Source organism: Pempheris klunzingeri, chromosome 19 (assembly GCF_042242105.1).
Source record: "Pempheris klunzingeri isolate RE-2024b chromosome 19, fPemKlu1.hap1, whole genome shotgun sequence".
In the NCBI taxonomy this organism is placed as follows: Eukaryota; Metazoa; Chordata; class Actinopteri; order Acropomatiformes; family Pempheridae; genus Pempheris; species Pempheris klunzingeri.
In genome coordinates this window covers 6,579,140-6,694,580 of record NC_092030.1, presented here as the reverse complement: position 1 = coordinate 6,694,580, position 115,441 = coordinate 6,579,140, and the positions used below count along the sequence as shown (strand labels likewise).

The window sequence follows — 115,441 nt, the reverse complement described above, 5'->3', positions numbered from 1 at the left end:
ACTAAGATGGCTGCTGCATAATGAGTGATGTCACTTGCATCTGTAAGTTTGGAGACTATCAATCAAAAAGACTTTATTTATAAAGGACCAATTTAGAATAACATTATCTCACCACAAGTTTGAAAATGAAAATAATCTGATTGTTTGTAGCTAGAAAGACTTTGGTTTACTAGACCCCGACACTACCCCTACTACATCTGCTACTACTAGTAGAACACAATAACAGCTGCACTGTCGATGTTCAGGTTGCATTTTAAGTAATGTGGGCACTAGGTTTTGATGAGGAAGAAGAATACATGGAATTAAAATATCTCTGGTTCTGTTGCATTGATTTCCATCTTTTTTTTCTCATCACAACTCTAACAGTTTAGTACTTTTTAAAAGTGTCCAAAACACATACAAGCAGTCAAACTAACGGCAGACATGTGAGCTGTTGGTGACAAATTTATTAGGTTTTTCATCTTTTTCATCATTTCTAAATGTGTTCCGTGCCTGTGTGGGGTTACGCAAATAACTACACTGAAATAAAATAAATGGAAATTAAACTAAAGAAGGATTAAGTGCATTAAAAAATGTGGAATAAATTGAGCTGCTATAAAGATGTTTTTAAACTTTATTGCAAAGTCAGAACCATACCATAAATGACAAAGTCAGTGTAAGTGTAAGAGAAAACAAAAAAGTACAGACATCTCAGTTCCCTGAAAACCAATAATAATTAACATAGCAAGATTACATGATTAATAAAAATGCATAGTGTCTGCCCACCATTAGAAGAAGCAGAAATATGGATCAACAAAACAATATTTCCTCATGAATTAAAAGTTACTCAGGACAAAATTGAGGTTTTCAGCGCACTGTGTTGCAAAATGGTACAGTAGGTCCTTGTAGGTCCAGTAGGTCATTGTAACAGAAACACCACAATCTCAACACTTTGTTTTGTGCCATGAACAAAGATTTCTCACAGTGTTATCTGGGGGGGGGCCCTCTCCCTTGGCCTCGGCCCCGCCCAGCACCTGGACCCGGCATTTGCCCCGGTCCTCTTGGTCCGGGCGGCCGGCTCACCGGCCCTCGAGCGTTGGGGTTGGGCGATGCCAGGGCCACATCTTTCTGCAGGTTAACGCCCTTACCAGCTGAGCCGGGCTTCGTCTTTGTTGGCTTTGCTTCTGGCTCTTGTTCCTTTTCTGTTTAGACAGAGACAGTGAAGAGGCAGCTGAATCTCTACATTTCTAGTCGTAGTTTGTTTTCAATTCACACCATGAATACTGATGTATTCGTGGTGTGTTAGTATTTAACGTAAACCAACGAATAATTTCTTAGTATTCAATGTCCAGAGGGAATTGTACTTTTACATAATGGTGTGGGGGGAAAACCTTTTATTAGCAACAGATAAACGGACACAATACTTCTCAGTATTTATCTTAAATTCTAAATGTATTTATTATGGATAACATTTTACTTCACATATCTGGATAGGATGATCAGCTGCTCAGTGTACTGACCTGGCTCTGGTGCAGGGGGCATCAGCGATCGGTTCGGCAGCAGGTCCTCCAGGTCTTTCATGACCTGATTGGTGCTATCCGTGTTATTCCTACGGTTCTTCTCTTCATCCCGAGCCTAGAGGTGGAAATGGAGGGAGGCGGTGGAAAGAAATACAATTCAGAGGCATTCAGGACATGAGAGAAAATAAAGATGAGATACAAGATTGTTAAATGTGCTGTTATTGAAGGTGTGCAAAGAAGGTACCTAAAGGAAAAGGCTGGAAATATTTTATATTTTTGATATTGTTAACAATATCATTTGTCAGTCTTTCAGTAGTGTCTGACTTCTGTATCCTGTCTGTGGCTCTCAGCTCCAGGCCCTTTTGTTACAAATGAAGACAACAATCTTTAAAAAAGGTCACAGATGTATAGTTTAATTTTTCAAAAAGGTCCTGTAATCTTCTAAAACAGCTGGTCAGTGTCATTTTTAATAAATGTTGAGGGCTATTTTCAGCTGTCGATTTAGACATATTTTGATGGTCACATGAGTATTTCCAGCTGCAGGACGTTATATGCAGGAGTGAATAAATATAGACTATCACCAGACATACCCTGATTTGGTTGAAAATGAAAAATGCTGCAGAGTTTAGTTTGCAGGTAGGCAATAATATCCCATGAGCCACTCAGGTTTGTTAAAAGCAACTGTAAGCTGCACTTCTTTGTTAAATATTTTATCTAAATTATTGTGATATTTCAGCAGCCTGCAGTTCTGTGGCAGCGCCCCTCTAGCATATATGTACGGATTGTATAGTGTACTTTTATTTGCATTCTCTACTTTACCATCTGCATCTTCTTCTTCAGCTCCATGTTGGAGTTTTGGTAGGCCTTAGATACTGAGTTCAGGTAGTAAATGGCCAGTCTGCAAAGGAGAAATTACAGGATTTGTCATTTTTCAGTGTCTGCAAGCCAACATAGGAAGTTTTGCAGCCTTTTTAGACACACAATAACAGCAACCATTCATTTGTGTAATCACACATTTGCATGTGTGTGTGTACGATTGGCATGTAAATGTCCAATTTACATCCGTTTAGTTAACATGATGTAAAAATCTAAAAAGGATTTATTTAAATTAGAATCATCTGTGTGAGTGTGTGTGTGTGTGTGATCCAGTGTGTCTCCTATACACTCACACCATGAGCAGTACAGCTGGTATGATGAGGCCTGGGTTGGCTGCATAGCTGAAGAGCGTCCCCAAGAAGGCTGGCAGGTCCAGCTCGATCGTCTCCATGACCACATCAAACATCTTCGCCTTCCCACTGCAAACATCAGCACCGTCGACATAAGCGTGTATTAGCTCCTCTTACTCAATAATTTGTTATGTTTGACTCTTTTTTGCATGTGTTGCTACCTGAAGGGTCCACAGTCAAATGAAGGCGGCAGGGTCATGATGGTGTAGACGACAGGTAGCAGACTGAGGAAGAGGATGAGGAGCAGCAGACCCATGTAGAAGTTATTGGACTTGGAAGCCTTGAAGACTCTCTCATGGGGGACGTTGGTGGCCATCACAGCCCAGCACTGATAGTACATGGAGCTGAGGAGACGGAGCACATTGATGCCGACCAGCCCAGGAGCATAAAACGCACCCATCCTGAAATAAACAATGACACGGCGTCACGTAATGTGATCAGATGTTATGTAACAAACCATTAAATATGAAAGCTTGCCTTTTAAAATGATGCATAGCCATATATTTACTATAAGTAAATAGTATGGCTTAGTATGGCAGTAGTTAAATCAGGAACCAAGTTATGAGCTGTCATCAGTTGAATATGGGAAAAGACGAGGACAGAGGAGGAAGAGGATAAAATATAATACACAACAATTAAATACATAATTTTTCCCCCGCAGGATTGGGATCTTTTGTGGTCGTGCCATGATGATAAAGCAAAGAAAATACTGTATTATACAATGTAATATGGCAAACATGTATTCATTTATTCAAAATATGATGAAAAAGCAACAGCATAATAAAAACTGTGTAGTGGAACACAGTTAGGTCATGCATGTTACATACATTTTATTTAAAGCACTACAGCATGAAACTGCTGGTGGTCATCTCTATTCAAAGAGCTGATGGTGATGTGGAAACCTAACCAGTGGCAGTATCATTAATATTGACATCCTGTACCAACTCACACGTGACACTGCATATATGGAGCAGCATGCACCCATGCATGTATGACAATAAAGTTCGTACCAGATCATCCCTTGATTGAAGACCAACCCAAGGACATTACCGCTGATGTCAAACTCTCCATATGACGGCTGAAAGTGAACAGAGACGACGATTAATTGCTGTTTAGTGAAAGCTTTACTAATGATGATGTTTAGCTCACATTCAGCTCACATACGTTCACGTCTTAGGCCATAGTGAGAACAGCTAATCACAGGGTTAGTTTGATGTGCTAACAATGACTGTTAACAAGTTAATGTGATAATAACTGAACTTGAACCTGAAGAACAGGCGTAAATAATAAAATGAATGATGTGTATCTGCTTCAGTTTCAGGGTCCTGACTCGTAGATGTTGGCTCACTTTCACACTGTCACACTGGGACACTAGAATAGAACAGAGCCTTTGTTAATGTTATTAGAAAACACCTGTGATCTTCCTTCTATGACAAGACAAAATGTCTGCTGTGAAATATGTCTGTTGCTGAGTGAGAGCACTCACGGCTTGAAAGTAGAAGCTCACCACTTACTGGGCTGTTGACTATTAATTAGATTCACCCGAAGTAAACTATTTAAATCAAAACTAAACCTGTCCTGCTGGCAGACTTACAAATCCAGCCTCCAGGTCCCAGCACCAGCAGTAGTTGAGGAAGCGAACGATGACGGCTCTCGCAAAGTCACCAATCAGGATGGTCAGGTAGGACACCTGGATGTCCGACACTGTCAGCTTCACAAACTCCTGGAGGACAAATTCAGGAAGGTGCTTACAGATAATATATAATGTTACTAACTCTCTTATTAACTCGTGATTTCAATCATTTACAATCATGCTTGTGGCTAAAATGTGTTGTGTTGTTTTTGTTTTAATTACTATGCCGACGGCGGTCTCCCAGCAGGGTCCTCTGATGACATCAGCAGGGTTCATTGGGGGTGGGGTGGCCTCAGTGTCGTTGACCAGACGTGTGAAGTTGGCATAATACTCCTTCATGGCCCAGATGGAGGCGTTCTTAATGGCCTGCTCTTCTTCCAGCTACAAGGCACAAAGAAGTGAATCCGTCAACACTGACACAAGTTTCTACTCAAGCATGCTGAAAACATCTCAAGCTGAGATTTCATACAAGCATCGTCCTTTTATGACAGTCACACACACACACACGTGTTCACTGCTACCATACCTTGGTGTTGACCTCATCAAACAGGGCAAACAGAAAGGTGTAGAGGTTTCCCAGGAAGAGCGCGAAGATGCGTCCGAGCTGCCACTTGAGGGCGATTCGAGGATGGTAGTCCTCCAGCTCGGCGATGGACTCAAACAGAGGAGGACACACCAGACCCAGCAGAGACATGATGATCTCCAGCTGTCCAAAACATCTTCACATCATCTTCACTTCATAACAACACACCACACCATTTGATGTGCCTATTTTCTCACTGTAATTCTTACAGATCTTGTTTTTTGCTGAGTGGTTTGTGATGTACCCTGATGGCACATTAGTCTGTCTCCTTACTATGTTTGTTTTCTCAGTGTTGTATGTTACAGCACTGCATTTAGTATTAATTAGTAACAGGTATAATGGCAGCACTGGCACTAACAGTAGTAGGCGTAGCAGTGGTTGCAGTAGTTTAGCATGAGTAATATTTCACACAGAACCATCTGACCATCATTACCTCGTTCTTCTCGTACCAGCTGAGGTCGTCCCTGGTGGCGAAGTCCTGAGACCTCTTCACCACGAAATAGATGAGGTACCCACTGCCGCCGAGGCTGCAGGTGATCAGAACGTTAGCCAGGACTCTGAGGAACCTCCGCAGGTGGATGTTCTCATCCTTCTGGTTCTCCTGCTCGTCCACAATGGACTCCTGTTCTTGTCAAAACGGGAACAGAAAAGATTTACAGTCAGTAGAGAACTTTGTCACATATATCTGTATTAGCAACGTAGCACTGAGCTAAGATGTAGCTAAAGATACAGCACACGTGTCTATATATATGTTTCTTGTAAAGTGGTTGCCGTGGTTACCTTGAAGCTGGTGGTGATGGAGGCGTACTTGTTGTCTGCGGTCTCTGAGTTGCCTATGAGGTAATCCCAGCTGGTGAACATCTTCCATGCAAACGTGAACTCTCCTTCGTCTCCGTCTCCTCCGCCGACATCAGCGTTCTTGGCCATTCTGAAAAAACAAAAGCAGCCTTTGTTTTGGGCATTTCAGTTTCAATGCTTGCAATCAATAACAGTTCACGGGAGTTCACAGGGTGCACTGCAATAAATCAAGACCTCTAGATCTTTTCTGAGACTGGCTGGAGAATACTTTTATGATGGAAGTAACTGTTGGCATCATCATCTACTTAATGGCTGTGCAATTCGATGTGTTTTTTGGAGTTAGAAAAGATCAAATCCTCCACAGTGTAGAGGGATGGTGAGGGACTGGATGGCTTCTTCATTGGAAGAGTTCATGTCACTGTATTGTTTTGTGATGTTTCCTAAAATGCCAATAAAATATGTTTAAAATGTAGGCATGTAGGCAGACAAACCTGTATTTTATCGATATTTGCATCATTGACCAGCAAATTCACATATTCACAATTATTCTATCTTGATTAGTTTGCAATTTTAGGTCCAGTAGGTCATTGTAACAGAAACACCACAATCTCAACACTTTGTTTTGTGCCATGAACAAAGATTTCTCACAGTGTTATCTGGGGGGGGGGCCCTCTTCCTTGGCCTCGGCCCCGCCCAGCATCTGGACCCGGCATTTGCCCCGGTCCTCTTGGTCCAGCAATTTTTCCCAGCTCAAAAGACTTGGAATGATCAAAACTGGAGCTTGGGATTTCCCAGCATGAAGATGGTGACATTGCTCAGGGGTAACTGAAGCAACCTTTGACAGCAAACGAATGAAGAGCAACCATATGAAGCTCCCCAGACTCACGTGCGGATCACGACCATGAGGCTGTAGCCGAAGGTGCCGATCCCGACCATGAGGTAGGACAGAGGCAGCCTGAACTTCAGCAAGCCGATGGTCCTTTGGTTGTTGTAATATCCGTAGAACAGGACTGAATATTTGCAGTAGCCCTGAGGAAAGCAGAGGTGGCATCATTATTTACTTTTTACCTTTGTCCTTTCCCCACTTGTCTTCCTTTAGTGTCTGTGTTCATTTGTGCAACATGGTGGTGCAGCCATTTGAACCTGGCTACTGTCAGACAGCAGGAGCATTCCAGTTAAAGGAAGGTCAAATAAAAGAAAAATGTGGCGTTCTTTATCACCTGAAGAGCAAAATGCTAAAAGATTCATCGCAATCTTCATCGTATATGAGACTCACATTGAAGTCCATGAGGACAGAGTAGTCCTGAGCGGAGGCCTGCTCTGCCCTGGGTACAGTCTTCCTGGGAATAGACCCGTAGGGAAGGCCCATCAAAACCTGGAAAGGAAAAATAAATGTAGTAAAATTATATTTAAAGAATTGAATTTCAAATATCTCACTTCAGGGAAGCTTTTGCTACTTACTCATCTGTTTGTTGTATTTTTGTTCTTTTTTCTTTTATCCATTTAACACAAATAAAATAATAATAAATAGCCCAGTGTTTGGTTTACTCTTTTTATCTCTATAAGATATGATCATGTTTTTTTTTTTAAAGTGCTATATGAATACATATTATTGCAGCTTTCTCATTCAGAAACTTTTTCAACACGTTTTCACCTCAGGGATGACCATCAGTCCGAAAGTGAAACCAAAAAGCACCAGGTTCATGCCGTACATCCAGCGCAGGAAGATAAAGTAAGACGCCACAGATGACCCAAAGTGACCTGAGGGCATTGAGGAGATGTCTAAGCTCAGCATCTGTCCACAAAGAGTCGCTGTTCAGCCGGTAAACAAAACTTACTTTCCACCTCTTTGATCTTCCTCTCCCAGGGGATACAGGCTGTTCGGAAATTCTCAAAATCCCTCTGGAACTTGATCCATTTCTGGGATTTAAAAAAAATTCAAAGATTCAAAGTTACATAAGAAACACACACACACACAGAAGCAAAAAGCAGAGAAAAAATAGCAAGTCTGAATCTTTCTTGTGCCTGACCTTTGTCATCATGACTTTGTAGGCGTACCACTTCCTGCCTTTTCCTTTGCCCAAAGCTCCTTCAAACTTATCCACAAATTGTTGAGCCTCCCTGTGAAGAAATTAGGCCACATGTGAGATAAAAGCGCATTAATATGAGCTGGATTTATATTTTTCCACATGGATTTTCTTCTTGAGTCACAACAGGAAGATAAAACAACAGTCTGACGAAGACAAATATTAACTGAGTTAGTTTTGAGGTTTTGAGGAAAGTGCATATTTATTGCTTTAGGCGAAAAGTTTCACTACAGAAGTGCCCAATTAACATGTGCTAATTTGCATAATGTGAACATGTAGAACTTTCCATTTACAAAATGAAATGCATATGTTAATTTGTTAATTTTCCACCTACAAGTTGAACTCGGCAAATAGAGTTTGTTTTTTTTTGTTTCAAGGTGATTCTGGGACGAGGTGAAGAACCAGGACAGGTGTAAGAGATTACTTCAGGTGCGTGAGCCTTCGCTTCATCCTCCACGGCTTGTTCCTGATGTTGGCGATGAGTTTCTTCTTCTCCTCCACCTCCTCCATCAGTCGGGCCATCTCGCCCTCAGACATGGACTCCTCCTCCTCCTCATTAGAGTCCGAGTTGGAATCAGAGGAACTGGAGGAGAAAAGGTGGATGGAGACAGAGGGGGGAGTTTAGGAGGAGGAATTTGGAGAAAATTCACAACAATAATGGACTACTGTTGATTTATTCCACTTTGCCGGGAGATGTTTCTGTGATCGAATCAATACCTCAACTGCAGGATATCTAGTATAACAGGCAGACTTCCATTAGAATATCTACTTACAGTATGAGGCAGTGGCTCCCTACCTGGGGGTCTGGACCTTCATCAGGGATCATTAAATAAATCATATGGACTGCGAGATGATACTTACTTGGTTGTTTTGCTGCCTAATATATAATATGACTAAAATTAAAGAGAGAAATGACGTTTGTTGTGGATATTCATGCTCCCTTGAAGATAAGCCTCTTCCATTTTGGGCTATCTGCTAGCATCACCCTCAGACCAAATACTCCAGCTTAAGCTATTGAAAACTACTGGCCAGATTTCCATTTCAATTGGATTTTGCTGAGGATACTCATGTTCCCCAGAGGATGACTCCTGATGTAACTCCCCATGAACTTTTCATTCACAAGAAGCATCATCAAAATTCAATGAGCTGATTATCACGCACTTTACTGGGCACTTGACTGAGGATGAACCCTGTCCATTTTGAACCCTCCATGAGCTTTTCTATAGCACCATACGCAATGTGGATTGCCATAAAATTGGCTGAGCAGATTCGTACTTTCCAGAGGATGAATAAATGTTGAAAGTAGCAGAATCATTATAAGCTGTTCATCCCCAGACACTGGAGTGTGATAAAAACCTTCACCCTCCAGGAGGACTTGAATAGAAACACTTGTACTTGAGTAGATGTTTTGTGTTATTTTTACACTGGTTACTAAGGTGCTAATATGGCTGAGTAACAAAATCACAGGACAATGTTATTATTCATTGGAAACCTGGATCTTGATTGAAAGATGTTGAGTAATAAAATAACTAAACCTCTGGCCTACCTGTCCTTCTTCTTCTTCTTCTTGTCCTTGTCATTGTCCTTCTCTTTTCCCTTGCCCTTCCCTTTGGCACCCCCCTTTTTACCCTTACTGTCCTCCTCCTCCTCTTCCTCCTCCTCCTCCTTCTTCCCTCTTTTCTTTCCTCCTCCCTTCTTTCCCTTCTTTCCCTTCTCCACATCGCTGTCCTCCTCGTCACTGTCTTGGGCTTTGCCTCCTTTCTTCTTATTGGCTGCTCCTCCTCTCCTCCTCTTGGGAGCCTCGTCCTCGCTTTCATCGTCATCATCATCGCCACCGCCTCGTTTTTTGGTGGCCTTCTTCTTGTTTGCTCCCCTCCGTCTCTTAGGAGCGTCATCCTCATCTTCATCCTCATCTTCATCCTCACTGGCTGGTTTTTTCCCCCGGCCTCTTCCCTTTGCCCCTCCTCTTCCAGCTGCCTGTCTCCTGTTCCCTCTCCTCTGGGCACCGCCATCTACATTAAGACCAAATTAAACACACAAAACGCCTCTTTGGGTATGCTGGTTCTTAGATTAGACTCTAAACTGTGATTCTTTTCAAATCACTTGCATGAAACACTGTTTAATGCACTCACCGTCACTGTCACTCAAATCCCCATCTATCTCTATCCCAACTGAGGAGGAACACACAAAAACAACACAATCAATCAAATACAGCACAACAGACCATGAGCACATCCAGCTACAAAGCCATCAATTGTAATTCAATCTGGGATTCTTATGGTTGTTTCTTGCTGCACTGAGATCAGAGTTTGATCATTTTCTCGTGGTGGCCTTTCCAAAATTAGCAGTGGTGAAAGTTACTATATTCTTTTAAGATCAAGGAGTTGATAAGCAGACAAATGGCTGAATGTTTGAAGATGCCGATCCGGTTGTCTCTCTGACAGAGGCGCAACAATGTCACAGGATATGTTTAGAGCGCCGCTGTGTTTGAGTATGGCCTTACAGAGCCGCTAGCAAGGCCAAACAGTGAACTTGCATTTAGTGTTATATCCTGAGCAGCCCTCAAATTTAGTTGCAGGAACTCTGCCCAACAGCAGGTGGAGACCAATGGAAACTAAAGCAGAACCAAGGATGATTAAGTTGCTGCTTGTGGAAAAGGTCCAAAGGTCATGCAGGCAATGACGATCAACAACAAAATAGCCAATAATTTATATTTATATAGAAGGTAAAGTCAATTTTACAACACAAATCATTCTTTAGAAATTTGTTTGGATACAGCAAAACACGATTCTCTTCTGAAATGAACCAGGCTGCATCCCACATTGCTGTAACTGAGGAAAACAAATGAATCGTCTGATCTTGAACTTGAACTCACCCTCATCCATCGTAGCCGCATCACTTTTTCTCGGCATGATGAAGAATAAAAAGCTAGTGCCCTCTGTGTCCTCTGTAGCGTTCAGTCAGTCCACCCCCTCGGCAGGTTGGCTCTCTTCTGCCCAGGCTCCCCGCCAGCACCCCACTCAGGTATCTGACAGTGCCGTCACTATGACGACTGCTGCATGTGACCCACTCTACCTGTTCCCAGGTAGGTGCAGTCAATTCTGGAAACTTAAGGGGATCCAGTGTGGCTAACCAAGCAGAGGCTGTGTTGTTTTCCGAGAGCTGGGACATTTATGTTGTATTATTGCTACACAGAGGGGGTTAATATACAGGTCATATCATATTTACTCCCATATTGAATTTTTGAGGCAAGCAAAATGCATTCAGTGGAGCTCCATTAAGCCTTAGCTTTGACTATTGTGTCCTGTTTTGTTTTTCCTAAATGGCCAAAGAGGACCACGTCACCTAAAGTACCCAGAGACACTCTCACTCCTCTTGTTACTGGAGACCACACACATATACACACACACACACGCAAGACCAGACACCCTTAAGATTTAATGAAGGTTTAGGTTTCTCTATGCAAGGCTCATTAGGAATACAGTAAATACCCTGAGGTGACCTTGCAACTGCAATGTTTTATTGTTGTGTTTTTGATAGAAATACAGCAGGTATAGAGTCAGCCAACCTGCAGCAGAGACTGACAGCAGCTACCTGTGTGTGCAGAGCTGAAGACTGTACAGAGAAACACCTCATAGCCTCATTAAATAATAGAGTAGAGCTCATTTTTCACATCCAAAATGATTCCATTACACGGTTGTCAGTTCCCACATGAGTCGAGGATCAGACTCTTACAGGCTTGCGCTGGTGCACAGGTAAGTGTGCTTGAGGTGACACATCTGCTGCAGTCCTGTCCCTCTGTTGAGAAGGTGTACACCGCCTCATGACATTCCTCTCTTAGATGTTGCTGGAGATCTATGCTGGTATAGCTTGTTTAACATCATCCAGCACTTCTGCAACTCTCGATTTAGGTGAGCATGGACTGACACCAACATTTTGAAGTGGTCATTAGATGAGCTACTGTAAAACAATAACACTTAATGACATTTTTAAGGCAAATGTATATGTGGGTATATATGTGTATGCCAATATGTACATGCACGTGTAGGTATGTGTACAATGGTTAACAGGCTGTGGTTGTCAGGGGGAGGGATGCAGGTTTTTTTTACTCTTTGTTCTTTTAAACCTTTGCTAACTGATTTCTCTGGCCACTTGGGGCCACTGCAGGACAGAAGTCCCACTTACAAAAACTTTAACGGCTGGAATTCACCATATCCTCTTCAGATCTGGACACATTTGTGTAAAAGCATATGCCAAGTGCATAACTAAAGACCCTGTTGATGTTTCTAAATCAATATTTAATGCATGATCACAATGAAAGATGCATGAGCAATTAAATGTTAATAGAACAGTTCCTGTGAATGCTGTAATGTGACTGCTCATCAGCTTGTTTATGACAAGACTGAAAAATGAAAGGAAAATTCAACTTAAACTTATACTAAATGCTACTTTTGTTTGCTCTTACAGTCACAACTGTGAGCATCAACATCTCTATAAGATTGTGTGTGTTTGTATTACTCCCACCGTCCAAACAGTGCTGACTGTATGTTGCTTTTGTTTGTTTAAAGTTTCAATACACTTTTAAATTTACAATGTTAGGTTCATATTTGAATATTCTTTATGAATGGTGTTATCTTGTCTATCTTGTTTCACTGCTACGCATGATGAAGGGAATTGTGCTTGTCTGTTATGCCACCTAGTGGCCATTCATTCAAAGAAAAGAAAAAAGCTTGACCAACAAATGACGAATGTGTATTCGTGAAAAATGTGTTGCACCGCAGATGTTTTTTTGTGAGAATATATTTACCATACTGTTCATTTCTCTTTATATTTCTCTGACTATGATAGAAACAATGGACTACATGACTACAGAAGCTGTGCCAGGGTCCAAAACTGAATGATGAAAAACTAAAAATAAGGGTCAGTAAGACTCAGAGTTTGTGAAACGATGCTTAGAATTATTTGTGCCCATAATTAAAGGCTTCAACAATTCTCCTGCTAATAAGTGTTCCTCAGTTTTTTCCTTTTGTTGCTTGTTCTTGTCTTCAGAGGACAGTACACAGACTTATAGAATATACAGGCAGTACATGATCTTCAGTTGCATGCAAAGGGAGATCTTGCATATATTCTCTGTGCAGTCATGCTTATTTCTTTTTGTAATTTTGTTATTTTTGTGGCACAAGCACTTGTGGAGAATTTCCCTTTTGGGAGATTAAAGCTTCACTACACTTCTAAATTAGCAGCAGCTGCTACTTATTTTGTAGTTTACATGCAATATAAAAGTTCATCAAACATTAGTATACGTTCCTAAATCACATATGGTGGAGAGATTTAACATGTAGATCACGTACATTAAAACAAATGATCCATTGTGGAGAGGCAGTATCTTTGCTTTTAACACTTTCTGATTTGTTTGTTCTTTTAGTTTTTATAGATTATTTTAATCCTCCAAAGTAATTTTGGATCATTGATGAATAAATTGATTTTCCTTCGTGCTGCAGGAACAGTAGCAACCAAACTGCAACAGTGGAACATAACAGGGATCCAATCAATTAATTAAATACATTAAGAGATAATAATAACACTTGAACTTTGTGTAAATGATACACAACTGTCTAAGGAACAGAAGTGCTCTTGACATCATGTGCTGTTTGTGCTATGAATGTCTACACTCTGCACGTGTGTGTGTGTGTGTGTAAGCATACAGTCCCCAGGGCAGCGGGTGTCATAACGTGACCTGTGGCCACATTCAATGCAGCAGATCCTGTTTCCCCTGCAGGCACACGAGTCACATGGAAGCACAGAGCTGTGGCAGATAAACTGACAAACAGCAGCTTGGAAATGTCAGCTGGATGTTACACCGAACATCTGAGCCTGTTCACCAGCGGTCTGATTTAAGCATCATTCAAACCTCTAGTTGTATCACACCTTTACCACAATAACACTATGGTGATTATTTCATTTCTAATTCTATTATATGTGGATATGTTGTGTAGGTGTATATTCCATATTTGCCCATGTTGTGCTGTTGCATACATTTGCCTTCATTTCTGATCAACCTTTAAGCCCTTATTCACTATGCCATGGCCACCAGTGCAGCCTGTTGACTGAGAAACTGAATTTTTTTTTATCCATTTTACATTTTCAGCTTACGTAATGTTTCTTTGTTTGGCTAGGGGGTGAGTGCGTGGGTTTGATGAGGAGGATGTTAGGTAGGGGTGGATGAGGGGACAAGAGCAGTGTTTTGTGTGCTGTTGCCCTCTTTTTTTTTTCTTGTTGAGTCTTCTTAGGGGGTAAAAACATGAACAAAAAGATGTAAAAACAACAACAAAGGTTAAGCCAAGAGTCAAGAAAATGTATATTTTTACAATACAGCTGTGTCTTCCATTCTTGACAAATGTGGTTTAAAAACTAATAATTTGTAAACCTCTATGTATTCTGTGTATTTTACTCCTTTTTATTTTCTATTTGGTGTCAAATTTGTACACCCACAAAAGGTTTGTGTGAAAAATGGACGGGTTATTGTCACATGATATGATTCTTTAAAATGATCTGAGTACATAAAAATCTAAAAAGTTTTAGTGTGCAGGTTCTCTTCTTTCATACATTCAACAAAATCAGAACTTGAACGATGAACATTTCCTGGTTGTTCCAAAGTTTAAAATCTGAGACAGGGACATTTATGTTCCTGTTGACAGCTGACACAGTTAAGTAATTTCAAAGTAGATTCATGTAGAAGAGGCTAGAAGTACAGGAGTGACAGCAGACACCAAGCAATCAATTCTCATGTTAGACGGAACCGGAGGACAGTGGAATATATTACAATGAAGGGCCAAGAATTCTTGATTTTATATTTGTGAACATAATTTATTTACATCATACAATTTATTCTGTATTATTGGAGGATTATGCGCACTGCAGTATATAAATAAAGATGTTTGTACAAACTTGCATAACTAAGGGGTAAAAAACAAACCAAACAGATTAGGCAGCCAGACCAAAATTCGACAGAAACTGAAAATCATTAATAACCTACGACCACAGGTCTCACTAAGTCACCGCGGCACACAGCCACATAGCCTCAAACGAAACTCACACACCAGCTGTCCACACCTACTCCGACAAACACACACCTGTGTTTGATGCACAGTATGCAACAGTCAAACACTCCCAACGTTGTAAATGTATCAGCTCACATTAAAAATAGAAGAAAACACTCAATAGTGAAGTAAAAGACGAAAATATTAGTGGAGCTAAACCCTTCCAAAGGCAAAAAAATTAATACAAGCTTAGGCTACTTGTCATACAAAAACACACAGCATACATACCACTTTTCTGGAAAACAAAAAAAAATTAAACAAAATAGAACAAACAAACGTGACTTCAGTGGATGGTTTTAAAGACCTAAAAAGCAGGAAGTCCACGTGCCTGCCGTCCAGGTCAGACACAGAGCGGGTCACAGCATTCAGCCCAGAACCAACGGGAGAGAAAGAAGAGTAAACTGTCTGTGTTGTGTTTCTAGTGCCGCACACCCACACAAACATACAGGAGGGAAGGAATATGAGCCAGCAAGAAAGGGCTAGCAACAAAGTCTCTTCTTCAAAGTCTTTTTGCAATATGTTTGAGCTGCGTGTCAATGAGCGGGTGGGGCCAGAGTGGACGAAATTCCAGCGGCACAGAGAAGCATTTCAGGTTGATAAAAACTAACCAGGGCGTCAAGTCTGTCAAGTAAGGAGGGTTACACTCTGACCAAAAGAAGAAAAAGAAAAACAATATCCATTTTGCTACTCAAGCCAGCAGAGAGCAAGCGTGGCTGAAGGGCGCCATCAGCCAACAGCAGTGTCCAAACACGCCCACATTTCCAGGCGCTTTGCGGGCAGAGTTCAAGCGACCTCAAGACGACTGGGCAGCCATCAACAGTATTTTTTAAAAGGGCAATGACTTTTTTTTCTCTTCCTCAGTCACTTCTCATGAAATGGACTCACAATTTCACATACACACTATTTGTTCAATACACCCCTCCACAAGTGTTAAACTCACACAAAGAAGAATGGAAGCTGAAAATATACATGAACTTTCATGCACTGGGGGAGAAAAGTCCTGAATATGTAACAAAGAAGGGGAAAAAACAGGTCCTTCAGGAGGCAGGTAGGGCTCAAGTCCATTGTTAAAGGCCGATCACTCCCAGTATTCAAAGTCAAACTGAGAGTCCTCTTCATATTCTCTGGATCTTGTCGGCAACAACCACAGGGTTCTCTTTGCGAATCTTGTCCGCAGCTTCAGCTTTGTAGTCGTATGGACAGTTATGCTTATCAGAGTAACGGTGAAGTCCACAGAACAGGTTCCCACAGCGGCAGTCAAAACCTGAAGTGCCATGGCAGAAAAAAAAAAAAAACAGGCCGAGTCAAATCAACGGCAAAACATCCCCAACAAGATCAAGGAACACTGCAACAACGTGATGTTAACAGGTGATTTACACGGCTGCTACCCAGAGCAATATCATGGTCCAGCCACAGTCATTGTTCCAGTTTGAACACCAACCAACACTTCGCCTTATAAATTAGTAAATTACCATATTTAGAATCAAGTTACAAAAAAACCCCAGAAGAACACCAGCACACCAGTGACTGCTGATGGACATTTACGAATGGCGTTATAATGGTTATCTGTAACATGTCTTACCTGTAAGGCCAACTTTTTTACGGCACATAAAGCAGCGGTTCTTCTTGGGTTTTGGGGGTTCTGGGGCTTTGGAGTCCTCACTGCCAGCAGTGGAGGGATGGGAGGCTGAGGATGTGGGCTGTGTCAACACTGAGGGTGCACAAGAAAAGCAGCTGACTCAGTAAAGTATCTCTTACCAACCTACACAGGTCACAGGTCACAGAGCGCACCGTAATATCAAAATAGCCAAATAATTGACATTCTGACAATATTGCCGTGAAGCAATCCTGCTTGCTGATGTACAGCATTGTCATGAGAAATGAAATACAGAACAGAGATATTAAAGTAAAAGATTCCTCAGTAAATTTTTATCATCTCGCTGGATATATACTGGCTACCGCCCTGCTGTAAAGACGATCTCTCAGACAGTGAAAACTAAAGCTGAACATTATATTGTAAGCATCAACATGCTATTTCTGGCAGGACTGCATTACACTGTAATGATGCCTGTAAGTGTGTTGGTGTAACTCAGTCTACATCCTCTGTGATGAAAAGCAAGTCCATATCTGGTACCGACCTGGCTCTGTGAGCTCTGCTTTGCTCCCTGATGCTCCTTTCTCCTCACTGGAGAGACTCATCTCAGTCATCTGTTGTGTTACAGAAATGGCTGTTGAACTGTGAAGGACAAACAGGGCGACATTAACAAAAAAAAAAAAGCAACATTTCAGGAGAATAAATTAATTACATAACCGTATTTTCCATATACCCAACTGTCTTAATCTGCAGAAGGCACACTCATGAGTTACTACAAGGGATGTACTGTTTCAGCCTTAATGGTGCCTGGGGACATATTATGTACCCAGCTTCCCATTTCAAAACTTCACGAGCTTTGTTTGGGGCAGTATAATAAACCCTGGTGGTGGATCCCCTCACCTGAGAGCCTCGGTGGCAGCAGCTTCTGCAGAGGCGGCGGCCTCAGCTGCCACCTCTGCAGCAGCGACTGCAGCAGCTGCAGCATTATTCAAGGTGGCCTCTAACCTCTGGATGGCAGAAGCCTCAGCTGTGGGCCCACTGTTGCTGCCTGAGGGAGAAATTTCACCACGTGAGACAGTCAGACACAGGGGTTAAAGGGTTTTGTCCTATGTGCATGTGCAAACAAAAAAAAACTGACAGACACAGCAGGTCTTACCCAAAGCACTCAAAGAACTGACTCCTCCATTGTTCTGCCTTGACAGGTGCTCCTTGTGGCAAACAGAGCACATACCGTTAGTCCTAGGGTTGCCATAGAAACCACAGCCGGTGGGACAGAGCATGGGAACTGGGCTTTGATTGGTCTCCTGGGCCATCGCGACGTCTGCCACCTGCTGAGCTGACCTGGAGGCACAAACAAAAGACACACGCTGGAGTGATGCGTGCTTGTGTGGGTACAACAGTTTCAGCTGTTCAAAAACTATTCAAATGGCTCAGTGTGCAGATGATTCATAATCTGTTCCACAGACACACTGGCTCACAGAGAGATGTCATTAGTGCTGAAGCGGTTAGTCAATTAACCACTTTGGCAACAACACTTATAACAAATGAATTGTCAATTACTGAGTAAATGTCAAACATTCACAGAATGTGTCGCAAATTTGGGGAATTTCCTGCTTTTCTCCATTTTATGCAACTGCCAGTGAAACACCATTAAAATGTTTACTGGGTGTTTTACAAAAATTGCTTTAATGGTGTTTGATTGGGTCATTTTCTGCAGCAAACGAGTGAGTGTCTGTAATTCACAGACCAAGACAGAGCTCTTTAAGTCCTATCTGCAGTTTGTCTGCCTACTAAATCTCACTCACCTCTGGCTCAACTCAGCTTAATGCACGTGTACCACACGATGCATCACTGAGCAACAATTATCAACAGGTTTAGTGACAGCTCAACATCACTATCACCTATAAACACATGCTCACGTCTGGCTTTGGCTTGTTAAGCTGCTGGGCTACTTAATGCAATTAACACAAAATTACATTCTAATTTGCACAAGGGCATCAAACATCACAGTAAAGGGGCAGAGACCCACTCACAGGGACCACTGTCTCCTTCAGTAGTTGCCTGTATTACTAAAGACTCGCCTGAATGATGAGATAATCTTGCGATTTAAGACACGACAGCCTAAATACTTATTTTGCTGCAGAGTGAAAACAGGAAGTTGGCATTAAGTGCCTGTCAGATTTGCAGTCTGCCAATTTCAGACCACAGCATGCAACTTTATTCTGAACTTTGGAATCAGTATATGTAAGAAAATAATTATCATTTATCAGCGTTTTTGAAACTTTAACTCAAATTTAACAGCCTTTATCTGAGAAAGAGATGGCTCAGGTGTCATCAGGTGGGGTATGCTTGTGTCCTATCTTGGTTCACATATGTTGAATGCAAACAGCTTTCTTGGTCTTCATTGATTAAGACTATAGGCTGTGGTTATTGCTTTTTCATATCATTTTTGGACTATTTTATTTGAGCAAAACTCCTGTTTGGCTGCTGATGTTTAGACAACATTCAATTCATTGAGAGCTTCTTTTGTTAAATAAGGTCTTGCAAAAACAAAAAACAGAAAGAAAACATGTTTATATTTGTCAAAAATGCCTCCAGGGGAAAACATGCAGGTCTACAAACCAGAATGTTTCGCCAATATTGACACAGTTACCAAGTTAGTGCACAGAGTACCAGTCCCCTCTTCTCTTGCCAAAGTTACTCATGCAAACACAAACTTGCGTCAGCCTCATAATAACATTAAAGGAAGTTGTGAGGCTATCACTAAAGGGGTGAGGCTGTTCATGATCATTGGTAAAACACTGGGGAACTAAGAAGGGAAGTATTCACATCACCAAGTTCAGGCTCCAGTGAATTGCACCAGATCTTTCCTCCTCTCCCTAAAACTATCATCACTACACCACCACAATCTGCACCTTCACGTGTGTGTGTGTGTGTGTGCGAGCCTGCAGACTGCATGCAGCTCCAGGCTCACATGGACATGTGTACATGGACATGTGTACGATGGCTTTCCTCTGTCACAGGAGTGCAATGTGACACTGTGATCTCAAAGGCGCGCGCACACACACACGCATGTTTCCTCAGGACAGTAAGGCTGTGAACACATCTATTTATAGACAACCTCGAGAGTCCCGCAAACAGAGCTGGTGCCACTATTTGTATCCTTGTCAGAGTGAGTGTCTGCACCATCAGCTTCCTAACCCAAAGGAGGAAACACATTATAAAGACAGAGGTCCACCATACCCATCCTCCACAGTTTGGATCGTGTTGGAATGGGCAGGAGACTCGTGGGAGCTCATTCTGACATGGGTACAAAATTCAGCACAACACCTACAGATCGCATGCAGAGTGGTGCACGTTTATCACCCAGACAAAAGCCAAAATCACTCACCGACCCCAAGATACTTGGAGCATGCCAACATCAAACCCTCGACCGGGATTACATCGACCAGAGGCTCAATAACCTCATCTCCGATTTAACATGCTCAATAGAGGTGGTTTAAGCAAATCAATAGCATTTATCTCGTCTGCAGTCCTCGTTTGCTTCCTGACAAACACCGGGCCACAGCTGTGCCACTTCCACAAATCCACTGAGTCATGCTAGCAGGCTAATGGCTGCTGCTAACGTCTTGCTTTAAAAAAAGAAAAAAAGAAAACTATGATACACGACAGCAAACAGCATAGACATTGTCGCTTCTGAGTCCAGTTATGTCTGCTTCTAGTTTTAAAAAACACACACAAAGCCTAGTTGAACAGTAGCGTTATGTTTTAGTCCAATTGTTCACATGCTAACGACAGCTAGCCGCAATAACCGTGTGAGCAGATACTCGTGATCTCGCTTATGTTAGCATGACTGGGGTTAGCTAGCAGGGCACCGTTAGCTCTGTTGTTGCTTTTGTCTGTTCTTTGTTTTTGTTCCCACCACAGTCGAACTGGGTGTCTTGACATGAACTTATAACAAAGGGCCTTTTTGAGTATCATCATGCGGAATACGTGGGTGAATCGAAACGACTGAGAGGACACAACAAAAAATTGGAAAACCTTGGTAATTAGCCTACAAGACACCGTTCACTGGAACAAGTCTACAGACGCTGCTAACAGATCAATGTTAGCCAAGTTAAATACTGACCGACTTTATTATTAGTTTGGTCGGTGTTGAAAGAAACAAACACGTTAAAGTTATGGCTTTATTATTTTCTAACGTTAGTTGTTATAACATGCGAAAATTGCATATAATTTCGCGTTAGGTTGAGAAGGAAAGTTTCCATCGACACGTGTTAACTAAACGGATCATTTCTTTAATCCTCGCTAAGACAGCCAAGTAAGATTGTTACATTAACATCCACGGTAATTGCTTTCAATTAAACCATAACTTTCAGATTGTTTGATAGTGTTTCACTGTTCATTTCAGAAACTTCTCCAACAGCCATCTCAGCTAGCTGGCTGTGGCTCAACTAACGAGGTTAACTTACCTTCTATGATAGAGAAACGTCGGTTTTTCTTCAAACTTTTCGGTTTCACAGAACAAGTAGATTTATCTTGGAGCCAACAAACTAGGGCCGTCTAGGTAGGTCGTTGTTCGAGCCTTTCCTTTCAGTCTTCTCACCAGACTCCACTCCGCCTGGGAGCACCTTCGGCTAATTTCGTTGACGTCCTCTATCGCTGATTTGTGGTGGCATCTGTTTTGCTTTACGTGGTGCGTTTGCGTCCTCTCCTCTTCCGGTGGACGTCACGGAAATTGTGACCCTCTGATTGGAAGGCAGCAGGAGTGGGAGAATAGCCATAAAACATTTCAGGGTATTACAGAGCATTAAACCCGCTTCTTCCGCCAAGTAGACAGACCACAGCTTGTTGTCTAACTCACAGTTAATGTTCATGTAATCAAGAAAGATACGTGCAGACAACATAGACCGAAAACATATGTTGCCTTCAAATGCTCCCCGTAAACTTCAATTTCCCCGAGTGTTTCTGTACATTCAATATTAGGCTTCGGGTGCTAGTTCACTCTATCTGTTGTTCTTTGTCCTGTTAGTTCAATGAAATGAGCCTTCAAAGTATGGGATCATCATACCTGGATGGTGACTGTTTTGGTATTTCTACAGGGCACAGATAAAAGTGTTTTTATCCTGATCATTTAGAGCATAAATCTGGTAGCATCTTTGCTGATACTAAATCATATTCATTTTTTATTCATTTCTTTGGTTATTTACTCCATGCTTTCTTTCATGTTTAAACTTATGGGAACAAGTATACACAATAGAATGGACCTTTATACAAATGCAGGAAACTCAGCAAAGAAAATAAATACAAAACACAGACAACGATACAATAAAACTCAGTAGCAAGCACCAGATCATGTATAATTACCCGACTGATACTTTAAAGGCTTTTCAGCTTGAGTTTAATATGATCCACATTTTGAGGTCAGTGGGTTAGGAGCTCCACATCGTGATCCTCCAAACAGAAAATACAACTGCAAAGTGCATACTAAATAAATATTAAATAAATGTTTGATTGCAAATAGCTCATTTGGGTTACCCTGGTAATTATGGTGATTTATTTTGCACATTATGTCTTCCAGGCCACTACACAAGATGAAAAGTTCTCAAGGCTGGCAGGCCTGCAAGCCACAGGCCTCCTTGAACTTGCATCAGTTCTATTATAGCAGAGTACATGAGTTAAGACATTCTGTAGTTGCATAATAGAAAAGAAGGGCTGTGTGCTGAAAAGCTATATACATCTATAAGGCAATGCTTCTCACATTGAGGTTTATTAATAGGGTTGCTAAGTTGTATCTCACAACATACCATAGCTTCACATCATTTTCAAGTGTTTTGACATTCAAACACATAAACGTTTTTAAGCAAATAAACGTGCTTATTATTTTGCTCTCTTGTGGAAAAAAACACAACAGTGCATAAGCTTCAGAAAGTAAGCAGGAAGTAACAGGAAAAGGAAGTGAACAAAAAAATCTATAAACCACGTGATCACCGGTTGTCTAGGGAACGCATTTGAAACAGCTTCGCTCGACCAATCAGATCATCGGAGAAATCGAGACCCAGCCAATCAGCTTGCAGCGAGCGATGATTTAAAACCCGGACGCTGAAGCTCTAAAGCTGCACCGCATCTTTCTCTCTCACGAGGCGCCGTCTGTTTGTTGAAGCGACACACATTTCGAAATGGCTCTTCGAGTAACCAGAGTAAGCACTTTAAGCTATTTCTAATTTCTTCTTTTGTTAATTATGACTGCAAATGTGTTTATAATATTTTTTTTTAAATGCCTATTATGTCAAATGCGCTCGTGCACCGCTGTGGGGTTTGGTCTCGCGCAACCGTTCTATAATAAGAAGTCGACGGAAAACCAACAAACTCTAAACTAAAAACAAGCGATGCACCTTAAGGCTGACTGCTCTTATTTTCCCCTCAGAACCGCTTGGCTTCTACCAGGACTGACCTCGCTGGAAAGGCCTGCTCGGTGACCGGGCCTTCACTGAAGCCTCGAGCGGCGCTGGGCGAGATCGGAAACATCGCAGTTAACAAAGAAGCACAGAAGAAGGTAAAAGGAGCTAATGATGCTATAAACTATGCAGCTTCCTCTCAGGTTCAGTTCGTAGTGGTGCATTTCAGACCTGCTAATGCATGCTCTCAACACCGAGCGGCTAATGTTGGTGTTGCGTTTGAGTTTTAATTTGCATCAAGTCTAAAAAGCAGTGAGCGGTTCTTTACATGTTCAATCATTTCTGTAAACTGCACGTCTGCAAGAAGTTGCGTTTAAGAGTAACCAGTGTTTAGACTTCAGCTTATCTGTTTAACCTTTTGTGAGTTTAATTCTGACTTTACTTTCTCGTCTTAGACTGTCAAGACAGAGGCCACCAAGAAGACCAAAGTTACCACCAAAGTTGAAAAAGCGGCTGTTGAACCAAAACCAAAAAATGTTGTTCCAGTTAAACCTGAGCCTGAGGTGCAGGTGAGTTGTAGGCCACAGTTATCTGGCCATTATTTGGTACTGCACTGCTGGGTGTGGTGTTTCAGTTTGTTTAAACACTGCATTGGTATCTCTACTGTTCCAGGTCCTGCCTGAACCAGCGTCCCCCACGCCCATGGAGACCTCTGGCTGTGAGCCTGCAGACCTCTGTCAAGCATTTTCAGACGTCATCCTTCACACTGCCATCAGGGACGTGGATGCCGACGACTATGACAACCCCATGCTCTGCAGTGAATATGTGAAGGACATCTACAAGTATCTCCGACAGCTTGAGGCAAGCATCTATTTTTTTTTTTTTTTTTTTTTTTTTTTTTGTCAAGCTATAGTGTGTGTGATTCCTGTACTCATCTTTGGTTTCCTGTCTCAGGTTGAGCAGAACGTCAGATCCACTTATCTGCAAGGTCAGGAGGTGACTGGTAACATGCGGGCCATTCTCATTGACTGGCTAGTGCAGGTGAACCTTAAGTTCCGTCTGCTGCAGGAGACGATGTACATGACTGTGGGAATCATTGACCGCTTTCTTCAGGTGTGTGACTTTCCAATTTGAGCCTGTCAATTACTTCTCTGAAACTGTCATCACTGCATAGTCTTTATGCTATGTGCCACCCCTGTTTCTAAAATCTGCATAATCCTACCTCCATTAGGACCACCCAGTCCCCAAGAAGCAGCTGCAGCTGGTTGGTGTGACTGCCATGTTCCTCGCTTCCAAATATGAGGAGATGTATCCTCCTGAGATCTCAGACTTTGCCTACGTGACGGACAGGGCCTACACCACTGCCCAAATCAGAGACATGGAGATGACGATCCTCCGCGTGCTCAAGTTCCAACTAGGCCGCCCTCTTCCCCTGCAGTTCCTCAGAAGGGCATCAAAGATTTATGAGGTTAGTCGCTGCATCTTGATACAGCCAAAACTAGATTTGGGTATGCATTTACCAGCCACTAACACCCCCCTTACTCCTTTCAGGTAACTGCTGAGCAACACACCCTTGCAAAATACCTCCTGGAGCTCACTATGGTTGACTATGAGATGGTTCACTTCCCACCTTCCATGGTAGCAAGTGCTGCTTTGGCTCTTGCCCTCAAAATCCTGGATGCTGGTGACTGGGTGAGTTTCACTTCTAAATCACTGGCAGCTTCTGAGAGCACAACTTTTCTTAGAGTATGTATATGGATGGATATATATATATATTGGGCCAAATGGCTTAGATGCAGCTCCTCATAATGTTGAGGATGACGTTCTGAAATGTGTCCTCAGGATGTGACACTGCAGCACTACATGGACTACACAGCAGAGAGTTTGATTCCTGTGATGGCACACATTGCCAAGAATGTTGTGAAAGTGAACGAGGGACAGACAAAACACATGGTAAGTAACCTTTCAAATTCAAACAAATCTCCTGGAGCAAGACTTTTTTTTTTTTTTTTTTTTTTTTTTTTTAAACTGGATCTGTAGATGCTCTGTGAGACTCCTAACTGAAGAGTCTTGCCACTGGTCAGTAGCCTAATCTTGTATTTCCCTCAATCTGTTCTTGCAGGCCATTAAGGGAAAGTACTCTACTTCAAAGCAGATGAGGATTGCCACTATCTCTCAGCTCAAGTCTTCAGTGGTGAAGGACCTTGCAAAGCAGCTCACCCAGTGAGATTGCAAACATGTCTGGCACCGTGTGCTGACCTTGTACAGTTATAACTTAAACATTACTGACGTATTGGCACAACTAAGGACCACATCGGGGTGTGCATGTTTAACCAACTGACATTGTGTACTTGTACTGACTATCTTGCAAAGCATGCTACAAGTTTTAGTTTTCTGCTGCTCTACTCTGAAAGCTGGCCCCTCAGACATCCTGAGCGCCACAAAATGGCAGTGCAGGACCATGAACCTAGTGTCATGATGATCATGTGCCTATCAAACGTTTACTCAAAGATTCAGTTACCAGAGACTACTGTAATGCCACCTAACTCACTCTTCACATTGTCTGCAACTTAACACTAGTTTGGACTGAAATCTTGACTCATTCTTGAACACAATATTTGATTCTGCACTCAAATTATGCCACAGTAACAATCACCAAGTCAGTTTTATAAGCTTTCATAACTGCTAAGCAGCTGCAAATCTAAAACTTGTGTCATGCTTAATGATCAGCAAGGTGAATGGTCCTGTGGCTTTTTTTTTTTTAAATGGGATGGTTTCTTAATGCGTGGCAGTGATGTGTAAAATGTACAGCAATACCTTTTTAACTGATTTTACATTCTTAAATGTCTTGTTCTTAAAGCTTCTATTAAATGGTTCTGACCAGAGATTTGCTTGTCATGGACTTTTCTCACCGCTAGGGGCTGCTCTAAGACTGCTTCTAGGTGTCTGCTCAAGTAAAGGTTTAGTTTTCACTGTCAGATGCACTTCTATCTGCTCTGTCTTGTCATCTGAACTCGGCATTGTTAGTTTTTTCCAGTAGTATACACAACGCAGTGGCCTACGCTTGCCCTGTGGAAGCCAAATCACACTGGCCCCTACACAAATTGAACACCTGCATAATTTGGGTTTTAGATGAAACGGGTAGGTAGAGCTTCACTGCAACACAGGGTTTGGGTGTTTTTTTTTTTTTTTTTTTTTTTTTTTTTTTTTTTTTTTTTTTTTTTTTAAAAAGTTGAGTAATTTGACATTTCTTTTCAGGTTTGATTTAGCTAAGCTATTTTGTTGAATGTTTACTCAAGTTTCAGGAAATGCAATGCCATCTCCTTCAATTGAGCATTGTGACACTGATCAAGCTCATGAGCTTGTTCATACTTGTAAGACACTTCTCATATAAGCTACGCCAATCAAATCAAGCCACAAGTATTGAAAGCTAATGGACAGGGCAGAGTGGGAGCTATTATCACTTTAACCTATTCACAGCTGATACCCTGGGGGGAACCAGGCACTGCTATCAGTCCTCCCAGGGGGAAGCAAGGAGAGCTTCACCACACAAGACCATCTGCATGGCGTGAATCGCTGTGTACATCACAAGGCCATCACTCCTGAAGGCCTGTCGGAGAACAGCTTGGGTACATCTGTTGATGTATAGGCACAGACCAGAAATCATCCGCTGCTGAAAAGGGGAAATCATTATCTGGCACTCTGGGAGTTTTGGTTTATTGTAGTTCATGCACAGGGTTCATACAGTGAAATATGAGGAGCAAGTTCCACATAAAAGATCAGTGGTGCTTTCACTGTCTTGTGAAGTAGAGACACAGCCAAACCATACTTTGATAGTTCAGTTATATAATGCAAAATTGTATGAGAACACTGATCTAAGAATCTAAGCTGTGGGCCTGCTACCTGACATAATGACACACGCAGTAATGCTGACACCTTAAGAGCACATGCCTTTTATCTGTCCAGCTCTGAGCCTTCTGTTTTCCACAGAGACACATGATAATTAGTCTCAGTTATCCTGCAAAGCCGGTGCTTTTAAACCCACAGATCATGCTGAGAATTCATACTTGGAGGCTGAGGTCATGACTGGACAGCCATATCAGTTTACAAGACGGATTCCTCCTGTGCGGGGCTCCAAACCATACACTTGCAGCTGCCTGGAACACTGTTTGGCCTTTCTGACAAAGATTCGGCTGTGTGACATTTATTATGATGGAAAATTGAACATAGTGTAGTGGCTGTGCACTTTGAAACAACTCAGCAAATGAACACTGAAACATTGCATTTGCTTGTGACTTTAATAATGGTTAAAGGGTCAGTTCGTCCAAAACATTTCATCACTCAACCCTTGTGGTATCTGGAAAGATGTCTTTCACAAGCAGCACATTGCTACACCACCAATTAATGAACAACTGTGGGCAATACATAAATTTTTCCTGCACACTCTACACTTTTCTTCTGTGATGAGAATGACAGACCAAGTGATCAGAGCTGATAGAGAGTCTGCTGGGCTTCACCTCAGCATTAGACATACAAACATATAGGCTACAAGATCCCAGACCTACTGAAAACCAGGACCCTACTTGTCCTGATTTGACTGAGTACTGTGCAGACCAGCTCAGGTTCTAGGTTTGGTCTTAGATTCTTGGAACTGAGTAACCTTGTTTGGTTAATCACCAAAAAATCGAATAACAGAGGCATTGCCCTCAGCTTTGTGTTAAATGAGAATTAGCAAATGTTAGCATGCTAACACGCTCAACTAAGATAGTGAGCATGGTTAAACCGTATTGGCTTTGTCGAACACTCAATTCTGATCAATCCCGATATTCTACGGCCTGTCATTTGTGATAAGCAGACTGCAGCTGGGGCCACGTCCAATCATATCAGTCCGTAGAAAGAAGTCCACAAAGTCAAGAAGTAAATCTAAAGATGAATGGCAGCAAATGTCACTATCAGTTCTCCCAAAGCCCTATTCTCCTTGTTTCCTATCATCATCAATGGAAATGATCAGTTTCATGTGAATTATAATGCTAAGCAGGCTAATCTTAAGAAGGCTGCAGAGTTATATGGACACAGTTCCAATTGTAGAATCTAATGGACTTTTTTTTGACAGAAGCAATACAATCGTCTTTAAATCAATTAAATTACTTTTCTGTCTGGAACTAGTTCATTCAGTTTTCAGAGGAACTATTTCTTTGGTAGAAAGTAGTTAAATTCACCTGTGTTGTATTTGTTTATAGTGTCGTCACAGGCAAATATCTCAAGTCCTACATATGAAGGACTAAATAAAATCAAGACTATCTGCATGACTGCTGTTGAATGATAAACGTTGGGTAGAGTGTACAATCATGCACACTTGATGGCCTTACGTTCTCCTGTGACCTTTAACACACATTCTGCGAATACAATTTGAAAATGTTTATGTATTCAAGCACATTTCAGTGTCCTTAAAACCTAAATGCTTCTGTCTTTTTCCATGTTTATTCAAGCTCTCCCCATTAAATGAATTTGCGAGTCAGCGCTGAGGTCCAGAAAGAATGCAAAGCTTGGCTTCAGACCTCTCAGTATTTCAGCAATACAGATCTCACCCACAAGCGGATCATCCAAGTCCAGACTCAAAAAGTTTGGAACTCCCTCCCAGTCTAAACATTGTCCAAGATGGCCAGAGATTTAACAAGTGCACCCTTCAAAATGAGTCAATGCCCATTCTCACCTTTCGTCCACCAAGTCTGCGTGTTTCAATCCAATATGACAAAGTCAAACAAACAGCCGGCCCGTGGCAGCACTGTTAAGGTTTCTGTGGGGTGCTAATAGGTTGGCAGCTGGCAAGCAGAATGAGGCCTCTGGGCTTGAGAGTGGAGTGAAGCACAAATAAACACAGGGGCATTCATTTTCACAATTTATAGATTTTCAAATAAAAATCATGTGCTTCCTGAACTTTACTGACCTTGGACGCTCAGTGTCACATGAAGGAAAGAAAGGCTCCCATTGTGGCCTGAACGCTGGAGTGCTTGAGCCAGGTGTGAATCGGATTTTCTCCGGACCACCTTAACCTCTCCGTGTACGGTTTGAGTGGTGAGCAGGAGGCCATCTTCTCTGCACGGTTACACTACATGGCATGTTTGTGGAATTGTCACAGACAGGAGAGTGGTGTGTTTTCTTTCCAAAGGCACTGAGTTGTGAGAGTAAGGATATTTTGAAATACAGTGTCACTTGTATGTCTCCTATATGAAATGTATTTGTGTGCCTATTATGTGTCCTGTACTCCATAATGAGTGCTGTAAGTCATTTGACTAAAAAAATATCACCTTCTGTTAACTGTATTTTTTATTCTTTAGCTTTTGGTCACATCACATGGTCTTCATCAGAAGACTTTACGGTCTTCTTGCTCATATTAACTTAATATTAACTTGCTTGAGAACTCACCTGAGGGTTCCTTCGACAGCTCTGCTGGAGCGTTCAATTATATTACATGCGCTTCATCAGCAGCCATCATAGGCGAGAGGTCCGCAAAGCAAACAATGTGAAAATGTACTATTCCAGGACAACTCAGTAGTGGTCATGTGATATGATTGAAAACTCCCGAACAGCTACTAAATAGAAATAGAATAGAAAATGGAAAAAATCCCCATCATCAATTTTTTGTTTGGTTAAAAATGACTTTTCAAGACAGCATTGCTCATTGTAACTTCTAACATACAGGAAAACATCTTTAGAAAGTTTATTTACTGTGTTATACACAACAGCCTAAATACACAAACACAAAAATTAAGTCAAGTTATACAAAAAAGCCACTATATAACTGTACTACATACATGCCTTGGCAAGAGTTATTGTTTTGGGGAGACAAAAAGAAGTTATCATCTTGTTTCAGCCCTCAGAGATTATTTTTGGCCACTGAGCAGCTCCACTGGAGCCCGTTCAGAGAACTGTGTGGTTGCAGGGATGCGAGGACTGTTGGTTATTCGCTTCCCCAACTGAGATTTTTCCACTGGCCTTTACTACACGAGTTCTGGGGATTTGATCCCACAGTTTCAACGTACTAGTGACTTTCTTACAGGACAAAAGCAGCCAATGACGTGCTTTTAAAGGCAGGAGTAGTTTGTCCCCTGGTTGGTATTAACGTAGAAAACCCCCAGTGCTAAACACAAGGTACAGAAGTCAAATTTGTATTTCAAATAGGGATCTAGGAGTCGCATTTTCTGATGTGATTGGGGTGTTTTTGTAGGCTGGTTCCACACTGGTTAGAGAAACAATCGACCAATCAGAGCTTTGGATTAGAGATAGAGATAACAAGTATTAAAATCAGCAATTTCTTTAATCTATGAGACCATTTTGGAGTCTGTACTGGCTGTGCAGAGATCCCTTACCAGCGCTGCAGAAAAACATTATTAGACATGTTCCGAACAGATTTGCATGATATTGCCCTCAATGGACTCATTTTAGAATAAAACAAATCTTAATCTTCTCTTTAAATAGTTCTAACCCGGCTCCAGTTATCATTATTCCTCAGCAGTGGTCACGTACAGTCCATCTTGATGTTCACATTAGGGTTATCATACTGACTGAAGCACCAATAGTTTGTTCCCTGCATTCAACCCAACATCACTGTGCAATATAGTAATTACTAAAGGGCTATTAACTTCATGTTGTCACACACCATAACTATCGCAGGTTATATCGCACTGTTTTACTTAGAGGGAACTGGACCAGTGTTTGTGTTTTGATTCACAAGATCAGTAATAATGAGAGCAAGACTGCTCATGAATCAAGTGCTGTGAATAGAGTTTTGTTAGTACATTAGTTCTTTCTGTGATGACAAATGCTATAGGATGGTTAATGAGTCATGTAATGCAGCAGTGTAGTTTTAAAGGTTTGCTTTGTTGCTTTTTAATAAATATATTTAAACATTGTGAAAAATAATAACTCCCAAGTCATGTGAGCATCCAGAATGGCTGGTCTTCAGAGATGATTTCTATCATGCCCACTGGTGCACCTAGGGATTCGGGCCAAGGTCCAGTGGCTGACTGCCCCTGTCGATCTGTGTCCTGCTGTCGACAGTGTGTTGTAATCTAACCTGTTTGGTGAGTCAGGCTGCCTGGCATACATTGCCTCTGAGCTGTGATAAATCCTCAGTGTGCTGGGAGGAGGGGAGAGGATGCACTTCTGCTCCTGCTGACACACTGTAAATCAACCTCTGGGGTCACTTGGCCGTCTCCTTTGTTGTCAGCATGCGACACAGACCGACAGAGGCAGTCAGCCACTGGACCTTGGCCCGAATCCCTAGGTGCACCAGCGGGCATGATAGAAATCATTACTTACTATTTTTGCATTTTTCTGTATTCAATCATAGAATTTCATCCAATAATGTTTAATTGAGGATTTCTGAGACCATATGTTCCCCCCCATATATGTCGTTGAAGTGCTTCCAGCCAAAAACTTTGATAAAGCAAAAGGGAATCGTCACAGTTATTATCATCTTGTGGGAATCATGAGTGTCTGAACCAAATTTTACAGTAGCTGATCCAGTAGATGTCAAGACAAATCGCTCAAACCCACAAATGTCCACCTCATGGTGGCACTAGAGGGAAAGGATCACCCAGGTCAGCAGGATTCATCCACCAGGGACCAAAAATGTTTAATTATTTGCTCAGATATTTCAGCCTGGAACACAGAAAGTCATTTAAAAACACTAACCACTGCTTTGAACGTATATATCCAGATTGAAATTTGAGCCATTCCCCAAATGGACTCTTTGAAACAAAGATGATGGCTGAAAATGATGTTAGTTCTTCCTCAGTTTGTATAACATAAACCAGAGCTAAAATGCTGTCTATAGTATTACTTATATTTGTCTTTGTGTCTGTGCTATATATGGTTAACTTCCATTATTTCACATTTTCATACACAATAATACGTTCAGATTTTTGTTGTGTTATAACAAAATTAGCTTGAAGTTGTCATTTGTTGTCGAGATTTTGGAAATATCAAATATAACTATAAGCAGTATATAATATAAGCAGTAAGGAATTCAAGGTTTTCACAAGCATCACCAGGAAGATCAGCATTTATCTTTTTAGAAAACTACAGGATTGGTTTTGTGACTCCAGAGTAATGATAATGAATGAGGCTAACTTGAAATATGATATAATGAAAACATATCAACAGGGAATTAAAAACAAGTTTGGGGGACCTTCTGGTGTCTGCGGTGCCTCAAGCAGCTACACATTAACAATAATAAACATGAATGATAATGAAAAATATAGCAAAACAAAATACAACATAAATCAGACAAAAGCCATAAATCAAACATAGACACCCTCACACCAACATAAACACACATCATGTGGCCTAACAACATAACCATATACTGTCATTACAAGAGGAGAGGAAATCTGTATCCACATTGTTCATATTAATGGCGTTATTATAAGGGAAACAGAACTGCTTCTCAGGATAATATGAGAAAAGAAAAATCAAATATGTATCAGTACAAACACACTCACTCACACTCTTGTGTTGCTTATTCCCAACAATGTTAACAAGTGTGTTAACTGTGCTGAGTAAGCACTTTGGTAAATTAAATGGAGTCATTTTTTCACTCGGCTTTCACCTCATGAAGGTGAACTCCTCCTCTGAATGAATATTTTGAAGGTTCCCATCTTACTCAAGAAGCCTTGGATAATTCGTCACGTCACTGTCCTCTCTAAAATGTGGCCGCGCTTACTTGATTATAGAGCTCTTTCCTTGTTAAAACTGGCCACCTCAGATGCATAATGTGTGTAGTCTGAGCCGTCTCTTTGCCTTTGCCATGGGGAAATTATGTTTGTGATTGTTACAGATGGCTCCTCACTCAGCTAAGTCAAGAAGTGAATGAGTGAATAAAATCACTCCAATTATTCATACAGGCAGCATCTGTGCATCATTTTCACAGAGAATCAGGGATAAAACAATTTTCCTCAAAGTGTAATTATGTGAGTTTATTTTTTCTTTCCTCAGGAGTGTTTTCTGGTAGTTTGGTCCATCATCCCACACACACACCAACCTCCAGGGACTCAGCAGCAAAGAGAAGCACAGTTATTGATTATATTAGTCAATAAAGGCTAGTTTCCTCCCTGACTATTATACTAATGCACTTAGGGAGAATGTCCCGGCTAGCCTTGCAGGCCAGGTTATAAAGTGCACCAGAGCTCCTAAATTATTCACAAGGCCCCTTCGCCAGTTGTGGGCCTCCATTAGAGACAGCAGGGAAGAGGGGAGAGGGGGGTGACGATGATGTCACCCGGCCCCATGGAGCCAGACAAGGGCACCTGGGACTGAGTGATGGAGTCAGCTGTGGAGGACCAGGGCTCTGCCGGAAGACTCTGCCCGAGGAGACGAGTGCTCTGCCGTTGCAGGTCACTTCACCAGCAGGCCTTGTTGGTCAAGAGGGAACATTGTGAATACTGTGTGTGTGTGTGTGTGTGTGTGTGTGTGTGTGTGTGTGTGCTTATGCAACCATGATTCTTAATGACTGCTAAAGGAGAATACAATTAGATGAAAACCAAAACAATAGTTGATTGAAAACAAAAAAAATGGAAAGACACGTATGACAAGAAATAGATACTGTATACTTGATCTTGATACTATACTTGTATCTTAGGTGTTTTTCTACTTCAAACCTCCAGATTCTACAATGAACTCTTAGATACAGATATTCCCAGATTTGGAGTTTAACATATTTCCCCCCTAAAGGACCCCTAAAATCTTTTTAAGATTCACTACAAACTCCTGCCTGATGCCCCATTGACCACTGGGACACCCTAAAAGACCTCAAAAACCATTGGAAACCTTCTTAATGACTTAATGAACCTTCTCAAGTGCCACTAGAACCACCTAGAACAGTGGTTCTCAACCTTTCTGCTGCCAAGGCCCCTCTGTGTTCAATGAAAAATTCCAGGGCCCCCCCACCTACAATAGTGGCGTGTGTGTTTTGCTACAATTATGACAAAAGTGCTTTCTTTCAAACCAATATTTATTTTAGTACTTGCTTAACACAAATAGCATATTTGTTTGACAATTTCCCCAAAAAATTATTCAATAAAAAAATGTCATCAAGTGCTAAAGTTTAATAAAATTGCACGTCATCTTGGTGTTAAAGTCTTTGCTACACCAGAGTTAGTCGTTCTAAGCAGCTCACTTCTTTTATTTATAGACACATTGGGAAAGAATACCAAGGTCCAGATGACGGGGACCTCAGTGGTGCGTACGGCCATGCTACTGCCCCACACTGCATTTTGATCCATTTATTTATTAGTTATTATTGGGCTAGGCAGTAAGTTTAGCACTACAGATTGACTGTTTCTTTAGTTAAATAGTTTCTCTCGTTATTTTGTCATTAGAATATTTTTTGGTATTTTTCTTAATAACATTCACAGCCATCTCAAGGCCCCTCTGGCAGCTCTCCGTGGCCCCCTAGTGGGCCGTGACGCACCTGTAGATCCTCCTCAGTGTTCACCAAAAACTCCTCCAGAGCTTTCTAACGGACCCCTAGAACCTCCACACTGACCACTAGAACCTCCACACTGACCACTAGAACCTCCTAGGTGACAAACAAAAATAAAACTGACCAGCTTGAGTACTTCCTTCTAAAAGATACTCTCTCCTTTGGTGTTTGATGATGGTGGTGTCTCCAAAAATCTCCCACAGGTGTTCAGCTAAGGCGATTATGAAGACTGTTACATACTTATTTTAGTGTTTTACAGTACATTAAATTCAAATTCATATGCTAGGAATTTAGTTCAATAGTAATAGTTGGCATATTTACACAAAACAGGGGAGACCCAGAGTCCCACAAGTGCCATGATGCTGCTGCACTGGTTTAACACTGTAAACTAATGTTAGGAGACTGTCCTCAGTGTCGTCATTGTCAAACAGTTTAAGTTCAATACTGTATGTTGGTGCGCTTGCTTAATATTTGTAGTTGTGTGTGAACGATTCGTGTTTTAACTACGTTCGTCTATTTCATTACCTGCCAGGAATGTCATGAGAAACAAAGCAACAGTCAGGATGTGTTTAGCTAACAAGCAAAGCCGCAAAGTTCGCAAACATGCCAACCAACACCTAATCAACATGTATTTTATTTTGTTCACTACAGAAATGTTATGTGCTGGAATCATGGTCTGACTTTAGGTCTGTATTTAAAGGGATACTTTGCCAATTTTCAACCAGCTTTGTATAATTATACAAAAGAAAAAGCAGAAAAGCATGGCTCCTAGAATGTCGAACTATTCTTTATATGCCATATACTTGCATGTATGCTCCACCTCACCTCCTAAATCAACTGCTTATAGAAAAAAAAAAACACATTTATCCACTTCTTGAAAGAATTAAAAGGCAAATGTTTTGATGGATGAACTGCTGTCAAAGGTGGCAGACATTACACACTATACTATTACTGTTACTCACAACTGGTATTTTTCATCAGTCTGGCACAGACAGACTGCCAGTAGAGCATAAATGAAATTCAGATTGAAGGGATACACAACAGCTACAACTACTTATGCCGTCCGGCTGATAGGCTTCTGAGTGTCGCTACTACTGTGTGTGATGTGAGAGAGGGTGAAGTGGACGAGAGCCTGATTGAATTGACTTTTCTGTCGTACGCAAGCAGCACATAAAGAGCCTCCAATGGCCTTTATTGATTAGTTACTGCTTCATAACAACCTCACTTGGTACCAATGTATTTCTCACTAAGTCCTTGTTGTGAACTCAGGGAACCCATGTGAGAGGCTATGAAAATGAAAGAAAAAACACTTTAACTTGAGTTAGAACATCAAAATACTAATCGAAATTTAAAAGCAGATGAAACTAGCCATGTGTTTTTTCAGCGTAGTGTGAGGTATTTCCGCTCTTCCGCTGGTCTGCTTCTGTCTCATTTCTGGGAAGCTCCGCTCGTAGAATACACAGCAATAACACTAAAACTGTGGAAAATCAACACACTCAGCAACAAAGTCAAAGAGGGGAGAAAATAACCCCATTGCCAAGAGTAATCTTTCTTTCTCTCGCTCTCTCTGTCTCTCGCCATCTGGGCAAAGGGCTTTGTGGAGCCGGGAAAGGTCGTCACATCCCTCGCACAAGCCAACATCTGGTTTGTCACTGCTCTGATATCTGAGTTATTCAAGGAAGGGTGAAAGAGTGGGGGGCTTCATCAGAGGGTGAGGCCCCTGAGTGTAAGGGCAAGCACCACAAATGTAAAATCTGTGTCCCAATGATATGTGTGATTCAGAATGAGTCCAAGCACAGCATTAAACAAGTCAGGAATGCTATCAGGGTCTCCGCTGACTAACAGCTAGTCAGGCTCAAACATGTGATTATTTATTGCTCTGATTATTTAAACTGACTGGGAGGAATTCAATTAGCGCTGGACATCAGAGAGCCCTTTGGCGCCAGATGCCATGTAACTGGTTGACCGAACTATCAGACCGATCATTTTAGGGAGCAAAGAAATGAGACGGACCAAATTAGATTTCACGATCAGGTTTCACTCACACAGAGCACAGTCACTGTCACTGCACTTAATGCAATAAATCTAGAGATTAAACACAATGTTTATGGCTTGAGACAGATGGTAGAGCAGATGTTCACCTTAAAATAGAGTAGATACCATTTGATCAAATATAAGATTTCAGTCACTATAAACCTTGTTATGAATCAGTTATCGATATTGTATAAATACTGTACATTGTAATGTGTTTTGAAAATCAAAAAAAAGTTGAAATCATAATGACAGGAGAAGCACAGATAAATTCATTTTATTTCATAATCTGCAAGCTAACAGTGGGGGTCTAAATTTTAAATGTATTTATCTGTAATTATTGTATTTGCCTTTTCTCAAGCACATTGTAGTTTTTATTATTATTATTATTAGTAGTAGTAGTAGTTACACTGAGTGAACTGAATTCAAGTGCATTACATTAGTGTACATTTATTTAGCAGACAATTTTGTCCATTTAGAGGTCCTGCACCACACTACCAGAGTGGAGCCCTGCACCGTGTGATCCACAAAATCACTTCCTGTTGACCCCAAGTGTTTTCCACAGCAATCCTCAGGCTAATAGCTGACTCCCTCTCACTCTGGAGTCTCTGTGGTCTGACTCACCCCAGTCCTCAGCACTCTCACCCTCCCTGGAGAGAGGAAGTGTATTTCCTCCTCAGGGATCAATAAAATGTGGCAGAGAATAACACTACGATGACCGCTGTTTTCCACTGTGACCTGCTTCATTTGTCAAAGGGTCACCTTTGTTTGGGCAGAGGCTTTTCCTAAATTGCCCACTCACAAAATCTTGATGGTGTCCTTAATTGATTACAGAGTTATCAAGTAACAAATGCATCTGCCTATTAAAATAACCCCTAACTGGTAGGCTTTTAATGTGAAAAACATACAGGAAATGCTCAGTTTTGGAAAGGAAAGGAAGCCTTGCTGGACTGCTTGCCTGTGTTGTGATGGGTTATTCCTGTTACTCTCTCTCTCTATAATTAATAGCCCATTGTTTGTACTAATGCTTGATGTATCACAGTTTAATGTCCCATCTCAAAAGCCTTTTCAAGTAGCTAATTATATCATTCCATGTGATCTTTAATTTCTGTGTCCTTGTTGTCAGAAAAACTCTCACAGTGAATCTATATACACTGTTGCCCATAAAGTTGGAATAATTGTTCAATACCCCCAATTTTGTTAAAGCCTGAATACACAGTTTGAAGAGGTTAATTGTGGTTTAAGTTTCACTGTGATATGTTTGGAAGAGTTTGATCAATAAAGTTGATAAAGCGAAGATATACACAAGAATAAATCACATTGTCACAATCATTTCATGAGAAGAGACAGAAGACATTTTATTCCAACTTTATGGGCAACAGTGTATATGTGATCAATATCACCAACTTAACCAACGTAAAAAAAACTGTTCCTGGCAAATCATCTCTGATATGTAGCAGTTTTATTTAATTTCACAAGCTAGACAAAATGTCTCAGGGGCATGAAAAAATAGAAAATGCTGTAGTCGCAATTTGGTAAAACAATGCACCGATTTGTATCTTGACAGCCCAGACAGAATAATCACTTTGCCAAAAATGGCTTCCAGATGTCCCCCCCCCCCCCAAGGTACCCCATTGAGGGTGAAAGCCATTTGTTGTAAACTGTGCAAAACGAGCACTGTTGAACTGTTGAACAAACAAAAATTTGCAGAAACCTTACACAGATGACTCCTTCCCTGCTATAACTAGCCTTCATGTGTTAACCTCCTTTCACCACGTCAGCTGTTTCAGCCATTTCAGACAACTGCAGGCCTTCACTGCCACAGCTTGAATCGTCTCTGTGTCCAAAAAACATTAGCACGCTAAAATTGTTCATGGTCTCCCCTGTATCGCTAATTTTAGATCCACATTCAGAGAGCCACATTATGAACTGATCAAGATTCAAAAGGTGCTGCATTACTGCTGGTGCAGCAACACACATCATGTTCATATTCTGGAGATGGAGCCGGAGATAAATTAAATTGCTAAAGCAGTTTTTGTATACATTTGTTTGTGTATATATATATTTTTTGGTCATTTAAAAAAAATACATATATTCTTTATGTTGTTTCCTAGGCCCCTAAAGTCCAAAAAGATTATCTAGTTGTTATAAATTATTTTGCACAAGATAACAATGTGTGAGCACAAAATATGAATCCAATCGTTTGTGCGCACAAGATTAAAAACAATAATTTCTCAAAACATTATAACGTAGATGGATGCAAATGATAATAGTAATAGAACACAAAAAAGTAACCAAAATAATAATTTAGAATAACAGGAATATACTTTATTTTTTTTCTTCTGTACTGTAATTTGTAAATGGACATTAGGAATACAGTGTTAATGCTGAGATGCTGTAATGATACGGAGACACATAATTCATCAAAAAAAAGGCGTAATAATATATTAGCGCATGCACAAATGCTGAAAGAACAGCTAATGTAAATGTAACCGTACTCAGCACAACATTTTCAGCATCCTTATCCTTTGACCCATGCTACATTCATGATAAAAGGACCGTTGTTTGTGTTTAGGTGTCTGAAATTGTGTTAAACATCATTGTACACCCGCCAGAGAGACAGATGACAGCATCCATTCTCTATTTAACGTCTGGTCGTGGTCAGTGATGCAAAAGGTCGACACTTTGGTGAAGTGCTTTTCGGTGCCATATCGCAGTACTGTTGATTAACCGTGCATGCAGCTAATCATGACTTTCCGGCATTTCATAACATGACAAACTGTCCACTAATTTAAGTCCCGCCCTGTGCTGTGTGTTACAGCTGCACCACATGTGAAAATGGACTCTACATCGACAGCATATGTCTCTGTACTTGCACCTCATTCTGATTTTCTGTGCAATCATTGTCCTCCTTAAATACTGTAATTCTGATTCTTAATTTTAAGTAAACACTCAAGAAGCATCACGCTAAATAAATCCTCATTCACTGACTGTCCAGAGGTTTCTAGGAGTCTTATCATCCTAAATGGAATTGTCCCAGGGGAGAGGGGCCTGAGTAGTGTGTAGCATGGAGCAGACAGCCATGCTGTGCTTTCCACCCTTTGATAATGAAGTCCAAGACAGTTTCAATAGCTTGCTAACCTTTTCCCTGCTGTGTCTCAGCTATGAATAGTTCTATTCTTCCGGAAGAAACGTCAGGCGAGCAAGCCTTACACTGCCTCCCTGCAGAGGATACAAAGTGCCTTTTAATCCCTCGATTAACTGCAGCAGTGTTGGGCCAAGCATTTATTATGTAGTGCAAAACAAAAGCTCAATAGGAAATCACCAATTATTAATGGCCTTGATAAAGGCCTTTGCTGTGGTTATGTAACACAGAAGGAACACAGTAAAACGGATCTTTTCTGTTGATCTTTACAATATTTCAACTGGGAGAGGCTTCACTTCTTTAAGTAACCAAATATCTATTAACAGGTTGCACAATAAAGTTTGGAAATGTGAAGAGTCCTCTGCAATCAGACCCCATACTGACATCATTATACTTAAAATGGTTGGTGAGGCCCAGAGTATACAGGATACCCACATGATGGAGCGTAGACACTAGTGGTGATAATAGGATGAAGAGAGTGGCTGAAGATTTGGATGGATGGCTTATGGTGACTCAACCTGGGCACTGGACATGATGAAAACTGGAGGTGGACAGGATGGAGGAGGGCTGCAATAAGTCTGCACTGAAATGAATGCTGACAGCAGCAGAGAGGAGAACAGATTTTAAAGGTTGACAGTGGTCATATGATTGGCTCATGGAGATTGTGGCAATATGGTTTAGCTAAAAGAGTAGGTACACATAGATCAGCTGATGAAGAAGGAAGGGGGAGAAGAGCGAGAGAGAGAAAGAGCGTGAGGGAGAAATATGAATGGAGATATTATTGCAGTTGATGCTGTTTGAAGAAGTAAAATGAGATGAAATCCCTGCTCAGCCATGCAGTTGCCATAAACTATAAGTTGACAGTGTGTCGCTGAGCCATGATTTAAATCTTGGCCACATTGACTCCGCTCAGCAATAGGTGCACTTGCAGTGTGCACACAGGTAGGCAGGTATGTAGTCAGACAGGCAGGTCAACCATCCCCTCTTTATTCGGACGGAATGGAATGATTCAGTGATAGCCACAGACACCTTTTTTTTAATTATCTTTTTTCTCAAGCTATTTCATTTAATGATTGCTGTCTGGCTGTTATGAGAATTTCCTGGAGAATGCACTTATTCACCCACAGTAAAATGCAAAAATACACCTTGGGACAAACAGAAGAAACCTAATTCACAGTAATGATCACATTTTTCTAAAGCCACTGAACTACACTTCATTTCAGAGTAATGTACCAAGAACATTTCTAGACTGTTTTTTATTTGTCTGTCAATTACTAAAATTTGGTATTTTGGTAGCTGTGAATTATTTTGTTCTATATAGAAAAATCTCGAGACAATCTCAGGAAAGTGTTTTCAATTTGTCAGTCTGCAAACATTCATGGTGAGTCAAATTTAAAACCACATATAACCAACAACTGATTAAAAAAAAGTTCCTGTGAATCTTGTGTAACACTTTCCAGATGTTGCCCCCCACAGTTATCGCTAAAACAACATACCTTGTCATGAAGTGTTTATCTGTATTGCGTGCTATTATGAGGTATGCAAACGTTATGTAATTTGTTGTAATTTTATAGGACAAGGCTTTTTGCTTAACGCAGAGGATTTGAAGCATTATGGCAATGTGTTTGCAGATGGATAAAATACACACGGTGGCAGGCATTTCTTTCTGTTGGAAATAGTTTAAGTTGCATAATTACCCCTCTTCCTTACATTATGACTCATTAATTACCCTTTAAGATTCATCAGTTTTAGTAAAAAAGAGTCAAAGAGACAAAGAGTCTACAGCAGCTCTGTGAGGCTGTAGTGGGTATCGTAAAGAAAACTAAATTAAGGTAGAAGTCCAAAACTTGTTTTTGGGTCTCAGACGTTATGGCTGACAATGTTGACATACTAATATTTAGCAGGTATAATTGTATGCTCACCATCTTAGTGCAGTGTATTAGCAAGCTAGCACGCCTTAACATAAAAGTCCAGCTCGGGCCGACAAATCGGAGCTCTGATCTGGAAGCCCTGGAAGAAAACTCAGGGGATTTTACAAGTCATCCTCTGGGGACCATGAATGTCTGCACAAAATGTTATGACAGTTGATCCAATAGTTGGTGAGACATTTTACTCAAATCCAAAAAAGTGGATCTAATGGTGGCACCAGAGGAATAGTCGGGGATCACCAGGGCCATGAGTGTGTACTGGTTTTCAATCTATCAAAAAGCTGTGGAGCTATTTCCATCTGAACACAAGTGGTGGACCAACAAACCAACCAACCAGCATTGCCATCCTTAAGGTCAGGCTGCTAAAATGGCTAAAAATAATCTGTGTCCCCAAGGTGAACAAGAATTCTGTTGTTTTATGGAAAACCATTATGAAAATTTGTCATCTAATAGTCATCACAATTAGGATGATTAGCTGTTCTCATGATGTCAAACAGGGCATTTAATAGACTATTATAGTTTACAAGTACCACAGTGTTCAAAACTGCGGCCCATGAATCGTTTAGTCAGAGTAGGCATTGCATTCTTCACATGCTGGATATTTGCCGATGTCTTCAGCCTAATTGTTTTTCCAACCAGAAGCTTACTCCAGAATACCAAAAAGGTGCAGACATTCCCAGAAACACATCCTCCTTTCTGCTGACTCACTGCTCTCACTCTGTATTTTGTGAGGAATGTTCTACAGTTGTTGGCTGAGCCACTTTGACAAACCCACAACAATTAAGCACTAGATTTTTTTTTGACCAGTGATTCACAAGTATTCACGACTGAACCACACATACCTGCATGACCGAACATACAACTGCAAAAACAGATGATCGTTCTGTACCAACACCTTACTGCACTGAGGTTACTCTATCCTTTGTGGTCTCACAAAGAACTCACAAAGAAACAATGAAGTATGAGCATTATTGGTCAAGACCACAGCTAGATCTCATATGTTATAAATATTGACAGAAAGGTGGAAACAAGACAAAAGTCAGAAGTCAGTTGATGCTTTTTTGAGATTTCCCGCTAATAGATGAACAGGTTAGAAAACTAGAGGCAATTATACAACATGAAAAGGTTCTTCAACCATCAAAAACAGCACAGACAGGCATCTGTGTTTGAATCTGAGCATCTTCATTATCGGCTACAGTTATTAAGGCAGGAGCCACAGCAGCTGTAATGAACCAAATCGTCTGTAATTGATGTTTATTGAACATCAAGCTTGATTCCTGTCCTGATTGATTGAAAGGCCATTTCCTCTGCTAGTTGGAGGCAGATGTGCAGGATGCAACTGCAAAGCTAAGGAAATCTATTCGCCTAATGCTCTGGCTTTATTACAATGCACCCCTCAAATTTTGGAAGATAAGCTCTTGTATGATTGGAAATGCTCTCCCAAGAGCCTTCCTTTGTTCTGCAGGCAAGAGACCACCAACACATGTACGACAGTCATTTACCAGTACAAAGGATCTGATGTAACAAACTCTTGTGTGAAAATCTGTCTGTAATTTTAGAAGAAAGGGGAGCTGCTGAAAGTGGGCAAGTCATAGGGGTTATCAAGGCGATGACTCCTTTCACAGATGTTTTTGTTGCATCAGATCTCGGAACCCATCGGCAATCATCTGACAACAATTTAACCTCTTTGGGCAAAGGCCAGTTTTTCCAGGCTTCTGGTGTAACCGGCGGATATCTGGATTACAGATATCTGGGCCAGCGATCCCTCTTCCATGCACCACTCATTGTTTAACCCACATGAATGTATATAAAAAACTAAATCCAGACCATCGTTGATGGCTTCCAAGACTGCATTTCTGCCAATGCATTCTGTTTCTTTTGCTCTCGACACAAACCGTTTACCTGGATGCACCCAAAGCCTGCTCACACAGGATTGGTCAATACCACTCTGACTGTAAACGGGAACCAGAATGTTTCTTAGACTTAGATTAGACCTACAGAAGAAGCCAAGCTACAGCCTGGCTCAACCTGTTACTGCAGCCAACCATACCATACCACCATTTTTAAATTTCTTTAACTTGCTTTCTTCTCGATTGTTATGATGGTATGCCATCACTTAGGAAAAGATCGGAAAGTAGAACACTAACCCTTCATATCTCAGTTTTAGTAGTGAGCTAGTAGTAAGACAGAGATACCAAACATGCACAAGACGTAAGGCAGAATCAATTATCTTTATTCTCAGATCTGCAAAGATTAAATGTAGATAAAGAGATTTATGGATTATGATACAGCTCAGTGTAAAGCAGGAAAGGATGTGGTGGCGGTCCTCTCTTTTGGCGTGTTGGCAAGCAGAGCAAACTGTCCTAGACTTCCCAGCATGGCCGGTACACCCGTCCCACCATGCACCTCATTGTGTCCCTCCTCAGGATGGGGATGCTCACATCCTGGCCAATACCTCTGTGCTCGATGACCTGGTTGTTGTCGTCAGCTCTCCGCTTGTAAAGGGACAGTCCGTTCTGCAGCACCCGCAGGTCCCTCCACAGGCTTGGATCGGCAACGACTATGACTCTCGGCCCTCTGGTTTTGCCCGCAGTGGCCAGATCTGCGTCACCAAGGCTGTTTTCTGCTGCCTCGTTGCTCAGTATCGAGGTGAAAGTATCCTGCTCCAAGGAGCTGTCTTCAGCGTTGCCCATGGGTAATGCCACTGACAGTGCAGAGCATTGAAATAAGAGTGCTGCAGCGAAGACGACATTCATGGTTGACTGTCTCATGGTGAAGATCTTCCAGCAGGTGCAATGCGTTGGCTTCTTGGATGACTTTCTTTCTGGAGCTCTTGCTTCGTTGTTCTGACTCCGAGATCGTATCCCGCTCTTTTATATCATTTAGGACATGCTGGCTTGGCCACGTAGAATCGTCTTTAATCATAGCTTCTCCTGTTGTGTTCAGGAAATTAGTTTAATGCCGTAAAAGGCAATTGGCTAGAACTCTTGCAGTGTTCAAGAGTGCTGTTTTGCTCAAAAGTTAATTAAAATCATCTCCAACGTGGTGGCTGATAAAAGTCTCTCAACAATGAAACAGTGGGAATTCTTTGAAAAGGTGACACCAAGAAAAACATTAATCCAAAATGACTGCCCTTTAAAACAACAAGGATGGATTACTCGTGGGTGAAACTCTTCTTGTTGTCAGATACTTGATGATAAAAGCTGTCCTGTAATGGCATTGTTCCAACCGTGTTCAATTAGGGATTTAACCTTGGATTAGTGCTAAAAAGCAACCAACTGGTTCCTGAAGTGTGTGTGGGTTTGTGGCAGCAGCTCCTTGTTGACGTGTCAAAGATAAAATAAAATTAGAAAATGTTTCCTCGCAGAGAATATACAGTAGATCTGCTCCCAAGGCCATGACGTGGAAGCTGATTTGATCTTTTGCTGGACCACAACATAATTACAACCCTTCCTAATTAGTGTTGCCAGATGGGCGCTGCAGGAACACACCTGGGTCTGCATGAGATCCATATGAAATGAGTTACTGTAATCTATGCAGGCAGCATTTGAGTGAGATCAAACGAGTTGACAAATTAACAAAGTTTTTATTTATGATTCAGGTCATTTCATGTCATCGGTTGTTCCAGAAAATTTTGAAAAAAGCAGTTCTGTACTCCAACTAAGATCTTTGAAGCAGAGAATAGCAAGCTTGTAAGCACTAAAACATATTACAATTAACACTATTGAACACAGTAGTTTGACAGAAAATGGATTTGGGATTTAACAGACATGATTTGCAGCCCATTATAAAACTTTGATGGCTAGACATGTAATTTGATGTTATTAAATTGTTAAGTTTATTTTAGTCTTGGTAATGTGCAGCTGGGCAGTTCAGATGGGAAGTGCCGTGGACTATTTCTTATTGAAAACCATGTCTGTGGTTTCCAAAAAGTCTGGCATTTGAGAATTATCTACACCCTGTTTTTATTACCGTCTGAAAGGCCTTGTGTAGTTTTCTGGAGACAGACAGGTTTGTTTGAATCTTATCTGTCATTCCTAGATGTAAGATAGTCATATGTATCATTGATGGGACGTGTGGAGCTCTTGTTATGCAGGAGGAGTTAATGGTGCAGAGAGCCTGTAGATGCATTTGGATGAAAACCATACGGATCCGTAAAATGGAGGTGTTTTAGAAATGGAAAGATAATAATTTTCCCCAGCACTTAAAATCCATATAGTAAGCCTGCCAATAACACGACTAAAGAAAAAGATCATTTACTCTCGCAGCTAAAACATTGTCAGAATAGTTTCTCATTCATCCCATTTCATATAAATACCGTTATTCCATTTACAGTGTGAAGAAACAGTACATATGAAATTTAGACAACTAAAACAGGGCTGAGATCAGGGAAAGATTGTAGATTAGGATTAGGCAAGGCAAATACATTATGGTTGAGTTGTGATTGAATTTGGGAAACTATTCACATAAGTACACTGAGATAGCCATTCTTCTTAAAGGCAGAGAGAAAATCAACATAATGAACAACCGCTGAAGTGAAAAAAGCAAAAGCCCACACAGAAGAGAGGCCCAACATAAGTGGCTGAAATATGCAAATGGTTAGTTTGGACACCTGTTTACTTTGACACTTTGTCTCATACATTTTAATAAAATGATTCAATTATTTCCCTTACATTCCTGGAAAACAGAGAACCAGTGGCAGGGAACGTTTTCCATGCTTGCTCTCAGGTGTAAGAGGTGTTGGTGTGCCACAGACAGAAAGACAGAAGAGGAAAAAGATTTCTAAAAGCAAGAGGCCAAGATGTGCTGACCAGCTGACTACACTAATGGGCGCCAACCAAAACATGAGGCCTCGGCTCGGGAGTTTTAGGGGTGTAAAAAGACTCAACGGTGTGCTGAGGGAAGACGTACGTGACACCAGCCCCTTAAGCACAGCGGAGCTTGTCTTTATTAGTGGCGGGCCACATGGCACAAGCGCAAGTGTTATTCCAGCTAGGTAAATACAGGACGCAGATCTAACAGCAGTGCATGTATTAACAGGCACAAATTGAATTATGTTGTTGAAATTCCAACACAGTGCGTCCTGCCAGCCGGCTCTGAGGTCTGAGAGATTCAAATCTCATTTTTCGTTCGCACACAGGCAGGTTAAGGATTTCTGTACCGCAACATGCGCAGAGGACTTCCCTTTATAGGGGCAGGAGGTTCTGGCTGAAATTCACTGGATGTTCTCAAATAAGCAACTAGAGAGTTCTGCTTTTACACTAAGGCAGAGGTGGAAAATAACTTTGTACTCATGGCACATATGTTGTAGGTTATTGTATTTAAACTTTTTACAGAAGTATTTGCATTTCGGGGGACTTTCTCCATTACATTTCAGAGGAAAACACTACTTTTTACTCACATCTGAACATTCGTTTTTTAGATTTTTTTCTTTTTAAACACTTTATGCCTTTATTTTTCTGTTGACAGTGTCAAGAGAGAGAGACAGAGAGAGAGAGAGAGAGAGGAAACAAGGTGACAGAGAGAGGGGTATGAAATGCAGCAAAGGTCTTTGTCTGGAATGGAGCCTCTGGATATTGTGGTTATGTGGCATTAGCCATTAACCACTGGAGCACACCGCTTCTGTACATTAACTGAATTAATGGTCAACAGTTACTTTAGTGGGCTTCTGACTCAAACAAACAAAAACAAAAAAAGAAAAAGATTCCATCAATATTAGATATCACTCATATGGTGTAGGCTACTGTAGTTAAAATGACCAAAAACAAAAATTATAGTGGTTCTAATTATGCTTCCTGGCTCAGTTTTCTCTTCTATATTCTCCTCTTTGTCCTTTTTTCTTCCTCCTTCTTTTCAGTATTTCCTTCCTTCAGTGTTTCCCTATTCTTCTCTGCTCAGAAAGCATGAAAACACATCTTTCACCTGAGTGAGTGGAACTAAACTGTTCTTCACTTGTGCTGTTTGTGAGCTTGCAATTAAACACTTTGCCAATCCTAAATATCAGCTTTTAAAATCTTTCATGAATGTACAATTACTTGATATAGGCAAATTTTTTCCTTTGTGTGGCCAACATGGAGCACCACAGTTAGCTCAGAGACGCATAGTTTAACCATGATATGTTATCTATATGTTTTGCCTAATGCATTACCAAATAGTTGCTTATTTACACATCCAGCAGACATCAAGCAGCATTAATTTGGAGTCATGTTTCTGTCCAAATCTCCTTCAATCTATGTTTTGGTCTCCACCAGCCAGTTTTTTAGCTGCTAAATGCTCTGCTCTCTTCACCTGATAGTCTCTAACTTTGTCTGCTGTTAAATGCTGGACAGGTAGCATAGCATATAATGGGTTTATTAGAGCCTATTTGCTAAAAGCAGCTGCCTACAGGTTTGATGAGAGCAGTGGAACTATACCAGACAATAATGGTGCTATAAAACCAAAACAATGAGCTAAAAAGGGCTGAGAAGCCACAAGCTGTTATTGCTTGGTTCCAGACCTATATAATAATAATTGTATGTTTATTGATGCCATCTTCTTACACAGCAGTTCATCTCCTGTTGGAAACTGTTACAACATTGTTGTTTCCTCCCTAAGTATTTTTCTTGGATCAGTCAGGGGTACGTCATATCACACATTTGTGCAGAAACTGGAATTAGAAGAATTTACAATGGAATAATTATCAGTGCTGCATCTGAAATTGTACAAAGTTGTTTGTAGATAATATGTACTACATACCCAACATGTGTACGATTGTTCAACATACTTTTGTGTGAATTAACAGTAGCATGTATCTTTTCGGATGCACTGCTTAGCTTGTAATTATCATGTCACTCCCTCAGAGCTCTTCGCTGGTTAGAAACCCTTAGCCAGAGTAGCTCATGCCAGACTCACCTCTAACAGTATGTATCACACCTTGCAAAGTGGAAGCTTAAACTTACACATAAATTGAAGCAATATTGACGGCCAGAGCTGCGTTGTTGTCACTACTGCATTGCACTGTGGAATATTCCTGCTGCCATAGTGAAAGTAAAGAGATGAAAGCTGATCTTGGGTGTGGTGATTTGGGTAAAACACAAAGCATAAAATTCCTACAGGAAGTGACATCTTCGAAGTGACAGCCCATCTGAGCTGCAAGATGCGAATGCAGGGTTTGCTTCTGAGAAGAAAGAGAGCAAAACAGTCCAGCACATTCACATCTTAACAATATATCTGCAGAGATGCTGGTTGTCATGGAGATGGTTAGTCAACATCACAATTTTTGTCTCACAATGTGAGACAAAAATAGCAACATCTGCACTCTGGAGTGTGTGTGAAAAGCTTGTGCACTAAATAGACGGACTTGGAGAATCTGATCCCCATTCAGTTCCTATTTGCCTCAGTGACCACACTTAAGCCACAATGCTAATGTTGTGTGGGAGAATGTTGGTCCAAGGCTGAGTTTTAGAGATGCTTTACTTGATAAGCACCGTATGTACCTCTGCTTGGGAATACATCTTAAGCTATGTTTGCCATAGAAATAGAGACGGACGTGTCATACAGCATATTTGATAATACATGGGTCTTAAAACCTGCATGTCTTCTTACTATTAGAGTCCTTCATGAGCACATTATCATCTGTAAAAAAATTGTAACTTACAAGTTATTTAATTCATTCATTTCATTTCATTTTTTCTTCTGGTTTGGAGGTGCTATTTTGGCAAAAGGTGGTAACAGCTGTTTCCATAGACCAATCAGAATTTAACAATATGAGAATCAGAAACAAGCTGCATCTGAGGGCACTCCTTGTTTATAAGCTCTGATTAATTTGCAACTAAGGATGTTTTTAAATGCCTTTTTAAAATGAATATTATTCACAAATATTTGGTTTTTTTTACTGTTACATTTGAATAGCCATCACATGTGAGTCTAACATTTCATACCTGAAACCACATGCTTATACGTGAACATTTAAATAACTTTTACTAAACATGTGACATGATGTGATATATTCACATGGGCTTTTTAAAAAATCTGGTTAAAAATAGTTTCCCAGACTCTACCTCTTTGCTCACACCTTTTCATCTGAGGATCCCTCCATGAAAAACACTTTTTTAGTAAAAGGAAAAAACTATTCCAAGTGCCAACTTACAATTGATGGCTGAGTCTTAAGTCTTCTGCAAGTGTGTCACTGCGTTGAATTTTAAAATTTCTTCAAGTTATCGACCCATTTCTGTAACGTACTTTTTAGCAACACTAGCAGTTCTTGTCCATTGTGTCCATGGGAAAAATCAATCATTTAATCATTGAATGTATTCACCTGAAAAACAACACTTACTGAGAAGTTTTTTCTTTTGTGGTTACCTCACTCCTCCACTGACATAACATCAACATCACGTTGCAGCACATACTACAGTACATGTGGTACAGTATGTACGGCCAACATAATCACAGATCACTGTGAAATAACGGGTGGACACCTATTAGTTTGTGCAGCATGAGGAGGCACAGTTTGACAGTCTAGCGTCCATAAAACATTAATTAGATTTCTGACTGTGCTTCATGCTGAGGCTGTAGACCATTCCAGACACTCTGGCTGTCTGACAGTGAAAACTCTGTCGCCGTTTCTCAGCAACAGGCTCAGTGGTTTGTTCTGTGTCTCATATCCACGGTAACAAGCTGTGAGTGTTAAATTTAGCAGGGTTTGAATCGATATGAATAAATGGAATGTGATTCTCAATGAACGAGTGATTCAACAAGGTTACTGAGCAAATAAATCAGTTCTCAAATTGAATTTTTTTTCCCCCTCAAATGATGATGTTGTTCCTTGGTTTGGTAGAAAATAACACTCACCTTCAGGGTATAACAAAAGAGCAGCTGCACACATTCTGAAAATATGAAATGAGGTTCTGCTTTAGGCACACATTGCAGGTTACAGGTAAAGGAAACACAGAAAATATTACAATAAAATGCAGTTGCATGTTTAACTCATAGACCGTATAGAAGAGGTGGACGTAGCCACCGTGACGTCACCAGTTGGTTTGTGGACGGCCATTTTGAAGCTTTGACTTTGGTTTTATGGGCAGCACCATCTTAGTTTTTTGGAGCCAGAAGTGACATTCATTCCACGAAGACCGCTCCAAGGGGTTAATCAAACCAAATTTACTAAATGAATATCATACTGTGCTGAAGAAAACTTTGGACTAAAGAGAGACCATAAAATCATTGGGAAAGTGATTACTGAGGTAATAAATCATATGAGAAGCAGGCTCATTTACTTCCATACATTCAAACCTATTTTGAAACCCCCTGATGGAGAAAGAATGCAGGTTCAAGCCATTTCCACATTGGCTTCACATTTATGATGTTGTTGTTGAATGTTTATTCATTTTAAATGACAAGAATGTAGATTTTTGTTTCTTGTTTGTTTTGATTTTTGATTGTGACCTAATTTTTTTGTTTTTGCTTTGAACTGAGCTCTGCCTAATGTAACGGAGGAACATGAGAGCTAAATAGAGAACAAAAAGTATGGAACTTGTGGTGTTCCTCCAGTTGCCATCACATCTCTGGCTCAGCAGGATGGATGTAACAACGAATGACGATTGGATGGATTAATCAGTGCATGCAAAGATATTTTACCAAGTGATAAAATGAATGGATTGTCATCTCTGTTCACTTTAATTGCTTCTCGGGGGAAAGCGCCTTCACCCACAGCTGCCATTTAGAGACCAGAGGATGTGCCTCTGTGTTCACCTGAAAGAATGTGAGAGATTATTCATCAGTATTTAACATAAGGTAGTTACAAATTCAGAAAAGATTTATGCCTTATTTCCTTTAGGGATAATTAAGAGCAGTAATAATAAGAGCACAATATTAATTACTTTACATTGAATCTACTTCTGACACTGTGTTACAGCAGCCTACATATTCCATTGAGACAAAGGCAAGACAATTTTCTCCATAATACACATTTCCTTACAGGTAAACTCAGTCTGCAATACATTAAAATGCAATGAGAAACAGAAGATATCAAACCATAAAATACAGTAAAGTGCAACAGCAGCAAAAAGATAGAGAAAGAATACAACAATATCCAGGTTTTCATCCACATGTAGTCCAAGTTTGAATGGAGTTTCCAGAAACTCGACAAAAGAAAATGTTAGAAGTTGAGGTAGAGAGCTGTGGTGGCGTTAATTCTCCTGTCGGGTGCCACTCAACCACTGCGGAAGAGGAGAGCGATGATGGTATTCAAAGAGCACCAGGCAAACCTCAAACTGTGGAAAACACAATGGGAAGACGACATTTCTGTTTGTTTCATGTATCCATTATGAGGAACGTTACATTCTACTCATCTCTACATTCAGTCTCTTCAAGGATAGGCTTACTCACATGTACATCATGGATTAGTCACTGTTTCTTTTTCCTCTGCCCTTCTGTTTTATTGATTCTTTTATCCATACGTCCACTTTCCCCATCTCAGCCAAGCTTAAAAACATTGTAGTGTTATCATGTTGCAATTGTTTGATGAAATACTCCAAAAGCAAAAACAAAAAGAATATTAAAAGTAGGATTTTGCACATAAGAAATGCATGATGCTGTAGCAGAGAGGAAGAACAGCACTGGTTATGAAAACGCTGTCTTTGACTTTAACTTTAATTTGTTGTCACGTTTCAATTATAGATGTAAAACAGAAGAGCAGTTCTTTCTTTCTTTCTTTTAGCCGTGGTGCTAACTGTGTCAGCTCCAGTTTTTGTCAGGAAAAAGAAATACCGTTGTCATGGCGACACTTCCGTCAACTGAAACCTGTTGCTAAGCGCTGAGAGGACGGGAGCTATGGAGAGGATTCGGTAACTAATACTAGGCTGTATGTTATTCAACCTGCCCAATGCTGCAGTGAGTGCAGTAGTTATCTTAGTGCTACAGTGACCGAGCAGCCCGCCACTATGCAAAATACAGTGGGAAAGTGTATGTTGCACAACTGGGCAGAAGAGGTGAGTGAAGTTAGCCTCGCTAATGTTAGCTAGCTTAGCCTAGGTGTCCTAGCTAACTTTAGCAGTACTGTCAATTAGCCAGTCACACACTGCGTCACTCAGCAGCAGACCAAAGGTTTACATCATGTTTAAATGTTGTTTAAACTACCAGAGAGGAGTTACGGGTGTAGTGTGTGCTGTGTTAAATACTTTATATTGTTCATACAGTGATTGTGTGCGTATTTTAATTACATTTTGTTATCACAATGGCTGCCGTCATATCATAATGCCAGCTGCATTAACGCTGACTACGTTGAAAACTCAGTAATAAAAGGACTGTCACACTATTAAAGCTGATACACGCTCCTAAGAGGTATTCAACTCTTTTAGAATTTGTTTATACACACAAAACAAAAACCCAGATGAAAAATGTCCATCACAAGTTCCCTTCTGCACAACAGTCCAAACCCCAAAGATAATCAATTTGCATTCATATAGGACAAAGAAGAGCGAAACCTTTCAAAAGTTGACTCAGTATCTTTAAATGAAGCCTGCAATCAAACATTGTAGAGCTTACAAGGGTTTTATTTGTTACATTGCTTTAGATTGTAATTTGTATTTTTTCACCTACACCCTGTATGCCCATTTATCCAGAGGGCTGTTGCAGCTCTTGACAATGAGCAGACAAGGACACAAATCCAGAGACACGGACACAGAGGACTTCTCACGATGGACCACGAGTCTAAAATGGAGACTGTCACCACGCTCAGAGGAGCCTACATCCTTCCGAAGAGTCCAGGGGTGAGGCTGCGGGGTGAGTGTCTTTGTCTCTCACCAGCCTAGTTAGAAACTATTTCACCTCATACCATTATAACCTCTGTATGGACCAGAGGTATCCAGAAGATTCGAAAAGATTTCACTTTGGTGGAAGTGTCTTAAACAATATAATATTATAGTGGTCATGTAGACACTTTTGTTATTTCACTTTTTTATTTTACCCTTCATTAAATCTTTTTTCAGATGATTTCCTATGCATGCTCAGTTCATCTCCTCTTCTATATTTCCATGATTCAGGCATCAGAGGAGAGCTTTTGGAAAAACATTTTGCCCAGACGATAAGGTAAATCGAGTATGAAACAAGTCTTTAGATGCTGGATAAATTCTTGCTGGAAGTGGTTTGTTTATGGAGACGGAGAGCAATGCCATGACCATGTCTTGAGGGCAACACGTTGGAAGAAAGTGATGTAATATTTACACGTCTGGGTTTGTTTTACTGTTCAATCACAGCTGTAATGCCCTTTAAATCAGATTTTATGATGTTATTTTACATGGAGGCCAGTCATCTTAATGGAGTTTATAGAGTCTATCCCCACAGATGTGGTTATTAACATCCCGCACAAGTTAACTGCTCATAAAGAATACAAAGCATCATGTCTTTGATGAAAACGGCTTGTCCAGCAGTAGACAGTGCTTCATCACTCAGTCTTGAGCCATACACTAAATTTCCTGGACTTTATAAGTACACACCAACGATGCTTGATTCATAGCAGGTTCCTATCCAACAAAGAGGTCAGGGCATTTTCCTAGCCAGACCAGTTGTTATGTTAAACACAATGCCATTTTGATATCATGAATTATCAGAGCCAGACCAGAGATTTGGAAAGTAGAAGGGTTTTATTTTTTTCTTTAAATATTATCAGTTTCTTGTGACACAACTTGGAAATTTTACTCCAATCTATATGACCATTGATCCACTGAGTTACATTTAATAACATGTTCAAGAATAAGGAATTTTTGTAATAATTAGTCTTAAAAGGCCCTATATGCTATTTCACAGTGGCAGTGTTGATGAAGAACAGGAAAACCTCTATTATTGTGTCAAGGGAGTATTACCGCATTATTTCAAGAAATTGGATTATTGTTATTATTGGATCCACAGATCCACTCATTGCAACTAGATAGTGAGACAGAGAACGTGAAAATGTACCATTGTGAGTAATATTACACTTGATTTAGTTCTGTTATTTGTCAACACATGCCGGTTTTAAAGCAGTCTAATGAGTTGCAGCATTGACTCACAAGCAGATTTCCAATAAATGAAAGTGGCAGCCAGATAAAAGACTTCCCGTAGAATGGTTTTGTGTATCTTTGTTAAACCCTCAATCCTCCTCACTCATCAGCCTCAGAGCAGAAACTACATCAGTGGAACATCCTTAATGATGTTGAATGATTTCCAGACCACTCAAGGATGGAAGAATGATCAAATAAGTGAATTGTCGTGTACCCTATTAGTACATGAACTATGGTAACCTCACGCAAGTCCCAGCACGGCTCCACCCAACTTTGGAACTTTGAGTACATTCAATAGTAATTATATGTTTATTTACCTAATCATGGTATTAGTTCATGTAACGTAAAGACAACTTAAATGTGGTGGATCTCAAAGAGAGAGCCAGACAAGTGCTGCTGCTTGGCACTCAAGGCCAAAAAAAGTAACTAAGCACATTTACTCAAGTGCTTTACTTAAGCACAGTTTTGATGCACTTGTGACACTTGAGTATTTCTGTTTCCTGCACAGAACTCATTGACAATTATTGTACTACATTATACTCCATCACATTTATTTGATAGCTTTAGTTACCAGTTATTTGGCAGTTTCAGATTAATGATAGAAAATAAGTACATGACCATGTGTTTTTATAGGTTAGATATGATAAGACCTTATGATAGATAGACTGATATCTTCCTGTTTTCACAGTGAGGAGATTCGTGCTGAACGGAACCAACCGTCTCCCAAAACTGACTTCTCCTCCACAACCCAGAGGGATTTCTGTGTCGAGGGATTTGTACCTCTAACCCCTGAAACAGCACAGGTATATGTACAGGTGTATGTATGCAGTATACACACTATGTGTATATATAAGATCATGAGATTAAATCTCCATTGTTGGATCTAAACAATATGTTATTATATTTGGGGTGGTATTAAAATTACATCCAATATGTTGCACCAGTTTGATACTTTCATTTATTTCATTTACTATTCATTTGTTTGTTTTTCATCTATTGTACTTATAACAAGTGTCTGTGTCAAATTACTACTGTGTTACTAAAAGGCTGAAGTAGGCATCTGTTGCAGTGTGAACAGTGCGATGAAATGCAGCTATAATGTCATTCATGTCAAAGAGGCAGAGTTATTAATTACAAGCCAATCACAGGACTGCGACCAAAAAAACTACAACCCATCTGATTGTTACCAGAGTGGACACAGGGTCGTGTTTGTTGGACATGTAAGTTTATTATAAACTCAATACTTTAGTGCAACGTCCTGTAGGGATGATTTTGACATAATGCTTTGAACTAACCCACCCCAGAGTGGGTTAGTTGTGCTGTACAGGTTACCCTGCTGATCTACCCAGCTTTGTCAGCTGGAGTAAAAGAAGACTGCAGGCTGACCGACTAATCTGTTGCTTAGTGATAGTAAGGGGTGTTAAGACTGAAGGCAAAGGGATTTTCTTGCTTTGTTTTATTTGCATAATCTTGTGTGTATTCACTCAGTGTACAGACTGTACAGATATAGCTGAATTTTTTTTTACAGATGTAGCTGTTTGTTTGTATAATTGTGTGGAAGCTCAGTCTCTGAGTTAACTGGTTACTTGAACAAATAAGAGGGCAACAGACAATACTGACAAATATATAGAAGCCTGGAAAAGTAGAAGACTGATCTGGCAAGAGTACAGTCGAACAAAAACAACACAAACCACACGTACATTATTGTCCAACTCCCTGTGTACATGGTGACTCCAAAAGCAGCTGGCCCCCGGATATTCACTGAACAGTTGAGGAAATATTTCTGGAGAATAAGAGCTGCATAGACAAATGCAGCTGGGTTGTAATGACCATTTTGATAATCCATTAATTGTTTTAAGTCATTTATCAAGTACAAATTTCAAGTAATATTCTTTAGTTTCAGCTTCTCAAATCTGAAGATGTGCTTTCTTTCCTCTGTCTCGTGACTGTAAATTTAATATTTTGGGTTTTTGGACTTCTGTGAGCTTAGAACTTCTGATGTGCATTTGTCATTTTTTTATTTTATACACAAACATAAATCACTTAATTAAAAAAGGTAGAATTGATATTACATAATACATTTTATGCTCATAATGGTGTGATAATATGTTCAGAGTAAGACTGCTTAGTTAGAATAGGAGCAGAGATAAGAAAGTTAAACTCACAATGCCACTCATTTGACAATGTGTCCTTGTTGTCTCATTTACAGGTTCATGATTATAAAACTGATCAGGCCGTCACATTTTGGAGTGAAAACTGCCAGCGGATACAGGTGTGTCAGGTGACTTTTTGAACATAGGATCCTTGCTGTTTTCATTACATTTTGTTTAGGTTATTCTAAAAACACATGAAATATTTTCTGTTCCTTTACACACATTAAAGGAATATATGATCTACATAGTAATTTTCTCTCCCATTTTGAGCACTTATTTCTGTAGTCTGACTGTGTCTTCTTTAAAATCAACACACAGCCACTAATGGCACCATATAATGATGGAGGAGAATCCAACAACAGCAGCTCTAAGTGGAGTTGCACCTGTCCATTTAGATGAAGATGATGATTATAGACTCTGTATTCAATGCTCTTTCACCCATTATTCCCTCTCTGTTCAGAACAAAGTGTCCTTCTTTATCATTTGATGTCAGATTCTTCAGTCTTCATGTCTTTAGCTCACAGACTAAACACACAGTGTGTACAGTAAGATTCAGGAAATGACTGATGACTAAATTTAACATTGTTCTTGTGTGACAGGGTGTGACCGCCGTACAGACCCTGAAAGCACCTTTCAGGAAGTCAGCCATGTTTAGCACACCCATCGGTGAGCAGCTGGATGAAATGGAGCTCCCACCTGATAACTGAGACAGTATGTCACATTATCACTTCATTACCAGTCCATATTAAAGTGCTAATCCACTTTAAAAGTTATTGTTATTCCCAGCGCTGGTGGCACCTCTGGTGATAAGCTGTCATTATCAAACCTAAAAACAGGCCTTACATATTTACACTACATATGTATACAAGGATGTTTATTAAAAATGGGAAGCCTATTTAGTTACAGTATTATTGCCTGAAAAAATTTCATGTTTTCATCATGTCATAGCGCAGACAGCAGCACATTGACGTTTAAACTTTAAACCTACTGAACAAACAATCTCTGACCTTAGTAAAACACACTAACAGGTTTCTGGTGTACAGTTTTGCTGAGAAACAGTTGCCTCCATGTTTGTCCTCCTAAGAATGCTTATTTACTGTGTCTGTCAGCACTATAACTGTGGTCAGTATTGACCCACCTGTAGCACACTGCAGACCACAGCCAGTAAATGACAACTAAAAGAATGAAGAGCAGTCGTTGCATTACTCCTCATTCTCCCATTCTTGCTCTACTTCTGGCCTTCCTGCGACATATTCTCCTCCCCTTTCTTCTACATTTTATCTTGATGAATTTTGGGTTTCTGTAGTTGCTATGTTACATTTGGTATTAAGCCAAAGTACCAGTTTCCTGGAAATATTGACCACATAATTTTCAGTACATGCACATATGAATATGATAAGCAACATGAAAATGATTTCATGAAGTGGAAATAGATTGGGTTTGCAGAGTGACAAATTCGGATTTATTTGCATGAAATGTTGCTGAGCATAGAAACATTGTAGTTTTGCATCAATCGGCTTGAACTTTATAATATAGAAATATATACATTTATAATATATATATATATATAGAGAGAGAGAGCGGGAGAGAGAGAGAGAGTTGATACTGATGATATATTGGACATATGAGGAAATTGCTGTTTCAGTAATGGTGTAAATTGTTACAGTGTTACCTGACAGGAGTGACAGCAATGAGAATTATAAGTTCTGATTTATCACCCCTGGGATCTTACTTAAACTGGCAAGATTCACATGAAGTAATGTAGATGTACATTTGTAGCACAGTATGGCTCATTTTACAACATATAATGACAATAAGGTCTGTTAAGTCATGCCCCATAAACTGCATGAATTCTAAATTAGCTTCACAAAGGATTGGCACCTACGTTTAATATATCACTTATATATATATATATATGACAATAATTTAATGTTACTGCCTTCCTTTGTTATTGGTTGCAGCTATTTGCTAGCTACTGATATACACAGTCAGACACGTGGAGCTGACCTGGTTATATGGTTTGATTTGGCAGGAAAGGTTTGATCTGATGATGATGATCTATGAGCAGCACCAAGGATTCTACAGGGAGAAATAATAATACAAATAAACATTATGCCTTAGTTAAATCAGCGATTAACAAAATGTGTTGACGTTTTTTACAACGGCATTACTGTGGTCTTCACCAATGATGAAATTCTTTAATATTTAATGGTGCAACCTGATTTAAACATGCTGGTGGTTACCAAGAATTTGTTATGGACTTAAGAACACTAATAGGGATTCACAAATAGCTGCCCAGGGTGTGTCTATCCTTGTGCGACACAATTCATGTCATGTTGATGAAAGAAATTTTCTGTCAGAGTGACAAACAAACAGAGTTTTTGTCACTGGACTGTTGTTTGTAATGTTTCCTCATGCTGCCTCCACCTGACCAGGGTGCTCAGTTTGTTTACTGGTTCAATTCATCTTTTTGTGTCTATTCTCTTTTGCCTTTAGAAACCTCTAATTATTGCAATCGAACAGTGCTGAACAACAAAAAGCTGCACTTTCCTCCTACACCGGGTAAATATCTTCTCATTGTCCTTGAAGAAAATAACAAAGAAACCTACTCAGAAAATTGCACAGAGTGCTTCTCCACCTTTACAAAGACCTGTGCTGACAAGCCTGCCGCACGCAGACGAGAAACACAATGCATCATTGGGAATCACTTGTTGCATGCTACAGACTCACATATGTGTTCTGTCAATCAATTCCAGGCGCTGCAGATCCTTTCTGAGCTTTCAACAGGGATTAGTAGGCGGTAGCTATGGCGACAAGTAATTTTAGCTTATATTTATGCAGCTTTTCTCTCCAAACATTTCATTATCTCATGGTATGATACAGGAAAACCAATTTGCCTCTGAAACACAAGGCCTGGAAGCAAATTTATACTCAACATGTCAAATGAAATGCGACACAGCAATTTTCATTTTTGTTTCCCTTCTTAAATTTTGATTGTGTCTTTCTGTCCATTCATGTTTGTGTGCCGTTTTGGTACATTATCCATAATGTATACATCTTATCCATTATATCTGACTATGTTATTCTATTTTTTCATACACTATAATGAATTCATATGTTTCTCGTGTTAAACAAGTTGAGCTAGGAAGTATTTCATAGCATAGCTTCAGTGTGTGAATGTGTGTAACAGAATAGTCTCCTCCAACTTAGATTCATGATGTGTAAACGGGTGAATGAGGATGTGATGTAAAAGTGCTTTGAGTGGTCGGAATGACTAGGAAGGCTCTATACAAATACAGACCATTTACCATTTTTACCATTTCACTTCTGGCGTCTGCTTTGTCTGGAGTTGGATGAAGAAGTTGAGCTGGAACTTGGCAAACTAGTTAAAAATATTTTTCACTGTGCTGTAGATGGTTAGAAGAGTCTTCAAGGATTATGTAAATACCTTTAAAACAGCAGGAAGTGACCTACTTGCTATACCTGGGATTTATTTTTCTGAGAAATGGATGCTTGGATCTAAGACTTGAATGTAATTGTGAGTCACAAATTGGGTCTTGATCCTAAATACACATTGAAATGCAACCCTTGAATACCCATTACACCATACTATTTAATAAAGAGAAAAGTGCCCAAAAATGCTCAAAAACACCACCAAGTTTTTAACCATCATTAACCGGTTTTTAATCCTTTCACCTGCACTTTGTCAGTCCAAGTTTACTGGGAATTATTCTTCGTGGTCACCTATAGCACTGCCTCAAGAGACATGAAATCACCCATCCATTTAGATGTGCTGGCTATTTAAAGTGATTCTGAGAATTGGCTTCTTTTATTTCGCAGTATGCTTGGAGGCATTGCACTTCAAGGTCTCGGCCGTATGAAAAAGCAGAAAATAACATATGACAGGATGACAGACAGCCTGGTCAGTTGAGAGGAGTTAGCAGGTCAGCGCTGGCTTTGGCAGAGACCTTCACTCTGCGGCGCTAACAGGCACCGGCACTGTGTCACTGTGAGAAAGTGGGCAGTAATTACAGGCATGCAAGAGGCAAAGATGTCCTCCTGCAGAGATAAAAACACACACAGCAACACATAGCCACACACAGTGCCCATGCCCCCGTTCCACACATGATAATGAGCATCTAATGAGCGGTGATGTCATTACAACAAGCACACAGCTGCTGCTTTCCTCCTCCTCTTCCCTTATCTATCCACTGCTGCTACAGTTAATTAGGCTGCATATGTTTAATGGTCTTTCTGGCAATGGCACACTTGTTATAGTTTAAATAATAATATTATAATAGCACTGACATTATCTTGAAATGAAAATATAGCATAGAATAGGATAAACTAATGAACTAATTGTCACAATTTGCAGGGGGAAAAGCGTAGAGCGAGTGAGTAATAGAGGATAAAAATAGAAAATAAAATTTTCAAGGTGCAGCTTAATTCCTAAAGACATTCCCCAGGTAGAATGTCCCTCTGCTGAACTTGCCTCTACACTCCTGCATTAGCTCTGTGAGAACTTCCTGCCATTTAAATGTGCAATTCTATCGAGACATCCAATAATTTGGGGGGACAGCACAAGGTCGTTTATAAATTCTTTCTGGGTTAAACTTGGATGAAAACATTTGGGTGAGGACTGTTAGGAGGATACGGCCCAGATACATTCAGAGAGTTCACATGAGCAGCGTGGTGGTGAGTTTAAAGTTAATGCATAAAGAACAGAGCCATTAGGGCTCTGTTCTGCCTTTCTCATGTTACACCATTTATGGATGCAAATATCAATAACTAACCACAATCCAATAGGCAACAGCATAAAAATACAGCGTGGTCCATAAATGGAAAAAGAGTGTTTTACTCAGTTTATTGAACAAAATATCTTACAGTATCTTGGATATACATATATACATATTATCTTGTACTGTGTAACACGGTTGATGAACCCCTGCAGTGACATCAATTGTAACGCTGTGCCTCCAAACTTCAATGGATGTTTCAAGGAAATATTAACACATCATTGACTTTCAAACACATTATACAAATCTTAATATAGAAAGCACAAAAAATAAGAATTTATCAGTGAAAAGTACTCACTCTCAGGACAGAAAGGTTCTTCATACAAAAAACAACTTTAACAACGTTTCTTTTTTTTTCTTTTATATTTTTTGCTGTTACGGTATGCAGGTAATAAATATACCTGGAATTCCCTCTGTTTTTGTCATATGGTGTTGCTCTCTTTTCCTCTGCGTGGAAATCACCATTAAGGACTTATTCTAGAACAAATAAAGTAGCGGCTCGGCCACCGGAACTTCTGCTGTCGTCTCCACTGCTGCCACATCATCAGCAGGCTTCTCAGATAACATACACATCAGTCTTCTCCCCAAGAAGCCAATACGTTCTCATTTTGCCTTTGCCCTGGAAAAACACAAAAATCAATAAGTTCATCAATGGAGATGAAGGTGGGGGTGATATCCTCTGTGATGCTGCCCTTCGTTTAGGGGTGACCCTGATGGTTGCTGCAGCTCAGCTTTACACCTCCACCTCAAATAACACACAAATAGCTCCACAAATAACACATTATGCATAATCAGAGGAAAATGGAAAGTACTTGTGAGAACCACATACTTGTGTGTCAGATTTGTCGTATCAAAATGCCTACAGCATGTCACTTTTGTTAAGTCGAGACCTTGTTTCAAAATGTGTCTCAGTCTAACGCCGAATTGATTAGTCCTCTAAGTGATTAGTTGATTGTCAGAAAATTAATTAAGAGCTATTGAGCAACATTTGCTGGTTTCAGCTTATCAAAAGTGAGGAAGTGAACTGAATATCTTTGGCTTTTAAAGGTTGACCGGACAAAACAAGCAATTTGAAGGCATCAGCACGACCTCTGGGATATCATAAAGGACTATTTTCGCTATTTTCTGTCATTTTATACAAAGCCAAAAGTGTGTGTGTGTGTACCCCAAGCCCCTGCACAACCTCACACTCCCCTGAGAAACTTAAATTGGACATCAAAAACGCACAATACTGGTATATTTGCCTGTTTGACTAAATGTTATATCCCTACACGATGATCTAAACACTGTTTTAAAGAATTCTCCATGCTAACAGGAATGTTTGGCAGAGAAATGCCTGCATTTTGCCTCAACCTTAAAATATCTACTGCATTTAAAGTCTTTAATTGCAAAGAGTAAACTCCTCCTCTTAAGGTTGTGAAAATTGCCAGAAATACAAAGAAATGCAGAGGACTGAAGTGTCCTCCATGGTAACTATGGCCCTGGTTTTATAGAGTTAACAATTAATTGATCAAAATGATAATCCTCTTATCCACTTCAATAGATTCATTATCTTAGTCATTATCTCACCCTGTTGGCAGAGTTTGTCTTTAAGTCTAAATCTGAGGCCAGAGATGTTGTTTGCAGTGTGAGTGCACTTTATTAAGCACTCACAAACACAAATAGGACAGCCTTTGTTGGTGCGCTTGGTCTTTTTCTTGTGCCTCAACTTGGTCAATTTTAGCAAACAAAAGACGGGTTCTTACCTTCATTTCTACATCTCCTCGTAACTGGAGATCAAAGTAGCCAAACTCATCCAGCACTTCTTTGGTGGCCGAGGATACGTGGATCTTTAAGGCTGCAAAACAGACCGGGAGCACACGAGACAAGACTGAGCTTGAAAGAGTGAAAGACAACACTAACAATATTTGAACCACTGCAGTGCTTTTCTCAGGCTTCGTGACATACAGCAGTGGAGGAACCTGAGGAGTGACACGAGCCGATGCACGCCAGTGGCTGAAATGCTAACAGTGATGGAAATCTGTATTGTTTTGTCCAATTAATGCACACAGTGCAGAGATCTGAGACGTGATTCCTGCCTGTGAAGGTTCAGGCTGCACGCTTTATCGCTGGCTAAGGGCCCTTAGCTGTAAGTGCAATCAATTATTTACCAGTGGAGGCACAACACAGGAAGCGGCTCAGTAGTTAATCAATACATCAGATGATTCGCTCACAAAATATCCAACCACAGTTTCATAACACTAGTTCCTGTCGCAGCCAGTTAAGAGCAGAAATGTCAGTGTAGAAGGAATTAGACTCAGCGGGTCAATACCTCTCAAATTCTGCTTTGAAATCATACTTTTACTTTCCGTCCAAACACATTAGCACATACTCATTTACTTACAAAGGTAAGAAAATGACAGTTTGTTATTCATTTTAGCAAAGATTCAGAGTATGTTCTTTGTGCAGACAAAGTACAAGTACGATTTAATAAACTGTCCAAATAAGTTCTTATTTACTATGTATTGGGATCCCAATAACACCTACTTCCTGTGTTCCATGTTAATAAAATACAACGTAATTGACACTGCTATTACATCCATACTATTATCCAGTTATAATCTCTCATTCTCCATAAAATAATAAAACCATTACGCCAAAGAAATGTAAAGGCTAAATCAGTCAATCAATCCCATGACAAGACCAAAACCTACTAACAAGTATCATCTGTCTACCCCAAGCCCGAAGTATACTTGTTTCTCTGTGCCATAGAGATCCATTGTTGTCCAAAAACCATTAAAAACACATCATCGAGCCACACTGTCACACTGGGTGCCATGCTCCTTCATTACCATGAACACACACACACACACTGTAGTTTATATTGACTCAATCACACATCCACCATCCTGCTGCCCCAAATAGTCACTAGAGCACCAAATGTGTACTAATCTGCATTGAAAATAGTCCCCAGCAAATGCACTATTTATTCCTGTTTGGGTAACGTTTGGTAAAAACTACAGTGCTCAGCTCTTTAAGGAAATTGCAAAACATAAAGTTATACAGCAGGACGGGGAGTTACAGAAAGGGTGGAAAAGTCAGAGAGACTAAACCCTGCACATCATTCCTGAATGAATGAAATAGTAATTTTTATTTACATTGGAAAAATCATGGATTTGTGCTTTACAGTTTGTACAATCTACAAACATCCTCTATCCTTAGACCATCGAGTCAAATAAGGAAAAAGGAAAACAAAACACAAATGTATGAATCCAGTACATACATTTGTATAAAACATGTTCCTCCCTGTGTGGAGACATCTAGTATAAATTCCAACAGGCACCAGAGTAAAAAATAGAACAAAAACAAGTGACAGTGACACTCACCCTCTCCATTGGACTCCATACGTGAGGCCGTGTTGACAGTATCTCCAAACAAACAGTATCTGGGCATTTTCAAACCGACCACGCCAGCACACACTGGACCTATAAAACACAAGCTAAATATAGTCACATTTTACAACGGAAAAAACAATTATATCTGGCACGCTAGGAGCTGCTGTTATTATCACATAACCACCGCAGTGAAAATGTCATTAAATGGGACGACAGAGGTGTGAGTTAACTGAAATTGTGCTCTGGATGCTTTAGATTACTCTGACAACACTAAGTACCAGCCTACGCACGCTGGTCCATTTCTGTTGCATGTCAAGTGTCTGAGTAAAAACACAAACAGCGCCATCACAAGCTGATATGGTCTAAATACTGAGTCAGAAGCCTGTTGTAAATTACATCAGACTAAATGCTGCAGACAGACCAATGTTTATGTCCATCTCTGTTTCTAGCCTTTCTAGTCTTTTCAACTACTCAAAGTGCTTTTACACTGCATTCACTTTTACCCTTTCACACATCATTCATACAGAGGGAAGGAGGAGTAGGAGGAGACAGTGTCTTGCACTTAGACTGGAGGAGCTGGGGATTGAGTCGCCGTTCTCCCAATTAGTGTGCCCTACACTTGATGTACAAACAGTTGCCAGTTTATGACATATACCTAAGCTAAAAGTAAAACAAGCTAATACAACCTGCCATAAATCATGAAGGTTTTAATGTTCAGTTTTGCTTTTGTTACAGTGGTTGTCACATAACAGACTGCATTGATTCTTCTTAGACTCAGTTGCACAGCAGTTTGAAGGCTGTGCAAATCTTTGACAACATGGGAGAGGTGATGGAGACGTGCTTTGGTTGGCTAGCCCACGCTCGCTGTGGAAAATGATGGCTCTTAACAGCTGAATGTTTTTCCAAAATGTATTGTAACCAATTTTAGATCAAACCATTACCCTTTTAGAGGGGAAAGAGAGGGATCATGCTGCTTTGAGCAATTTGTCCGCATTTGAACAGCTAACTGTACTGCATCGTAATGGACGCTACAGGTTCTCATGATGACAATATTCAAGTTGCCTGGTTCAGATCTCTGAGTTGCTCTGTTAAAGTAAACTCTCATGCACTTCTTTGTCATTGTGGTCCTGTGACAGAGGGCTATTTCCATTTCTGTGCATATCACTATGTGTAAACTCTTTGGACTACTCATCCAAGAACATGGCCTTTGAGAAGCTTTCTTGAACTTGCATGTGAATTACATTTACCAGACCCCCGAGGGCAGACAGAGATTATGTTGCCATAGGTGTTGAAGGGGTTTGGCATATAAACTGCTGGAACACTGAATCAGATTGTAATGTTAGAGAGCCTGTCTGGGAACTTGAGCTCTGTTTGCCTTTTGCTGTCTTGATCAGTCCCGCCCACAACGTATTGTTGTAGTCTACATTTTGTTGTAATGGAATAAAACTTTTCTTTGAATATCGATCTTCAGAGGAGATTTCATGACTGCTGTGAACTCTCTTTCCGCTGTGCAGTGAAATGCTCATCGTGACCATCTGTTTTCTTCTGAAACCAAAGCACAGATTGTTTTCTTCAATCTGGAACTTGAGTGAAGTTGTCTTCCATAATAATGTCCTCTACAACTGCCCACATCTTGGGATTTGCTCATCAAATCAAAAAGGTCTGGTTTTGGACTCATTACCAGCTGTTTTCCCGCAGGAGGCCAATCAATTGTTGATGGACACAAGGCAGAATTAAGGGCCAGAGCATGTCAGAGTGAGGAAAATTGCTAAATCAATGAAAAAGCAAAAGAAAAATGGCCTCAAAAATGGGGACATGGATGGATGAGATTGATGCAGCTGTACACGCTTTAAGTGGAATCACTATGCTGAAATAAGATGGCTTAAATCTGTTTTATTGTGAAAAACATTTAGTTAACTCAAAATGTACACAGTACCAACTTACCTGTGTGTATCCCTATCCTGAGTCTCAGCTGGTCGTTGGGTCTGTGTCGGATCTTGAATGTTTTGACTTGCTCTAACAATGCCAGTGACATCCCAGCAATCTCTCTGGCATGCAGTTTTCCATTCCGCACCGGCAGCCCTGACACCACCATGTAGGCGTCTCCGATGGTCTCCACCTGAGGGATGAATCATAAGAGAGTAAAAAAGACAAAAATCATTTTGCTGTTGTAGTCCCAGGATCACAGTATTGAAACTGTTGATGCTACAGGTTCTGTTTCCCTCTCAAACCCTCATGCTATGATGCATATTTAGCATAAAGTAAGACACAAAACTCAAGTTAAGTTTAAAACAAATACTGAAATAAATTGTAATTATTCACACGGATCATCCTAATTTACCTTGTATACATCAAAGTTATCGATGATGGCATCAAAACAGGTGTACAGGTCATTGAGCAATGTGACAACCTGTAGAGAGAGACAGACGAGTTCTTATTGTATGACTTGAGGAAAGCAACAGCACTGCAGGAGGGAGATAAGAACTGAAAATGAAGTCTGTCAACTGAAGGAATTTTGACTTACATTAAAAAAAAGTGTAAACAGAATTTAAATTCAACATGTGTGTTCTTTTGTTAAAAGGCCAACAGAGTGAGAGACTGCGTCTGCGAAACCTCACAAACTCCCACATTATCTCTGCTCATCTGTCGCTGGAGAGCCGCCCGCTGAGGCTTACTGACACACATTTACAGGATCATAAATTAAATCCACAGATGGCAAATTAAAAACAATCTGTATTAAATTCAACAAATAGTGGGGTGTAATAGTTGTGATGTAGCAGTAATGCCAGAGGTTGTTTATGAAATCACAAATTATTTATTTAGCCCTCATATTTAATAATAACTGCCAGAACATAACATAGATGGAATAAAACCCAGATGGATCTTTGTCTGGTCAGAACATTTTGTGCTGTACTTTAAGATTGAGCAGTGTTAAGTTAATGAGAACATCTAAACGGTGATGGACTAGAATCTGAACAGTGAGAAACTTGAACATCAATTTGTCCATACTGAACTGTTAAAGGCACAACATGGGCAAAAAGGCTGCCCAAAACACAGGGTTAGAGCCTGCTGTCACTCTTTGAATAGAGTGGCTTTCAATAAAGTCTAAATTATTTCTGTTTTCCAATGTTGTTTAAAGTCTCTTTACATCATTAATGTAAATGCAGCGTTAAATCATGAATATTTTCAGTTGTGATAAATTAAGAAACATAACCACCATTTTTTTTCATCAAAACTTCAGGAACATCCATTATATGAACAAACCTGTAATTTATATGGTTGAAAAATAACAGATTGGACCTTTAGAGGTCCTCGATGTTTCCTTGTAAACAAATATACAAGATAAGTCGTTCTAGGGTGACTCCTGCATTATACTGTAAAACCTACCCTGTGTGGCTCTGGGTGCAGGTGACTTTCTTCATATTTTCAACAACATTTTATTTAGAGAAGTGATATATCTCACTAATGCACTGCAGCATTTTCAAAATGGCTGTTTTGGAGGGCCACTACAATTACAGGTCAGCACATGGGGAAGTATTTGATTGACTGACTGGCTGACAATGGGACCAGCTGCATAATTTTCCACTTGGGGGTGGGGGTGGGGTGGGGGGTATGTGGCCTGACAGGAACAGCTGCAGGCACCATCAATGTTGTCACCTCCTCTGTATTGGTTTAACATGAAACATTTAACCTATAATGTGAGTTATTTTTAATGTTTTCCTATAGAAATGTATGTAATTAAGGGAAACAGCATTCATGTAGTTTCAGATTTCAGACCCGTGATTTGAATTTCTGGTATAATTGGTTCTTTCTCATAGGAGCAAGTGCTGATTCTTAGGGTGAAGACAATCTGAAGGTGTCAGATTGTCCGTGATCACTTGAGACCGTCTGCCTGGATGTGACATCATGATAATGTATTTGGTCTAGAAACCTCCCTTTGGTATTCAAGTGAGAGGGAGATACATTATGTGGTGGCATAATGTGACTCAACTCTGCGTCAGCACACTCTTCCATCTAACAACTGTACTATTTTGAGTTGCGGCCCCTGTGTGGGAACACACACTGTGGGAACCATGAGACACACTGTAGGTAGAGGCCTGATGCTGGTGAACTCTTTTATGCATGAAAAGGGAAAAAGAATTCACTGCGACTGTTTATCACGAACAGTTTTAAAAGTTTTTAGGGGTGCTTGGTAGATGTTGAGGAAAGTCAGAAAAGGGGAAATTGTTACTTCAAATCTTTAAGACACATTTCATCAAAGAACAAGAAACTGAATACACAGGAACAGTGACTTGCAGAATGGGATTACAGTGACATATTGATCGCTGTGTACCTGTAGCGGTGTACTCTCTGCAGACATGGACGTGAAGCCCACGATGTCGCTGAAGTAAATCGTGACACTGTCGAAAGCTTCTGCCTGCACCGTCTCCCCTCGTTTTAGCTGCTCTGCTACTGAACTGAATGCAGAGAAAGAGACATGAGGCGACTAAGAAATGACTAAAAACATTAAAAATAAGGTCAAACAAGCAATTTTGTTTTGTTGACACTTTGTCTGGTTTAACTAAAAATTCTGAAAGATTCATCTTTGTAAAACACATCTACAGAATGCCTAGCAGGTTCAATTATAACCAGATGTCGGTTTGTCTTTGCTAATTCTGCTTGCATCAATGTTCTCTTAATCAAATAATACCAAAGGCAAAAACATTGAAGTCAGAAGTCAGCAAGTCTAATTCACAAGTGTGGTGAGAAATGATATCTATCCTTTCTCTCAGGCCTCTCTCTGCATGTCTGGGTGGCTTTGAAGGAGGGAAAATTCTTCAGCAGCAATAGAGGATAAATGGGTGAGAAAGATAGGGATTTGCTGCTACTGTTATCCAAATCCTGAGCTCACTATCATGTCTGCTCTTCTGTCTCGCCTTAATGAGCATTTTGCCTATCCTCTCTCTCTGTTTCCTTTCATCTACAGTGAGATCGTACTATTGTGTATCTGTTCATAAAATGTGGTTCTGAGAGGGATTTTGTTTCTTTAATTAATACAGGGATTTAACGCAATTGTCATTGAGGCATGCTGGTAACACTCACCCTATTTGCTTCAAGTTAATTGGAGTTTTAAGCTTTTGAGTGGGAGGACAAAAGTGTGACAGAGTTTGTAACTTTTTCTTACTGTGGTAAAATTTGATAGAGGAGGTTTTCGGCTTTCCTTTTCTCCTCCAAGTAGGCTTGGGTTCGTTCCTCCACCAGGTTCTCCAGGTTATTGGCATACTGCTCCATTCTGGACAGCAGGTTGTTAAGAATACTGGTGCTGCCCTCCCTATGGCAAATACACACACACATAAAGTAGAATTAGGTAATATTCACACAAACCCCTGTTCAGAGAAGAGCTCAGGTCCTTTCTGATATTTGATGGTTAAGAAAACACTATAAAACAAATATTTTGACATATATACAATATATATACCAAGTACAAAAACACTGACACCTATAATTTTAGTTATCATGTCAGTAATTACAGGATAATTTTGGTTTTCTACAAAACCTGGCATTTTTATTGGAGTTCCTGCAGCATCTTCTGGAGATCCAAAAGGCTTCATACAATTTATTTCACATATACTATGGTAGTCCCCAACACCTGTAAACATACTTTGATTTATAAAATCCTTTTGTGATTGGTTGTATTGGTTATCTCATGTGTGTTCTTATCATATACTGTACATTCTAATGGCATCGATCAGATCTAGGGGGACAAACAATTTGTATTTTTTCCATTTGGACTGAAAATGTAATCGTAAAAAATATATTAGGTGGAACATTAAACTTTGTTTCTTAACAAAGGAAAAACTCCTGGTTATACTGTAAATGTCAAAAGGACAAACCCTTGTCCCAGCAAATCTAAAACTACTGATGGAATCAGCACACTTGTGAGAGGTGGGGAAAGTTCCAGTCAGTAAGGAGGTGTATGAAATTTAATGGATATTCCAGTGATCTAGTATTGCAGTTCTATAAAGTTGGGAGACACACAATGACAAAAAAAGGAAAAAAGAAAATCTGAAGCAGCAAGCTAAGATATCCTGATTTTTAATCCCTTGTGTGGGTCAAGCTCCAAAAAAGCAGCTTTCTGTAAAAATATTTTCTGTTTCCTTGGCCAAGTTGAGATAACAGTCAGGATTATTATCACAATGACAAGTAAACTAACCTTCATGTGTAAAATTGGTGGAGTTCTCCTTTAACAGGTGAGCAGTTTGTAGTCTAATCATTCAAGGCTTTCTCTAACCTGTGACAATTGGCAACAGCTTTCAAAAAGACTTTATCTTTATCACACCCAGCAATGAGATATTTATGTTTTATTTTACAGAATCTCTCATAAAAGAAGCAATTGCTGTTACCTTTAAACATGAAGGAAAAACTCTCCAAACAGGCTGTGAAAGGTCTCTATTTATGTCTCTACTGCTGCAATCGTACAATTTCACATATGTTTTACAATTATATAATACTTGTATTGTATAATGTGTGTCCCTGGAGAATTCTACATTCATATGCTTACGCACACATGTACACGAATTTACTCCGACGGAGCAAAGGGTGAGTCATCCACACCACTGTGGCGGCTAAAAGCATCAATGCCTGGCTGCCTGCCATGTTTCTTGTGGGTCACAGATCCTCCACACACCCACATGTTGTTTAAGTTTAAAGAACAAAACATCAGAGGGAGACAGGAAAGACAGTAATGAGTATCAGTGCGCTGAATGCAATCACACAGGCTGTGCACTGTTTACTGCACTGCACATCACGCACATCACACACATCCACATTTTCCCACCGTTCATCTAAACTAATAGTAACGGTAGAAACTAAGAACTGTCTCTATCATGACAGTGATGCTAAAGACTTGATTTAATCCTATATGTTGATCTAAGACCTCATTCATCTTAAAGCAATTTTTCAAATTTGTCAGATGAACTATATATCTGACAAATTCATGAACATCCCTCCAATCAGTCCACAATCCGATTCATAGCTTTGGCAAGGCTTCTCGCTATTCCATCAACTGATCGAAGTTCAAGATTCTGCCTATAAGCCATTTTGACTGGGATGCTAGATTGGGGACCTATGCTACAACTACACAACTTCATCTATTGAATACCCTGAGATCTATGTTTCAAAACCCAAAGGATATGTTGAAACTCAGATTTACCCCATTACTGCCCAGCTTCAAAGAGGACCTGGATAGACTAACACTCTTTTTAATTGGCCACATTTCCACTGTTATCCATCTATTTGCCATTACCCCTGTTAACCCACCCCTGGGCTGGTTCTCTTCTCTAAATTCAATAGTCAATACATTTTACTTGAAAAGCAAAAGGCCCAGGATTAAAATAGCTAAACTTCAAAAATGCAAATAATATGGCGGGCTTGATTCACCAAATTTTTACCACTACTTCCAGTTTTTACCACTTTCTAACCAGCTTCAGTTTGTCTGAAGCCCAACAAATAAATCCTGTTCTGCCTGGCATGACATTGTACAGACCATCTGTAAAGATCGCCCCAGTCACCATATTGTATTCATTGATAAATCAGTTAAGACACACAGCTGCTTCAAATCTAACACCATAAATATCACTGTCACTGCCTGGTAGAAAGCAAACGACATACTCAGCCTAAAACTTTCTCCTTTTACTCTCACTCCTATCTGGCACAATCCCATGCTTAAAATCAATAAGGAACCCATCAACTTCCCTGCATGGAAACAGAGAGGAGTAACCAGCCTGGGGCACCTTTTTATTGGCAGCTCTCTCATGACTTTCGACCTTTCCAAACAAACTTACAACTTACCCCACCATTGCCACGACCAATACATACAGCTGAAACAGACCATAAAAAGAAAAGATTGATATTCATAACTTCCACAACTTAACTCGACCCTTACTACTAAAACTACGTTTATTTCCGCCCACAAAACTCTTTGCACAGATTTACAAACTCTTTATCTCACCATGACAATAGCTTTTCAATGACAAAAAACAAATGGACATCAGACTTGAATATAAATCAAACAGACCTGTAACATGTAATATAACAGACATATAATACATAATACCGTCTCCAGTCATACATTTCAAAAAATGCACCTGCACATACTGTCTAACTGCAATAAATAACCACTTCCATGCATTTTGGTTCTGCACACCAGTTGGGCGGTTTTGTTTGTTTTCTCATATCAAACCTGAAGGACACTCTCATCCTATTCAATAATACCTGGTGTTCTTTTCTGCAGTTCATCCAGAACTGATTCCTCTCTACACCATATTAGCCAGATTATCCCAACCCAATATCCTTTTTTCCCTCTTCTTCTTCTTTATTTTCTTTTTGTTTCTGCTGTTTGTTGTAAATACCTTTGGCATCCACCTATAGTTACAAATAATGTTAACAAATAAGACAAAAAAAGATGAAGGTGAAGCATCGACCTTTTTAACTACAAGTTTGTGGAAAGTTTGGCCAAGGACCTCCTCCGTTGTTTCCAATATAAAAACGATTGCAGACATATCACCGAGGTCAGTGGTAGGGGGATAGAGGGCACTTGCTGCTCTTGTATCTTTCATCCTTATTTGCTGCCGACATTGACAGTGATGGAACTTTTGTGCCACGGCTTTATTAACTCCCAAGTGTCACCAATCACACCAGCTTGATCAAAGCATGTGACCTAATCCTAATCCTAACTCTCTACCTCTGGGTTAGGATTATCATGGAAACTAATGATTAGTTTTCATTGGCAGCCTGCCTGTATGAGTGGTTTGTGAATGGGTGAATGTGAACATAGTTTTAAAGCGCTTTGAATGGTCCAAAAGCCTAGCGAGCTTGCTAGTAGTGCTTTATTTTCTATAATTTCCCAGAAAGTAAAAGAAAACTGTAAATATAAATTCATGGGAAGGCAACTGGAAAGGTTGATGTATTTTGGTATTCATTCTAGGGGAAACTCCTAGTTAATTTCAAGTCATTCTTAGCATAACCTAGTCTTTTAAGTACTGACTGATTACATGCACATATGAGATACACATATGAGACCTGAGTGATCCTGCAGAAGTTAGTGGCATTTCACCTGAAGATGGTCCTACAACAACTTGATGAATGTAAATAACTTGTACAAAGCTGTCATGTTATGTAGCTTTCAGGAACTCATGGCTGTCATCAGACGGTCTGCAGGTCTGTCTATCACTGTGTATATTGAGGTAGATCTGGATCCAGACACTGATTAAAAATGAAAAGCATTCTCTACTATTTAAAAAACAAATGCAGAAGACTGCAGTCTTGGCTGAGGTATGCACTCTCTGAGTGCTTTCTTGTTTATAAAGCAGCTAAACATGTGTCGGAAAGTTACATTTTCCTCAGGTCTGATGTGCTTGACAATGTTTTTGCCAGTTATTTAAGAAATAAGAAGAATAGAAGAAAAAAATTTGCACGTCAAAAGTAGTGATGGCATACAGTGGGAGAGTTGATATGCAAGAGGAGAGGTCAGTTATTCATGGCCAGTGTCAGCTCACTGTACGTGTTAAACCGAACCGTTTACTGCTGAACACCCTTCTTGTTACCTTGCCCTTCAAGCCCAAGCACATACACATACCAAAATAACAGCCCATCCATCATGTCATGTCAGCAACATACATTTACCTAATGAAAATAACCAGCAAACAGTGCATTAATGCTAAGGGCCACTGTGGCAAGAGGCTTCGAGGAGGTGCTTTGCATGCAGCTGTCAAGAGCATCCTTGAGTGCTTCTGAGGATGTCAATCATATAGAGCGCTTGACTCCAAGCAAATGGAAAGCTATACATCACTGGACTCATCCTGCATTAGCTTGCTGAGCTAACAGAGAATAGGTGAGGCACATAATCTGTTTATAGATTCCCTAACCACCTCTTTTTATATTGCATACCAAATCAACACACATTCACTTATAGTTTTGTCAGGCTTGGACATTTCACAAACATTTCACAAATATTGCATCTTAATGCATTTATGTGCGGTAACTTGGTGGTGATGTGCAAGATGATCTGGCATACTTTTACAACAACAACTATTTAATGCGAAAATTGCAATGCAAACATCTCTGTGTGAACATCTGTCCTCAAAGATCAAGGCTCTGTAGTCATTATACACCACAGTACTCCACAAAGAAATGCAGCTGTAATCACATGGATTTGATTCCACAACAATGTACTGTAGCTCATGAATATAATGGTCTCAGACATCCAGTTCTCAAAACATCAGACGTCAGAGCGGCCTTGAACTCACCAGCAAGGAAAATTCATGCAAAAAAATAAAGGTGATGAAATCTTCACTGTGATAGATTACTTGTTTCAAGTGCACTTCAAATGACTGCAAGCCGATTTTCAGAGCAGGCTGAAATAAAAGGAGAGCGATGACAAGATGTTGGATATGAAATCAGTCTAAACTTTTGGTGCAATTTCGGAAAACGGTCAACACTACTGTGAAGTGTATTTGTGTTAATGGGCTAAAATAAATACACAATATCAGTGTTTTCTGAGAGATAATCCATGACATTTATCAAAATATAATGCAATACAATGAAATTTATTTTTCATGAGAAAGGATTGGGCTGGATTACCTTGTGCTTTCAAATGGTCAAGAAATCAAAATTATTTATTCATATTTTGGGCCTTCAGAGTGCTGCTCATCATATCTCTATAAAGGGCCCTTTGAGTCAACAGCAAGTTCTCCTTTAAAATAATGAATACTAATAATACTGAATAACTAATTCAGCAGGTATGGGAGTAAAGTATGCTACAGTATCCATGGAGATATCACGTGGAGAACTGTGATCAGCTTGTGTTTTCTCCTACAAGTTTCCAGTGCCAGTGGATATTGTTGATGTCAACGATGATGTCAGGCAAAGTGAAGGAAGGCTCAGTAATTTTCCCCTTTTCAACAGCACACATCAACTTCCTGCTCATTGTGATCGCCACTCTCTATTACAGTGACTGAAAGAATGCAGACATGATTACCTTGGCTATTTATTGAATGAATTATTAAGTGTCTTATTCAGCACTGACACAAGGTAAACCTTCACACCATCGCTCAATAGCACAAAGTGACATGAAGGAAGCAAACACAATAATTGTAAGGTATACAAGGAAAGCACAACACGTCCGTCCTGATCATGTGACACATCTGTCCAGTGGTAACAACAGGTGGAAATCAGCCCTGAACAGCTACAGCAGGGTCGCTGCACGCTATGACACACAAGTATACACCCATTTTGAGCTGAGCTACAGACAGCAAAACAACATGACCGTGTTAGAGGCAAAAAGCTCCCAGTTGCCAGTCAGTGTAATGAACCATGAATCGTGTTTTGATCTCAATGTCACAACTCGCAGGACAGGAAGGTCGACTGTGGCTGGCAGGCACAACATTACAACCTAGAAACTGCATTCACTCAGGGACCCTGCTTCACTCCCTCATTGCTGAATTTACCCTTAAATATAGCCTTTAACAGTAACAATATGAATAAAATGACCCTTTTTTTTGTCGTTTGTATGGGATTGTCACACATGTATGCTGTATATTTCTGTTTGCTTGTCCCAACTTTTTTCTCTAAGCTAAATAACGCTGTGATTAAGTGAAGATTTCATGTCCAAGATGTCTCGTTATTATGGCTGCACCGTTACATCCAATTTTCCAGATGTCTTTATGTTGAATTTTATGCACATTTCCTCTAACACCCATAGATTATATAAAAGAGGGAAGGAAATAGCCACTACGCTGCTTGTTGACTGCTGTTTTGAAGCCTTGAGTTTGGCGTTTTGGCTCTCGCCAGAAGTGACGTTCAGTCCATGAACTCCCCCATGTCTGATTGGTTAGGTTTTAGCATGACTCAGACTTTTTTGTCACAAGGTAGTCCGCCCTAGAGCATGTGCTGCTTTATGGTCTATTTTACTCTAAGTTGGACCATCATTTACAAAATGAACATCATGCTGTATTGAAGAGGACTTGAAAGTGGTGATTGAGACAATTAAACTCATTAGGAAAGTGTTTACTGAGGTAATGAATCAGTGAATAGAGTTTTAAAGAGCCTGACAGGGTCCTTGAAAAGTTGGGAAAAGGTGATATACTTCTAGCACCAATTAGGATTTAGCACCATTTTGATCAAAATCTGTTGACAAATAACATGTGGGTTGTTGGTTTATTAGCCAGCAGATGAAGCAGATTCATTTGAGTTTTTGACAGTTGAGTGCTTTGATTTTTGTTATTTGGTCATGAACATCAGTGTTATAGATAAACACTACAGATTTAGTAGTGTTTTAGGGGCTTTAAGTTTCAACAAGTAGTCACACAACTGCATTTGTAATGATGGATTCCTGCGGTTTAGTCTTATGGAAATGTGTTGCATTTACAGAAACAAAAACATTGGAGACCTTATCTCCTAATGATCAGTTATCCCAATTACAAGTAAAGGTTGAAATATTTCAAATTCTGACATATTTTCTTATAATCATGATGAGATATTTCTTCAGAACTTTCTTTTCTCATATTTATAAGATCAACGATCTTATGATTATGGCATCTTTACTCATAAGACCTTTTTTGTAGTCTTAAGAGGGACACCATTTAATTATTTGATAAATGCAATAGGTTTCTGCAATGTCCACCCTGATGTGAATATTTTTATGTTATGAGACTTTAGTTTAATGCCACTTTACATTTATGCAGGGCCCTAAGTTACTACGTAATGTGCAGAAAAACTGCATGTCAGGCAAATGAAGTAAATCAAATTAAGGACCGGTGGGTGAAAAGGGGAAGACGTTTGACGTTTATGTGAAGCCACTTCAAACCTTCAGAGAGCAATTAATCACTCTGCAACACACAGAGACCTGTATTTGAGATTTTAGACCTGGTACTGATATACAGTTTACTCCTAATATTTTGTTGTTTTTAGTCAAGCAGAAGAAGAGTACAGAAATTCTCTATTACAGTACTTCTTGGTCTTTCTGCACTTCCTCTCACACTTTTCATTATTAAGATTGAATTACATCTAAACATATATACTATTGTTATTACATTTTCTCAAACAGCTCTGTCCATCTAGCGTCTAGTTCAAATCCAAAATGTGCCAGAAATTGTGTGTTTATGTGTGTGTGTGTGTGTTTTTGTGTGTTCTGGTGTCACTTTGTGTCGGCACGGAGCTTCATACAGTAACTCTTTCTGACAGAGCTGACCTACTCGAGGGAAAACATGCGTGCCTCCCTTCCTGTGTCGACATAAAACTCAGAACCAAAATATGCATATGAATGATTCATGGGATCATTGAAAACAATACCGTAAACATGGATTCACATACTCCCCTTTCTTACGAAAACACACGCACACTCACTCGGATGTGGAGAGGCAGCAAAGAACACTTCCTGTCAGGAATTACAAACAGCCTTTTATCTAAAATTGTCTTGGTGATTTAGAGAACATGATTCCTTTCCTGTTTGCCTTTTTGAATCGCTTAAATTTATCAACTTGCACGGCAGTCAGAGGGACATCAGGTTCTCAACACAATGTTGAGCTTGGCACTGATAGTCTGGGAAAGAACAGCCTCTGTCGATTTCAATTTGTCAAGTGATCTCTGTTTTGAAAAAGATGATGAAAGTGTAGAAAAGAATTAATCAAGAGTGCTTCCAGCTGCTGGTGTTTTGCTATAACTCAGTTCTTTCATTTAAACAGTTTACCCTAATTAGCCATCTTTTCTCAGTTATCTAGCTATGCAGGTAGCTTTGGTTGTCTGTCTTTGTGACTCTTTAAGAGAAATCACTGTCAGACTGTGGAATGAAAAGAAGTGAAGTGTGGGTCTCACTTGTTGAGTTTGGCCATGTAGATCTTGATGTGGCCGAAGTCGGGCCTCTCTGCAGGGTCTTCGGCCCAGCAGGCCTCCATCAGGATGGTCAGCTCCTCCGAGTGGCATTTGTTGTCTGTGGTCGGCCGAAAGTACGGCTTCTGACCGTTCCTCACCTTCTGTACGATCTCTGCAGCAGAGAGGACACAGACTGTGGTCTCCAGTGGGGAATGTAGTGTGAGCGCATGGAGCACATTTCATTCTGCTCAGTGTGACTTGGTGATCCATGCAGCTACAGCTGGACACCACTGTGATTTTGAATTTTCCAGATAAACATTAAATGCTTCTTTAAAGGAATATTTTGACATTTTGGAAATATGTTTATTTGCTTTTTCATGCTGGAAGTGAGATGAGAAGAATGGGCCACATTCAACAACTGTTCTTTCCTCTTAAACCACACTTATACGAAGATTCTCACAATCCCCAATGTTTTCTTATTTGGGATTTGGGACAAAAGTTGCGTACACGCTGGAGCACCCCCTAGGCGCTGACAATCCAACTTCGTTACTACTTCAGTTGTATAATATTCGAGAATCAATATTAAAATTGTATTTGTATCATTTCTAATATTAGTCAATAATTATTTTCATTATTTTACAAAGTACTATGGTCCTTTCATTTAAATAAACACTACAGTAACACTTCAGTTCACATCAATTATGTTGGCATAACCCAAGTGAGCTGCCTTTCCAATAATGAGCCCGAAGTGCTGGTCCAGTTCTGATAACACTTGGCAAGCCTCCAGTGCTCAGCGTCTTTCTTCTGTGTTTGGCTTCTTGTTTTTGCCATTTTATGTCCTTATATATATTTTCTCATCTAACTCTTGGCCAGAAAGAATACACTGATTTAATTTCTTTCTGCTTTTTTTTTGTTGATTTTCTAATTATCCACATTATCCACCATTTTTTTTTACAAACCTTATAGGACCAACTGAAACCAAAGTGATGTCTTCTTCATGATTTTGGATTGAGTGTAAACTCAATTCTGCAGCTGAAAAACATTTACTGAGCTGCTTGTGTATAACTAAGAACTCCTTACTGGTGTTATTGATTTCTCTGTGGGGAATTCAGTTTGGCATCTATATGGATTCCCACAGGTTTTTGTAAGTGCAGGAGATACTGCACTAAATGACTGCTAAACAGAGGGAACTTTTAAACCTAGATTACTGTTTCAGGAATATTGATGTTCTTTTCAAAGTTTTGTATTTCTGCTGGATGAGCCTTAATATATTCAGCACTGCAGTTCAACTCTTGAAGCTGATTCCTCCTTTTTGATCCATTAATCATATCAATTTAAAAGTTTGTAAGACACATCCTTCCCGACATTATTCCGCCACATCCTCTTCTCTCTGTTATTAGTATCATCATGAAAGATTTCACTGTTATATACAGCTACAGCCCTCAGATTTAACATACTCAGACACCAGAGAACAGGTGCCTGCTTTTGCTGCTCTCAGTCTGTTAATGCATAAGTATCAGGCACTTGTACAATAAGCATCAAGCGTGACTATGAATAAAAGGCTAATGAAAGTCATCACATGGAAGAGGCGCCCTGGGAGGGCTTTCCACATCCACTTCGAATGTGTAAAAGTTGAACTGCTGAACTGCTGTAGAAGTTGGAGTTCTTCCTGCTGTCAGTAAGCAGAAGCAGCGGTGGGGGTAAAAGTAGATGCTGGTGAAGAAACTGGTCGAACCGCAACATGTGTGCAGGAAGCTGAAGAGCCAAAGTTTCAGCAACTATTAAGCTCCGATCTTTGACGATTTTTGAAGACGATAGAAATGCGTGGAAGGCTACATCAAAGAGGGCAGATGTCCAAAAGTATCATTTTCATCAGTATTATGTCACATTTGGAGGCTTCATCTGCCAATCTGCGACAAAAATGTAAGTTTCATTCAATCCAGCAAAGTTCTGAATTTGACTTCCTCCTGTTAAAGGGTGGATTCATATCTTACTTACTTTACTTTATTGCAGCATTATTGGTGGCTCTAATTGTTCCTCCTGTGCACACAGGTCATGACCAGGTTACTAAAGTGATTTAAATGTAAGCGATGGGTGCACAGCCCCATTTCTGTGCAAACATTTATTCGTAAATTCACCAGAGGTTAATGTGAGGCTTAAAAGACTCTGAGTCAGACAAATAAAGTGGATATGTTTTAAAGCTGCTGTCTTTTTAGTCCTAGGACAGTGTTTTCACTGCTGAGCTGCAGTGGAGGGATACTGACAAAAAGAGGAAATGTTTTACTAAAAACACTGTAAAATTGGAATGAATGATGAATGTTTTTTTTTCATTTACATAACCCATCCCTCATGGGATTATCCAGACACGCTAACTGACAGCAAAACATTTTGGCATGTTAACCCACTATCATCTAACAGCTTCATACATCAAGCCTTGCACAAATAACACACCGGCAGGTCCATCCTGCGATGGAAACAATATATCACACCTAGATGATTTGTTTGTGCAAGATATAAACTTTGGAATTAATTGAATTAAATTGATCAATTGAATGAATGAATTAATCAATGAATGAGTTGATTTAATCAACAGAAAAAGCACTGTGTATTTAGTCTCCCATCACTTAAATTGAATCACTTTAGAAAGAGAGAGGAGAGTTATGGTCAATGTACTGGCCATAAAGGTATGTATTGTTTTAATCTGAAAAATGTGAGTCTATCCTTTGAGGTATTGCTCTGGAAAAAAAACCTACTTGTCTTCCCACCAGTTAACTTCTCTCTCAAACGTGCAGCATCCTTTATGGTGACTGAGTTCCTTTCAGTGTCGTTTCGCTCTCAGTGCTCTTTGATTTCTTGTACAAATTTTGAAAAATCCTCCAGCATCTTAAAACAACATCCAGTACGTTAATTGCTTCAGCTTCCTCCAGACACAGAACACAGTCCCTGACAAGTTGGCTATTTACATTTTATAGTTTGTCTTATTTCACTCGTCTTGGTCATTTTCCTTTTCTGTGCTTTGTTTGGGTTGTTTCTTAGGAGCGATCATAATGTCATGTCCCAGATATGAGATGTGTTGGTTTTTGTGACTCCACCTGCCTTTGACATCTGGCCAGCATGTGTCTTTTGTTTGTGTGCATAGCTGCAGGGCCACGATATAGTGGTCTGACCTTAGTCCACTTTGAAATGTCAATGAATGAAGTTCTTATTATGTGAACTTCCGTCTTTTCTGGCCTTGTTGGAGGAAACCAGCTCCTCTGAAATATTCCTCAGACTAGTATCTTGGTGAATTGGGGACACACAACTTGTTTGTACTGATTTCACTGTTTGATGTACTTTTCTTTTGTGTTTTACATGTTACAGTTCGCAGCATGCTTGCTGGTTTAAAGGACCGCAGTGGTCAGCTGACCTGCCTGAGGCCTATAAAAGACAGTTGTGTTTACCTTTGGGGCTGAGGTCCATGCCTTCCACATAGAAAGGTCCATTCCTCAGAGCTATTTCCTGCAGTATGATGCCAAAACTGTACACATCACCCTTCTGAGTCCCTTGAGGAGGATGGCGGTCGTAGATGAGCAGCTCAGGAGCCGTCCAAAGCTTCTCTGACAAACCAAGTACAGTCGGAAACCCTCAGAAAATGTCTGAAACACGCCAGAAGCTGATGTTTCTGTGTATGAAAAGATTCACTGCTTCTACTTACTTGCATAGAGTGCGTGCGAGTCATCGTTTTCGCAGGACGAGCGGAAGCTGGCCAAGCCATAATCCGTGATTTTCAAAACAAATCGACTGTCCACCACGCAATTAGATGACTTCAGATTTCCATGGCAGCCAATGTAGCTGTTGTGGAGATAGTTCATTCCCTGGTGGAGAGGAGAGTTAAGTCAAGCGTTAAGGGGTGTTCTCACCCTCTCTTTTTTTCCTCTACAGCAATTCATACATGAAAACACACAAATCTGGACATATGGAAATAATACGCTTTGACACGTGGATGTATGCTGAAGGTTTTGAGCAGAGGCCGTGTTTTGAGGACAGCTCAGTAATGGAGGAGTTTCTCTGGAATTACTGCTAATTCCTTTGGGGAGGGGACGGCGGGTACTGAATGTACTCATGTTCAATATTTTGTGGAAATGGTGAGTCAAACGTGCCTCAAAGCTTCAGCAGCGCCTCTTCTCTGCAGAATACTGCTATCTGTGTGGAGAATTCAGTTGGAGCGCTTGGTCGTGCATGAAGTTCAATATCGAGTCCAAGAGGCCGCTCGACCTGACAAAAAGCCTCTTTGTTGGGACAGATTAAAAATAATCTTCTAAAGTAAATCCATGATTAGTTTTGATTAAGCTGGAAGGAAATTTTAGCAAAGTTTATGATTATGTTTCTATCCTACTTTACACTATATAACAGCAATATTTACTGTAGTTTCATACACTGAACTGTGCCAAAAATATATTTTTCTGCATGTTGCTCCCTCTTGCTCCCCCTCTCTGCCTCACTCAATCTCTCACAAACTCTCCATGTGAATCCATGGCAACCAAGACATTTTGTCTGTGTCTCTAAAGCACACAAAGCATCTAATCTGACATTGAAAAGGGACAGTTTTTTCCAACATTTATATGAAAATATCATATAAAACGATTCTGTCCTGTGTTTAATTTCTGTTACTTGTTTACAGCGTTTTAGGCATCTGACCGCCACGTACCTTCACTATGTCATTGATCAGCGAGTAGCGGAACATCCAGTCCAGATTGATGCTCTCATTCTCCAAAATGTCCTGGAAAAACAAAAACAGATCAAAAATAGAGCAGAAAACTATTACAGACAAGAATAAAAGCTAGTTTCTGCTGTATCTTTTAAACTTCCAAGACCCTCTCAGCAGTGAAGACAGTTCCAAACCACCTTTAGTCCAGACACCATGTATTCTGTCTCATCCTCAGGGTCACAAATTTACCCCTGCAGTACATTAATGCAGTTACTCAAATAGGTAACAGGCTTTGACAACCAGCCACATCACATCAGTTGCAGCTATCTGCCTTTTTCTTCCCTTTAGTATGCACTTCATCGAGTATGAGTGATGAAGTCCATGGCTGAGTTTCCCATCATTTTCCAGTTTGTCCATTGGAGGACACTTCTGGTGTATCAGAAAGCAACTTTACTTTAAGCATCATGGCATCACAAAAACTGAACTTAAGACAAAGAACAAAACCTGCCACACCTCAAAGAAGAGCTCTCCATGTACTATAAGCTCGCTATACACTAAATAAGATGATTTCACTTGGTCCTGCAGAGCTTAGAGGGCAGAGCTCAGTACAAACGCTGCCAGGAACAGCAGTATGATGAGACTGTGCATGCTAAAACTGGCACTGTAAAAACCAAAGTCCATCAGTTGGTTTATGTTACAAACTTTTAATTCCAGGATTATTTGAGCTGTAACTTGAATCTTCCACATCTTAATTATTAAGACAGTTATGACAATCACACCTGACAAATTCACATTCATTTTGGTATAAAAGTTAAGTCAGTACTAAAGGTAAAAATCTATGAATATGCAAATAGTTTTCATTTCAAAAGTTTAACTGCTGGACACAATGTCTCCGCTCATGTATGTGACCTAGAGTTTCCACATCACACTTGCATACTGGTTTCCAGTCTAGCTGTGATGTCACAAAATCCCGCTTGCACATAGATGTCTTCCACAGATGAACCTGAAAACAGCTTTTTTACGGTCAAATTCGGCACATAATTTATTCTGCACAGTGATGCTCAAACATCCCAATGAAGCAATAATAAGCAAAACATATTTTTGAGTGGAGAGGGGCTTTAAGTAGCAGACAAGATTACCATGATTTTCATCAGTGGATTACATTACCTGCAGGCTGCCTCTGGGACAGTACTCTGTTACGATGCAGATGTTGGGAGGGTCAATGCAGGCTCCGATGAACCTGGTTAGATGGTTGAACTGAACGTCTCTCATCTGAAAATAACCACACAAACACACTGCAACTGTGAGCGTAACTCTTTCCAAACATCACAGTCCCAAACCCCATGGAAACAGAGGACGGGGAAGAGGACTGACGGTTCATTTATATACAAAGTTTTGAGAATAACGCTGCCAGCAGTTCATCAAAATAGTCTATTTGCAGTCGGCTAGTTGGCACGGTGTCTTTTTCTACGTGTTGAGGCAAATTCCTGCTCAGGGCACCTGAAACATGTGCATGTGCATAAATTGCCCTTGGAGGTTATGAATGAGCCTGTGTGCTAAGGGTGATGAAAAAAACGTTGAGGTGTTGAGAGGATGTACGAGCAGGAATATCAGAGTGGCGCAGGCTGAACGTGTAAAACTGCTCTACATGGAAAATAATAATACACCGCTTTTACGATACAACACGTCTTCCAAAACATGAATCACTTGGAATATTAAAAGTATGAAAATAGGAATGTTTGAGGTTAGGTGATTAAAATGGAGAACATTTTCTGGCAGATTTGTTTTATGAGAAAGTGTGAAAAAGCCCAGTCATTTTCTATTCTAGAAACAAGCTACACGGACATCCTCCTTGTGCTTTCATTCCAACCCGTATGAGCGCTGACAGAAGCAGCACTGAGAAAAAAAGAACAGCTTTCTGCAGCCAGCATGAAACTTCAAAAACGGTGTTCATAATTTCAACAGTGTACTTTTCTTCTTTGAGCACGGTGAGTGACAGCTACTCTCACACCAAAACCAGGGAGTTAGTCGCTCCTGTTTCACTGCTCCGGGGATGTTAGCCTACCCTTTGGCCTATATAATTTCCCCTGCTGCACTCTGGTGAAGGGGTGGGGGGAGAACCACCAGGGGGGAGCAGGGGGAGGACTGCTGGAAGACAAGTGGTTAAGTTTCCACTGGCAGCCCCGTCTCTTCCCCCATCTGGTTGGCTTTTTCATGAGCTGAGGTTTGACAGCCGATCAGGCCCACGGGGCGTCTGAGAAGCTGCCAGCTCAGACAGCAGCCTCTCTCCCATGTGTGCCTGCTGACTGACCGTGAGGCCACAGAGGCATCTAGGAAGGCCAAACTGCTCTCCTCTAGCAGGCTGCAACTCAAATGTAAAAGGACCGAAAATACAGAGCTGATGCAGAGAGAATTTGAGTGAAGAGATGTTACAAGTGAAGAAATGGCCAAAAATCTTCCCCATGAGCATCCATCTTGTTCATGAGCACCAGTGTAATTTCGCATTATGGGTTTCCCTATGCTACACTGTGCTTCCATCACCAAACCACATAAATTGTTAGATGTTCTTATCGCTCGCTCGTAAATATTTCCCAGCTAAAAGGAGCTTTTCATCAACAGCTGCTCTCAAAGATGCTGAAGAGACAGTTAAAGGATGTTAAATCTTTAACAAGCAACATCCTGCAGTGGCTCTGGTTGAACATGCCAATAAGCAGCCACCTCTCACTTGCTGCTAACAATAATAACTAAATAAATTGAACATAAAGCGGCCACTGTCCTTCTGAGTAGGTATTTCTTTAATCACTTTTCAAGAACCTGCTTTGTAAAGCAGGTGGAATGATTGAAGCTCATATGAAAGTCTTCGTCAGTCAGTGGCAACAAGTACAGTAGACTACTTCACCCTACAGAACACTATTTTTTTTACACTGTTCTTTTGTAAAATACCAGAAGTGGACCTAAAAATATAAATTTTGTCCTGAGGGTACCATTAGAGCAAATGTCACAATGTCAAATGTCACATGTCATTAAAAGAAGAAGGGATCGTCCTCAGGGGTGCAGGAATGAGCTCAGCAAATTCAATTAAATTAAATGTTTATATTTGCTTTGTTTGAGCAGAAACTTTAACCATATTATAGCATTAGAGGAAAGGTAGAGCAGTAACCTAAAGCACCTGCATTCATCCTCTGGGGACAAAGTACACACAAGCTTCAAGGCATTCTGGCCCCTAGATGGCAAGATTTCTTGTTGTGGACCAGAAACAAAATGAAAGTGCAACACAAACATATTATCAAGTTTACGGTGACATGGTAAACATGAGTAAACAAGAGTTGTTTATTTGCACATCCAGCTAACATGGAGCAACACTAGCATTCTTTTGGAGAAGTCATGTTCCCGCCACCTGATGAATGTCTAATGTTCACTCTCTTTCAGCTTTGTTTTTGGTCTTTACCCTCTCCTGAGGGAAATATCTGGCTCTTTAGCTGCTAAATGCTCCACTGTGTTCCCCAGCTAGTCGCTAACCTTGTCTGACTGCTGCCTGGTGCAAAGCTGGTCATGGGCAGTTTTTATAGAAAACAGCTGCCTGCTGTGGCTGGAAACAACACGAATGTCTTGTATGTGTACAGATTATAATCTCTATATAAATAAGGTTGAGCTGACTTGATTTATAGAAAATACCATACCATAGGATATTCAATGAACACTTACATGTTTGAGTTCCAGTAAAACTTGTCTGGTCAGCTCTATCCTTTTCTTGTTGACATGCTTGATGGCCACGAGATTCCCCTGTGTGCAGCATGAGAAGAGACAGAGCTGTGAATCCAGTCTGAGGGACAGCACTGATGAGAGTTCAGTTCATACATGGCTTTTTATAGCCTGAAGACATAAAACTAGGATGCACTTTGGTCTAGATGCAAATAAGGCGGAGAAAACAACAACAGCAACATACTTACTTACTCTTGTTTAGACAAACAAAGACTGAAGAAAATGAAAACAGAGAGAAGAAATCAAACAGCATTCACAGGAGAGAACAGTACCCTGCAGTATAGCCTACAGGTACATTTGGGGCCTATTTCAGTCTGCTGCAGAAGGAGAATTGTATGTGTCCCTTTGATATATGAGGATCAGTAAACGAAGGTAGCGGAGTGAATATCTCAAAACCACAGACTGGAGAAACTCACATGGACAGCAGCCAGTCCATGTGGGAGCTGCAACTTTCATTCAAAATGAAGTATAGAGTCAGGAGCAGATGATGTGCCGTATGTTTGAGAGCAGATAAATTGTAAAAACATCATCACCATCATCATTTCGGTGGTTATTTTGCAGTATTTGCAGGTTGTTTGAGCTTTGGTGTCAGATTTAATCCCCTCTGGCCTGCGCTGAACTTGAGAAGTGTATCAGTACCTCCAATGATCCATGAGACGTTCAAGCTGTACCGTGACATCAGCATTTATAGAAAAGCTGCATCATGCAGCTAAAAACAAAGACAGCTATCTAATTATTCGGCGGGCTCCTTTTGTCACATTTCCTCACACCCCCTCCATCTTAAACGGATAAATTAACAGCAGCAACAAGTTGATGGCCACGTCCAGACTGCGAGGTGGGAGTGCAGAAACAAAGAAAGAAAAAAAAAGAAGAAGAAAATTGACGCATTCTGCAGCTCACATTAAAACCAACTACCTAAATTCGCCCACACACTCTCTTTCTCTCTCCTCTCCAGCTCTCCGGCTTTCTCTGCGAGTGTGCACATGTGTGGGTGGGAAAGGAGTGCGCAGGAGTTGAAAATGTCAGAACTCACTAAGCCTTACCTTAAAATAGCCTGTTTTTGCAAATAGCTGATATTTTCCATGGGCAGTTATCAAGGAGCCGTAGCTGGAGCCTCTCTGAGAAGGTGCAAAGAAGTAGTGAGAAGAAAAAAAAAAAGCAGTTAGAAGTGTGTAGATTAGAGCAAAGAGGATTAAATCTTGGACATTTAAGACTGCATTTCCACTTCACTGCAATGTAGCTTCCTAGAAAGGGGTCATCCTCTGACGTTCTTCTCCAAAATACCTTTCTCTGTGCAACATCAAATTGCCTTTCACTTATATTTGAGAAAATAAAAATAAAAGTGTTTTCAGTTTTTATAATTCCAACTTGAGTCCTTGGGCAAATGTCTGCAGTGCACACAGAGTGAATAAAAATCAAGTGGGCGCACTGCATACAGACAGCCAGCACATTCAACTACGCATTTGTATAGAATGCAAATATTGGCAACACATGGCACGCTGGAAAATACATTGGTCTGGAAAATTACTGTGTTTTCCACACACACATTATCCCAAGAATTGGACTGAAAACCAGTAATGAAAAAGGTGTGTGCATGTGCTTTTCATGAACGCTTCCACGTGTGCAAGGAAACACAACCCGAGAGAGATGCATTAGCCCTCAGACAACAGAACCTGATACTCGGAGAACGTGATGAGATATTATACATGTAGGGACCAGGGCCAGACGAGAGCTTATTTTAACAATCACTTAATATGCATCTGCCACCGCAAAACCCAGCCACCTTCAATAAACCACTGGGAAAGCTTTCAGGAATGTGTAAACTAACAAAGGATTTGGACTCTCAGAGCTGCAGATTCTGAGAAAAACTCTAAACTGCATTTTAATACACAGCTCGCAGTGTGTAAACAGGGTGAAGCTCCAAACTTCAAACATGTCAAATTAGCATTTTAGATTCCTGGTGGGTCCAATTTTACAGCAGTGACATCTCGAAACCGATAATCAGTTGTGTATGAATGAAAGCTGTGGACCTAGTGTTGAGTCTTTCCCACTGGCAGACATGGCAACGTAACCTGCCAGAAGAACAACAACTTGTTAATCACACACTGGAGGCTGTGCCAGCAACACTGACGGAATAAAAGGCGATATAAAACTCAGAATTATGTAGAGATGTTCAGGGCTGCCAGCTTTCATATGAGATCATGTGGGTGTAGCAGATTTTAACCCTCAAAAGCCATGAGGTGCTTTGGTTCATTTTTCACCTCACCTGCACATTTTTGTTATATTTTAGCTGACGGCGCAAGTATATGAATCTGTACTCAACAGCATTGTTTGAGAAGATCACCTACCTGTGAGAGGGTGAGCCGGCTTCCGGCTCGTTTGTGGTATTTACTGGGGCTCTCAAACTGAAGGTCCTCCCACCGAATCCTCCACAGCATTCCAGCCAGCTCTTTCTCCAGCTTCAGTTTCCTGCAAAAAGGACAAACCAGGTGGTGAAATTAACAAGGATAGCAGCAGATAGAACAGATAAACAATCTCACAGAAAGTGGGTTGGGTTGGCATTGAGAGGGTGGATGTTTTTACCACAAAACTCTCTGTCTGCATGCAGTTGTGCGTTTCTAATTTCACTTTTCATATAAATTACACAAATGAATGGAAATCCTTCTGAGGCAAGGTGGTCTTTTGCTTTCTGGTCTGTTTTTTTTGCACAACATTCAAAACAACATGTAATCTGACAAATCACCTAACACAAAGCAATAATTGCTCCATTTGTGCCGTTATATTTGATCTCCATCTGCCCCAATGGTATTTCCTGAGATAGCTCTCTCAGATCTGATGGCAGAACTTCACATCCGGTGTTTGCATGTAGTGACGCACGCGTACAGGCTCATGTGTTTGCCTTTTATTAGATTTTAACTTCACCAGTCCATATGCTCTATTTATTGAACTCTGATGAAGTGGAAAACTACTCTTTTAGGCACTTATAGTCTTGGACAAAGGGTTCTTTCTTTCAAACGCATGCTGAAATACGCAACAACATCACACAGTAAAGATCCATGCTGAAAGTGTTTTTAAATCAACATTAAACAACCTTTTATGACCCTTATAAAAAAACCTATTTGTGACTTGAAATAATGAGGCTAATTGAATGTCAGGCTGAGCACCAAACCTCTCAGTTCAGGGTTCTTATAGCTCCCTGCATGCACTGCACTGAAGTTCACACTCCACAGAAAGCCTTTTTTCTTTTACTTTAAATAAAAGTACACAGTGGAGACTTGTTCTGATGAGTCATAGCTCTTTCTTTTCTGAAAAAACCAATGATGACCACGATGAAGATTAGAATTCACTTCAGTTCCTCAATACTCCCACACTCTTTATTTTTAAGTAACCCACTGAGAGTGGACTCAGATGTCCTGACCTTATCTTTGTACTAACACTGCTACAAAAATGACTCCCAGCTCAAAAACAGTGAAAAAGTATTTGAAATGGAAAGAATGAACGTAACTGGACCTGTAAAACATGTCAGTATGATTAAAAAGTGAATGTTTTAAATCTCTTTTACAGTATTTTATGGTTATGTTTGATCAATATTCATAACAGAGTTTTAATGAGCAAACATACAAAAAACTGGACACAAATTGCTCTCATCCTAATTTTGGGCTACAAATCTCACAAAATAAAATGACCAGTATCAAACAGTGCTGTCAAACAGTAATTAATTCTCATCATTATGTAAATCAACTGTGCAACTGTGAAGCCAGTATTTACTCAGTACGATTTTGAAGACTTTCCAATGAAAATGCAGCGAGTTAATACTGCAACTCTGGAAAGCATAAAACAGTAAACCACAATTTAGACAACAGACAACAGGAACATTATATGATATTTTATGGTGTAAAAACAAACCAGATATATCAGGTACCTGCCTACCTGTGTGCACGCTGCAAGTACACCCATTGCGCATGACCAGAGCCTTCCACAAGGCTAAAGCTAGCGAGTTAGAGTCGCACAAGAGTGGCGGACGGCTCAGTGACAGACTGTCGTGAGTTTCCAGCACGAAGCTCATAGCCACTGAGCCAAAGAACAAGGGATGTTTAGTGTGACTGCTGTTTTGCTTGTGTTTATATGATTATGGCATTTAACAGTTATTTGTTCAACTGAAAACTAAGAGAGGTTGTCGTGCATTGCGTTATGGATGGGTTAGGTTAGAATATGCCAGTCATGTTACGTAAATTACATTTTCTTAGGTTTGTTGGGTTGCTACATTGTGTTACATTGCGTTGAGTTAGGTTATGATGTGTTATTTTGTGTTTTTTTGTTACATTTCAAGTTATTATTACAGTACGATAGTTAGGTTTGGTTAGGCTAGCTTTGGTTAGGTTACGTCATGGTATGTTATGTTACTATGTTAACATCAGTTTAGGATTACGCTACGTTATGTTATGTTACGCTATGTTACGTTAGGTTACGTTATGTTACACTCGTCTGCCACAAATTTTAGGTTAGATCACGGCGTGTTATATTGTAATGTGGTAATTAGACTAGCTTTCTGTAGGTTATGTTTATGTTTCAGTTCATTGTAATTTTACAAATGATCCTTCACATGGTTGCTCCCTGATCACTTCTGTCTCCTAAATGAATAGAAACTAAAAACAACCTCCAAATAACCACACAGCCAAACCAGATTAATGAAGCTGGTCATTTTTTCACATGCTTTAAGTGCATCAGTCTGACTGCCAAACAATGAGCGCCACAGAAGGGAAGAGAATTCCAGTGAATCAACACATCAGGGGAAATCTCAGAGGAGCTGCTGTTTCTTGACACTTTATGATTTACAGCAAAAAAATGAAATAAAACTATTAATCAAGAGTTTTGAAAACCAGAGACTTGTTTTTATTTTTTGTTTGGGAGGGTGGAGGAAATTCATTTTCAGTTTGGAAACACTTGAAAATGAAAAACGAGCAGAGCCCCTACATTCCAACCCAAATCGAAAAGGTGTAAAACAGTTCCAGATGGCTGCAGGAAATTATTGCAGCGTTTGCATATCACCGTGTTTTAGCCGTTCCCCGAAACATCCCAGTTGGCCCCATAAGTGGCTCCCCTTTTCCTTTTTCACCAAGAGAAACTGTGTGCTTGGACAGTCCATAAACCTAAAGGGGATTCTGATGCTTATGTGTACAAATACTCCACGTTGTTGCCTATGTGCAACCATTTTCAGAGCAGGAAACACCATTAAACCACCAGTGTGCTCCAGCCTCATCCACCACCACCAAAAAAAGGTATTTTTCTATTTAAGGAGCCTCTTTTAGAGACCTCTGGCAGCCAGAGGGGCAAAGTGTGGGGCTCCACACTGGGCCTATTGTTTCATAACTCCCATATGTGAATACCTTTGCTGGACCAACCCCTCCATTAAAACAACAGAGCCACTGCTGCTCTGCTCAACATCCCCTCACACTGCTGCTGCACACCAGACTCCAAGATCAACGGAGAGCGGCCGACCACCTGGTTAAATCTACTGAGGGCTGCGGGACGACATTAAACAGTCACTCCATGAAAAGCAGAAATCAGAGAGCACTATTTTATTTTGACAATGTTAAATCTGTCCACTGCGAAAACGTCAAGTCAAATGGTCTGTTTTCTAGTCCTAAAATGTTGTTTTTAAAAAAAACTGTTTCTCATAGAAATCCAGTTGTTCCATCAATACTGTAGCAACGCAGTCACCTGCCTTATTCTGACTTATTTAAGAAGTAAAACTAAATGTTTTGGAGAAAAATGCATCAAAAAGACTGAATTTGAGGGTAAATGATTTAAAGAGACATTACAAGGTTTTTAAAGTGTTTTAACACATAGCAACACAATGAAACAGACAATTTAATACACAGGTTGCTTTTATTCAACTGAATATTCACCAAATGTTATTAATGTGTACATTTTACACAGCCAATAGTTGCGAGTTGTATTAAGTCAGAAGAGCAACCTATAACCAAAACTATCTAACCAGCCACCCATTTCTTATATGAAATACACCGAAGCTTATTTCACAGTATTTAGCCTCCTCATTTTCTTGCAGATTCATTTTGAGTTTCTTAGCCTTTTGTACCCTGTGAACTAGATTTAAATCCAAAAATACCCAACAATTAGAAAGTTAACGATCTGAATATAAAATCTTTTGTTTTATGTATTACAACACAAACAAAGCAGCATAAAATATAGAATGAATTTTAATGATAAAATATTTTCCTATTAAAATATATATCATATATTAATCAGTCTTATGCGTATCAAGTGATCCCAATGTTGAGAAACTCTGGGTTATCGACTGATTGGTCTGAGAATTACTGCTAACAGTGAAAAAACTCCAAAGTGTCTTAAACATTTTAGTGGCGTTTTTGTAGGTCAAGTACTGAACATGGAGGCCTCTCAGCAGCTGGATGATCTTTAGGGCGGCTGTAAACAGCTCTGCCGTCTGCCTCTCTATCCATCAGCATAGCTCCACCGGTGTCTGCAAAAACAGGAAGTGATTTGTTAGCCTTTGGTATCAAACAGAGCCGTCACAGAGAAAGCTCTAACTTCTACTTGTGGTGTATTTTATGTTTTTTACTTGAACAGGAGGTCAACATATACAGGCGTGTTAAGGTCTATTTGAAATAGCTTTCCATTTATAAGACTGTCATTTATGTAAATGATAAATCTAAATATAGCTGGGCTATAGTCGACAGTGCAAAACTGCGGGTCAGGGCCAAAAATGCATCACAGAGTTTCCCTGTTGGGTTCCCATTACAGAAATAGATACTCAGTGCCACAAGTCACCAAATGTTACACCTGGATCCCAGATTTGTAAAGAGCTCAGAGAAAAGAGGAGCATATTTCAAAAACTTACTGGCCAAGAGTCCAGGAAAACTAGCTCGTGAGGAAACCATGTGGTGCTTGCTGAGCGCTGAGCTGAAAAAACAGAAAAGAAGATGTAAATGTTTTCAGAAGTATGTGCACACTCTGCATCTAAATATCTGCTAATTATTTGATATTGAACATGATCAACTCAGATTCCGGTTCAGTGGATTTACCTCAAGTGGATAGCTGCTCCTCCATCTTTCTTCCACCATTCCTCTGATCAAAATCCATTCTGATTGGCTGGTGATTAACACTTGTATGTGTCAATAGTCAGTATTAGAGAAGTGATCAATTACCAGTGTGAACTGTTAGTAAGAGCTGTATGGTGACATATAAATCAGCTCCTCTTTGCATAAGAATCGCTGTTTATTAGTCGTGAACATCATTAAGTGCCTATGTACAGACACCTTTGAAGAAGTTACGAAAAAGGGAGAAAATAGAAACATTCATTTTCATTACATGCAGATTTTACCCATGAAATTACCCAGAATTTAGTAATCTTTCCATGTGGCTTAATTGCTAAAGTCATGCACGATTAACTTCTTGTGTAATAAAATGAGACTCAGTCTAACACACAGAATGATTCCCATTTACTTACAAGTATACTGTGCCACTAAGGATACTGTAACAGTTTTTAAAGCACAAAGTTATAACCATTTTAAATGAGGCAGGCAATTATTTTATCTAACAGGAACACAACATGGGGGTCTTTAACACTAACGCTTATATAAATGCCTAAAAGTTGAATACGTTTTTTGGATTCAACGAATGACTGCGCTTCAAAACAACTCCATCTTATACCAGTATGTTATTTTTCATGTTTGCTGAGTTAGAAATGGTTTATTTTCATGAAACAAGTAAAAAAAAAAAACAGATTATTTTAACCTATTTTGAGTATAAATCAATTCGTTTCCATGGCCATAACAAGGACTTAACAAATATTGAGGTCATGAGGGCAAATTCCTTCAGCACAACACAGCTAAGCAAAGGTTTGAGTACATTTTATCTCACTACATGACGGTCTAAATGCCATATTAAAAATGGAAAGAAATGAAAAATACTAGGTGTATTTTTGTCTAAAAAACAGTCAAAGTGAAAGATGTTTTTTGAAAATCAGAAAAATGTATACATTACATGCAGAATTTTATATGATAATGAAATCCAAAGTGTTTATAGCCATGGTCTAGTCAGTATGTATCTTTTCATCCTCGGTTTGAATATGGAGAAATTCTTAATGTGGAAAAAAGTTTGTTTGAAGAATTTCTAGAAATATCAGTATCTATCAGGAAACAACAGAAAAGGGCTGCCGGTGTAAAATACAGAAAAATGAAAGTTGACTCTACAAACATTTTGAAACAGTTGATTTGCATAACAAAAAATTTACCACAAAGGCAGATTTTTCCAACTGTTTAAAAAAACTATGATCTTTAGGAAAATTACTTCACATTTTTCAAAAGCTAAAACACTTATGACAACCAACAAAGACAACATGAAAGAAGCACAAAAACCACCTTGACTGATATTTTTCATCTGACATCAGCACCGTGTGAATTATTAAAATAAGTGGCATTTAGCTTTAATCGGGGCAGAATGAAAACAAACTTGATGAACACACTAATGATCATTAAGTGAGAACAGCATTAAGGGTTGTTTGGGGCCAGTTAATGAGCTCACTGGGCAGCTTAAGCACACTTCACTGCTGCTTTAACACCGTCGCCTGCTGAGCTGTTGCCGTGGCAACAATTGTGTAAATACCACACTGGTACCTATAGTAGCACGACCCATAAATCAAGCATCAAACACCTCTCTCTCTCTCTCTCCCGGTCTTTCTTTGAGAAGAATAAGAAAAAAATCGTCCCTGTATTTCTGCAGTTGGAGCTCAAAGCAGCATAGACAGGAAGCATCAGCTTGATGCAGTCAAACTCACCTGTAAATGAGGAAACTGGAGATACCAAAAATGATGAGCGCTAAGCCGGATCCCACAGCTACAATACCCAGAACTGGCAGATGACCTGGAAACAGGAGAAGGATTCCACACTCAGTTGTCTCTCATATGTTCAACAGATGTCCACATTCACATCTTTGAAAAGAAAAAAGAAGCACTGTGCTGTGAAAAACACAGCTGTGACCTCCTGGAGTACTGCTTTAGTAATCCGTCAGCCACACACACCAGCAACAATTTCACAATCGCAAAAGCTCTGACCTTCCACATATATATGGTGAAAACCCTGATGGAGACTAATTAAACCACCTGCTGTATCAGGATACTCATCATTAAGGAAATATCACGATAGTCACGATCAGAAGATGTTTCATCTCACTGCATTCATCTGATAATGAATTGAAAATTTTGAAATTACAAGCAGATTTGAGGTTTTGTTCATATTTTGAGTAGATACGTTTTTGGAAGGAAAACTGATGATATAAAATAAGCCACCAGTGTGGATTTTTAAAAAGATAAAGACCTATACATTTGTATTTGTTTCATCTTCTATATCTAAAATAATATCCACTGGTTTGCTTTCATTCAAAGAATGAGATGAGAGGAGCGAAATCAACTGCGACTCAGTGACAATGCTAACATGCTGATGTTTAGCAGGTATAATGTTTACCATGTTCATCATCTTGGCTTAGCACGTCAGTATGCTAATTCTATTGGCTAGTTGGCAGTAAACACAGTTAGAGCAGCTGGAGATATCATTTGTTTTGCAGGTATTTGGCCCACAGTATTACACAAATTGACATTTGACCCGTTGAAATGTCACAATGATCCATCCAATAGATGTTCAGACAATTCACTCAAAAACCCAAAATGTGAACCTCGTGATGGCACTAGAGGAAAAGTCAAGGGGTCACCAAAGCCAGTAGGAATCATCCTCTGGACACCATGGCCACAAAAATGTATCTGTGACAAATTTCATGGCAATCCACCAAAGACAAACTTCTGACCCTCCGATCAAAGACGGTCGTTGCCATCCCTTTGCTAGCATGATACGCCTACTAGGCGTCATTTTTGTGCACTGTATCTCGTTTGGTAAATCCATTTCCAACAGAAATGTAAAATGTGAAATGACAATTTGTTGTTGTTTGTCAGTATATACTGGCCTTCTCCATTTCTTTACTCTGTAGATAAGACACTGCTGTCACTGTGCTTTGTGTGTCCCTGTTACTATTATTCATCAATATGGTTCATCAAATTCTTGAACATTCAATGTCCTTGGTGCTGAAAGCGGCGTGAGAGAAGGCAATATCCAGGCTCTCAACTCCGCAAATTATTTGCGGACTGCTTCAGATTTGAGACAGATTCAGATTTATTGCTCCTCCAGTCATTATCCCTCCTTCACATCAAAATACATTTGTAATCGCAGTGGTTTTCCTCCTCAGTTTATCATCTGGAACATTTCCCCCCCTCATGCTATTCATGCAAAAAAAATACCATTTCCAGCACTTTTCTTTCGCACTGCTTGTTATTCAAGCGAATATTACACTTCTAGATTTGCTCTTTCACTTCATTGAGAGAAAGAGCTGGGATGAATTTGAAGAAAAACAGCATCAATGAAAATATCACAGGCCCTGTAGATATGACAGAGATAATATAAACAAAGCATTAGTGCACTGTAATATCCCTCTGATGACTGATTCAATCTTACTAGTCAAGAGGAAAAATCTGCCATTAAGTGTGGGATAATTTCTCTTGATGTCAACGCTGTGTATGAACTTCCTCGTCATAATTCTTTTCACACAATTTCCTGGAATCGCTGTGTTCATTAGTCAGTCTTACATTTCTGCTTGTTTCTAGAAATTGCTTCACTCCAGAAACGGAGAGTGTGGAAAAGAGGTGAAGAAGCGTGTGCAAGCAGGTTGGAATGGGTGGAGAAAAGGTGGTGTGAGAGAAGAGGATGCAGAGGATAGGGTTAGATGGAGGCAGATGATTCACTTCCCCTGAGGGGAATAGCCGAAAGGAGAAGAAGAAGACGCTTCACTCCAGAAACAGGTATGTTCACCACTAATCAGATTTGTTTCTGAGTCGAGATTTAAGTATGTTGCTGTCATACCATCATTGCAGGAGGGGTCGTCTGTGGAAAACACACAGGGTGGGTTATCCAGCGGTGGGCCCCCAGTGGGCCAGTGGATCCTCTCTGTCTGGGACCAAATGATCTCTTTGGTGGTTCCATTGTAGTATGCAACAAGCTGCGAACACAGAGGACAATGCTAATTTAATGCATTTCACAGCATATTGACTTCACTGCACATTCCAACATCAGTTTAGAATGTCTTTCATACATGTACCCATTCATTGTCAAGGACAATGTTGATAGCATTGTTTGTCATTGTTGTATGTATATTATTTATTGTGAAACCATAGAGAGAGCGCAGGCATCACCTCAAAGCTAGCCGCACTACAACTTAAAGGACTTTCTCATGAGGGTTTCTTTAATTGGTCCTAGTGTTTACTACCCATGTTTTAATATACGCAACTGTCCACTGCAGCGCGAATTCTCTTCTAATGTATTTTTAGCCACACTAGCTCTGGCTCTAAAGACGGCAGTGTCTGTTCGTCTAATGCTTCACCTTGTGACCAAATATCTGTAAAACTAATAACATTTACATGGGCCTCAGCTGTACTTTGAGTGGAAACTCAACCATTGTTCCGACAGCCTAATGTTCTGAAAGCCAGAAAACCAGATCTGTCGTCCTGCTCCGAAACACGACTCCACTACTTCTAACTAGCTGGAGAGGTTTTAATGTTTTCTGCCCATGCCCCCGGCCGGCATGTTGCGTCCTCCCTGCTAAAACCTTGAGGGCCGTCACCCCGACAGAGGGTCATCAAAACAATGCAGGGTGTGATGGGTGAAGGGGCAGAGGGAACAGGGTCTGAAATAGCTGCAGTATTTCAGTTCAGGGGCTTTGTTTACTGCACTGCACTGCCAAAACATCTCCTCCAACAATTCACTTCAGCTTGTGTTCACTCTCAAAATCTCTAATGCCTTCGAGTCTGCAAGCAGAGATGGACAGTTTAGCTTTTTTCCAGAGCAGCTAAAGAAAAGTATTGAGGAATACATTGAGAACATGTATAATGGCATACATAGTGTAAATATTTATATACTATTGACTATTTAGTGGATCTCCCTGTCTTACCAAAAATAAAACTTAGTAAGATCATATTACTGTGTATGGATGTATAAAACCCCACTTCACTTACTGTGAAATAACACCACATTTTAGTGTAGTATTTATTATGTCAAGTCAAGTTTTCACACTAACTTTTTTCCATTTATTACATACACTTAGTGTGTTGTCTGTTGTAAGAGTTTACTTTAGAAAAACTTTTTAAAAAACTTTAAATAAAAACCTAGTTCTTTATTCTATTCAATAGTCTGAGATCTGAAGGCTGAAGCTGACCTGTGATGTTTTCAATCAGGCTGCTGGCTACTAAGGTCAATTGGCCATATGAATCGACCAATTAAAAGTTGAGGATAAATGAGACCAGGAAGTCACGCAGACAGCCTCTGAGGGCCGCTATGAAATTCTAACTGAAGTCAAATCTAGCTAACCCACTTCTTCCACCCTCAGAGAAGAAAACACAGTGGAGCAGTTCACAGCAGTGTTTGCAGAGTGCAACATACACAAATATTTTCATCGGGCTGTGACGAAAATTTGAGGTTTTAATGCATCTTATCATTAGAGAAGTCAGGACCCCAGAATATGTCCCAGATAGTAATATCCCTTTGGTTTTATTGCATCAACGGCCAAACGCAAAAGACTGAGGTTTAGAATTATGCACTTTATGCTGACAAGCATTAGAGTAATTAGAAACATGTGTAGCGAATTATCTCTGCATTGTTTTCACCCAATATCATTATTTGATGTCAGCAGATTTATGTACAGAGACAGAAAATGATTAATAAACAACTCTTTTGTATATTATGAAATAACCACAGTAATTATGGGCACGACTGCTTGTGCTTATACAACATTCAACATTGGGGAACTCTACTGGAAAATGACAGAGGTTGCTTTGGGACGTGTTTCATACCTTAATTAATAATAATAATAATAATAATACATTTTATTTATAGGCGCTTTTCAAAACACCCAAGGACACCGTAGAAGACACAGATAAAAACAAAATTACACAGTCAGAGGGATGACAAGAAGAATGACATGCAACAAATGTCCCAAAACATGGTAGTATTGGCTATAAAACTCAGTTAATTCCAGTGTCTGCACCAGTTTTGAAAAACTGGTAGTAGCTCTATGAGTAACATTATGAAAAAGGATTACTGAGTCCCTCATTACTTGCTTCTCAGTCCTTTCCATGGCCAATAGAAATGTCACTCTGACAAAGCTGCTTATGAACTGCTGCAGCCCTGTGTGGCCCTGGGTGCACTGTTCTACTATCATTACAGTCCATTTACAGGTGTGTTAGATAACACAGACTAAATCCAATCATTTTACTCCAAAATGTCTAAAATGTTCTTGCACTCTGGGGCATTTGTGAAAATTCAAGTATCAAAGTAAGTATTTTTTTCCCCGTTGCTTAATGTGGTACTTTAATACCTTACCTAAGCTAGCTTTGTTGCTATTAGCCTGCTCTGCTTTAATCTAATCAACGTTGTGTAACTTCCATTAGCCCCCATTGGCGAGCTGGCTCAGATATAGCTCTAATGTTAGTGGTCCGCTGGGCAGTGAGGTCAATTCTCTCCCCTTGTCAAGCCTCCTGTTTCATACATAAACATTACATACCACCGTAGAGCTTTTAAGGAGCTGGTCTACATCACAATGTCAATTCATCTACCACCTGGCCCCCCCATATCAAGCAAAGATGACTTACCCCGTATTCTCCTGTCTCCTGGTTGGTCATTGCCCACAGGTCCACATCTATATCTCTGGCATTTTTGTGATCTGTGGTAACAAGTCCTGTCACTCCTAAAAACACAAACAAAGCCCCCATCAGTGGTCTGATTCAGACTGTGCAATGTCATATCTAGTCCTGAGACATTAGTCACTCTTGGATGACACACTGAGGAGTTTCCAGTAATTTACTTTTGTTTCAAATGACTCTGCAGACATTGCTTGACATTGTTCTGGTGCACAATGTACAAACACAGATACACAGAGCATTGGTTAGGCTCACAACATTGATTTCTTTGCACCACAGACTCTAATTGGGCTCTATTCAAACAGATCATCCTGAAAATCATGGCAGTGTGTAGTTTCCAGGATTATCACCTCATAGCTTTACACTGTGCAATCTTCTTGTCTCTAACTAGTGATCATTGTAGTAAAGTTTGAAGAATGGCTTTAACATTGAAAAGGCTTTTGCTTCTGCAAAAATAGGTCACATTAAACATCCACAACAAGTGAAAGTTTCCATTATTAGTTTCAACATGGGCTCTGTTTTCCTTGTTTTATCCCATCATGCTGAGCAAAACGACTCTCATCAACCCTGTCAAGCTGAAACAACAAAATCCCATTGTTCTGCTATCCAAAATGATGTGAAAGCAGATGTGGCAGCCAGCAAAGTAAACAAGGAAGTGTGTGAGCACCAACACCAAGCATCAAATGGACTATTAACTGGAGTGTTCCCTGTTATCTGAGAGGCAGCCATGGCTTTACAGCAAAATGGCTGACAACATTTGAAGCAGAGGTGGAGACTTCTACATATGTATCAATATCAAGCTCCAGTGTACATAACAAGATGAAATATGACAGATTGCCACAGTCAAATGTTTGAAAACCTGCTGTTCTTACAGGTTAAAAGACATCAACATTTGCTCACCCCAGAGTCGGCGATTCTGCGTCCTCATTGTAATGTTAATGCCGTCGTTCTGGGCTCCTCCCTCTGCCAGCGTCTCCTCCAAGGCCTTGGCGTACAGCACGAAACCATCATAGAAGCTGCCAGCAATGTAGTCCATCTGCAAGAAGAGGCCAACATAACTTTGAATACCAGCTACAATAGGAATTTGTGCACTGTTATGTTTAAGGAGCTTGATGCTGGAATAGAAAAATAACATTTTCAAAAGGAGGAAATGCCAATCCTTCTGCCAACACCTAAAAGCCTGCCTCTATGAAATGATATGACTTTGGCAAACACACAGCATGTTATCTTTTTTAAAACATAAAGTTTAATGTAATGTTGTGAAACGCCAATACTTAATAGGTGAGAATAGGGTAGAAATACAAGTATTAATTGCTAACATCAGTTCACAGCAGTCATCGTTAACAGCTGACAGTTACACAGCACAATGGTGATTTTTCTGCACAGAATATCTTATGAAAGATTAAAGAGGTAATTTGAGCATAAGGTTTCCACTGGCTAGAACTTACCAGTGATGGCTCCAGATGCACACCGAAATCCCTCTGAGCTTTGGCATGGAGTCGCCTCTGGAAGTCTTTGTACTCTGGATTATCAGGAGGCCGGTACGTTATGACGAAAACCGACTAGAGGAGACACACAATATTTAAAAAATGGATAGTTAAAACCTTGAAAAAATAGAAGTCTTTTTCATTAACGAATAAGACAAACCCTCAAATCCACATTGGCCAAGCTAAAATCAGTGCTGTTTCAGTGTTTTCATTTTGATTGTAAAGGAACACCAACATTGCCTCATACTGCACATACTGTGGTTGGATTCAGAACAAACAGGAAATCTAAGGCACATCACCTTTCATTATATTAAAATTACCTTCCAAATGAGCTAAAACATGAATAACAGATTTATTTCCAAATGTATAAAGCAAGAGTATGTCCCAATCTGCTGTGCCAGTCTGCTGCTGCTGGTAATTTTCCACTCTCTGACCTACTTACCTGGCCACGCCTTCCAATCAGTGGCAATCACCCTCACCTGCTTCCCCAGCTGCACTCACTTACAATCACCTGCCTATTTCAGGTTCAGCAGTAGGCTCCCTCATTGCCAGATTGTCCTAGCGTCATGCATGACCTTCCAGCACTCCTGTTTGGCCTGGTTCCCTCAGCATTGTTAAACTGAATTCTATGACTCGTGAAATTGTTATTATGATGAAATTGGTGGTCCTGAAACACCATAATGTCTGAGAGGTGGTGTGACAACCCGTGTTGTCACTTCTGTCGTGATTTTTTTCACAAATTGCTGTAACACCGCTGGAGCAGCAATGTGTTGCAATGTTTGGATACAAAAACCAAATTTCAGTCCAAATATTTGCAGAGTTACGTGAGTGGACTTTGATTCTATCAATTTGCTTGCTGCTATCACAGGCAAGTTTTAGACATTTCTATGAATGCCTCGAGCTTTGCTCTTAACTGGAAGATAATTTTTCATATTACAACAGTAAACTGAACCCAACCACAAACTTCCAACAGCAATTATTGCTCTGAAGAAAGCATGTCGCCATAATGAGCCATGATGGCTTGCAGACAAATTAACGCCTTGCGTGATCGGCAAAATGGGAGCCAAAATGTTGTTCTCCAGCCAAGGTTAGGAGCAGTTCATGTTCAGATTAACAGATATTGAGATCACTGTGTTTCATGCTAAAGCTTTTTATACCAGTACCGCGGTTTCACCACTCTCCAATCTTAAAATTGCTTTCTTCTTGAAATAAATCCAACCCTTGTGAACAGGCGTAATTATCATGACACAAACTACAATATCTTCTCTGTGTGCAACCTTAGGGTGGTTTCAGTAGTTGTTTGAAGAATTTCTTTTGTTAATATGAAAAAAAAAAATCTAGTTGCAAATAAAATGAGTAAAAGTGCCCATCACATGCTTTGATAGAACAAATTAAATTATCTGATTATAATACGTTTGCTGTTTGCTGAGAAACATTTCTGAAGAACAAATATTTTGACTAGAAGGGTACGGTGGGGATGTAAAAGGAATTATGCATTAAGATTAAGTCACCTTTAAATCCCAGAAATGGACAAACAGCGGACATACATTTCCATTTCCGTCAATTTCCACTTTCAGTTTCTTGCTAATGTCTCAACTGTACTTCAAGCAAACATTAAGTCCATTATGACTAAGTAACCATAATCCATCTAATATCCGCTCTCCTGCAAAACTTTGAGAACACTGAATTAAAGAGAATTAAGAGAAGCAAGTGTGACATTTAGGGAAATAAATTAGACAGGCTACACATCTGTGCCCACTCTCTTATGTCTCTGTGCACTAATTCACAGGGCTAAATGGCTTCCTGTGAAAACACATCCCTCATTCATTAATGTCGTGCAAGAATTCCACTCCTTACAGCGGTTGAAAGGGTCGAAGAGTCCTTGTCCTCCGGGAGACTCAATTTGCACACGAAAAATCATCAGCTAGAGTGAACATAAGCTCTCTTATACGTGTCTGTCATTACCATACATGCTTCCCCTCATTCTGATTTGTTACAAGAAACTTCTTGGAACAAATGATATTTAAGCAGAAAAAAAGAATTCTGGAAGTACATTAGAGGACTTGGTTCTGTGTAACTCAGTAAGTAGAGCCTGATAAAGATTGGGGATTTAGAGAGAAAATGAACAGAAACAGTGAATTTGTCAGGGACACCCATTTCTCCTGCCAAATTGTGGTTTTGGTCTTGTATCGTTCTTGTATCAAGTTCAAATGACAGTTCACATTCAATAAATCGACAAAGAATCTGGACACATTTTCAGCTTATCAAGAGTAGTGATCCAAACAGATGCGCAGCCATTACAACATACTGTATAGGTGTGCCTATGTGTGCATGTAGTGTTCGTCGTACCTTAAAGACCTTGATGGGATCGGCCCAGTCAGAGTCAGAGTTCTGCCACGGTTTGCGATCCGTCAGGCTCTCAGCAAACACGTCCAGATAGAAAATGGCGTAGTTTTGAGGGTCCTGGATCTCGCTTTGAAACAGTTTCATGATGTTCAGGAAAGTCTCCAGAGGCCCGCAGATGTATACAACTACAGACAGAATGAGAATAAAAAACAAGACATTTATCTCAGTCACTCACATGGTTAAAAGTCAGTGGACTCAAATGTGCATTTTCTTCATTTCTATGTAGCATTCTGCCAAATATTGTCTTCTTTCTGCTATTTACAGTTAAAATAATCATTGCAACAAGTTTATTTGTATTGGAACGAGGTTGAATTGATCATGTAACACTGAGTTCTTCACTTATTTTAAGTAAACTAGACTCAATAATATACAAAAACTGTTTTGTAAGATGGAGATTTTTGTGTTGGTGGATACATTTCATTTGCTCTCCATGCAAAGTCAAAGGCCACATTTACACCCCAGGACTTGACACACTTCTCAATTTTTGCCTGCATTAGAATTTTTTTGGCCACCTGTTTATTTCTAGTTTCAACAGCGAGCCGTATTTCATTATTTACACGGTATGCACACACGGATAAGTGCCAGAACACAATCCGCACAAACAAGACACACATCAGAACTGAGGCTGGAGAGCAGGAGGTGGGATAATCAATAACGTCTTTTAAAGCCAGTCAGTTGATACATTTTCCCACCATTTTTGTAGTTACACACATTGAGGCCAACAGCATATAACATGAGTAATGGATAATACACTGGTGGCTGGTGCATGTTTCAACTTTTGCAATTCGGCTCAGATAGATCGATGTCAGGGTATGACACAATCTTCTGAAACATACGCAAAAAAACATCTATCAGAGGCAGCAAAGGAGCCAGAGGTTATTCAAAGCTGAGGGTAAATATTGGTTTAGTGGATCTCTCACAATGGAAACAACAAATGAAGGGTTAGGGTGTAAAAGTGTCAGCATTAGTCCTTTCAGCTAATGTCCCAAAGCAACATAGTTTTACTTTAAAGTAGCAGCGGCCATAGATGTTATGACTCTTTTCCCTTGGGTACAAAAGAGGAATTCAGACGATGCTAATTTATAGTGACAAAGTCCACAGGGAGAAGATCAGGGTGGGTTGGTTGGTCAACTAAACATTGGGCTGTTTGATTCCTGTTTCCAACCTAGAGTTAGTGTTGCTTTTAAACTATGACCAAGGTCGTTTCTTTACCATAACGAAGTCGTTATTACTGTAACCATGGTATTGAAAAGTCCCCTAAAGGCTAAATCCCACCAGAAATGTCTGTTTGCTGTATTCCAGCTGCGACGTGGCCACCAGAGCTAATCGCGCACGCTCTAGTTAATGCTTCAAATTCTACCACAAGCAATGCGGCGCGTTTCAGAAACATCCCAAAAGCGAAAGATACGCGCCAGGGCTATTTTTGACAGAAGCTGCAGCCTGGTCGCATCAAGCAGCACAGGGCAGATGAGGCTGGCAGGAAGTCAGGCAAGATAACAACAAAGAGAATCCAGTCAGTGTTCAACACCCCCTGCAGACTCAATCGTGTATCCCACTACCACATTAATATTATTTTATAGTCGGTGGCAGAAGCTGTCAATGGGTCAGAGGCTTTTTTAACACCTGCTGTTTGTAGCTACAGCACAACAAAGTAGTAAATACATGCAAGACACATATGTTTCAAGGGAAAACTGGCCAAATCAACAAAATCTAAGCAAGTCAACTAATCTGCCAGGCTTCACTTCTGAAATGCTCCAGGTGGGATATGAAGCTGTGCAGAGGACGGAGCAAAACCAGACCACAGCCAGTGGGACATGCCCGGTGGGATTTTGGGGTGACAGAACAGAAAACGCTTATATGTGTTGTTCTAGGGCCTAGAATAATGACACATTTTGTCAAGAACTTAACAATTCAAACGTGCTGCTGGGTATCAGCTGAAGCTTTTTGGTACGATACAAAAAACTTTTTGCCTACTACTCAAACATGAATAAAGTAGATGCTGTCTTGCTCAAAGACACTGTAGCACTTCATTGTTTGCTGTTGTAGAAATCAAACATGGAAGTTCTGTTGCTGCTCTGACAGACTCTCTACCAACTACCTTCACCCTGCCACCTACATCCTCCTGTTGAGTCTTGAATAAAAAATGTAGCATTATTTCCATTCGCAGCATATGTCAGAGTGGCTGCTGCCAGCTCTGAGGCAGTCCTCCCAGTTAGCAGACATTTCCTCATGTGTTAGACCAAAGTCGGCTGCTGTTTAGACCCCAACTCTCATCTCCTCCAACATGGTTCACCATGCCAAGTAGTCCTGCTGTCTCCTGGACCACTCCCAAAATAAATGTGCTACACAGCCGGGGCAAAATGTCCTCCAGTGTTGCAGCACACAGTGTGTGGACCTGCCGAGGCTTCACTTTACACAAAAGCACATTAAATTGTTTGGTCCTTCACAGGCTCCAGGATGCTAATCAGACCTGTTCCTGTTCTTATCTCTACACAACAGAAATAATTGAACCTAACTCAAGTGTGTTTGAAGGATTGTGCATGATCATAGCTCATTTTCAGTCCTGTTAATTATTTGTCTGATTCAACAAGATAGCTCAAAAACTTGTTGACGTATTTCTACGGTTGAGCCAATGAGCAACTTATTTGTTTTCTGATGTAGATCAAGGATTTCTCAGTATTGCAAGATAGCACATTAGGAATTTTCTCATGAACTACAATGTGTTAAAAAAAAATCCCATGGTTATCTGTTACTATGAGTATTTGGATGCTGATCCAGATCTGAATGCACATAAAAATTTCTTCTACACAATCTTCTATTATCTAAATAACACATGCAATATACTGTACATAATACGGATGTATGGGCTCTCTTAAGTGCTTTCTGTTTGATGACAATGCAGGCTGCTTTGTTTCAAGATAATGTTTTTTTTTTTAAAACAAAATGTCTAAACCAAGGACGGGTATTGTGCCAAGGAAAACATGGAAAATGTGATAAAACCTGGAATTCAGTCTCACTTTAGTGGGAAAATAATTCCTGAGACCTGAATAACACACCAGATGGATGTTATTTGTCAGTGCCCCTGACTTGCTTTTCTTAAGATAAAATATTCCACTTTTACCAAAACTAGAGACTACTTTTTTTTCTGGCAAGTCTCTGTTCATGTCATAATCCTTATGGTTGTGTCAAGTCCCCAATTTTTGAGCATATTTGAGCATTTCGATGCATTCACATTCTGTAATTACCTCTCTAGAGGTTTTCTTTGTTAGTGGCGGAGTCCGCCATTCCTGCACAGCATTATTTTTACTGATTGTTTTCATTAATATCAGCCTCACTGTTAACTGTCATCTGCATCAGAGCTATATAAAGCTACTGCTAAAGCAAACCAAACCTTTCCCTCTGCCACTGCCATATTAAACACGTTCAGCTGACAAAACACAAGGTGACTTTTACTGTTGAGCTCTCGCAGGAAACACAACACATTTGTCACCAAAGTTAGCCCTGACTAAGCTTACCTCGGCTAGTAGTAGGTTTCGTTACTGGAGGAGCTTTCCTGTCTTGCACAAGATTCAAATTGCCCCCATGAGCAAGAAAAGCAACAGAAAAACAGCACGTGACATTTATCTTTCAGTATAACACAACACAACTTAACAGCAGCTCAAACTACAGCCTCCACAAAGATCATAGTTGACTAAGTTGATTCATCACCTCTCTGAACAGTCTCAATACTAACAATGAAATAGCTCAAGGAAGCACAAATCTGCATCAGGTTGTGGTGTTTCCAGCCTCCATCTTGTCTATTATTTGTTACTGTGCAGTTTGTTCAAGTCATTTAGTCTTGAAACAGGCAAAAAATATGCACGATAGAGTATCAAGTAAATGATACTTGATTATAAATGTTCAAAAACAAGCTGACTCATAATGGAGACAGGTGAAACAGACTCACCTCTTCAGCATATTTTCCCCCATGTTTTAAGAAATAAGGGAATGAAGACTTGTAAAGAAGCCAAAGAAAATTTTTTGTAGATGATGTGAAGGCCTGTATCACAAACTCTCTGCACCATTTCTGCACATTTGTTTTCATAATTTAAGCAATTTAGCTTCTTAGTTACACTGTGTTTATTTCGCAGACATGTTTTAGATGGTTCCTTGCAATTGCACATACAGAAAGTTTACTTTTTGTTGCCTTCTCAATCTGATTATGAGGGGCTTTCTAGCATGACTCTGTGTCACATTGGTCATGTAGCTGCATCTTTTTCAGAGACGACTCAGAGAAGCTCTTTGTTTTTTCATGCTCTGACCTGCCTGGGAGGCTTTTACAACTGTGGTAAAATAGATCACCCACAGCTTTGCCTCTGTAGCATTTCTTTGTATAGGAAACTTAACAAAACTGAATCCGTGAAAGCAACATCTCGTTCATCTAACTCTCTGCTATTGTTGCACCCTGGGAGTGTTTTCACAGGAAAAAGGATTTCTGTAATTACACCGAGGCGCTATCTGAGCTTCATTGTGAAGAGACACTCTTTTCATCACTCACTGGGAGCTCCAAACCACTGGCATATGTACTTAAAAAAGAAACACAGCCTGATGTATTCTTCCACTCACATAGATGAATTTTTCCCTCTTGTGTGCCATTAATGGACTGAAAAGCATGACGGCGAGAGTGTCACTGGGCACTGTGATGGTACAGTGAGTGCTGCTTTCATATCACACTCCTCCAGAGCTGGAAGAGGATCTCAAAACCTTTACTTAACAGGTCAGACAGCCATACTGATAGTTTTGGTCTCACCCATCCGGGTTGTTACATATCCATCACTGAGGTTTCTGCCTTCAATCCAGTATAATAAATGGAATTCTACTTTTGATGCTCACAACATTAAAAACTTACATTTAATAAAAATCTACTGTAGCAAGTTTTCCCAGAGATAATGTCCACATTGCTCTGGATAATTCACAGAACAACCTGTGAACCATTTTTGTAGGTGCTATGTCTTTGCTAAAAAGTTTTTTTTAAAAACCTAACAGCGACAACATTGCTTTGGGAGGTGGACTGACCCTTTAAGGAAAAAGACTCCATTACAAGAGTCCTTTATTCCTGTAAAAGTGGAAAAGTATTAGCAGTAAAATGTACTCATGTGTGAAGAACGGTCTCTATCAGAGCGTTATTGAAATATAAATCCCCCAAACTGGAGACAATGAGATAATTATGAAGTAGATTTTCATGCTTTCAGATCAGCTGAAAGGTTACACGCTCGTCTACAGGATGAGGAAACTGTCTGAAATGTTACATTTTAGAGATATTTTCTACGAGTTCATAGAACGGGGCAGGATTAACTGGTCAGGGGACCCAGGTGCAAAAATCTCACCGTTGGTCCCCTGTTGAGCCCTCACCTCCGCCTCTCATTTGCTGTGCTATTTATGTACTCTGTCACTTCCAGGTTCACACTGAAGCATAGATTCAGATTTTTCAAGTCTATCTTAATACAATACTCACTCGTCCATGTGTACATTCAAATAGTTATAGTCCAAAGCTATGGTCGTGTTAGTGCAAATGTCCTCTTTCTGAATCCCCAGACACTGTTTTCAGATGTATACCTTCTTGATTTAACTAACTACAGGTCGACTGTGTTTTGTTTGGTGCTTTAGCTGTTTTCAGTCAACACAGACGCTGTGTAGCAGTTGCTGTGAGCAGCTAACTTTTTCCCACTATTGAGGAAAAATTGTGTAATTTAACAGTTACTTCTGGGAGTGGATTTACTACATCAGTCTAATTCGTGACTATCACCATGAGTGTGCCATTTTTCTGACTTTTTTTGTTTCTGGGTGAGATGTCTGTACAACTATTGGATGGACTGCTGTGGAATTAGAAGCAGATATTGAAGATACATAGAAGAGGACAAACATTATACCCACTAAACATCAGCATGTTAGCATTGTTACTGTGAGCGTGTTAGCACGCTGATGTTACCTCCAAGCCTTGCTGCACCTAAGCACGGCCTCACAAACCTGGGACTTTTGGTGCCCTTGAGGGTCTGCAGAGTTTGGTAATGAGCTTATCTAATGTTGAATGTAAAATCAGAATCTACAAAGTACTTCCAGCTGTCAGAGGGAGTAAAAGGAATGCGGAGGAGGAGCGCCAGTGAGCACTGACTGTTGAGGAAGTGGTTGCATCCCAGATCTGCACTTTTCAGGTATTAAAATGAGGAATTTGGGGAATTAGAGTTGGTGTTGGGAGTGGTGTTTAAACCTGCAAATGCAGGCAATTACTTGGTCTGCTGTCAGCACTGCAATGATGTGTGGCTTCACATTAAAAGCCACCCATTTTTTTTTCTCACCCTCTTGCCGTTTGAGTCGGCAGTTGGGTGATACAACTGAGTCGATAGCCCGCAGGTTATCTACTGGGATAAAAGTGAGCTGAATGCCGAGCCAGGACAAGCCCTGACAAATCCATTTGCTTCCCTGACCTCCAGGTCACTGCGGTAGCTCCATAATTCATCTGGGAAGGAGGGGTGTTTGGCGGCTTGCACCTTTCACCTCTTTCCATTGCTGCTGCGCCGCCCTTTAATTGCATTTGCACTGTGTTTATTCCATTATTTGTTGATGCCGTTACTGTAACAACTGATTAAGATCTTTAAAAATCTGTTTGTTTTACAGTGCCAGAAACCATAATACTTCAAGATTTACTGGTTGGAAGCAGACTTTCCCCTGAGATGGTGAGCTAGTTCCAAAAATTCCCTCCAAACATTCCCATGAGTACAAGCAGATAAGTATTTTACACCACACTCGTGCACTATCGCTGAATATCAGAATAAGATATGCATTTCTGAATGTTAATTCTAAAAAACATCCAAATTTGAGAAAAACATAATTGTTAAAGTAAAGGAGGATGCACATTTACTCAAAGATTTCATAGGGGAATATTGTACTTGCTTCCCATTACTTTAACTTGGAGGCTGGACTTATTAGTCACTTTGCAGATTTGGTCAAATTTTATTTTTAAAATGGATAAATATGGCTGTTGGAATATATTAAGTTTGGAAACACAACAATTTTGTGATGACCCAGTGACAAACTACAGGACAAAAACACGTCATTTTAGGTTTAGACACAAGACCGATGCTAATCTTTTTCTTCAGAAGCCAGTCTAAGAGTATGTAATACCTCTTTCACTGTCCTCAAAGCATAAAAAATATTCATTTATTGATTCTTAACTTCAGTATCATTTCTGTAGCTCTATGAAATGCACCATAAATGCTTGGTGAGTGGAAGAATTACTTACGAGTACATGTATTTTCCTTTGTGGTTTCTTTATTGGTAGTTTTAGTTAAATTATTTGCTGTATATTAATAAGAGTAACTTTTGGTTTCCCTGTGACTAAAGGGAATAATAAACAAGAAATGATAAGCTATATTAATCAGATGTCTGTGTCTTACACACGGAGGTGGAGCGGGGATGTGATTAGCCCAGCATAAAGACTGGAAATACAAGGTAGCAGCTAGTCTGGCTGTTAAATATACAATGACCAACACCTCAAAAGTTCACTATAATAAAAAATGATCCATCTTGTTTGCATAATGTTTAGGCCTGCCATGATACTTGATTACTTTATCGACTTATCATACGAAGTGTGGACATGACTTTGATCATTTTTTGGACCTCGATTATCTCCCATTGTTAATCTCCCACCGACATTTTTGCCAACTTGATGCCAGAATAAACAGCAGGATTTTACCCACCATTATAAGACTTGGGCGCAGTGCCTGAGCAGTTTTTCACAGCAAAATGAACAGAATGAACAGATGCTCTCTGTGTCTATGGGCAGTGCTCAGGCAGCTCCTCTGCACTCACACACACACACAAAGGGTGATCTTGCATTATTGTGCTGTTATAGTATTATAATAGTGGCTTCAAATCATTTTAAAATGACAATTATATCGTTTAGCACAATTACTTCTCTACCAATATATCGTCCAACAAAAGTCGACCCAATGATGTGGACATGAACACATTTAAAATAACTATCTGTGATTTTAGAGAAGTTACATGCTTTATTAAACTTTGAGCAGAACTGTTTTCTCCCGCCTTTATGCTATGCTAAGATAATTCAGAAGACAAATAAATCCAAATTAGAAAATGCTGAACTGCACTTTAATGGGTTATTAATATAACTTCAATATTCCCTAATAAAACAGATAAGTCAAGAGGTATTTTTCCACGACCTACACTTGGTCGCTTCATCAGCTCTGGTATTCCTACTTGATCTCAGTCTCTCCTCTTATACAAACACAATGCAGCTGGGCGCACGCACGAGCCATAATGCAGACTCTCAGTTGCACAATTAAGTTTTCACAGCAGCAGTAATGATTAAGTCAGCTTCACGGTGTTTCCAGTTAATTAAGCTTAAGGCGAGAACAGTGACGAGTGATTTAACAGCCACTCCTGAACAGTGATTTACGCCTCATCACAACCAGCAGCTGTTATTTTAATTTGCTGAAAAACAAATTACTGTTTTGCAACTTGATGTAATAATTCAAAAATAATTATACTGACCGTTAATTTACTTCCTTTTATTACCCCCTTCAGAAGCTTTAAGGGTGGAAAGTCTTATTGCAGACTGCTGACAGCATCATATATCTCCTGTGCCATCTTGTTCCAGCTCATACAACCTATAAGCTGTTTCCACTGAGAGAAATATTCAAACCTAAGACTTTTTATGGCTGCATCAATCCATCACAATGAAATCCTCTGAATGTCTTCTTCATCATTTTACACACATTTCCCCAAAATGAAGCCTGACATATTTGGTATCTTTGGAAATTTGGGGATTTCCACTAGAATTTAAAAAGTCGCATGGTGCTGATTTTAATCAAGTTTTGCATCACAGCACCGACTGAGCAGAGCAGCAGCAGCAAGAATGCATAAAGTGAATGAAGCAGACAAGACATGTTTAGGCTGAGAGGGCACCTCTGCGTTAAAAAACGCAGGTGGTGGCAATAAACCAGCAGCAGCAGCAGCAGCAGCAGCAGCAGATTGCCCACAGCCTCAACATTCCTCTGTAATAACTCCGGAATAAACAGGCTTTCCCTGCACCTTTTCCAGTCCACATCTGTTTGTCTGCTGGGAAAAAACTTCACTGTGACCTCATTGTATAAACGCGGAATCTCCCATTGCATCATTTTGTAAAACACCTCAAAGAAGAATCATCAACTTAGAGAGAAGCTCCTTCTCCATCCACTCCATCCACAGTCACTGACTTCTAAGACAAGTTGCAAAATCAGTGTTAACACTTGTTAGAACATTTTGATCATCCACTCTGCTGCTGTGTTTGTTTGGCACCTGACCATGATTTCAAACTTTAAATCACACTTTAAGTGACACTTTTTCCTCTCAGCATGAACTTACTTCTGCCGCGCTCCTTCATGAACGTGATGAGATCCTTGTAGTACTTGTGGTCGTCCCTGTACGGCTGGGCCTCCACCGTGATGTTCATCTCCTCCTTCAGGTTCAGGTAGATCCCCTCCGACAGAAAGTAGTGCGGCCGGTCGTCCTGCCGCAGGTCGTGGAAGATCACCACGGCCCGGGACGTCCAGTTGAAGTGCGTGTGCAGGACGTTGGCGAAGTCCCCCAGCTTGGTGGTGGACGGCCCGCTGCGCACGATGGTCCGGTATTCGTCGCGCTTGTCGAAGCCGTACGCGGGTCCTCCGGCGGTGATCAGTGGGAGTTTCCAATGGGACGCGAAGCGCCCCACGGAGGCAAGTGGGTACACGCACCCGGGTCCAATGAAAGCGTCCGGGCGGATGTAAAGCTTGGCGTCCACGGCCACCACCTGCGCCCGGCTCTCGGCGCACGAGCCCACGGCGGGGTCCTCGGTGCTGTAGTTCAGGATGTTGATGTAGCGGCCGCGTAGCAGCCCGTGCTTACCGTGCAAGTCCTCGTGCGCCATGAGGATGGCAGGTAAGACGCGCGGCAGAGCCCACGGGTACTTGTGGTGGTTGTCCGGGAGCATCACCGCCACGGTTATGTTTCCCCTGCAGCCGGGGAAGAGGCAGCAGGACAGCGCCGCGAGCAAGCAGCATCCCAGCGCGCTTCTGCATCCCATTTCGCGCCCCAGCCGCGTGGAAGTCCCAGACAGGAAAGTACGACCACGGAGAGCGCACCGTTTGGAGAGGAGACACGGCCGGCTGTGGCACCCTGACACCAAACCATAAGTATCCGTCTTCCCCACTCTCACTCTCTGCTTCCCTCTCTCTCAAAAGTCAAATAAAGTCATTAAAAGCAGCATCCTGTCGCGGCAGCCCGGCTGTGCCATGCGTCTCCACTGCGTAAATCCACCTCAAATGAAGTTCTTGTACTTCCCAAAGCGGCTTCCAGCGCAGCGTCCTCCCCACACTGACGGTCTCTGGAGGAGTGATAGCATCCATCCAGATGACTGCAACTTAAATCAGAGCAGCCCTCCGCTCGGCCCCCACACGTCACACACTGCAAGAAAAGTCCACATCCATTAATCTGTTGACCAGAGGGTTAGAAATGATTATCTCTTAAACAAACCATCCAATATATACAGTGAAAGGAAATCATTTCGGTGTGGATCATATTTCCATGATTCTTTTTACCAAAGGAGAGAGCTGGTT

General features: G+C 40.3%; 6 protein-coding genes across 6 annotated transcripts; 2 read left to right on the top strand and 4 right to left on the bottom strand.

Annotated features, from left to right (window-relative positions):
- Nucleotides 1–966: 966 nt before the first annotated feature.
- On the bottom strand, nucleotides 967–10,738 carry tmc2a (transmembrane channel-like 2a). Its single transcript, XM_070850559.1, has 20 exons — nucleotides 10,702–10,738; nucleotides 9,959–9,997; nucleotides 9,373–9,838; nucleotides 8,251–8,409; nucleotides 7,770–7,860; nucleotides 7,578–7,659; nucleotides 7,394–7,500; nucleotides 7,016–7,114; nucleotides 6,626–6,768; nucleotides 5,722–5,869; nucleotides 5,375–5,563; nucleotides 4,885–5,064; nucleotides 4,581–4,739; nucleotides 4,320–4,448; nucleotides 3,736–3,803; nucleotides 2,887–3,126; nucleotides 2,669–2,794; nucleotides 2,319–2,397; nucleotides 1,500–1,614; nucleotides 967–1,181 (listed from the first exon to the last, which is right to left on the bottom strand). Exons 1-20 carry the CDS (start codon nucleotides 10,736–10,738, stop codon nucleotides 967–969), a joined length of 2,871 nt encoding a protein of 956 aa, XP_070706660.1.
- A 3,877-nt stretch (nucleotides 10,739–14,615) lies between these two features.
- LOC139218843 (AN1-type zinc finger protein 5-like) lies at nucleotides 14,616–21,175 on the bottom strand. Its single transcript, XM_070850560.1, has 6 exons — nucleotides 20,993–21,175; nucleotides 17,677–17,861; nucleotides 17,421–17,568; nucleotides 17,065–17,162; nucleotides 16,509–16,637; nucleotides 14,616–16,190 (listed from the first exon to the last, which is right to left on the bottom strand). Exons 2-6 carry the CDS (start codon nucleotides 17,831–17,833, stop codon nucleotides 16,042–16,044), a joined length of 681 nt encoding a protein of 226 aa, XP_070706661.1. The 5' UTR covers nucleotides 17,834–17,861; nucleotides 20,993–21,175; the 3' UTR covers nucleotides 14,616–16,041.
- Nucleotides 21,176–22,650: 1,475 nt separating this feature from the next.
- Nucleotides 22,651–25,803, top strand: ccnb1 (cyclin B1). Its single transcript, XM_070850281.1, has 9 exons — nucleotides 22,651–22,720; nucleotides 22,948–23,076; nucleotides 23,374–23,487; nucleotides 23,591–23,779; nucleotides 23,873–24,031; nucleotides 24,150–24,386; nucleotides 24,470–24,610; nucleotides 24,761–24,871; nucleotides 25,041–25,803. Exons 1-9 carry the CDS (start codon nucleotides 22,700–22,702, stop codon nucleotides 25,143–25,145), a joined length of 1,206 nt encoding a protein of 401 aa, XP_070706382.1. The 5' UTR covers nucleotides 22,651–22,699; the 3' UTR covers nucleotides 25,146–25,803.
- Nucleotides 25,804–43,870: 18,067 nt separating this feature from the next.
- Nucleotides 43,871–44,278, bottom strand: pmchl (pro-melanin-concentrating hormone, like). Its single transcript, XM_070850921.1, has one exon. The coding sequence runs from the start codon at nucleotides 44,276–44,278 to the stop codon at nucleotides 43,871–43,873; it is 408 nt and encodes a 135-aa protein (XP_070707022.1).
- Nucleotides 44,279–51,724: 7,446 nt separating this feature from the next.
- spag8 (sperm associated antigen 8) lies at nucleotides 51,725–57,455 on the top strand. Its single transcript, XM_070851016.1, has 7 exons — nucleotides 51,725–51,745; nucleotides 52,307–52,330; nucleotides 53,108–53,267; nucleotides 53,528–53,573; nucleotides 55,212–55,326; nucleotides 56,733–56,795; nucleotides 57,276–57,455. The coding sequence occupies exons 1-7, from the start codon at nucleotides 51,725–51,727 to the stop codon at nucleotides 57,381–57,383; spliced, it is 537 nt and encodes a 178-aa protein (XP_070707117.1). The 3' UTR covers nucleotides 57,384–57,455.
- A 4,086-nt stretch (nucleotides 57,456–61,541) lies between these two features.
- Nucleotides 61,542–115,202, bottom strand: npr2 (natriuretic peptide receptor 2). The gene is made up of 22 exons (XM_070850668.1): nucleotides 114,213–115,202; nucleotides 104,754–104,935; nucleotides 102,366–102,479; nucleotides 101,818–101,953; nucleotides 100,870–100,964; nucleotides 98,090–98,225; nucleotides 95,962–96,046; nucleotides 89,492–89,612; nucleotides 88,187–88,261; nucleotides 87,087–87,164; nucleotides 84,549–84,653; nucleotides 83,382–83,453; nucleotides 82,389–82,548; nucleotides 82,135–82,290; nucleotides 78,698–78,866; nucleotides 70,011–70,157; nucleotides 69,180–69,303; nucleotides 67,188–67,256; nucleotides 66,791–66,965; nucleotides 64,838–64,936; nucleotides 63,218–63,309; nucleotides 61,542–62,091 (listed from the first exon to the last, which is right to left on the bottom strand). Exons 1-22 carry the CDS (start codon nucleotides 114,907–114,909, stop codon nucleotides 62,029–62,031), a joined length of 3,150 nt encoding a protein of 1,049 aa, XP_070706769.1. The 5' UTR covers nucleotides 114,910–115,202; the 3' UTR covers nucleotides 61,542–62,028.
- Nucleotides 115,203–115,441: the final 239 nt, after the last annotated feature.

What these genes read in the sequence shown, in the direction of transcription:
- pmchl (XM_070850921.1), bottom strand. Translation starts at nt 44,278, where the DNA reads ATGAGACAGTCAACCATGAATGTCGTCTTCGCTGCAGCACTCTTATTT.
- tmc2a (XM_070850559.1), bottom strand. Translation starts at nt 10,738, where the DNA reads ATGCCGAGAAAAAGTGATGCGGCTACGATGGATGAGG. An exon ending in GCTGGTACGAGAAGAACGAG is followed by an intron (nt 5,065 to 5,374) that starts GTAATGATGGTC and finishes TGTTTTGGACAG; the next exon opens with CTGGAGATCATCATGTCTCT. An exon ending in TTCAATCAAGGGATGATCTG is followed by an intron (nt 3,127 to 3,735) that starts GTACGAACTTTA and finishes TGTTTATTTCAG; the next exon opens with GATGGGTGCGTTTTATGCTC.
- npr2 (XM_070850668.1), bottom strand. Translation starts at nt 114,909, where the DNA reads ATGGGATGCAGAAGCGCGCTGGGATGCTGCTTGCTCGCGGCGCTGTCC. An exon ending in ATCCCATCAAGGTCTTTAAG is followed by an intron (nt 102,480 to 104,753) that starts GTACGACGAACA and finishes TGTCTCCTCTAG; the next exon opens with TCGGTTTTCGTCATAACGTA. An exon ending in CGACCCCTCCTGCAATGATG is followed by an intron (nt 96,047 to 98,089) that starts GTATGACAGCAA and finishes TCCTGTTTCCAG; the next exon opens with GTCATCTGCCAGTTCTGGGT.
- LOC139218843 (XM_070850560.1), bottom strand. Translation starts at nt 17,833, where the DNA reads ATGGCCCAGGAGACCAATCAAAGCCCAGTTCCCATGCTCTGTCCCACC. An exon ending in GCTGCCACCGAGGCTCTCAG is followed by an intron (nt 17,163 to 17,420) that starts GTGAGGGGATCC and finishes TGTCCTTCACAG; the next exon opens with TTCAACAGCCATTTCTGTAA. An exon ending in TAAAAAAGTTGGCCTTACAG is followed by an intron (nt 16,191 to 16,508) that starts GTAAGACATGTT and finishes ATGGCACTTCAG; the next exon opens with GTTTTGACTGCCGCTGTGGG.
- ccnb1 (XM_070850281.1), top strand. Translation starts at nt 22,700, where the DNA reads ATGGCTCTTCGAGTAACCAGA. An exon ending in ACAAAGAAGCACAGAAGAAG is followed by an intron (nt 23,077 to 23,373) that starts GTAAAAGGAGCT and finishes TTCTCGTCTTAG; the next exon opens with ACTGTCAAGACAGAGGCCAC. An exon ending in TCATTGACCGCTTTCTTCAG is followed by an intron (nt 24,032 to 24,149) that starts GTGTGTGACTTT and finishes TACCTCCATTAG; the next exon opens with GACCACCCAGTCCCCAAGAA.
- spag8 (XM_070851016.1), top strand. Translation starts at nt 51,725, where the DNA reads ATGGTATTCAAAGAGCACCAG. An exon ending in TGGTATTCAAAGAGCACCAG is followed by an intron (nt 51,746 to 52,306) that starts GCAAACCTCAAA and finishes AAGCGCTGAGAG; the next exon opens with GACGGGAGCTATGGAGAGGA. An exon ending in AAAACTGCCAGCGGATACAG is followed by an intron (nt 56,796 to 57,275) that starts GTGTGTCAGGTG and finishes CTTGTGTGACAG; the next exon opens with GGTGTGACCGCCGTACAGAC.